Source organism: Gossypium arboreum, chromosome 10, assembly GCF_025698485.1.
Source record: "Gossypium arboreum isolate Shixiya-1 chromosome 10, ASM2569848v2, whole genome shotgun sequence".
In the NCBI taxonomy this organism is placed as follows: domain Eukaryota; kingdom Viridiplantae; phylum Streptophyta; class Magnoliopsida; order Malvales; family Malvaceae; genus Gossypium; species Gossypium arboreum.
Window position 1 is genome coordinate 7,540,063 of NC_069079.1, and position 144,179 is coordinate 7,684,241.

The following is a 144,179-nucleotide window of genomic DNA, read 5'->3' on the forward strand; positions in this document are numbered from 1 at the left end:
TCACCTCTATCACTATTCCCAAATTGAGCTGTTTGTATAAGTAGAGGACAATGATCTGAAAAAAATGCTCTAGATGTCGAATAGACACATTAGGAAACAAGTTTATCCAGCTAACATTTGCCACTCTTTTATCAAGCCTCTCTCTAATGTTAGTCTCGGGTAAGTTTCCTCTTTCCCATGTAAACCAAGCTCTAGAGTAGCCAACGTCTATTAATTGACATTCCCCAAAACTCCTCTAAAGGCATTCATTCTTCTTTCATCTCTAGGTAAACTCCTCACTTTTTCATTCACATGCATAATCTCATTAAAATCACCATAAACAAACTAAGAAATCTTTGGATCACACTAAAACCTTCTTAATAAATTCCATGAAGCCTTCTTATTATGTGCATAAGGTGAGCCATAAAACTATGTAAACCTCTATTTTCATCATTTACTAACTTCAGAAACATCAGCATCAATATGGTTGTTAGAGAAATTTCTAAGATTTACCGAAACATCTTCTTTCCAATCCAAGCAAATACCACTTCTTAAACCCTCACCCGAAACCTCAATGGCATTAAGAAAATCACACTTCTTTTTAACACGTTTCTTTTGCACATTACTTAACTTAGTCTCCAAAACAAAGACCATTTGGGGATTATACATCTTTAGCACATGTAGAAGCCTCCTTACAATCCGTGGACTCCCCAAATCACGAACATTCTAATTTATGATATTCATTGCGACCGGTCGGCTTAGCCCTTGGCAGTTGCTAATATAAAATGGTTACCTCCCGATACTCTCATATTTCTAACTATCAAATAGCCTAACTCTTTTCCCTCAACAGAATCTTTTTCCTCCCTTTTAGGCCTTTTCTTCCCATCACCCACTTAATCTCACACTCCTCAGAATCATGATCTGTTAATCCTTGACCTTGTATTAAAGATAACTCCTCACCCCCACTAGATATAACAGAACATATCCCCTTCTAGATTAACTCACAAATTTAGGTCAATATTTAGCACATCCTCCCAATGACAACCATTATTCTGACTACTTTTTTTTGTTACTTGCCCCATCGAAAACCTACCTTTTTTCGACCCTACATCCCTCTCATGTAACCACACACTACTCATAGTAAGAGCTCTTCTAGACTGAGCTCTTAACGATAGATCTCACTCTATTTCAGCCACTTCAAAACCTAGCGCCATTTTAGTTTGATAGAAAGAGTCATTGTGCCTTAGTCGTTTACAAAAAAAAGCAAAACATGGTCAAACGTTCATATTTAAAGCTAACATAGGAGAAAATTCCGGAAGAAAACACATTCTTTTTCATTTTCAACGGATGTCAAACATTTAAGATCATTTTTACTCGTAAATACAATTGTAGCTCCCTATTAAGATTCATACTATCATATTCCACATATTTCCTGAGAAAATCCCTTAATTGCCTCTCCAAAACCCTATTAAAGAAACCTGTTGGCACTCCATGGATCTGAACCCAAAAATTTGCTTAAACAAGCGATACTTTCAATGGATCTTCACCCCTCGTTAAACGATGTAACAATAAAACATGGTTATTAAAAGTCCACGGTGACCTTTTTATCACCATTTCCAAATCCATCGTATGAAATAATCTAAATAAAAATCGCTTTTCCCTAACTCCAACATCTAAGACTCTTCAACTGGATGCCATAGATTGGTCATTGTGCTTCTCATTGCTGGGAAGTGAATAACACTAACCGTCAGAAAACAACCAACCAGACAAAACTCCACCCTCTCCATCTCTGAACCAAGATCCATTCTTGTTTGCAAAATCTCATCTTCCTCATCATCTAAAGACAAATCCGCTAACTCTTTCTCCATACTAATGAAATTTACTAGATCCACCAAAACAAATGAAAACAAAGAGTCACTAAAAGAAAAACAGAATAGCACCATCAATCCCTATCGTGAAACCAAAAAAAATAAAAAAAAAAAACCTAAAACAAGAACCTACTAAAGACCAGCAGACAGAGGGGTGCTAGAAAAGCAAGACATTATAAAATGACAAATTTATAATTTTGTTTGTTCTTAGTGTTAATATATATATTTAGATTAATATATTTATCGTACATTTTACTTTATTTTCATATATAGTCTGACTGCCTTTTATTAATAGTAATAGTATCAAGATTTTTTGGTATAACCATTGGAATCTACGCATGAAAATTGTAGAAACGAAAAATCAGTGGAATTGCTTATAGATTTTTCCCTAACTCATCTTGCGAGTGGACTTGTATCAGAGCCAAAGCTGACAGTCACCTTATTAATTGATTCTTGTGGTTCATCTCCATCGCCTCTTTCGATCATTCTATCAATTACGGACGACAAACACTCCACTAATTCCATGACAACAAAGTTCATGGTTGGTCGTTTTATAGAAGTTCAAGATACACAAGCCATTGCTATTTCGACAACTTTCCACACGGAATTGGTGTCAAAATCTCCTTGTAATATTGAATCAACTATGTTTTTGACACCCCCATCGGACAACATGAAATCCACCCATTGTTTTATGTAAGTAGCCTTATCTCTGCTTGTTCTATCAATCATAGGTCAGCTTGTAATAATCTCCAACCAAACCACACCAAAGTTGTATACATCACTTTTCTCCGTTAACCTGCTTGATACAGTATACCTCTAAAACCCAAAATATCAAATTTCAGTTAGCAACACACAGTCTTTTCAGTTTACCAATGGTTAGAGACACAAAGATTGGGCCTAGATTAGATGAGCTTACTCTGGATCAAGATATCCAGGGGTACCAGCAACAATTGTTGAAACATGAATTTGAGAGCTTTCGGTTGGAAAACTTTTTGAGAGCCCAAAATTAGATAGTTTGGCTTGCAAGTTCTCAGTTAACAAGATGTTAGTACACTTCACATCTCTATGGATTATTGGTGGTCTGCAACCATTGTGTAAATACTCCAACCTACAATTTCAATTTCTTTGTTCATTCGGTCAATTACAGACTACAATACAAATGGCAAGAGATGTAAAATGACGTAGTAGTAATATATTAGGCAAATGCATGCTTACCTTGGGCTGCCTCCAGTGCTATTCTTAGTCTTTGTTCCCAAGTCAAAATATTGCTACTGTTTCCTGCATCCACAAAGAGATATTCATGTAGGAGCACCTTATTTTTAATAGCATCAAAAGTAACAAGTTTCTGCTGGGTGAAGAACCGTGCACTCAAACCTGATAGGTGCTTGGCTAAATTTCCTTTGGCCATGAACTCATAAACTAGTCCAAGATTGGAGCCATCATCACAATACCCTATAAGTGGTGTCAAATTCCTATGATGAACTCTCAAGAGAAGTTCAACCTGTAAGCCCCATATGTATGGATTAGTTTGATACATATGAATGCGGTAAAACTATTGTAGGGGGTGAGACTGAGAGGTTGTTTAATATACCTCTGCATGAAACTGCTTGTACCCTTGAGCTGATGATTCAGAAAGCATCTTGACGTCCACTTGAGTGTCATTGAAACATCCGTGGAAAACTGTTCCAAATCCTCCTTTTCCAAGAACTCTCTCGAAGTTGTTTGTCATCCTTTGAACCTCAGAGTATTCGAACAGCTTGTTTTTTTATTCTATTGACTGGTATGTATTTCTGTAGTCAACATCTATCTTTCCGGCTGAGAAAATTATAACAGATACAATTAGCAAATACATACCAAGTAAATTCATCGAAGTTAGTGATATTAGTCATTGATTCGTACCTAGTGGTTTTCTCCTATTAACCCTCCATAAGATGGCCACTGCAGTTACAAGGACAGTAAATGAAACAACTGATGCTACTAGGGGTACGACAGTCTTGTTCTTCTTCTTTATACATGAAGCCTTTGCACAAAGATTTGGATTTCCTTCAACACTTCAATCAATTCAATACAAAAAAAAAGTATAAGACTTGGAATACAACTGTTTAAAATTACTATACTGCATAAAGTTAGAATGACAAACGTTGATCATAAAGTTACTAAAAAAGTGAGACTGATAGTGTAGCAGGTAAGAGAAAAATGAAGGGAATTGTGATTCACAAATAATATATGAACCTAAAGCATACCTTAATGTCAAACCAGTCTTGGACTTTTCTACCAGTTCTGCTGGCACTGAGCCATTAAGACTGTTATCATTTAGGTTTCTGTAAACATAAAACAATAGTTATTCTCCACTGACCACTTATAAAACAAAAAAAAAATAGTACTAAAATTCTAATCTCACTGTTATCATTTAGGTTTCTGTAAACATAAAACAATAGTTATTCTCCACTGACCACTTATAAAACAAAAAAAAAAATAGTACTAAAATTCTAATCTCAAGTAACTTATAGTATTGTCAAGGATTGCAATCTGGATAGAAACTCAGGCACTGGTCCAGTCAAACTATTGTTTGACAAGTTACTGGTATTTCGACGAAAACTAGTTTAGCCTCCATTTCAATAGCTACGCAAATGTCGCAATTCATGTGGATGCTTACAGATATTGTAATTCGGTAAGATTTTGTATGTAATGAGGTATCCCTCCTGTCAACCCGCTTGAGGATAAGTTCCTGAATTCATGGTAAACAGTTTCATTAAACAAAAATATGAAGGGATCAATTGAAAGTTTTTTTCCATTTCACCAACTTGATCAAAGGTGAGTCATGCTTACAAGGATATAATTCTAGGTGAACTATTATGTTCATAGGTGCAATTAAGTCTTTCCCACAAGAAATCTCGAGGGGTGCATGGATCCCCTTCCAGTTTCTCTTCAATCCATACATGGATTTTATATTCAAAATAGCGTCAACTACGTTGCATACAATAATTGGAGTTAGACCAACTTCATGCATATATGATTCAAGTTTTAGAAAATATATCATCTGTATAAACTGTCTGCAACTGTAGGAATTCTTTTACCGTATACAACTCAATAGCATTGAAAATAGGTGGAAGGGTTGAGTTTGCAGTCCTCTCTAAGTAAATCTGACCAGCATCGAGGACTATAAGGTCCGGCCTAGTAGCTTCCATTGGTATAGATATTGAACTCTCGGGACTGATTAGCTTTAAGCTCTTGTATTTCAGCAAAGTGCACGTATACATAATATCGAGCATCTGGAACCATGCTGTTAATGGGGAAACTCAACGGCAGACTAGCATTTGCGGGTATGCAGGCACTTCTCATGGCACGCAATGGTGGTTGGTAACCATTTCCTGTTTCAATGTTGGATGAGGTAGTTATTTGTGTCCAATCAGTTTCTTGGTAAGGCCACCAAGCACGATCATATATATCTTGGGGAAACCTGAACCATTATTCACCAAGTATATGAGAAAGGAACATTAATAAAAGTTTAGTTTCTTACAGGTTTGAAAATGCTTGCCTGAATACTGTTCTACTTGTTGAACAAACATCGAGTCTTCGAAGGAGCGCCATTCAACCAGCGGTGTAAGTGGTGTTTTTCAAAAGCCTCAACTCCAAGGAAGATATGAATGGTGCGCCTTTCCCAGTTCACAAGACATATATGCAAATAATTGGATTGGAGAACATGAATCACACCGAGAGCTGCATTTGGTAATATCACCTTATTCCATAAAGAAGGTCCCAAATACAAATCAAACTGGGGAAGCTCATTCCTTTGGTTGTAGTTTCCGTACATGAAAGTTGCTCTAATAAGATACCCGTAGCGACGTAAAAATTTCTGCTTTCGGTCGCTAATTAAGGCGATTATTTGAAAATTTAAATCGACTTTTGATTTTATTAAAAAAAGAGAGTCGCTACCGATCTTTTTTCTAGGTGTGACCGGACACCTAATAAATCATCATTTTTTAGAAAAGAAAACTTATTCTTGCACAAAAATGAAGGCCGAATTTAGGTCTACGTCAAAAGCCAGAGTAACGTTGGGTACAGGAGTCGGTTACGCATGAGGAAGGTATTAGCACCTTCGCGACGCCCAAAATTGGTATCTTATTAAACACGTGTTGTCTTTAATTTCAAAGAACGAATTCAATTTAATATTTAATCATGATTCAATTGAAAAATGAGAATTTTTAAAACACTAAAATTTTGAAAACACGAAAATTTTTGAAACCTGAATTTTTTTTTTAGAAAAACACGAAAAATTTTGGAAACACGAAAAGTTTACAACACTAGAATTTTGACAAATTACCTATCCTCATCTGCATTTTAAAAATAAAATTTGATCACTTACCAATAATCACAAAAATAAATATCCTATTTCAAAACACGAGAATTTTTAAATTTTTCGATTTTTTTTAAAAGGACGTCCTATTTTTAACACGAGCCAATGATATTCACCCAACATAGCGATGAAATCAACGACCTTATGTTAAATCGATACGTTGTCTTATTTATTGAAATTAATTAGAAGAAAATAAAAATATTTCTAAAATAATAAAAAGAAAACTAATAATAATGTTGTAATAATATGTGATCTAAAATATATATTAAATTCGGAATGAGTAAATAATAATAAAAAGGGTAAGAATATACCGAAGTCTAATATTATGGGTTACTGAAATTAATCTCTTTTCTCCTCGGGTTGCTGAAATGGGCCTTTGTTGGTGATCGTCACTGGATCAGATTGCTGCAAATAGAGTCGGGTTGACCCGACTATTTAAAAATTTATTTTTTTAGACCAAATTTTTACATGGCCCAAATAAAATTCACATAAAGGCAAAAGATTCAAATCATTTCAGCCTATTACAAAATAATCCCAACCCAACTAACTTAATATTTCAAACCAAACTAAACCCAACTCACTAATTTAAAATAATAATAATAATAATAATAATAATAATAATAATAATAATAATACAAACCAACCCAACTCACTAACTTAATAAACCCAACACAACCAACCCAACCCACTAACTTAACATATTACCCAACCCACTAATTAACCCAAACTAAATTTAACCCATCAAACCTTACATAAACCAACCCATTAACTAAAATATTTCTTTTTTTTTTAATACTAAACCCCCCCCCCAAACAAATAAGTCTCCAGCAGCAAGCAAAGAAAGAAGAAGAGATCCAAGCTTCAAGCCGCTGAACCCCTCTTTCTCCTTCCAATGTGTGCGCCACCAACAGCCATCGTATGCGCCGTGTGAAATCAAGCTATGGGTAGTTGAGGTTTGGTTTTTGGGGTGGCTGATAATCGTTTGGCTCGGGTATTTAGAGCGGGTTTCGGTTTGGGAGCTTGGTTGTGGTGTTAATGGTGGTTAATCCTTGGTTGCTTGATTGCTTGCCGAATATTGGAGTTTTTTTCTTGCTTAGATTGCTGAATGTTCCTCTTTTTTTTTTGCTGGATTTTTTTTTGCTCTTCACCCCTATTAAATGGGGGGAATCCTCCTCTTTTTTTTTTAGCCAAAAAAACCTCTTCTATCGTGTAGTTTTTTTTTCCTTTTATTTCTACCATTTTGCTTATTTTTTATGCTATTTGCAGGTAGTGGGTGAAGAAGAAGCCCACCCATGTTTGTGGCCTGAAAATCAGGAAGTGGGTGCCCCAAATCACGTAATCATCTCAAGGACCAAATCACAAATGCAGCAAAACTTCTGGGGCTAAATGTAATTTTTAGAAAATTTAAGGTTAAAATATAATTTAAAGAAAGTTTAGGGGTCTAAGTGAAATTTAAAGAAAGTTTAAGGGTCAAAATGAATTTTTTATTTTTTAATTTTTTTATTTTTTTTGAAATTTTAAAAATTAAACACAAACTCTAGTCGAACAAAAATTTAGAGCTTACAACTGCCCCTCTTTGCTCATTTTTGTGAAACAAGGATAGTGCAAAGACTTAAAAGCACTAAATTTTGTTCAATTGTCCAATCTTTATTCTTTACTCGGCATGTGATCCTGAGCTCAACTCATTTCTCGCAATATGAATTGACTCTTTAAAACTAGACATTAAAAATAGAAATTGAAAATAGCTCAGCACGTGAGCCAAGGCTTAACTCACTTCTCGCAATATGAGTTGATTTTTGAAAACAGAATTTGCAAAAGGCTCAACTCAACTCTCGCAATATGAGTTGATTTTTGAAAAACAGAAAAAGGCTCAACTCACCTCTCGCAATATGAGTTGGTTTTTAAAAACAGAAATTAAAAGGCTCAACTCACCTCTCGCAATATGAGTTGATTTTTGAAAAACAGAAATTAAAATTAAAAGGCTCAACTCACCTCTCGCAATATGAGTTGGTTTTTTTGAAAAACAGAAATTAAAAGGCTCAACTCACCTCTCGCAATATGAGTTGGTTTTTGAAAAACAGAAATTAAAAGGCTCCACTCACCTCTCGCAATATGAGTTGATTTTTGAAAAACAGAAATTAGAAGGCTCAACTCACCTCTCGTAATATGAGTTGGTTTTTTTGAAAAACAGAAATTAAAAGGCTCAACTCACCTCTCGCAATATGAGTTGATTATTGAAAAACAGAAATTGAAAAAACAGAAATTGAAAAGCAGAAATTGAAAATACCTCAACGTGCCCTGAGGCTCAACTCACCTCTTGCAATATGAGCTGATTTTTTTTTGAAACACAGAAATTAAAAAAATAGAAATTGAAAAACAGAATTTGAAAAGACCTCAGCGTGTGGCCCGAGACTCAACTCACCTCTCGCAATATGAGTTGATTTGAAAAGCAGAATTAGTAAAGCAGAAATTGAAAATACCTCAGCGTGCCCTAAGGCTCAACTCACCTCTCGCAATATGAGTTGATTTTGGAAACATGAATTGAAAAATAAAAATTGAAAATACCTCAGCATGTGAGCCGAGGCTCAACTCACCTCTCGCAATATGAGTTGATTTTTTTGAAAAGCAGAAATTGAAAATACCTCAGCGTGTCCCGGGGCTCAACTCACCTCTCGCAATATGAGTTGATTTTTGAAAAGCATAAACGGAAATTGAAAATACCTCAGAGTGCCCTGAGGCTCAACTCACCTCTCGCAATATGAGTTGATTTTTGAAAAACAGAAATTGAAGTTACCTCAGTGTGTCCTGAGGCTCAACTCACCTCTCACAATATGAGTTGAATTTTTTTTTGAAAGACAGAAATTGAAAAACAGAAATTGAAAATACCTCAGCATGTGAGCCGATGCTCAACTCACCTCTCACAATATGAGTTGATTTTGGAAACAGAAATTGAAGTTAGAAATTGAAAATACCTCAGCATGTGAGCCGAGGCTCAACTCACCTCTCGCAATATGAGTTGATTTTTTTTTGAAAAGAAGAAATTGAAAATACCTCAGCGTGTCCCGAGGCTCAACTCACATCTCGCAATATGAGTTGATTTTTGAAAAACATAAATTGAAAAACAGAAATTGAAAATACCTCAACATGTCCTAAGGCTCAACTCACCTCTCGCAGTATGAGTTGATTTTTTTGAAAAATATAAATTGAAAAAATACCTCAGTGTGTGATCTGAAGCTCAACTCATCTCTCACAAAACGAGTTGATTTTTGACAAACAGAAATTGAAATTACCTCAGCATGTGACCTGAGGCTCAACTCACCTCTCGCAATATGAGTTGATCTTTTTGATTTTTTTTTGAAAGACAGAAATTGAAAATACCTTAACGTGTCTTGAGGCTCAACTCACCTCTCGCAATATGAGTTGATTTTTGAAAAATAAATTGAAAATACCTCAGCGTGCCCTAAGGCTCAACTCATCTCTCGCAATATGAGTTGATTTTTGAAAAATAAATTGAAAATACCTCAGCGTGCCCTGAGGCTCAACTCACCTCTCGCAATATGAATTGATTTTTTTGAAAAACAGAAATTGAAGAACAGAAATGGAAAACACCTCAGCATCTTGAGGTTCAACTCACCTCTCGCAATATGAGTTGATTTTTTTTGAAAGAAAGAAATTGAAAATACCTCAACGTGTCTTGAGGCTCAACTCACCTCCCGCAATATGAGTTGATTTTTGACAAACAAAAATTGAAATTACCTCAGCGTGTCCTGAGGCTCAACTCACCTCTCGCAATATGAGTTGATTTTTTTTTTGAAAGATAGAAATTGAAAATACCTCAACGTGTCTTGAGGCTCAACTCACCTCTCGCAATATGAGTTGATTTGTTTTTTGAAAAACAGAAATTAAAATTACCTCAGCGTGTCCTGAGGCTCAACTCACCTCTCGCAATGTGAGCAGAAATTGAAAATACCTCAACATGTCTTGAGGCTCAACTCACCTCTCGCAATATGAGTTGATTTTTGAAAAATAAATTAACAAACGGAAATTGAAAATACCTTAGCGTCTTGAGGCTCAACTCACCTCTCGCAATATGAGTTGATTTTTTTGATTTTTTTTTGAAAGACAGAAATTGAAAATACCTTAACGTGTCTTGAGGCTCAACTCACCTCTCGCAATATGAGTTTATTTTTGAAAAATAAATTGAAAATACCTCAGCGTGCCCTGAGGCTCAACTCACCTCTCGCAATATGGGTTGATTTTTGACAAACAGAAATTGAAACATCAAAATACCAAAACCTGTCATCTGGTGGAACTCAGGTGTCTTTTGCTTTGATTCAGTACAGCTATCATCACATACTCTTGCTCTCTTCGAGTACTGTATGTCATGCATGATGTTATCATGATGTGCACATGTTTGTCTTAAATGCCTTTATGCCTACATGATTATGCTATGCGCCTTAGGCATGTTTGTCGTATGTCCCTTTCCGTCATGATTTTTGATGATCTGTGTTCATTGCTTTGACTTTTGACTTCCTCTTCAGGCCCTATACCCGTCCTCTAGCTTCACGAGTAATCTATGTTTCTCAAATATCGCTCTTTTTGCCCCTGGTTGAACTTTGTCCTTGCGTTGAGGCTCTTGTACTTATCAAATTCTCATCCGGGTAATGCTCAACATTTCTTTTGTTTGGAGCATGTCATTTCAAAATACCCCGGGTAATGCTCAACATTTTTGAGTATGTCTTCTTGCGTATAAATTTTCGAGCTGCTGAAAATGCTTCAAATACTGTAGTCCTGCTACTTGACTCACTTCTTGAATCTTTTTACTCCTTGGGCCCAAACCTGCTTCATTAGGACGCCCTTTCGGGTTTTCATCCTAATTTTTGTTTATCAAGAAGCCCTTTTCAGGTTTTCATTTCGATTTTCTTCTTTTTTTTTAAGGCATCATCACTCATTGCCCATCAGGGCTCTATTATTGACGTAGTACGCTGCCCTATTGCTCGATTGGTATTTTCACCCAAAATCCGAAGAAATAATCGCGTTTTGCTCAACCAGCTTGCCTCACCATAACTTCAGGGTCCATTCTACTGTAATTTGGGGATACAAGGTTGGCACTATCCTTAAACCATTCCACTGCAGTTCTTGGCTATAGGATCTGTATCCCACTGTAACTCAAGGGTGTATGATCTGTAACTCGTTCCATTGACTGATATTTTTTGACAGAAAATCTGAGGAGATAAACTCAATTTGAGCTCAAATATTTCTAACCCTTACACTTGGTAAGCTCTTGAACAACCAACTGGTTTCAGGTTCCTGTACTATTTAGAAGCTTTCAGAGTAATATGCAAAACTCCTTTTATAAAAGTATGATTAGTCCATTAATCATTATTTCAATGCGAAATGCTTGAAAAGGATTGAACTGATGGACAAGAAGAAAATTGGTTAAGAGCATAGCTTGAAACAAACAAGTTGAACAATGAGAGTAAATGCAAGTTTATTGGAAGCCTATTTTGAAAAGAATAAGATAATCAAAGATAAATTCAGAAATGGGTAAAATAGAAAGCTAAGTGCCCCAAATATCGCAGCTTGAGCTTCTTTGTACAAACTCCTTTGAGACAATTTTGAGTTCAACATGTGTTTAGGGGATTCAGAGTACTTTGTCGATACCTCAAGATGTAGCATACTTTTTCACTGTCAATTCAAGTATAGCAAGACTACTATATGCCCCACCTTTGAACAAAATTTGAGCCGCCTTTTTTAGGTTTTCAACTCAAAACCCCTTTGGTCTCAAGGCGCCCTTTGCGGGTTTTCACCTTGACCTCTCCATTTTCTTTTCTTTCTTTTTCTTTCTTTCTTTTTTCTTTTGAATGAATGAAGGTCACAAAGCGCCTTTTGCGGGTTTTCACCTTGGCCTCTCCTTTTTAAGTATTTCTGGACTGAATCCGAATTTAGGATTGGATCAGTGTTCTTCCGGGGAAAGCCTCCTTTACCTCATAAAGTTCTTAAACATTCATTTTCCTTTGAAATCCTTTTGTATAGAAAAGATCTTCTGCAATACCAAGTTCCCACTATGAAATTCCTTTGGGTGAACCATTTCCATCATAACTCAGCATCATAAACGTTTGACTTTCCAACCCTTTCTGCAGTCAAGTTTACTGAAAACATTTTACTTCATCCAATTCTTGATTCAATCAAAGCTTGGAGAAAAAGAATCTTAGTTTCCATGGACAGAACCACCTCTAATGCCCAAGTGAAGGTCCTGATCAACTTTAATAAGCACAAAGAGTAAAAGGTAGCTTATTATGCCAATACTTACAAGTCTCGGTCACCTTCCATAACTTTTCTTTATTTTTGTATTTTTCTTTTGTCAGCCTTTGTTGCATTATGATATGACATTGTACAGTTATGCATTAAAACATGATTCTTTTTGGCATTTGATCTCTCTTTTTGTTTTTTTTTTGTTTTTTTTATTTTTTTCTTTTCATGACTGTCGACTTTATGATATTGGCATATGAAACCTTCTTAGTGAAGCAATTGACGGCCACGACGATAATGTCGACTAGAAGCTTTTGACGAGATCATCCCCAGAACATCTATGCCCCACGTATTGAAAAGTTTGTGAAGAGATGGAAGAAGCACGTGAGTCTTGACGACATAACTGATGCTATTCCCTTCCCATGGTGGACCAACAACATCCGATCCTCATTGATTAGCCTGGCTGTTGCAGAACTATTGTTATGTGTTCTTTAGACACCTTTATGGACCTCTTTCAAGATGTTCCTAAGTGCGTCTTAATATGATCGTGCGAAAACATCCTTGAATTCTTGGAAATGACTCAATAATCTTGCCTTATTTCTGCGGTGAGCTAGGTTTCGATCTTCATCTTTTTTCTAAGCTCGCAATGTCAGCTGACCCTTTGTAAGTTAGGGTCTGTCTTTCCTTTCATTCTGTTATCCTTCACGAATTGGAAGATAGATACAATCTCTGTCATCTTCGAAGTCTTGAGACTCCTCTAGATACATATCTTGCTCCAAAGGGAATTAGTAACAGCGTCACTCGTGACATTGATATCTGGGGACCTACTGTGGGTACGAAGGCAAATTTCAGAGAATAAATGATTCTAAGGATGATTATTTGTATAGGATGATCATGAATGTAAAATAAAAGAATGAAAGTCCAAATAATAAAAGAATCTATAAATAGAAGAAAATTTACTCAAAAAGATGCATTTCATTGAAATAAAAATCTTGGACCGAGACCTATTTCTCAAAAGAAATCTTATCACCTCTAGGTCTTAAGGCAATAAGTATGTTTTGAATATTACTCTATATTAGCTTTAAAAGTACACAGATCTCTTCCATTGTCACATTGTTTAAAACACTCCCAAGTATGTGAAGTTCGGAAGTGGGTGATATTGAGGTCGTGGTTGAGTTAGAAGTATAGTGGCTTCATGTTCCCACCACATGGGTTTCTGGCTCTTTTTCTTCATGGGTGCTGCCTTTTTGAGCTCTCCGGGCCTTCCATCCTTCCATTTTTGATGGAAATCTCTATAAGTTCCCCGGATATCACAATGTCCGCAAAGTCTTTCGTAGCACTTCCTACCAACTTATCGTAAAATGGCGCTTTCAAAGTGTTGATAAAGAGAACCGCTATTTCAGTTTTGGTTAAATGGGGTTCTACTTGTGCCGAGATGTCCCTCCATCTCTGTGCGTACTACCTAAAAGTTTCCGTCGGCTTTTTTTCCATCATCTACAGAGTCAACCTATCAGGCACCATGTCAGACACATGCTTGTACTGTTCACAAAATGCTGATGCTAAGTCTTTCCATGATCGGATCCTTTCTCTACTAAGTTGATTATACCATCGAAGAGTCTATTCGACCAAGCTGTCTTAGAAACAGTGTATTAGTAATTTATCTTTATTCTCGTGACTCGTCATTTTTCGGTAAAACATGACAAGATGCATTCTTAGACATCTCGTTCTGTCGTATTTTTCAAAATCTGGTGCCTTAAACTTTGGAGGCAGAACCAGATCAGGCACCAGACTGAGCTCCTTGGCACTTAATGCAGAGAAGACTTCGGTGCCTTCGATTGCCTTGAGCCTTTCTTCCAAACTCCTATAATTTTCCCAAACATCATGATCGTCTAATTTCAACTTGGCTATCTCCACAGGGAGTAGGTGGTATATATCGTTGCTCTAGGCCTACAGGTTCCCTTTGAGGACATCCTCTTTGCGTTACGTTAGGTGGGGTGAATCCTGGAGGATGGGGCCGATCCTGATTGAGGTTAACCCTTGACTAAAGTTCCATAACGTCAGGAATCTGCATAAGTCCCTTCCCTTTAACTAAAGCTGACATCATCTCCATCATTTTGGCCATTTGATCCCTGTGCTAGAGTGATTCCTCTCGAGATCTTACCATCAGATCTCTCATTTCCTGCTGTGATTTAGCCAACTGTTCTTGCAATTCTCTTTGGGCTCTTTTCATTCTTTCAATTCTCTCATTGAATTCGACCGCCATAGTTCTAGCTCTTAGCCGCGTCTACTTGGTCCAATGAACTCGATTCCCTTGCACAGAAAGCGTAAATGTAAAAGAAACAGAAGGTAAGATGTGTTTTTCCCGTGTACTTATTTCGGTGACTAGTAAACGGACAAAGGTTAGGCATGGCTCTAGTTAGGTGGCTCGTACAGTTCACTATATGCGATTTTGGCTCTAGATAGGTACTCGAATTGTCCATACTGTCATCTACTAAGATTAGTATAGAGCCTCGGTCATTGCCCATCAAAGGCTTTCGAATCCAACTCGAGGGATTACATATACTTATGCTTATGCGGAGGGACAAGTTAACTCACGAAAGCATAAGTCATATGTAACCCGAAAGTATTCACTAGCCTGTGCGGAGGGACGAGTTAACTCACGAAGGCATAGCGTTTACTTTCACTTAAACGGACGGAGCCCGGGTATAGAGCTCATGTTATGCAAAAATGCACGTGCACGGTGTGTGGGGAGAAACTCATAAACCTTTCGTTTTATTTAAAATTAAACCAGAGTCGTAAGAATTTAGAGCTTAAAAACAAAAGGATAAAATAAGTTAGCAAAATATTTACAACAGATGCAAGTGTATGATTTTTCAAAAATGAGATTTTTGGATCACGACCAAATATTTACTTGAACGAGGAATTTTGAAAATTTCGACAATGCATGCTTAATTCGACTCTACTCTCAAAAAAAAGGTTAGGGTCCCCAGTGGAGTCGCCAGCTGTAGCGACGTAAAAATTTCTGCTTTCGGTCTCTAATTAAGGCGATTATTTGAAAATTTAAATCGACTTTTGATTTTATTAAAAAAGGGAGTCGCCACCGATCTTTTTTCTAGGTGTGACCGGACACCTAATAAATCATCCTTTTTTAGAAAAGAAAACTTATTCTTGCACAAAAATGAAGGCCGAATTTAGGTCTACGTCAAAAGCCAGAGTAACGTTGGGTTCGGGAGTCGGTTACGCGTGAGGAAGGTATTAGCACCCTCGCGACGCCCAAAATTGGTATCTTATTAAACACGCGTTGTCTTTAATTTCAAAGAACGAACTCAATTTAATATTTAATCATGATCCAATTGAAAAATGAGAATTTTTAAAACACGAAAATTTTGAAAACACGAAAATTTTTGAAACCTGAATTTTTTTTTTAGAAAAACACGAAAAATTTTGGAAACACGAAAAGTTTACAACGCTAGAATTTTGACAAATTACCTATCCTCATCTGCACTTTAAAAATAAAATTTGATCACTTACCAATAATCACAAAAATAAATATCCTATTTCAAAACACGAGAATTTTTAAATTTTTTGATTTTTTTAAAAGGACGTCCCATTTTTAACACGAGCCAATGATATTCACCCAACATAGCGATGAAATCAACGACCTTATGTTAAATCGATACGTTGTCTTATTTATTAAAATTAATTAGAAGAAAATAAAAATATTTCTAAAATAATAAAAAGAAAACTAATAATAATGTTGTAATAATATGTGATCTAAAATATATATTAAATTGAATGAGTAAATAATAATAAAAAGGGTAAGAATATATCGAAGTCCAATATTATGGGCTACTGAAATTAATCTCTTTTCTCCTCGGGTTGCTGAAATGGGCCTTTGTTAGTGATCGTCACTGGATCAAATTGCCGCAAATAGAGTCGGGTTGACCCGACTATTTAAAAATTTATTTATTTTAGACCAAATTTTTACATGGCCCAAATAAAATTCACATAAGGGCAAAAAATTCAAATCATTTCAGCCTATTACAAAATAATCCCAACCCAACTAACTTAATATTTCAAACCAAACTAAACCCAACTCACTAATTTAAAATAATAATAATAATAATACAAACCAACCCAACTCACTAACTTAATAAACCAAACACAACCAACCCAACCCACTAACTTAACATATCACCCAACCCACTAATTAACCCAAACTAAATTTAACCCATCAAACCTTACATAAACCAACCCATTAACTAAAATATTTCTTTTTTTTTAATACTAACCCCCCCCAAACAAACAAGTCTCCAGCAGCAAGCAAAGAAAGAAAGAAGAGATCCAAGCTTCAAGCCGCTGAACCCCTCTTTCTCCTTCCAATGTGTGCGCCACCAACAGCCATCGTATGCGCCGTGTGAAATCAAGCTACGGGTAGTTGAGGTTTAGTTTTTGGAGTGGCTGATAATCGTTTGGCTCGGGTATTTAGAGTGGGTTTCGGTTTGAGAGCTTGGTTGTGGTGTTAATGGTGGTTAATCCTTGGTTGCTTGATTGCTTGCCGGATATTGGAGTTTTTTTCTTGCTTAGATTGCTGAATGTTCCTCTTTTTTTTTTTTTGCTGGATTTTTTTTTTACTCTTTGTGACATCCCTAATTAGACCCTAGTCGGAATGTGGTTTCAGGACCACAAAACCGAGTCACAAAAATTCATTTTAATTTTTGTTGCATATATTTATGTGTGATAGTGTATGTAGGAAAAATTAAAAGTTTCAATTTAGTCTTAGGAACGTAAATTTTTCTTGAAAGGACTTAGTTGAAAAATTTAGAAAAGATGGTAGGTAATTTGTAAGGATCCAAAAACAATGAGGTGAGAAAGCTTGGGTTTGCATGTCAATTTACCCTTAAAGCATGTAGTGGCCGCCATGAAATGATGCTATTCCACTAAGTCAAATTAAAAACAATTTTAATTGGCAAATGATGTAATAAATTTATAAGAAAAGATGAATAAAATAAGAAATAAAGGTAAGAGTGTGTTCATCTTCCTTACCTTCTTGCAAAGCCGAAACAAAAGGGAAAGAGGAAGGAATTTGTCTAGGGCATTCAGCTATCTTGGAGGTTAAATAAGGTAGGAGTTCATGTTATTTCTATTGATTTTATGAGAATCTAGTTAGTAGTCAAGCTCTTATTGTAACCCATATGTTGATTTTTCTTTAGTTTTGGTGACAAATTGTGCATACGGTATTATTGGATAAATGCAAAAGGATAGTGTTTTGATGTTTTGGATAGAAATATTAGAAAGGGGAAAATATGAGCTACCTAAATAGATATATGTGAATTTAAAAGATGGTATGAACAAATGTGGAGTTTTGCTAGTTTAGGATTATTCGGCCAAGTGTTTATGTGGTGAAAATTAAGTGTTAAATGAAATGAAAATGATATTATATGGGGTATGTATATTCGCCATATGAGTAAATATATAGATGATGTTAAATTTGATTATGTATAATGGGCCATATAGGGTACACATTGTGATATTAACTTTAATTCTCTATAATTGATCAAGTGGGTGATATTGGTTTATATGGTTAAATTTGATTTATGAATATGTACCTTGAAATAAAATATATCATAGACTATGTTACTTTGGAAGTAAGAATGCATTCGCCTTGAGACAATCTATAAGTTTTAGTTAAGGTTCTAATGTTTTGAACAAGAATGGTTGTAAGATGAAACGAAAATTATTAAAATATATATGAGTAATTAACAAGGGTGGTTGCCGTGTATATAATATTTATGTGTGTTTTATTGAAATATTTATTGGGTTAATTATAGTAATTGGATCTTAGGTGATCAATAGCGAATGGCTTAAAGTTAGTAAAAGCATAAGGTGAATAAAAATTAAATGTTGCCGTATGATTCTTTTGATATGAAACTATTAATGTTATGGGATATAAATAACTAGCAAGGTAATTAAACTAGTTAATTTATTTATTTAAGCTCAAGAACCCAAAGGAGGAGAATCAAGCAAGGGCAAAACAAAGTGTATTGAGTAGCCGTTTGGAACCGTTTCATCCGACTTAAGGTAAGTCTTTGAGTAATGGAACTTAGCTTAAGATTTGATAAAAGATGATATATATTTATATGAACATAATAAATAAAATGTGACCTAATGATTCTACTTGAATTACATATTGAAATAAATAAGTTTCTAGCATATAAGTTTAGTTATAATGAAGAATGATATGTTTTAAACTCAAATGGTAAGTTCTTAAGTGTTTGGACTTGGAAATTTAAGAGCAAATTGTAATAATCTGCCTAGGACAGCAGCAGTAGCATGATTTTTGAAAATCACTATAAATTGTTAGAGTGGAATTAGAGACTGAAAAAAAAATGTAATCAAAGATCAATGAGTCTAGTTTCTTATAAAATAAACAGTGCAAGCAAAGGAATTTCCTATAGAGAGATATTTAAAGTTGTGTGTGACAGTGTCAGAATGAATCTGAAATCCCCTGTTCTGTATTTAGAAAATCATTATAAATAGTACAAAAATTTTTATAAGATAAAATTTATATTCTTACACTCCTTAATGAGTCTAGTTTCAAATGAAATAAACAAAAACATATTTTGAAATCTGTACAATGAGAAATTTGATTCGTAGTGAAGAGTGGTCAGTATAGTCAAACAGTGAAATAGGGGAAACTTTAAGAAAATTCTGGTTTTGATTGGCCAAACCAAAAATCCTAAAAATTTTATGGATAGAATATATATGAGTCTATTTTCGGGGAAAATTTACGGCACTTCATTTGGAGTTTCGTAGCTCCAGTTACAAATAATTTAATGATTGTTGCTCAAGAAAACAGCTTGTAGTGAATCTATGATTTTGTTGTAAACATTGATGAAACTAATTGAGTTGCTTATAAGCTATTGCTGAATTGATGTACAAGATAAAGATATAGGTAGTGAGGCCAAAATGGCTAAAATTTAAATGTGTGGAAGTTATCCGAATGGCTATTTTATAAATGTAAGCAATGTATATGTAATATGTGTTGATAGGTTTATAAATTGAAGGTGTGGTGACTTATATGTTGTTTAGCCGAATGGTTGTCATGAGAAGAATGTAAGTCATGTGTGTATTTTCTTATTTAGTTGGAAGTTTATTGAAAGGGATATATATATATACAAATATGTGTTAAAGTCGAATGATATTATGACATGAAGATAAGGTATATGCTATATGCTTATATTCGAATGAGGTTAATGAATTACAATGGTGATAGTTTGTGTGAAATGTGGTAACATGTGATTAAATATACATGGAATTTGGAAAGTATCCGGGTTAAGACTCGCTGACTACGTGATGTGGCCTAATGGCTCTTGTGAAATGAGACTAGCTATATTGAGATACGAATAAGTTCGAATGAAGTGATACCTTATTAATGTGTTTCCGTGTTGGAAAAAATCGAAGGTATGTGAATATGAACTAAAGAACTAAGCTCCTAAATACATATATACAATTATGTATGTGCACGAAATGAGTGCATATGATTAAGTGGTTAGAGGTATTGAAAGATTGAATTGGTAATTGGTAACTATGGAAACGGTAAGTGTACAAAGGTTAAGTATATGGTAAGTGATACTTACTTGCTATGTGAACTCGATTTCGTTTGTATTACAAATGTACTTGGGGAATCACTTATGAGATGGTTATAAGTTATATTCAACGAGTATTGACTCTATCAAATTGTTTATGTAAGATGAAAACATGAATATGTGGTTCCAAATATGGAAACCGAATGTGATTATAGTGTTATGTTTTAGTTCGACTGATTAAACTAAAAGTAGCATGGATGTTTTTAAATGCGAAGGGGTATATACTCTTAAATTTGGATGAAATAGATGAATTACATGTGCATACATAGGGTTTAATCTATTTGACCGAATGGTGATATATCTTGACATTTCAAAACGTGATTTGTGTAAGGCCTAATCTTAAGCGACTTAGTAATAAATCAACAATTACGGATGATCAGCACATTAAATTGGCCAGGTATGTATTATGTACTTGTGTAGGCTTATTAAGCCCATCGAGACTTCACTTGGATTTTGTGTAAGTTATAAATGTATTTAATCCAGCAAAGTTAATTGTTTTACTTAAGACTTACTAAGCCTTGAAAGCTTACTCTGTTGTTACGTTTCTCTGTTTTATAGATTATCAAATTTGGCCTTTGCTCGAGGATCGTCAACAACTCGTCACACTATCACTATCCATTGTTTGGTACTGCTATGTTTTGGATTATTTTATGGCATGTATAGAATAAACTAGTAGCGGAATAATATTCTGGTTAACGTATATAAGCCATGCAAAAATGGCATCTTTTGAATGTGTACTTATAGAAGTTTAATTTTATCCCTGGCTGTATTTAGCATTTATCTAGATGAATGATCTTTATTTCAAGAAAAAGTTAAAAGTTTTACTGTTCCGACATGAGTTACAAGTCTGGTAATACCCCTTTCCTATTCCGACAACGGTTACGGGATAGGGGTGTTACACTCTTCACCCCTATTAAATGGGGGGAATCCTCCTCTTTTTTTTTTTAGCCAAAAAAACCTCTTCTATCGTGTAGTTTTTTTTTTCCTTTTATTTCTACTATTTTGCTTGTTTTTTATGCTATTTGCAGGTAGTGGGTGAAGAAGAAGTAGCCACCCATGTTTGTGGCCTGAAAATCTAGGAAGTGGGTGCCCCAAATCACGTAATCTGTCTGAAGGACCAAATCACAAATGCAGTAAACCTTCTAGGGCTAAATGTAATTTTTAGAAAATTTAGGGTTAAAATGTAATTTAAGAAAAGTTTAGGGGTCTAAGTGAAATTAAAGAAAGTTTAAGGGTCAAAATGAATTTTTTATTTTTATTTTTTTTTGAAATTTTAAAAATTAAACACAAACTCTAATCGGACAAAAATTTAGTGCTTACAGTACCTATCTCCCTTTCTGAGTGTTAGGTTGTAACAGTTTCTTTAACCTTCAGGAAAGCTTCTAAGGTAAACCACCTGCTGTTGCACATTTGTTGTGAATTCAGGCAATACCCTCCCACTTACTCCGCTTTGCGTGTAAGCCTCATCCAAAATATAGTTTATGGCTGTAGCTTGTATCTTCTGGTGATCCACAGTCTAAGCTAATGAACCCTGAGAAAGAAACATATGGAGTTGGTTAGTTATTACACATATATATTGTTATAGAAGATTTAGATAACCAAACCTGATTGATTTTGAGCATGAATAGTAACTAGTGCTGAGCAAAGCTGGTAAGCACAAGGGGGATATCAATATCCATTACATACAAATTCCTGACAGAACGTGGAATCAATGGTGGTTTTATAACTTAAGATAGTATTATAAATATATTATAAATGATTATGGGTAAATTTTTTTATTTGAATTATTCGTTATATGTTTGATTACTGAATGATTTTTTTTTTTAAAGTTGGGTCTTTAATTGTTTATTATAAAAAATAAAAATATTGTTGTAATAATATTAATTATTTTAAAATAAATATATTTTAATAATTTTATAACTAAACTGTTTACACTTGCTCAAAATTTACTTAAACATAACTTATTTTATACACAGTTATAATGTAATAAAATACATAGTTTGAAAGTTGTTTTAAATAAATGGTTGAAACATGTGATTGGATTGCAGTTAAATACAAATCATTTTATGGTACAAATCTTTAACAACTTGAGAAATATTTTATAAAATTGACTGTGTTTAATTATTTTAAAGTAATTTAACTAATGCAAAGCATTATTCAATTTGTTTGTTTAATTATTTTTCAATTAATCGGAGAAAATATTTGATGAAATTATATGTAGAAATTTTAATTTATACCAATAAATGCAACATTTTGAAAAGTAGTACAAGTATTATACGGATGATGTCCTTGGTCTAATGTAGTTAAATATTTCGGAAAAAGAATTTAGTTAAATATTAGTAGTTCCTAGACTGAAGAAAATAACCTTTTATTCCATATTAATAAGTGTGAAGAGGTTGGAGTCTCATACTCGAGCTGAATGAAATTTTAAATTTTAATAATCTATATTTTTATAATTTTTAAAGAATTAAATTAAATTTTTATAATTTTAGGGTAGGTCAAAGTACAGTTTTACCTTAATTAAATTAAATTTTTAAAATTTTTTAAAGGGCCTATATAGCAATTTTCTATTTTAGAGGGTCGGGCCCTTGCCAGCCTCTCTAGATTCGCCTTTGCTCGGACCTTCAATAGAAGTTATTGTTTTCATGTCAGGGTTTTGTCATTCAATTTTGAGAAAACCCTAACCAAGTTTGTAGAATTTAGAGAGTATATCGATTGGTGAAGGTATGATCTGCAATAACTCATGAGAAAAATGATGGTATTGTGCAGAATCTTAATTATAAGGAAGATACAAACCACTAATCAAGGCTTATATAAGCTTTACATGAGTACATAAACATTTTAATATCTATATAATATAATTTATTAAAATCAAAATTTATTCAAATACAAATACTTTAAACAAGTATAACTTAATAAAACTTAAAAACAATATAAAAACATGAATTTCCACCTTTGCATAGATTTTCATTGTTAAATTAAGGTGTTATGTCAACGAAATTGAAAATTGATTAAAAATAATGAGCGGGTTAACAAATTCCATTTTTTTTAAAAGTAAGTTGTAAAAATGGCACTTGGTTGCACTTAAGTACAAGTCTTCTAAAACAATTTGTTAAGCATTTTTTAAAATGCTTAATTTATGATTTTTCTCTTAAATTATATTTATTTTTTATCCTAATTTAGTATTTAAAGTATCAATCACATCAAAAAATTCTACCGAATTGAGAGATAATAGGTGTGTGCTTCTCGCTAATCCCATTGACACATTTCGAATGTCCAAAATCTATAGAAAAGTAGTAACACGAGTAAGTATTTAAAATACTTAATAAGCTCATACAATATAAACATTGACTTACCTCAATATCTTATCACATACAAACTTATTATGTAAAACAAATATACCTATCAAGATTCAAAACAACATCATTAAGCATATAAAGTTTTGAGCTCCATCACACATATATATAACCTGAATTGTTCACATTTTCATTTTAAACCAACTTGTACCTTATATCCAAATCATGTACATTACTTTGCCAACATCCAATGGCATATCATCACATTTTCATTCACAATTCTACTCGATAAAACTTCGTAAAAGAACTCCATACACAGGTGAAAGTAATAGTGTCTGGTTACCCATTTGCGCTAAACCCACATGAATCAAATAATAGTGTCTAGTCATCGTTAGGGTTGAATCTACACAACAAATAGTCTGACCATGGCTTAATATACCTGTATTCTCGAATCCGCAACACATGCTGGAACTTGGAACCTCCAGGAATTAACCTGTAACCTCGTATATGAGCGTTTTACTAATTTCATCGAGATTTAACCTCACATTATACCATTTCACAACAATCTATTTCAATTTGATTCAATTCTCAATTTAGGTACTAATTCATAACCAATTCAGGATATCAATAAGAAATTAATGAACATACATTTGAAACTCAAAAGCAAATTAAAAATATTTATACTGTATGAACTTACCTGATAAAACGTTAACATTTTAGATTCTAGGGACTATTCAATAATTTTTCCTTTTTGCCTAAGTCAACAACTTGATCTATATAGTAGTTAAGATTCAAAATATTAGTACCAATCATAATAACACTCAAATTCATGTTTATAATCATTTAATTTTATTTTACATAGTTTCCTAAATTTTTACATTTTATTCAATTTAATCTCTAAAACCGAAACTATTATATCTTTCAAATTCAAGCTTTGATTTTAAATCCAATAATTACAATTTCATCATTGTACAACCCTCTAAAACATAATTTTAAAAATTTCATGACAAATTTTACATTATTATAATTTGGTCCTTATACAAAACTAACAAAATTTACTTAACAAATTAGTCCTACTTTACAACTAAGCTTATAAATTTAACCAGAAAACATATAAAATCATTAATAACAAGTTTTAAAACCTTTAACAATTTTAAAAATAGATATACAGATTAGTCGGATCTAGTTGCAATGATCTTAAAAATATAAAAATTACAAAAAAAAAAAGTGATTGATTTACTTACCATGCAAGAGTGACGACGAAGGTTTCTTGAAGCTCAATGGCTTCTCCTTTAACTTAATGTTTCGGTGGTGAAAACCAATAAAGAGATGATGACTATTTTTTTTACACATTAACATATAATAATATTTAAGTTATAAATTAAGATTATTTAAAAAAAAATTCCGTGCACTGATATTTAAAGTGGACAAATTTCAACATAAATCCCCAACAATTATTATTTACGCATTACAACTAATAGAACTCTATAGAATTATTTTTTACGGTTTTTACGATTTAGTTATCATACCTTAATTAATCATTCAGTCACTAAAATGTTCGGACCAAAATTAAATACACCTATATAACAATTCTGTAAATAATTTTATAAAATATTTACGGGCTCGGTTTATGGAAACGAGATTTTAATATCTCATTTTCCAAAACTACTTGACCTTAAAATCGAACCACTTGTACTTAATTAATTAACCAATTAAATAAAATTATCAAATCAAAATTTAATATATCATAATACTTGACTTATATATTAAATAATAATATTTATGGACTATTCCTGACACAACTGAAAAACAAGTTGTTACAGTAATCTTCGAGGAAACAGTATCTATGCTCACAATAACTATATTATTAATTGATATGTGTACTTGACTTTGTATAAAAAATTTAAATAAATATTTATAGAAAAGTTATTTACCTTTTTCAATGCTTTTATATTTTTTCAAAATGCTAGTTAAATCATTAGTGTTTATTATATATATATATATATATATATATATATTTGGTATAAAAATTATTCGAACCCAATTCGAGAAAGGTGAACACTAGGTTAATAGGCCATAATTTCGGTTCTATAATTTTTTTCTTTTATGAATATCACATAATCCAACATTATATTTTGTTACACTTATGATATATATGAGTAAAAGAAAAACGTAATATTAAATTATGTTTATAAAAAAAAACAATTGAGTTATAGATAAAATAGTATTTAGGAAGATGAGAAGACTTAGGCTCAGACTCAGGAGTTAAAAAAGGGAAAGGAACAAGGTAATTAGTACTAAACTAATTTATTGAGAAACTTTAAAAATCATCATCTATCTCTTTATTCAAATTTCAAGGGTTTCACATGTTCTTTCTACGTATAAAAGTACGAATTTTAAATTTTGGATCTCTTAGCGGCTGCAAGGAAAATATTGAACTCTGAAAGGGCCGGGGTTAGGGTTTAGGATTATAAGTGGACGGGCTTTTTTTTAATTTGTTGGTATTAAAAAAATATAAGATAATATTTTTAGTATTAAACAAATAGATAGTGTAAATTATATGAAATTTTGGGTATTAAACAAATAGATAGCGTAAGATAATATTTTATTTAATTTGTTGGGTTAGTCCAAAGATAACATAAAAAAAGGTTGAGTTAGGTCAAACATTTGCCAATGAAAAAAAAGGTTGAGATAAGTTATGAGCAACAAAGGCAACACAAAAAAAGGTTGGGTTAGATAAAATATTTGCCAACGAAAAACAAAAGTTGTGATAGGTTAATATTTTCCCAACTCCGCCTAAAAAGTCAAGATATGATTAGATTTTGCCAATACCTAAAAAGGTTGTTTAAAGATACAAATTTAAACAACCCAAAAAAGGGTTGGCGTAGTCCAAAAAGAGTCGTCTTAAGCCTTTCATATGGCAATACTTTTATATAGTTGGGAAAGGTATAACAAAAGTTGGCATAGTGTTGGACAAAACTGACTTTTATTTAAGCGTTGCCTTAGGCATGCATGCATATCCCGACCTTTATACAAAGAGTTGGCCAAAGCATATATTGACAATTCTATCCCAATACTTAGGAAAGTTTCGGCCCAAAAGCGTCGGCATAGTGTTGGACAAAATAGACTCTTATTTAACCGTTGCCTCAAGCATGCATATCCCAACTCTTACACAAAGAGTTGGCCAAAGCGTATATCGGCAAGGTTATCCCAACACTTAAAAGTGTTGGCCCAAAAGTGTTGTCTTAGGATTGTTTTGTTGTAGTGAACCGACCATATATTAAAGTCGACCCAAGTATACTAAGTGTTTAAAAACTTAAGGCTTAACTGAGACGTATAATTACAAAAGAAGAGAACACTTTTATTAATAAGTATATAATTACAATATGACACACACTTATCTCACTACTCTTTTCTTTTCTACCTATACCTCACTCTCTTGCTTATGGCTCTTTTCTAACATCATAGTAAGAATAAAAACTCCCACCCATATTTATAAAGTTTAATAAATCGTTGAATTGTTGACACATGTCGCATGTCGACATCCTTGTTGTTGATTTTATAAATATCTAATATATAGTTAGAATATTAATCTAGAATATCTAATCTTCTCTTTATCTTAATATTTTAGAATCTTTCCAAAAAAAAAAAACACTTCAAAGTTAAGTTTGGATTTTATGTAGGAGTTGCATTATTTGCTTCTACCAATTCATTCAACGTTCTTGATTTAGAAGCTCGTGTATTGGGTCTCCCATTATTAAAAAACAAAAGCAGATTCCCTTGTCTGCGAAAGCTGTCCTTAAACCCAGTCATACCGTAAAGATACTTGTGCACTGTGTTATGGACTTATGGTACGTACGTTTTTTAATTAGCATTTCTTATTATTATTATTATGATGATGATGATGATGTTTACAGCAGTAATCAATATTGTGATTAGTTTTTTCTTCTAAAGACAACAAGGATTCGATTCTGGCCAACCTACGAGAGAATTTTGCTGCTCAACTAGTATATGTAGAGTCCCTTTGAGTGAGATGCTGCTATAGGAAGTCATTTGATTATGCAGCTTTTCTCGATTGCTGCTTTTGGATTTGTCGACCCAAAACCATATTCATCAAGTCAAGCTGGGGTTCCAGCAATGACCTCATCGAGGTAAAGATGATAACAATTACACTATTTTGCAGGTTTCCTAAACGGTACTGACAATATTTTACAATGAATTGCAGCTCTTACGAGAGGAACTTATTCCATGGGAAGAAAATCCACAGTGCTGTAGAAACACTCACAGATAAAGTTGCTGCATTTCTAGAGGACGTCAAGATTTGGAGAGAGAAAGGAGAGTGTTGAGCATCGCCATGGCAATGGCATCGCATTGACCAATGACCGCTTCACCACAATCATACGAAAGGAAACTGATAACTGTTCACCTCAAGCGGAAGATGTTGGGCCAGAAAAGAAAAACCATTTTGGATTCTTCTTAACCAAATTTATTCCAAAGATTTTGCGGGTTGGTGTAGTAGATCTTTAATATTTGAGATTTTTTTAAAAATTTATATTACATTTCTTATCCATCCTTATTATAATAATTTTTTTATTGAGTTGGGGTTATTTTGTATCTCAATTCAATTGAAAATTATCACAATTCCTGGTTTATAAAAATTATATTATTATGATTATGTTTTTGTTTTTATAAATTAAAAAATACTATAAATATGGGATTTGTGAGTGAAACAAAAGTTAGTATTTATATGTCTAGTGTATACATATGTATATGATATTGTTTAACTTTACACACCATTAATAAATTAATTTTCTTATACCATAGAATAGAAATAAAATTATTTAATAAATAAACCATAAGGATGTAAATCATTTTTTTTATCAAACTTTAAAAAGGGTATGCATGCTTTACCTCGATAATTAAATTCATCATATCACTCAGTTCCAATTTAATCGATGAAAATAATAAATATAATAAGTTTTTTATATAATACTCAGTTAATCAATAGTCACATTTCATAATGGATATTAGTTAAATTGTTTATTTTAAAGATAATTTTAAATTAATTGAATAAAAGAAACTCACTTTAATTTAAAAGTTTTAAAAGCCTATGTGTAAACTACTATTCTATATTTTTATCAACCTTTCTTCTTTGCATCCTTGAAAACATTTCATATTTCTCAACATTTGAGGATATATTTAAAAATTAGAGAAGAGAAATAAAGCAGGGATGACAACAAAGAGTGAAACCCAAAACTTTTAGTTTTTTTTCTTTTCTTATAAAAGATGAAGGAATCAATTTTGTAGGTAGATATGGAGTTTTTACTCAATTTTTTTAGGGTTATTTTTTAAGTTTAGTTTATTTTTATTTCAGGTTGGGTGAGATTTGTTTTTTTGTACTTTTAATGAATTTGGACTGAATTTTTTTAGTTTGGATCGAAAATTAGTATTGATTTAATCAGTTCATAGTTTAAAGTTAATTGAAAGCGGCGTATAACTTAAATCGCTTTTTTTTCTTAATCCGAATCAATATATTAATTGATTCATGTGGTTGGAGGGTTTGAATATTTTCCATTATGAATTATTATAACAACAAAAAGTCATGATGACAATGATAAGGTATGTGTATGGTTTCAAATAAAGTACAAAAACACATGTACTTATCTTTCTCATTGTATCGGAAAAATTTCTATAAAAAACCTTGCATAAATACTGTTGTCCGTTTTACTCACGACGTCGTTTGGTCCCTCATACCGTTAAAGAGGATGATTGCTGAAATATAGTGCTAAATTCCAACTAAAACCTACCCGAAAACATAGCCCCAAAATGGCGACGCCACCGGTAGCGCCATCACAGGCGGCAGCAGGGGGAAACTTTGAAGCACCACCGCCGCCAGCGATGCAGCCTCCTGGAACGGACATGACAGGTATATGTTTCAGAGACCAATTGTGGCTAAACACGTACCCTCTTGATCGAAACCTAATTTTCGATTACTTTGCCCTATCTCCGTTCTATGATTGGACCTGCAACAACGAGAAGCTCAGGATGCAATCCATTCACCCTCTTGACATCTCTCAACTTTCGTAAGAAAATTTAAAGCCTGGGTTTTAATTCTCGTTGGCATGTTGCAAGATTAGATTTTGTTTTTTGTTTTATTTCTTGGACTTGAAAATGTCAAAATTTATGAAACTCAGTTGGAGTTTTAAACAAATATTGATCTGGGTATGTCAAAGGTCAATATTAGCTTTTTATTTTTACCCGAAGATGAGGCATTTTCTATGCAATCTGCCGGAGGAACAGGAACGCATAGTTGCATATTTGTGATTGGCATTTTATCTACTTGGAAAATGTTTTGATACCTACCAAATAGTTAACTTGAAGTATTTCATTTGATTGGAAAACGTGATGATTATATCATAAATCATGGCGAAGAATCATAGTTTAAAGATTTAGTACTTATAAGATCAGTAATGAGATTTTCATTTTCCCTTTAATCTAGGAAAATGACTGGGATAGAGTACATGCTTAGTGAAGTTATGGAGCCACACCTCTTTATTATCCGTAAGCAAAAGAGGGACAGTGCGGAGAAAGTAACACCGATGCTAGCATACTATATTTTGGATGGTTCGATATATCAAGCACCACAACTTTGCAATGTCTTTGCAGCTCGAGTTGTAAGTTCCGTTGTATTGTTTTCCTCTCTTATTTTGTCTGTATAACAAAAGAATGCTATCACCTAAAGACTCAATTGATCTCAGTCTGGTTACAGCATTCTTTTTGTTGGAATATTACCAAAACTGGTTTCCCATTCATACGTCTTGGCCATTTGTATTCCTCACCTCGAAATGAATCTCTTGTTAAGAGAAAAACATCCAGAAATGAAAACAAAGAGGAAAAAAAAAGGGGTTTAATGAGTGGATAGAGTTTCATGGAATAGAATTCTATTGTTTTCCATCAAATATTTATCATTCTATCTGTATTGTTCCTTCACATATAGTCTTTGTTTGCATATCATCTTTTGTATATTGATAAATTATCCATGTGACAGGGACGTGCCCTTTATTATATATCAAAAGCTTTTACAACTGCTGCATCAAAGTTGGAGAAGATTGGATATGGTAAATCCCCCACCATTTTTTTGGTTTTCCCCTTTTCCTTTAAATTTAATATTGACATCCCCTGTTTAAACTCTGTAAGGATGCATTCCTGTACGTGGCCACATAATCCATTGTTGCCTTTTTACACTGTTTGAATTGAATTTCTGATGCAGTTGATACTGAAAATGAAAGTGAAACTTCGGAACCAAAGGGTGGTAAAGAGGCAATTGACTTCAAGGAAGTTAAGCGTGTGGATCATATTCTTGCCTCTTTACAGCGAAAGGTAACCTATGTAATGTAATATTTTCACATATGCTCATATATTCATCTTAATGTCTACAATGTATAGGATCCGTAATTCAAGGGACTAACATTTTTCATTTCAGATTTTATTGTTTTGTTGTCCACTTGTCTTGCCTCTCGGCTGATGTTTGTATAGATTGTTTTTGGCCAATTATGTTTGTATAGAATTCATACTGGTTTCACGTACTTTCATGTAAACTGTGATAAATCAGAAATCACAACATTTTTTTATGATGAAATTTAGTAGTCCCTCTTGATTTTGGAAGAAGTGTCGGTGATTTCTTGATGTTTTTGAGAAGAACCTGTGTGTGACAATTGCAGTTACCACCAGCCCCTCCACCACCTCCGTTTCCAGATGGCTTTGTTCCGCCTACAACAGAAGCAGATAAAGAGCCAGAAAACCAGCAAACAGCAGAACCTCAGCCTCCTGCTGTTGATCCCATCATAGATCAAGGTCCAGCTAAGAGAATGAAATTTTGAACTCATTGTTTTTCCTCCCATTTCAATGGAGCATTAGAACTTTTTCAGCCTTGTGTTGGGCACAAGCCTGATAGTAGAGAACTTCTAATCATCTAATGTAATGAGAAGTCTGTTGTATAATTAGCTAATCTCTTCCTTTGTTTAAGTATTTTAACCACCAAAATCATTATTCCATCCTGGTGCAAGTGTGTGTGTATATAATAGGTTAAATTCTGAGAATGGTCCCTATACTTATTGATGTGTGCGGATTTAGTTCCTCTACTTTTATTTGCCCAAAATTGGTCCCTGTACTTCTTAGATTTGTCAACTTTTTCTATTAACTCTGTTAAAAAATTAGGTACGATCACAAATCAGTTGCTTCACAAATTTTGTCAATTTGATTTCTATTTTTCTATTTTTGCTTTAATTATTAAAAACTTTAAAAATTTATATGAAAGAAGAAAGTGTGAAGAGTTGAAAGGGAGTTTTTAAAGTTTATTATTAAGAAAATTAGTTTTTCAATTTGTAACAATAAACTCATAATTAATTGAATAATGATTTTAATTTGGTGTTAATTTCAGTGTTTTTTATCATTAACTCTTTGGCACATTTAGAGAATTTTATAAATTATTTCAATTAGTCTATAAATTTTTATATAATTTTAATTTTTTAATACTTTTATAGGGTAAACTTCAAAATAATTACTTTTCTTTGCCTCATGTTACATTTTAGTTACTTATGTTTGAAATGGTACGTTTTAGTCACTTATGTTATTATTTTGTTACGAAGTGATCACTCTTCCGTTAAGTTTTGTTATCTCCCTAACGGTAATTCTACATGGCATCCAACTAGATATTACTGAATCTGCTAACACATATTTCATTCGGATAAAGTATGTATTATTAAAATTAAATTAAAATATCAAATAAGAAATAAAATTATAAAACAATATGTTATTTAGAAAATAACTATTATTGTAATGAGATACATGTTTTATTAGGTATAAGTATTTAAAATTTTATTTTTGTAATGTGATACATGCGTGTGTATATGTGTGTATATATATATATAATCATATTAGTGAATTTGCTAATATATACTTCATCCGAATGAAGTACGTATTAGCAGATTCAATAATATCTAGTTGGACTGTCACATAGGATTATCGTTAGGGAGATAACAGAACTTAACGGAAGAGTGATCACTTCGTAACAAAATAATAACATAAGTGACTAAAACGTAACATTTCAAACATAAGTGAATAAAATGTAACATGAGGCAAACAAAAGTGACTATTTTTGTAGTTTACCCTATTTTTATATAAGAAAAAGAGAGTATGGATTAATTAATAAAAATTGTAAAGATTGAGGGACTAAATTTGTGATTGTATTTAATATTTTGATAGAGTCCATGGAAAAAATTAACAGAGAAAGAAAATGAGCAAATTAAAAAGTAAAAAGATTAATATTAAGTAAATAAAAGTAAATTGATAAATACATGGACTATATTCAAATTTGAACCTATATAGTACAATATTAAAAATTAAAAGAAAAGTAAGAGAAATAGTTAACATCTTAAACTAACTTCCACATTGGAATTAGACTTAAAAACAATCAAAATATTAAAATAAAATTCTTTTCCTCATCTCTTTTTTTATCCTAAAGGGCCAATTATCACAATTTTATGATGCATTTCTTAAATAAAATTTCGAAAGTAGTTATTTTGAGAATAAATAATTTTTCCAAAAAAAAAATCATTTAAACTTGTAGATGTTAAAGATATTATATTTGCACATAAAACATATTTATGGTAATGTTATTGAGACAAAAATAGTAATAGAGAAAGTGAACAGCCTATCTTCATAATAAAATTGGACTTTACTCCTAATTAGAGTTTTTAGCAACACACTTAAACACTGCATTCAAGTCATGCCTTGGGTATATAATAAATCATTTTATGAAGGAACTTGGAAATATAAACATGAAAAACAAAATTTCTTTGAAATGGAATGTCAATCGATAATAAAATAATCCATAAAATATTGAAGAGAGGAGACTTTTGATCCTTCAAGCCTTCATGGCATAACACCAAAATCTATATATAACAAAATGCTGATACATGCACTGAAATTGCTAGACGTACATACCAAGTTACTTGAAGCTGAAGTTCTCAAATACTAATAAGTAAATAACAAATTTAGCAAATATTCTTTTTCGTGGCTTAAAATTCTAAACCCTCCCTCCTTTCGACCTCTTCCCTCACCGTTGCTTGTAAAGCACCACACTACAGTACAGGTACAGCCTCTTCTTTCAAAATATTTCAATCGCCAAAATCTCACTTTCCAAATTAAAATAAAATAAAATCCAAAATTAAGTCCCTTTGAAATCTCACCATTAACTATTGACATGATAAAAAACGATAAGCTAACACTAAAAGATTATGACGTTAAAATTTTATTTTATGAGAATTTAATTGATTAATTTAGTAAAATTATTAAAAATTTAAATAATTCAACTTTTAGATGTAATTATAAAATTATTTAGCACTAAAATGAGAAATATAATAATACGAAATTCAGAAGGCTTCTAGTTTTTAAATAATATTTTATGTATGTGTCATCGTTGTTGCAAATTTTCCTTGCTTTTATGACACTTGTTAATACATTGGGTGGGGAAGAGCTCAGATAGTGACAACAAACTATAAAATAAAATTGATAAATTTCTAAGCACTTTCTGACATAATATAAATTAATAAAATTTGTATTTTTGTCTGTTTTATCAAATTATAAAATAAAGTTTAAAAATTAGAATATATTTTATTTTTTATATACTTTGTATATTTGAAATATAATTTTTTATGTTTAGAATTTAAAATTTAAAATTAAATTGTTATCATCCTTGAAATTTTCTTTGATATGATATTTTGAAATTAAAAAAAATTAATTGATAATTATATAATAATAAAATAATATTAAAAATATTTATTATAATCTTTTTTTTTAAATCACTCATTCGAATTATATGATAAAATAACTTTTTCCTGTTACAATTACACATGGTCTTTAAGAAAATTTAATATTAGCATATTTTTCTGTTTGAAAATGTATGCACTTCTGAGTTACGACTTACGATTACTTATAATTAAATCAATTCTAAATTTTGTATAAATCAAATTAATTTATATTTGCTGGTTTAATTATTTTTATAAAACAATATGTACCTTATATTATTTAATCTTAAGTTAATGCATAAACTTGATGGGCATATTTTTTTTTATTTATATTTGTTTTTGTACCATTCAACTAAAAATAAATTTATTATCATGCGTAAATGTTGTGCATAGATTCTCAATTAGATTATTCTAGATTTGCATTACATCATTTATGTGATTTGTTTCGTTCTATTTTCTATTGGAATAAAAGTTTGTACAGAACTAAAGAGTTTGCATAGTACATTATATTTGTTAACGAAATTCCGATTTACCAATCTTACTATGAAGTTTTACTTAAGCAATGATTTTATTCAACAATTCATCTGGTACAATTATTGGTTAAAACTCAATCTATCTCTTCTAATAAATAATTACAATTTCAAAATTAAACTCATTAAAAACCACTCTTGCCAAATATCTCATTTACATTTAATATCTCTCCATAAAAAACCCTAACAAGGAGTGTCTAACCCTACCTCCAAATGACTAATTAAGAAATCAACCATTGACCTATTTATAAGTTTTACTTCAACATGATCAACAACCAAAAAATGAGTCTTTATCACATGCTTAAATGTTAATAATTATCTTCATAAATTATCTTGAAAAATATTTAAATAAAATTATTTATAAAGCAATTTTTATCAGCTTCAAAACTCTTAAGATATAAAAATAAAATAAGGATAATGATAACTTTTCCAAGCATATCAAATTTCTCTACCTCTTACTCTAAATTATACGAAAAAATGACTATAGTTATTTTAAAATGTTGGTGAGGTAATCAAGAGTCAAATATGACAACATAAAGACTTTGACTTTTATCACAAGGAAATTTAGTTAATTAAACAAGAGTTTCAAACCAAGATTCATTCCTTTGTTAGTTTGACCCTAAAAACATTATCTTTTAATGTCAATAATGTCAACTCGAAAGTACTTTTTGGAGTATACACCTATTTTAACATCACTTTAAATAGTCTATGGGACATTAAGAGATAATCACGTTGTACAACTTATTCTAACACATAATATAACACTCAAAAGTTCCAGCATAATACAATATTAACAATTAATAAAAATAATTATTATTTTTTATTTTTCAAATCTTTCTTCCATTAAATAGTATTTCTAAGTTAATTTATTAATTTTAATATTTTATATTAAAAAAAGGACTTGTACCCTTCGGTAGCTTCAAAAAACCTCTATCATGATATTTGATTTTACAAAATTTAGCAGGCAGAGAGTAGAGATTCTTCAAGAGCCGTAACCCTTGTCTGTCAAGAATAGTAATATTGCTTAACTAATGTAAATTAATAAGTAAAAATACAATTATTTTAATAGAAATAATGTGATATTTTAAATGATATTAAAAAACTAAATCCATTAAATTAATTGAGTGTGATAAAAAGAAAAAGAAAAAACATAATTTAATCTAGCTAATCCATACAATTTTCAAATATGAGATTTGTGATGGTAGATGTCCACCAAACCCACCCAAATTGGGTCAATTTTTAGCTAATTTCCAGTCTGCAACAATGACACATGTCCCACTCCCCTACTCTCAGACCTAGTTTGTACGTCTATGCGACTGCCACATCTCACCTCTGACGTTGGCTTGGCTGTCCAAAAATTTAGATTGAATATAGTTTAGAAATAGCCACGAATACATTATTTTTTTATATGTATTATCAATTTGCATTATTTTCTAAATCTAAATCCAAATTTTAAAGTATAAATTTTAAAATCACCTTTTTAAGTAATTTAGATTTTCATTTTAGATTTATTTAGACTACTAGATCCGTTTATATTATTTTAAAAATAATAAAATAACTAATATAACATTTAAAATTAGATTGTTCTATAATATTTGGTTTTAATTATAATTAATTTGAATATGCATAATTTATAATTGTAATTATACTTATAAATTCGAAAAAAATATTATATTAATAATTCAAAAGAATAAATGGTCTCATTAGATGATCGAGTGAGAAGCGAACCACGAAAGGACATCAAGAGGTGTTCGTGGACCCAACTCACATGAACTAAGGGAAGGTCGCAGTCTCAGCTTGCGTTCGTCCAAGAAACTCGCAGAAGAAGGACCATGCTCCGCAGGAAATCGCAAAATGAAACATGTGCCCAGCAGGCCTAAAGCTTGCAAGGAATGACAATACTAGGAATAGAAAGGACTGCGTGCTCCATAGACAACCCAGAGTGAAATACGTGTCCAGCGAGCCTGAAATTATCACAGAATGTCAGTGCCAAAAACAATAGAGTTAAGACAAAACAGTAAAGTTCTATCATGAACTATGATAATATGTATAAATATCTAAATATTTTAATTAATAAGATATAAAACAAAATTACTCGACAAATAACTTAAAGCTTAAGGTTTGAATCTTAATGGTTTCGATACCTTCTCTTAAATTATAATACAAGCTTTGATTGTATAAAAAATATTTATATGATTATTAAAAATATATAGCAAGGGTTCCGACTATACGTAAAGGTGTGGTTACCTGAGCCATTAATTTTATTCAGTGGGACCCGTCAAAAAATGTAGGAAGGCAGTGGTCACGTTGAAACGCCTAATAAGTACAAAGAAAGTCCAGTGGGGGGGTGCCACCACATCAAGTGGACATGACATCATCATTTAAATTTGTGGCATCCAACGATAAGCTGACTCAGCCGTGACATTGATATTTTGGTCTAAAGATAGGAACCAAATATTAAGTAAATAAAATAAAGCCAGCTATTTCCCAGTTATCTGGGTCTCCTCTTTGCCAACTTGCAGTGCAACACTGGAGCTTTGCTTCTTTTACTCTAAAGACTCTTAACATTATTGTAAACAAACATTTCTACATCACAAAAAAGATAATGAATAAGGAAGCAAAGTTTATAGATTTTCAGGGAAGGACATAAAATTTTCAGGGAAGGACACAGGATCTGGAAATTCTCTATCAAGGACTTTTCCCACCTGACTATAAATACCTTGATATTTTGCTTCATGCACCATTCAACTTCTTTTAATATCACTATAAATTGTTTTTTGTTTAGATATTTGGAGTTCGCTTCTCTTTTCATTCAAGATGACTATCCTCATTGATCAACCTGATTTTGGTAATTATTCATGATTTTCTTTTCTTTTTTCACCACTAATCCCATAAGCTTTCGGTGTTCAATGTGATTTTATTTGTTATTTTATATATTTTTTGGCTTTAAAAAAAAAGCAGGTTTATGTTTTACTTCGTTCATAATTTTTTGCTTTTAAAAAAAATAAAAGAAACATCTGTTTTAAGTTATTGAGTTCTGGGATTTTAATGCATATATAATTTTAAGTCATTAGATAATTGTATGGAATATGTTTTTTTTTTTTTTTCTTTTTGGTGATTTTGGTTTTGTATATCAGGAATTGAAGCGGGGTTTAACAAGGCCGATGATGTTGAGAAAGAAGGGGTGTTGAATGGGGGATTTATGATGCCACATACTAACTCTTTTGGCCACACCTTTAGGTAGAACTTTTTGTTGTTGCTGTAACTATAAGTGCAAAGGCCAATGGCCAAATGGACGTACATCAACAAAATTCTGTTGAAAGCCCCGTATGGATAATAGTACCAAAATATGAACAAAATCTACGCATTCATCAAATCAATCAAGGCTATATACTTTATTTCCCCATCAAGGAAAAATGACAAAGGACCCATCTTTCCCTCTTTTTTTTTTTTTTTTTTGATGATGTGCATATTTCTGTGATCCGGAAACAGTAGTAAAGCAAATCGAAATTAATTATGACTAAGAAGGCCTTCATCATTTATTGGTCTTAAGCCTTTATTTCAGACCTGAGCTAGATTATGTTGTCTTGGTCCATGTTAATGTTTAACATATTCCCATGACATGGCCCAGAAATGCACCAACAACAAATTTTCTTTTCTACCTGGTTGAATACTTCTATACGTGCCTTGAGAACGTGTGTGCTTGATCGGTCCACTTTGTATTTGCAAACTGCAGAGATTATCATGTTGAAAGTGAGAGGCAACAGGGTGTTGAGAACTTCTATCGAACCAATCATATCAACCAGACATATGACTTTGTATGTAATCCTGTGCTTCTATGTGCCATCACTTTTTATCTTCCCTGACACAAGTATGGACTAAATAAATTCAACTCAATTTGCAGGTCAAGAGAATGAGAGAAGAGTATGGAAATTTAGACAAGGTGGAGATGAGCATATGGGAATGCTGTGAACTTCTTAATGATGTGGTTGATGAGAGTGACCCTGACTTGGATGAGCCTCAGATTGAACACTTGCTGCAAACAGCTGAGGCTATCCGAAAGGACTATCCTGATGAGGACTGGCTGCACCTCACAGGCCTTATCCATGGTAATTATTTGGGACTTTTTTTTTTTCTTGAGATTCTAGAATTAAGATTCATGGTTTGCAAAATATGTGTATTATTAACTATTGTTCTGTTTGTTTATGGGGTTTAGACCTTGGAAAAGTGCTTCTTCATCCTAGCTTTGGAGGGCTTCCTCAGTGGGCTGTTGTTGGTGAGTCTGGTTTACTATTTGCAATAGTTTATAATAGTACTTCATTGTATTTCTAAATATGAAATCATGATCCTTGGTGTTTTAGGTGATACATATCCTGTTGGCTGTGCTTTTGACAAATCAATTGTTCACCACAAGGTAATTCCTTTTGGGTTTTAAACCTTTATATCATAAAAAGAACAAGTTTATATATATCTTTACATCTTATAATCTCTGATCCTAGTATATCGTGGCTACAGTATTTTGAGGAAAATCCAGACTACCACAACCCTGCTTACAACACTAAATATGGAGTGTACTCAGAGGGCTGTGGACTTAACAATGTTATGATGTCATGGGGGCATGATGACTACATGTATCTGGTAGGATATGAATTCCGACGCCTTCTTTTTAGCATCGAGAAATGCGACGATACGAACTAATTTTGGAATCTATAATATATTCAGGTGGCTAAAGAGAACAATACAACTCTGCCATCAGCAGCTCTTTTCATTATCAGATACCATTCATTTTATGGTAAGTACCGAGTCCCCAGTTTAAAAAGTTTCAGGTCTTCGAAGCCTTATTTCAATTCCAATTTATAAATTGAACCGAGTCACTTGCCTTTATGTTGCAGCCTTGCATAGGTCAGGGTCATACAAGCAACTGATGAACGGGGAGGATGTCGAGAATCTCAAGTGGCTCGAAGTATTCAAGTATGACATGGATTCCAATCACAGTACCTAGAGTCCATTTCCTTATCCTGATTTTTACCCTATACTGAATATTTTTTTTGGTCAACTTACAATTTGTGCAGCAAATATGATCTTTACAGCAAGAGCAAAGTTCGGATCGATGTCGAAAAGGTGAAGCCATACTATCTCTCCCTCATAGAAAAGGTAAGAACAATTTGAAACTTGAGTTAATTCCTCCTAATCCTCATCATGTGTCCTGCAATTGCAATTTTGTTTATTCCCCTGCAGTACTTCCCAGCAAAACTAAGATGGTGAATCCTTGTTCTTTCTCACTCGCCACTTCAATTCCTCGGCAGCTGGGCTCTAAGGCGGTCAACTAGCTAGCGTTCTTATACATATAGAATAATTTGATGACTGAGATGTCATCATAGTTGCTTTGCCAAAAGCCTGTATAAAAAATAATGGTTGCAATGAATTTATCTATTTGCCTTGTAATGAAAGTAATTCTAGCGTTTCAACAATTGTCCACCAAATTAGTATTATTTATTTTTCTTAACCAATATTATTTGATATCTATCGTATCAAACATATTTCTGTATCATGATAACGTCAACCACAGCATTGACTGAAAAAAACCGACGAATATTTAAAACGAAAAGTCAAATACTTGGTAAAAATGTGTACGGGAGTTTTCATTTATATATTAAAATAAAATCAATAAACTCCTTAGTCCAACATTTTTTTCCCTGAAGACGACAAAATTGTCGGTAATAAATTCATTTATTTTTATTTTATTCGAAAACTTTGTTTTAACACTTCATCAAATGAAAATACACACAAAAAATAATAGTATTTGCATTAATCGAGAGAAGCATCTGACCCACAGTAATTTGTAATCTGTGTAATAAAAAGAATAACAAAATGGCAAGTGTAGGTGAAATAAAATAGAAAAATTACTGATGTACCAAAAAATTGTCATGTTTTGGACTGGAAAATTGGTACTCAAATAAAAAATATGCAAGTTGCAGACGAATTTCATACATATCCATATCTAAGACTTTTATTAAGAAGTATATATAATTATGCTGGATTTGTACCATCAAATCCTATTATCACACTGTTTTGAAGTCGCTGACAAATATGGCAGGGGAGTACCCAAGATCTGTACTGATAGCCCTTGTTATTTTCTCTCTGGTTGTGTCTCCCATGTTACCTTGTGTTACGGCTCGTCCTCCTGGTACAAACCTGTAAACCACTACATATATATGTGTACATATATTCCTGACCGGAAAATTTGAGGCAGTTTGCTTAAGGGTTTTGATTTTTTAATATTGATATTCTCTGTTACAGTTGTATGTCCTGCTTGTGTATGTTGCGGGCCTCCACCACCAGGCGGAGCCTGCTGTAGCTGCGGATGCGCTTCGGTTCAATCTCCACCCTCCGAAATGGCAACTCCTTGAGATAGATTACTGGATTTTAGTTGCTTCAGGGATCCATTTAGTAGCTACATAAATGATCCTTTATTTTCTTTTCTTTTTCTGTGTGTTTTTCTGAAATAAATAATGGTATCCTTGAATTGAATATGCTTATAAGCAATTTTTCTGTGGTTTTAGGGAATAAATATCAAAATTATATATGAATTTTGATTCAAATATTATTTGATACATGAATTTTAATTTGAGGTAATTATATATACATAGGTTTGATGATAATTTATATATATATACATCAATTTATTTTTATATTAGATAAATTTAATTATTTGTATATGCAAAATGTTAAAATAAAATAATATTAACAATTTCTGAAAATTGAATCAAATCAACATTTAATGTAATTTTATCATATTCTATTATTTCTAATATTCACTTTATCAGTGAACATCTTTACTATGCTTAAGGGAAAAATTAAGAACAAATAAAAAACCAATTGTTTGGTTTGTTTTTTTTATGTCAATTGCTATTAGTATAGAAACAACTAATACTAAATAAGCACAAAAACATAAAAGGACAAAAAATATCTATCGGAAATATCACATTATTTGAGAGCCAATAGTTGATGGAATAGTGGGTGTAGTCAAAATTGCATCTGAGAACAACCTATTGGATTCGCTTACCAAGACTCTGGTGGCTAGGAGTTTTGAGAAATATGTAGAGGGTATGTGAATCCGAAATATGACTTGTCTACCTCATTAGGGTAAGTGAGACGTTGTTAGGATTTAGTGCCCTAAGTGTAGTGTATTTGTCATTATTCTTGCAATTTTTCAAATAGATTGATTTAAATAAAATTCCATCATATATATTTATATCATTTGTATATGTCTTCAACAAATTTTACATGGAAAACAAAATGTAAACAAATATTGAGTTATTGATTATCTAATGTTTAACTAATATTAAGTTGTATTATGTGATCGAATCATAATGCAAGAAGACAATTTATATTAGTAGATAATCATAACAATTTGAAGTTTAATTGAAATTGAGCAAATTGATTGAAAGACTATTATGTCGACTATTAAGTCCAATGGGAGAAATGTATTGTCTTGAGCATCGAAGCTGATGACTTCTAGAAAATAGAGACATAAATTTCATTGTTTGGGTTGACAATACATCAGATAAGATCCAAGTTGAATTTATCCTAAATCCATTTATGGATTTATTCACTTGTGACATCTATAATGTGACATACCTTAATTCTCGGTGGATGATGGACTATATATGCGTGACTCGTATTCTTTGATATAATGAAAGCCTAAGTTCAAACAGATAAGGAATCAAAAGTTGATAGGTTGGGTATATGTCTTCTACATGATGTAGCATCTTCCACAACAATGGAATCATAGCCTTATAAGGGTAAATGGTATCATCTCATTGACATTACATGATTAATGAAAAAGGAACGTAGTCATGAGTCAATTGTCATAAGAGAAATGATTTAATTATTATGTATTGACAATTGAACCGACAACTCAATACTAATAATAATAACTACACTTCAATAATAGTTATATTCAGAACAACTTCTAATTATAACAAATATTTTTCAAAAATAGTCACTATTTAGAACAAACTCTTAAGAAAAGTAAAACCACAAAAACAAAAAAAATGTTGATAACAACTCTTGTTTGAAACAATCTCAACCAAGAACAACTATTGTAACACCCCTAACCCATATCCATCGCTGGAACAGGGTTATGAAGCATTACCGGAGTTTACAGATCAAATAAACAGATATTTCATATCATATAACATTCATGTTAAAAACAAGTTGAAATCAAACATTTTGTCTCTTATGCGAGCCATTGAAGCCCAAAATACGCATTAAAAACAAGTCGGGACTAAATCGAGTACTCAAAGAATTTTTTAGAAAATATTAAATTTTTTCAAAGCTACAGGGGAGACACGCCCATGTCTCCAGCCGTGTGGGCATTCGAAATAAGGACACACGACCATGTCCTAGCCCGAGTCTGTGCCCGTATAACTCCCTGACTTGGGCCACACGGCTAAGTCACACACCCATGTGTTAGGTCATGTGAGCATACTAACTTACACAATTTAAAAGATACAGGGGACACATGACCATGTCACCTGGCCGTGTGTCAGACACAACTAAGACACACGCCCTCGTATACAAAAATAGATAAATTTCCAAGCCACATTTCTCATCCAATTTGACATCAACCTAACCCAACATTTTTACACATCAACAAGCCACAACAAGGCATTCAAAACAAGCCAAAATCAAGTCTTAAACAAGAAATATCATCACAGACAACCAAGTATTCAAACTTACCTAAATAACCAAATACATATATGCATATTCAAACCACATTTTACTTTTCATCATTCTATCATATTAAACACACATCAAATATGGTAAGGCCACATATATATATATATATATATATATATATACATCAAAATATACTAAACACAAGCCATAAAAGTGGCTAATCTCAACAAAACAATTATATACCAACATTGGCCAAATTAACCTATACATGACATTATAACTGGAATTAATTTACTGAAAGGACCAAAAAGGACCGATGGATAGTGTGAAATAGCTCTGACCAACTTCCAACCCGTACGAGCTTCCAAATTACTATAAAGCATGAAAAATAACACAGAGTAAGCATTTAAGCTTAGTAAGTTCGTATAACACAGGATTTAACTTACCATATATCCATAAAATAGGTAAGTAAACAAAGCATATCTCAACCAATTTGGCTAAAAGCCTAAACACATGATCACCAACATATTAGCCATGAAAATCACATATAAGATCCAACATACATGGTTGAATTCATCAAATAATCATATTTCATTTATTTCATGTAAATACCAGTAATAATTCATATTGAACTCATATAATCTCGTAATAGAACTGTGCCCGTTGAACCATTTAGAATATCATTGGATACGCGGGTAGTACACACGAAGTGTACTTAACTGTAATCTGTCAATTCATGTTCATATATGCTCATACAAGCTGTAAACGGGAAGCTCATGCAAGCTGAATAACGGAAAGCTCATACGAGCTGAGTATTGAGAAGCTCATAAGAGCTTAAATCGGTGACCCTAAATGACATGACATTTGTATCCTACGAATTCCTAAGGTTCAAACGGGGCTCGATAATTATCGAATATACAACCGGTATTTATTCATGGAAATTATACAATTCACAAACAAATAATTCAATTTAAAACATATAAATGTACAATTTAATTACACGAACTTACCTCGACAAGTGTACGTAGATAAGAAGACAACTAATCATATATTTTCTCTTTGCCTCAATCTAACTCTGCACGAGGTCCGATAGGATCTATATGAATGAATTTAACTCATTTCACTATAATTCTCATTCAATTAAATCCAAAATGGAATTTTGGAAAAATTACCATTTTGCCCTTCACTTTTAATTCCTTTGGAATTTGGTCCTTAGGCTCGAAAAATGAAATTCATATAATTTAATCCTTAATCAAGCCTAGCCGATTTTATACATATTAATAACAGCCCATATATTTCACAAAATTCATAAATTTTACCATAAATTTATCATCTTTTTCAATTTAATCCCTAATTGATAATTCCATCAAAATTCTCTTTACAAAAGTTATTATTTATCTAACAGCAGCCATTCATTTTCTATTATCAAACTTCAAAATTCAAGCATATTTGTCAATGGCAAAACCCTAATACTTTAATAGTTTTGCAAATTAATCCCCGATGTAACAACCCAATTTTCAGTGGTGTCGAAAACAGTGGTTCGAGACCACTAAATCCCACGAGTGAGTTCAAAAATTTTATTATTTTTTATTTATGAGTCAAGTGTGATTTTAGAAAGATTTTTAAATTCGTGATTTGTGTTTTAGAAGGATTTACTAGGTAAAGTGGTTTCAAAAATGAGGTATCGAGACCTCGATTTTATAAACTGAGCCGTAAATATTTTTATTAATACTTATGAAGTGTTATTAAGGTAGTATTAAATTTTCGTTAGGAAATTTTAACGTTTTGATAGTTAATTAAAAAAAAAAGACTAAATTGAAAAAGGTGCAAAACTTGCTAATTAAAGAAATAGTGATTAAATGGAATAAATATTAAATGAGGGAGGACTTGAAGGGTAAAACCTAAAATGAGAAGGCTGGACGGCATGAGTGCAGAAAATAAACAATGAAATAGTGTGAACTAAGGGCAAAATGGTAAATTAGTTGAAATTAAAAAAAAATAAAACAATGACTAAATTGAATTTCTAGACATTTCTTCATCAATCTTTAGCCAAAAACAACCAGAGAAGAGCTCTTAAAGCCGATTTTTCATATTTTTACTTCATGTGAGTTCAATTCTTGCTCTTTTCTTGAAATTTTTGTGTTTTTAAGACTTTCACAATTAGGTCCAACTATATATGTCATTAGTTTTTGATTTTATGAGAGATTTTGAAAGTTACCATTGATGACTGCTGAATTTTTGTGATGAATTAACATGTATTTAGAGCTTTAATTTTGTTATATGATGAATTTATCAAGTGATTTTGATAGATATTGATTTTAGAACCAAATTGTGAAAAGATTAAATATTAGAGTTTGGTATTGAAATCCATGTTAATTCATCACAAACATCTAGCACTCATCAATGGTAACTTTTAAAATCACTTATAAAATCAAAAACTAATGACATATCTAGTTGGACTTAATTGTAAAAGTATTAAAAACACAAAAATTTCAAAAAAAAGAGCAAGAATTGAACTCAGAAGTAAAAATATGAAAAACCAGCTTTAAGACCTCTCCTATGACTGTTTTTGGCTGACGAATGATGAAGAAATGTCTAGAAATTCAATTTAGTCATTGTTTTATTTTTTTAATTTCAACTAATTCACCATTTTACCCTTAGCTAACACTATTTCATTGTTTATTTTCTATACTCATGCCGTCCCGCCTTCTCATTTTACGTTTATTTACCCTTCAAGTCCTCCCTCATTTAACATTTATTCCATTTAATCACTTTCTTTAATTTGCAAGTTTTGCTCCTTTTTTGATTTAGTTCTTTTTATTTAATTAACTATTAAAACGTTAAAATTTCCTAATGAAACTTTAATACTACCTTAATAACTCTAAAAATTTACAGCTCGGTTTATAAAATCCAGGTCTCTATACCTCGTTTTTGAAACCACTTTACCTAATAAATCTTTCTAAAACACAAATCACCAATTTAAAAATCTTTCTAAAATTACACTTTACTCGTAAATAATAAATAATAAAATTTTCAAACTCACTTGTCAGATTTAGTGGTCTTGAACCACTGTTTCCGACACCACTGAAAATTGGGCTGTTACACCCAAGTTAGCTAGATTAAGCTACTACGATCTCGAAAATATAAAAATCATAAAAAACAAGACAAAGATTCATAGCTAATTGAGCAAAATAAGCTTGCCCAAATTCAAGCTTCTATGGCTAGGTTTTCTTTTCTTTTCTTTTCTTTTTTTCATTTTGGTGGATGATGATGAGAATAGATTATTTTATTTTATGTATTATAACTTTAATCACTAATTTCCAAAATTACCCTTAATAATTTATTCAATTTCCAATGATGACTACTCATGCTTAACCACTAAGCACTTTAATGGCCTATTTTCTATATAAGGACCTCTAATTTAAAATTTTATAGCTATTTAATACCTTTAGCTATTAGACCAGAACCTTTGCACTTAATGCAATTTAGTCCTTTTTATCAAATTAGGCATGTAAACGGTAAAATTTCTTAACGAAATTTCTATACGATATTTCTATCATACTGTAGACCATAAAATAATATTAAACTAAATTTTCTAATTTCAAATTTGTGGTTCCGAAACCACTGTTCCGATTTCACTAAAAATGAACTATTACAACTATGTTGAGAATAGCTCATGTTTGGAACATGTTAGAAGTTAGAACAACCCTTAATCAAGAACAATTCTTGTTAGAAAACGATTCTTATTCAAGAATAAGTTTCACATGATACTACTTCACCAAATCAGAAGAAGTGGACATAACCTCAAAACATGATAGGATTCTTGGGTTATTTTAACTCTTTGAATGCTTGAAAGAGTTTAGATTAGTAGGTCGAATATGAAATTAGCTAAAAGGTTTCTTTTTAACATTTTCTTGTAATATTAATTGTTCCTCCCTTTTCCTTTTAGAGACATAGTGACTGCTTTGTTCACTATTCACCATTATCAACAAAACTCTATTAATAAAAAAAACCCATTAATTCTTTTATAATTGAAAAATTGATCTTAATACTCTTATTAAATGTTTGGCTTTGTAACTCTTATTCTTAAAATCTATAAATAAGAGATCATCAAAACTTGTCGAGGGTCTTTTTGGTATTTTAGCATTTTGACTCCTAAAATAAATTTGCTCAGCCTTATTTTCAGTCATGCTTAATTTATTCCACCAGTTCTTCTCTTTGTCAACTTACATGGCTAACGCGTCCATGTTTCATGGTCTATTCAAGGCCAGTTTAATATTGTTTTTCAAAAGTATTTTTGAGATAAAAATATTATTAAATAAAATACTTTTGAGATAAAAAATATTTTGTAAAAACACTTTTTAGTCAAAAATAGAAATAGAAGATTTTAATTTTTGCTCCCAAAAATACTGTTAATCTTCACTATTTGTAACGAACTCTGTTTTCACCCAATAACTTTGTTAGAAGAGAAAGAAACCTAAGTTTATATTTGAAGAATAAAGAATGACATTTGGTCCTGGAAACTTATTTAATTGAGACGGTGTGGAAGCATGAAAAAAATTCAATGAAAATGAAAAAAATAATTAGATACCCAACTTTTCGAAAGAAAAAAAAAGGGATACCAAAAGTTGAATCTGCCGTTTCGAGGAAGTTAAGGATGGTTGGTGGTCAAAGACGGATGGATGTAGGCTCAAACCCAATATTTATCAAAATTTATTTCTGAAATAATTTCTTAAGGTGGAATTGGCAGATTTCTTTGATTGCAAAAGTCAGACTGTATCACCCCTCGTTTCAGCAGTATATATGACATCTGACTAATTTGTAAAAGTAGGTGAGTCAAGTAAAATTTTTAGTCTTCATTGAATGTATAAAAAAAGAACTTGGGAATTTCTCACCTATGGAAATGCAGGGGGAAAGAACATAGAAAAAGGAAAATTATATGTAGTAGAAAACAAAGAGACCGAGACATGTTTGAATATTGGACCAGATCACAGTTTTGATTGGAAAATGGGTACTCATATATTTAAATCGAAGGCCACTTTCATATCCATATTTCTAAGACTTGATTGAGAAGTGAATATAAATAGGGTGGATTAGTAACTCTTAATTTGTAGCAGCTAGTCCTACTATCACATAGTTTTGAAGTTGTTGGCAAGTATGGCAGGGGACAACTCGACATCTGTACTGATAGCCCTTGTTATTTTCTCTCTGGTTTTGTCTCCCATGTTACCTTGTGCTATGTCTCGTCGTCATGGTAAAAACCTGTAAACCACCACATACATAGTTTGTTTCAATACATGTGTTTTAACAATGAATTTGGGTGTTGCAGTTTATTGTCCAGCGTGTGTATGTTGCGGGCCACCACCACCAGGCGGAGGCTGCTGTAGCTGCCGATGCGCCTCGGTTGAATCTCCAACACCTTCCCAAACGGGAACTCCTTGAGATTGATTACTGGGATTTTAGTTGCTTCAGAAAGCGATCCATTTAGGAGCTGTATAATAAATGAAAAGGATAGCCTCTTTTTCCTTTCATTTTCAGTGTGTTTGCTTGGTTTTTTCTTTTCTTTTCGGGTTTATCAAATCTGGAATAAATGATGGTATCCTTAAACAGAATATGCTACTAATTTCATTCAATCCATGATGTTTGATTCGATTTTCATTATATTTAATTTGATTTTCTGTTTATAAATTAAAAGTTGTCATTAGTTTAACACAGTCAAATTCTATTTTTATTTAACTTTTAATTTTTAGAATTAATTATTAAATTGGTGAAACTATTTTAAAATCATTTGGTATTGTAAAATTATTAAAATCTTTTTGATATATATATATATATATACATAAAATGTTGACCATGGCATTGGAGTTCATGATATTATAGTTTTCATTTTATCGACTTCATCATTAAAGTTGGGAACTTGTCCAATATTTTTCTTTATCCATTGCTTTTCAATACATTAATTATCACAATTCAAATTTGTAGTATCCGTTTATAAATTATTAAAGTATTAAAATTGTATTAAATAAAATGGTCAACCTAAATTTTAAAATTTCAATTAAAATTACATTTTATTTTATATAAATTTATTTTATAAATATTTTCACTCACATTATAATACACGATAATTTATATAATATAAAATGACGCTTCTTAATTTTTTTTAAAAATGATACAAACTAATAAAAATAAGTATGAATGTATTTAGTTGTCTATAGCATTTGATTTAACTTTATAAAAACCAATTATTAGGAAGTTTACTTCAGGAAGGCTAATAAGCAGCATATTAAATATGAGTACATCCCACCTAAATTTGCTTATGGGCTGGGCCACTTGGTTCGGCTCGAATGCTCATCTAAAAATAAAATGATTTGAATAAAAATATAGGCTCAAAAAATAAAACCCATTTAAAAAATATGCCAAACCTTAGGTATGATATTTTTTGCCCGGGCCTGGTCCGACCTAAATTTACAAAAGGATAAAAAAAATCTATTACTTTTTTGTTGTTTTCCTCATATTTTGCTACTGTTTTACTATTATGTTATTACTATTTTGTTGTTATTATTTGAATATTGTATAACACTTATTTTATTGTTAATTTTGTTATTTTTAGAGACATTTGCTTATTAAGTTGAATCTATCTTAGTGTTATTTATGTATACATATTTTTTAAAATTTATTTTCAATTTCTTAAGAAATATTTATTGTAGCGACGTAAAAATATGTTTTGGCTTGGTCACTAATTGTGGCGATTAAAAATTGGGAAGTTGAAATTTGATTTTGGAATAAATAGGGAGTCGCCACCGATCCTTTTCCTAGGTGTGATCGGACACCTATTAGATTTCTTATTAAACAAGATAAAAGGATGAGTTTGGGTCTACGTTAAAATCCAGAGAAAAATTAGGGTTCGGGAGTCGGTTACGCGCGAGGAAGGTATTAGCACCCTCGCAACGCCCAAAAATTGGTATCTCATAAACACGTGTTGTCTTGATTTTCAAAAATACGAGTTCAATATTAAAATTTAATCGTAATCCGATTAAAAAAGACGAGAAATTTGGGTTTATTCCGATTTTTGAGAAGGGTATATCGCTTTAACACGAGCCCATTGACGTTCACCCAACATAGCGATGAACTCGATGACTTAATGTTAAATCGGCATATTGCCTTGATTATTGAAATTAATTAGCGAAACGTGAATGGGATTTTGAAAATAATGTGAAACAAAGTTGATATGTAGTAAGAATAAATAAATGAAAGAGCTATAAATATATTTGAAACAAATAACAAGTATGACAGTAATATTGAAGGAAAACACTAATAATGCATGCAAGATTAAATGTGATATAGTATTGAATACAAGAACACAAAAAGAATACGATGAATATACACATGAAAATAATTAAGAGTATATATGTAAAATATGTATATGTAAATATTAATGGTATTAGCAAGATGTATAAGATAATAAAAATATATAACTAGTGATGTTAAATATATATTCATAATATTTACGTATGTACACAAAATAAATATCGAGGAACACATGCATCTAAAGAACATATATACCAATATATATAACGATATTATGAAAGGAACAAAACAAATAATGCATAAGGTTAAAACGAAGTTTTGAATAAAATTATTACCTATATACATATATAATAATAAAATGGATACATGAAATGACATGAGAAATATACATATGAATTTAGTATACAAGACTAACAATTAAATAGAATCATACACATGCACAATATTAGAATGTATATACATACATAATAATAATGTTAGAACACCTATTAATAATATTACATAGATATATGCATATATGTATAATAATGATGAAAATAATAATAATAATAGTGAAAATAAATAGGATAATAATAAATATAATAGTAAAAAGATAATACTATATGAAATGTGTATATATATATAATAACACACATATGCTAATATGAATAATGATAATAATACTAATAATAATAATAAAATACGAAGAAGTATATATAATATAATAATAATATTAAAATACAATAACTAAAATAATATTATATATGAATATATACAATATTCACATGTAAAAACGTATACTAATATATAGTAATAATAACAACAATAATAATAATAATACTAATGATAATAATAATAATAAATAAGAAAAAAGGACAAAAAATGAACTAAAAACAAAGCTTTGGGGCGAATTTTTAAAAAAATAAAAGGGAAGGGACCTATTTGAATGCGCTTGGAACGACAGGGGGCTTACAACGCAATTTTCCGGCGCATTTAAACGGTGCGTATCATAGGGGGACCAAATTGCAGAACGCAACAATCAATGGGGCCAATTTTAAAAAATATAAACTAAATTGTAAAACGCCTAAAAAGTGGAAGGGTCATTCGCGCAATTAGACCCTTCCGCAAAAACGCGCGGATCCTAACCCTGAAGCGGGTCGGGTCGACCCGACCCGTCTCAAAACGGCGTCGTTTTTGTGTTTAAATCAAGTACCAAAAGCAGTACCGTTTATTTGAGCTATAAATAGCCTAAAAATCTGAAAAAATCATTTGTGAGGTGGGAAAGAAAAAAAAAAAAGAGAGAAAGGGAGAGAAAAGAAAGGGGAGAGGGAGGGAGCTCCGGTGGGACTCCGGCCAGGGGTCCGGTCACCGGACGGTCATCGGCCCGTCACCGGCGCCGGCGCCGGCCACCGCACGCGGTGGCCGGAGAGGTAAAATATTTTTTTTCTTTTTTGTATTTTATTTTATGTTTTAAAATATTATTATCTATTTATTTATATGTATTTATGGGTGTAAAAAAAAATTAAACCGAAGATAGAAATAGAAAAAACAATCACCTTAGGGTTTTGATTTCTAATTTTTGCCTTGTTGATTTACTGGTTTTGGGTATTCGAATCTCTGCCTTTTGATGTTAAAACGTAGTATCAATTGTTTTTTTGTTAAGAAAGCGAAAAAGAAAAAAGAAAGGAGAAAAAAAAGCGTCCCCTTTACATTATTGTTCGGCCTTTTATAGCCTATTTTTGTCACACTTTTATTATTCTTTTTTGCTATCTGCTTCTGCTTTGCTTCTGTTGTTTTTGCAGGGCATGGAGGACCGGGCGCGTGCATGGAGGCATGGGGCGTGCGTGGGGAGTGGTGTACCAGGGTATGGGGCTAGTGTCGAGGAGAGTGGGCGTGGTGGCCGCACATGGAACATGGCGCCGAAACCCTAGGGTTTCGCTTTCAAATTTTTAGAGTTTGGGCCTATCGGGCTTTACTGTTTTGGGTTGGCTGATGTATTAATTGGGCTTGGTGGGTATTGGGTTGTTTAAGTTAGGGTAGGTTAGTGGGTTTAGTTAGGTTTAATGGGTTTTGGGTTTGTAAGGGTTTAGGGGTTTGGCCCAAAATTGGCTGTACTGTTGCCCCTCTTTGTTCATTGTCGTGTAACGGGAATGGAGCAAAGACATAATGAAAGGCCAATTTTGCCCGGTCTTGCTGGGTCTTGACTTCATTGGTGATAATCTCCTTCCAGTCCACTATATCTTGTAGCTTTGGTTCAATCCACTGTACCTTCCGACATATGCCTTGCAGCTTCGATCTTCTCTAATGTAACTTCACTTGTATGAGATTTTGGGGCTTCGATCTGCTTCACTTGTAGCTCCAGAAGGATAAGATCTACAGCTTCAATCTGCTCTTCTACTGCTTCAGTTGAAATGCGATTTGTGGTCTTCTCTTCTGTAACTTTAGAGAGGCAAGATTTGATATCCTCAATCAGCTCCACTGTAACTTCAGGGAGTCAAGACTTGCAACTTGGACCCGCTCCATCGCAACTTCAGGGAGGCCACATTTGGTGTTTTCCATCAGCTTCAATCTTTAGTCTTTGCTTGGCGTGTGATCTTGAGTTCAACTCGCTTCTCACAATATGAATTGACTCTTAGCGCGTCATGAGGCTCAACTCACCTCTCGCCATATGAGTTGAAATTAAAACACAAAAATTGAAAATACCTCAGCGTGCCTCGAGGCTCAACTCACCTCTAGCAATATGAGCTGATTTTGAAAGAGTAGAAATTAAAAGGTTCAACCCACCTCTCGTAATATGAGTTGATTCTTGAACAACATAAATTGAAAACAGAAATTGACAATACCTCAGCGTGACCTGAGGCTCAACTCACCTCTCGCAATATGAGTTGATTTTTTGAAAGAGTAGAAATTAAAAGGTTCAACCCATCTCTCGTAATATGAGTTGATTCTTGAACAACATAAATTGAAAACAGAAATTGAAAATACCTCAGCGTGACCTGAGGCTCAACTCACCTCTCGCAATATGAGCTGATTTTTTTGAAAGAGTAGAAATTAAAAGGTTCAACCCACCTCTCGTAATATGAGTTGATTCTTTCGGAAATAGAATTTTTCAAAACAGATTTTGAAAATACCTCGGCATGTGGCCCGAGGCTCAACTCACCTCTCGCAATATGAGTTGATTTTGGAACATAAACTGAAATTACCTCAACGTGTCTTGAGGCTCAACTCACCTCTCGCAATATGAGCTGATTTTTGAAACAACAGAATTAAAATACCTCGGCGTGACTGAGGCTTGACTCACCTCTCGCAATATGAGTTGGTTTTAGGAAAGTAAAATTTAAAAAGCAAATTTGAATTTGAAAATACCTCGACATGTGACCCGAGGCTCAACTCACTTCTACAATATGGGTTGATTTTTTGAAAAACAAAAAGGTACAACTCACCTCTCGTAATATGAGTTGCTTTTTGAAAAGCAGAATTAATGTGCTCAACTCACCTCTGCAAATATGAGTTGATTTTTGAAAACAGAATTGGAAAGTAGAAACTGAAAATACCTCAGCATGCCCCGAGGCTCAACTCACCTCTCGCAATATGAGTTGATTTTTGAAACAACAGGAATTAGAAAGTAAAAACTGAAAATACCTCAGCATGCCTCGAGGCTCAACTCACCTCTCGCAATATGAGTTGATTTTTGAAACAACAGGAATTAAAATACCTCAGCGTGACCTGAGGCTTGACTCACCTCTCGCAATATGAGTTAAATTTTGAAACATAAATTAAAAATACCTCAGCGTGTGACCTGAGGCTTGACTCACTTCTCGCAATATGAGTCAATTTTTGAAACATACATTAAAAATACCTCAGCGTGTGACCTGAGGCTTGACTCACTTCTCGCAGTATGAATTGATTTTTGAAAAGCATGAGTTAAAGATACCTCAGAGTACCCAAAACATATCGTCTGGTGGAACTCATGTGTCTTTTCCTTTGATTCAATACAACTATCATCACGTCCTTTGCTCTGTTGGATTAACTGTATATGCCATGCATGATGTTATCATGATATGCACATGTTTGTCTTAAATGCTTTTATGCCTACATGATTATGCAGTGCTCCTTAAGCATGTTTGTCATATGTCTTTTTTCGTCTCGATTCTTACGATGGTCCGCATTTATTACTTTGGCTCTTTACTTTCTCTTTACGCCATGTACACGTCTTCAAGCTTCACGAGTAATCGACGTTTCTCAGATGTCACTCTTTTGTCCCCAATTGAACTTTGTTCCTACTTTGAGACTCTTGCGTTTATTAAATTTTCATCCAGGTAATGCTTAACATTTCTTTTGTTTAGAGCATGTCATTTCACCATTTATCATGTAAATAACCACATAATGATATGCATGAAAATGGTCAGGTAGGGACAAAAAGGATATCTCATATTCCTTTATTTCAAATGTGGCAAACAAAGAAAGTTAACTAATGATAGTACAAATGTGCAAAGAAGAGATCGTATTCAATGAATACAAATGCTTTAGATATTCGACACATGAACTCTTCTCGTTCCTCAATCAAGAATCTTTTAGAGTATGGCTCCTTGTGTAGAAGATTTCGAGCTTTCAGATATGCTTCAAATACTGTAGTCTCACTGTTTGTCATACAGTTTAGAACGCCTTGCCTTGTAAGCCAAATATTTGTTTCATTAGAACGCCCTCTTGGGTTTTCATCCTAATCTTTTATGCTTAGCCAAAGCGCCCTTTTTCGGGTTTTCGCTCTGATCCCTTCCTCTTCTTCCTTTTTTGTTCTTTTTTTTTTTTAGATGCCCTTTTCGGGTTTTCATCTCAAGCATAATATTTCTTCACCGCATCTGAGTTCACTGGATTCGACAACTCTTTCCCATCCATCTCGGTAAGGATCAAAGCTCCTCCCGAGAATGCCTTCTTTCTGACGTATGGTCCTTCCAGTTTGGTGCCCATTTCCTCGCAGATCTTTTTGTATTGGGAGAATTTTTCTCAAAGACGAGTTCTCCTTCATGGAATTCTCTTGGTCGTGCCTTCTTGTCATGGGCTGCGATCATTCTCTTTTGGTACATTTGCCCGTGACAAATTGCCCTTAGACGTTTTTCTTCGATGAGGTTCAACTGATCATATCGAGCTCGAATCCATTCTGCTTCTTCAAACTTTGATTCCATCAATACTCGCAGAGAGGGGATCTCAACCTCGATAGGTAGCACAGCTTCCATTCCATAGACTAGAGAGAAAGGAGTTGCTCCCGTAGATGTTCGCATAGAGGTGCAATATGCAAACAAAGCAAATGGAAGTTTCTCGTGCCAATCTTTATATGTCTCAGTCATTTTCCCAATGATCCTCTTGATGTTCTTATTAGCTGCCTCAACAGCCTCGTTCATCTTTGGGCGATAGGGCGAGGAATTATGATGCTTTATTTGGAACTGCTCGCACATTTCTTTCATCATCTTATTGTTGATTCGTGGCATTATCTGAAATGATTCTTTCAGCAAACCATCTTAGCAAATGATTTCCTTCTTCAAAAACTTGCAAACTGCAGTCTTCGTCACATTGGCAAGCGAAGCGACTTCTATCCATTTTGTGAAGTAATCGATAACCACAAAATGAATCGATGTCCATTTGATGCTTTTGGAGAAATTGGCCTATAACATCCATGCCCCACATAGAAAAAGGCCACGGAGAAGTCATGGCGTGAAGGGCGAAGGGCTACATGAATTTTATCGCCATAGATTTGACATTTGTGACATTTTCGCAAAACTAATACGATCGCTTTCCATCGTCAACCAGTAGTAACTGAGTCTCATAATCTTTCTGGCCATACTGAAACCGTTGGCATGTATCCCATAGATTCTTTCATGAACATCTCCAAGTATCTTTCGGCCCGACATCATCCACGCATCTCAAGAGTATTTGATCCTTTCCCCTTTTATATAGGATATCCCCATCAAGAACGAATCCTGCTGCCATTCTTCTGATTGTTCTTTTATCGTTCTCATGTGCTTGTTCGGGATAGCTTTGATTCTTGATATATTTTAAGATATCATAGAACCATGGTTGTCCGTCGCCTCTTTCTCAATGCTACAACGATGTATGGGGACCTCGTATATGCTCATTTTGAGGGCATTATTTACCTTCTTTACTTGCTTTGAACATTGAAGCCAAAGTGGCCAAGGCATCCGCCATTGGTTCTCTTCTCGTGGGAAGTAATGAAAAGTTATTTCTTTGAATTCCTTGATTAATCCACCACTAAATTGCAGTACTTAATCAATTTTGAGTCCCTCACTTCCCATTCTCCACGGTTTGGTAAATCACTGAAATTTGAGTCTCCGTATACCTCCAAGATCTCGATGTTTCGCTTGATAGCTGCACGAAGCCCCATGGTACAGGCCTCATATTCTGTGATATTATTGGTACAGAAGAAGTTTAGTCTTGCGGTGAACGGATAATGATTCCCGTCTGGTGATACCAGGATTACTCCAATTCTATGCCCTAACGCATTCGACGCACCATCAAAGCACATCTTCCATGACCTCTCTTTTGATGACTCGGATTCTATTTCTGAGATGCACATTAAGTCTTCGTCTGGGAAATCGAATCTTAAAGGCTCATATTCTTCTGTTGTTCGAGTTGCTAGAAAATCAGCTATTGCGCTCCCTTTTATCGACTTCTGACTTACATAAGCAATGTCATATTCTGAAAGGAGAATCTGCCATCGCGCCATTCTTCTTGATAGTGCCGACGATTCCATCATGTATTTTATTGAGTCCAGCTTTGAAATCAACCATATCGTATGCTACAACATGTATTGTCTAAGTCTCCGGGCTACCCAAACCAGGGCGCAACAATATTTCTCAATGGACGAATATTTTGCCTCATGTTCAGTGAACTTTTTGCTGAGGTAGTAGATCGCTTTTTCTTTCTTTCCTGACTCGTCGTGTTGCCCCAGTATGCAACCCATTGAACTTTCGAACACAGTCAAATACAATATCAAAGGTCTTTCAGGAGTTGGCGGTACTAGCACTGGAGAACTAGACAAATATTGTTTTATCTTATCAAAGGCCACCTGGCATTCCTCGTTCCATTCTCCCGGGTTATGTTTTCGAAGAAGTCGAAAGATTGGGTCGCATTGGTTGGTAAGTTGAGCGATAAATCGGGCGATGTAGTTTAATCTCCCTAAAAATCCTCTAACTTTCTTTTGCGTGCGCGGAGGTGGTAATTCTTGGATGGCTTTTATTTTATCTGGATCAATCTCAATACCTCTTTTACTGACAATGAAGCCTAGCAACTTTTCCGAGGTAGCCCCGAATGTACATTTGGCTGGATTAAGCTTTAGCTGAAACTTTCTCAGCCTCTCGAACAACTTCTTGAGGTTCACCACATGCTCTTCTTCCCCTCGGGATTTAGCAATCATGTCGTCGTCGTAGACCTCTATTTCTTTGTGCATCATGTCATGGAATAACGTTACCATAGCCCTCTGATATGTTGCCCCAGCATTCTTTAACCCGAATGGCATCACCTTGTAGTAGAACGTTCCCCACATTGTTATGAAGATAGTTTTCTCCATATCCTCAAGGGCCATCTTGATCTGATTATACCCCGAGAATCCGTCCATGAAAGAAAACAATGAATGTTTTGTTGTGTTGTCCACCAACGTGTCAATATGGGGCAAGGGAAAATTATCTTTCGGGCTTGCTCGATTCGGTCGCGATAATCCACGCACATTCGTACTTTTCCATCTTTCTTTGGTACGGGACTATGTTAGCCACCCATTACGGATATTTGGAGGCTTGTAGGAAGCCAGTGTCAAACGCTTTTGACTTCCTCTTTTATCTTCAACAACATTTGGTCTCATCCGTCTTAATTTTTCTTTGGATGGGCTTGCATTCGGCTTTAATGGGAGCTTATGGACCACTAAATCTTCATCTAGCCCTGGCATGTCTGGTATGACCATGCGAAAACATCTTTGTATTCATGAGTAAAGTGATCAAACTATGCAGTACTCTCTGAAATAGAAGTCCCAATTTTCACTTCTTGTTTCCTCTCTTGATTACCCAAATTCTTTGTTTCCAGATTCTTCATGAGGCGAATCATTTATCCTCTTCTCTCCACCATTCTTAACAATTCAGAGAGCGAGACATAATCTTGACATTTTCTTGACTTCAAATTCTCCTAAGCAAACACCTTCTCAAAATCAATTTCAAGATTAAGAACGGGCTTATTCATGTCGTCAATATCGAGCACCTGAAAGTTGAATGGAAAAGGAAGCTATAGGGGGACATCCAAGTATTGGAAACAAAAATGTTATGTCATGGCAATGAGGCAAATGTAAGGATAGGCTATGAGAAAATGATTATGAAATTAGTGATAACGCGAAAAATCGTGACAAAATGCATCTTCATCGATATTCATTTAAATGATAAAGAGCGAATGCAAGCTCTTACAAAAGAATTCTATTATATCTAAGGACATAATAGAAGGTTAATGTTTAGCATTACTCTGAAGACTTATAAACTACAAGAAGCTCCTCAGCCGTCCAATTGTTCAACATAAAACCAGGAGGGCAAAGTCGTATCCTCGAGACATCTTTACTTGCACCAGCTTCTTTGTCAATGACACTTATCGACATTCGAAAACCCTTTCAATTAACTTGACATGTTTCATGGATCATCTTGTCCGGTACAACATTCCATGAGATGTAAATGTTTTTGACAAATGAGGGTACTCTATCGGTTCCCATTCTGGTTCTCGGCCTAAAGTTCTTGCAATTCTTCTCTCTTGATCCTTCTTCCACTGTCTTCTTCTTTGACGCATGTCAGGCTGGAACCCCAAACCGTATCGGGCCTTGTGGTGCACTGGCTTTAAAGCCCTAGCTATTCCTTGTAGATGTCTCCCTAAACCTCTTCTCGCACGAGCTCCCCTTCCTACGGTCAACTTGACACCCATTCTAGTATTTCTCGATAGTTTTGGCATCGGAATTTTGTTTCCTTCAGCGATGAAAGTGGCATTGACGAATTCAAGGGATCGAAAGGAACATTCCACTGCGTTCTTGCTTACTTCCAGGTATGGCGCATCAGCAGAAATAGATGCGACAATGTCTTCTTCGCCCTCGACTGTGACCAAACAGCCATCCATGATAAATTTCAACTTTTGATGGAGGGATGATGGGCTGCTCAGCAGAATGGATCCAAGGTCTTCCCAAAAGGCGGTTATAAGAAGGTGTAATGTCCATGACTTGGAACTCGACCTCATAGATGTAAGGCCCACTTCCAAAGGATTTCGATCTTTCCCATGACTTGGCGCCTCGTCGTCGAATGCCCTTACCATGGAATGACAGGCCTTAAGTAGGACAAATCCATCGGTATTCGGGAAAGCGTGGCCAATGGCATAACATTTAATCTTGACCCATTATCGATGAGTACGTTCGGTATTATGTAGCCCTTGCGTGATGTCGTGATATGCGGCGCCTTCACCGAGCCTCTACCATTTGGCGGTATCTCATCATCACTAAAAGAGATGAAATTGTCCGCATTCGATTGTTTACCCATCTATCAAGCTTTTCGACAGATATGTTGTTGGCCACATAAGCTTGATTTAACACCTTCAATAAAGCATTAGATGTGGCTCTGAATTTAACGATAGAGATAGAATCGAGATTCGTCTTTGGTGCTTGCTCAATTGTTCCAACACACTATACTCATTGTGCTTAATAAATTTCAAGAATTCTTGAGCTTCTTCCTCATTTACGAGCTTTTAGTTTCTTGCACGGGTGGAATTTCTGCTTTCGACTTGACTTCGTGCATCACTGCTTTCCCTTTTTGCTTCGAGTCGCTACTTCTCTTTACCGGTTCAACTTCCCTAGAATAGCATCGTCCACTTCGAGTAAAATGACCTACCTCCCCAACATCTTCAGTTGTGGCTTTGGACTTTTCAACTTCTGGTGTAACGATATTAACATCATATCTCCACGGTACTGTTTTGTTGTCCTTATACGGGAAAGGAGACGGTACTTCAATTACTATCTGTGGTTTCAATAGCTCTCTCATCGTGTCGTAATAAATTACCAATGGTCGATCAGCATTATAAGGGGGCCTTGATGATTGGCTATCAGAGACGCATACTTCTCTTTCGTTGGCATCTTCCCTCATGTTAAGGACCTTGATCTCCTTATTATCCATCCGATCTTGAAGGAACCTTTTAAAGTCCTCACATGACTGAATGTCATGTCTAACAATCCCGTGAAAATTGCAAAACTTTGACCTTCTCCTCCAAAAATTCTATCAGAATGACTGAGCAATCCTTTCTTAACCAATACCTCCCAGATTTTCTGCAAAGGAGTCCTTATTTCTGAAACACATCTTCTGTCCTTCCATTCATCCTCTTTCCCCACTGTGCTCACATTCCCTTCGGTATGATTAGGGAACGGGTTCCCCGTGGCGTTACTGGCACTATCGAATCATAGGATACCCGCGTCAATGAGTCATTAAACTCTTCTTTTGAAAGCAAGACAGTTCTCAGTAGAGTGCCCCTGGTTCCCTGCATGGTATGCGCAACTAGCGTTTGGATCGTACCATTTCGGGTATGGAAGTTTAAGGGGTGCCATGTAATGGGGAGATATTAATTGCTTCTCCAGAAGTTTTGGGTACAGTTCCCCATATGATACAGGAATAGGGGTGAATTGCTGTCTCTCGGGATTGGGCCTTGTTGGCCTTGGTTCATTTCTGGGTTGGCTTTGAGTGGGTAGAGTGTTTTGTGGGAATGTGGTAACGGGCCTTTGGTTATTCATGGCGTATACAGGGTAGGAAGGAGGTGATGCTTGGTAGTAAGGAGTTTGAGGAGGATAATAGAAATTCGGGGGTGGATAATTTCGAGGTCGAGGTTGGTTAGGATATGAATTGGGAATGTAACGACTCCCGTTCCCACCATGTGGGCTTCGCTCTTTCTTCCTTCGGTTCTTTGCTTTCTTTGAGCCTTGATCCTTCCATTCTACCGCTTTTGACGGTATTCTCTATGAATTCACGGATATTACGATATCAGAAAAATCCTTCGTAGCACTTCCCACCGACTTGTCATAAAATGGTGCTTTCGAGTATTGATGAAAAGGATCATTATCTCGGTCTTAGTCGATGGAGGCTCCATTTGGGCGAGATATCTCTCCATCTTTGCATCTTGTCTAAAGGATTCTGCTGGTTTCTTCTCCATCATTTGCAAGGTCATACGATTCGGCACCATCTCCGATACATGCTTGTCTTGATCGCAAAATCTTGACGCCAAGTCCTTCCAGGATCGAATCTTTTCTCTACTAAGTTGATTGTACCACCGAGAGTGACCTGTTAGACTATCTTGAAAGCAATGTATGAGTAGTTTATCCTCGTTCACATAACCAGCCATTTTTCGGCAAAACATGACCAGATGCGCCTTTGGACATCTTGTCCCATCATACTTCTCAAAATCGGGCACTTTAAACTTGGGGCAAAATCGGATCGGGTACCAAAGCGGGTTCTTTGGCACCTAGTCGAAGAAGACTTGATGCCTTCTATCGCTTTGAGTCTTTCCTCTAGACCCTATATTTTGCGTCATGGTTATCCGATTTCAATTTGGCTACCTCTGTTTGGGTCATCGGATCTGGGACTAGTGGATCGGCAGGATTAGCCTCTGGGTTTGACGCGAATATTCCTTGCCCCAAATTAGTGGGCGGAGCGGTGGCATAGGTCGATGTTCCAATCCGATGGGTTCCCTTGAGTATACCCTCTCGTGTTGTATATCGGCGGTGGAGTGAATCTGGGGATAGAGTGGATCTGATCGTGGTGAATTCTTGATCGAGATTCTTCAATGTCAGGGCTCCGCATGGGTCATTTTCCTTTAACTAGAGCTGACATCATCTCCATCATTTTGGCCATTTGATCTCTTTGCTCGAGTGATTCCTCTCGAGATCTCATCATTAGGTCTCTTGTCTCTTGTTGCGATTTGGCCAGTTGCTCTTGTAATTCTTTTTGAGTCCTTTCCATCCTTTCAATTCTCTCATTGAATTCAGCTTCCATCACTCTAGCTTGTCGGCGCGTTTTATACTGATGACATGGTTCCAGTCTTGTGGTATTACAACTGCGAATTATATATTTTGTCTTCAGCGACCGAGTATGGGATATGCAATGTATGGATGAATGCATGAATAAATACACGAATGTCAAAATGTTAATATGTTAATTATGCAAGGAATGCAAAAAATTGGTGTTAATTTCAAGGTAGCCCCATATTTAGGCATTTCATTTATCAACATAGCCTATTACACAAAGTTTCCATTTTTTCAATAGTTACACAAATTTCCTAGCCACATTGCCTTGTTTCTTCACTTGCTCTAAAAACTCTGATATACTCGATCTTCGGCTCGGAGGGAATTGGCAACTGAGGACTTCGGCTTCATCTGATAATTGGACAACTTGCATAGCCGCTTTGCAAATTTCATTGATCAAGAAGTCGAGTTGCATTTCTTTTCCTTTGAGAGTTCCTTCATACGCGTGAATGTCCCTATCGTACTGCTCACTCTTTTCTTCTAGAGCCTTCATGAGGTTATTTAATTGTTGTTGATGAGATTGCAGCATATTTTCTAGATCTCGTATTTTCCTTTTTAATTCTTGATGTTCAGACTGACTATTCGCCAATTCTGCAGTCGCTATTTCATACTCGGCGTTCTTCCTTCTTAACTCTATCACAGTAGCATGCACCTTTTTCCTCCCTTTCTTTGCTTTTCCTTCCAAAACTCCATTCCTCCTTGATATTGCTAATTTCTTCCTTCCATTCTGCTGTCGACTTGCCTAACCCGCTATTCTTTATAGTGTTTCTTAATTTCTTGTTTTCCAAATGAAGGTCCCTTAAGTCGTTTCTCACAATCTCGACTTCTCTTTGTACTTTTTCAGTTCTGGATCTTTCAACCTGAACTTCAATCTTCAGTTGATAGTTTTCTTCTTGAAGGGCACTAAGGTCCCAAGACATCTTGGCCTTTTCGCGTTCGAATTCTTGTCTTGCCATTTCTAGCTCAGACGGCGTTTCCTTCGAGAAAGGATTCTGGATGGGGTGGTTTGTTGACGAGATTTGCTGACTATTTACCCGTTGCTTCCTCCATACGTCGTAATCTTGGGTAAGGGTATCAGCATACAAGGCTAATTCCATGAAATGAATTTCCTTCCAAGACTTTGCAGTGTCCCGGACTCTCTTCATATATCCTTCACCCGTGAAAGCGAACTCGAACTGTGCTAATCCTCCAGTTGCGGGGAGGAATTATCGCGAAGAAAATTGCCTTTGGACCAATAGCGGAGCATATCCAACTCCTCCCCATAACCCAAGTAAAGGTACCCAATCTTGGCTTCCACATTTGTATAGCAGAACTGAAGGACGGATCCAGGGTGCTCTCCATGTTATATCCTCGGCGCGAAGATTACGAAAAGACGATACCCAATGTTGCTCGGTGACTTCCTTCGGCCATTCTTTCTTGAGGAAAGCTTCTAGCGGGGAGAATGTTTTAGAAAACATATGGAATGGAGTGCGCTCCACCTTCCAGAAGTTACTCAAAATCCAAACATTGAGCAACTGCGCACATCCGATAAATCGTCCCTCCCCTTTTCTTCGACAACTACTCAGGGACCTAAAGGTCTCGGCTAGGATGGTTGGGACAGGGTTGATTCCTTGTTTTAACCTTTTGAAGAAATCAACTACTGCAACTTCAAGATGTCCGAGAACCTTTGGGAAAATAACCAAACCATAAATGGCCAAAGCGAATAAATTTACCCTTTTCAGCATGTCGGGATGGTTCAAAGTCAAATCTCGTAGGGAGGACCATGGAATGCAAATGGTTTTGTTTTTTTTCTTTATCTGTTTTTCAGCCCATGCATCGGTCCTGTCTTTCAGTTTTACTAACTTTTTCTTGAAGGTCATCGGCTTAGGCTCCTTCACATATATTTTGCTGAATTGTACATTGTCGATGCGGAGTAAAGCAGCATACTCTTCTATGGTCGGAGTCATGTCTTCTTGATTGAAGGTGAAACACTGATAAGCTGGGTCCCAGAATCGAACCATGGCTTGAATCAACTGTTCGTCTACACGGATGGTGATCAGGTAAGCTATATCTCCATACCTCTCAGTGAAAATGTCTCTAGTGTCGAATCCCACCGATTCCAAATTTGAACCAAATCTTGAGGTTATTTTGACGAACATTCACGTTATTTGTTCGGGCAAATTGGCAGCACACCTTTCCACAAGACTATCCCCTTGTCCCTCGAGTTTTTAGAGACCGGTCCACTTTCCACGGCATTCTTCTCGGTCCTTTGTGTAATTGACTCCTCTATCAGAAACCCGTTTTTTGGCAACCAACCTTTAATCAACACCTTCCTAATATGATGCCTACGATGCATGATGAAAATAAAAAATAAAAACCAACAAAATCGGTTAGTAAACACAATAATTATAATTTGAAAAACAAATTAAACTACCCAATCCAATTCTCTTGAAAGGTAAAAGGCATTTTCCCCGTGTACTTATTTTGGTGACTATAAGCGGACAGAGGTTCGGCATGGCTCTAATTAGATAGCTCGTATAGTTCATTATATGCAGTCTCAGTTCTAGATAGGTACTCGAATTGCTCGTACTATCATCTGCTAAGATCAGCACGAAGCCTCGGTCATAACCCATCACAGGCTCACGAGTTCAATTCGATGGATTACATTTACTTATGCCTATGCGGAGGGACAAGTTAACTCATGAAAGCATAAGTCATATGTAACCCGAAAGTATTCACTAGCCTGTGCGGAGGGACAAGTTAACTCACGAAGGCATAGCGTTTACTTTCACTTAAACGGACGGAGCCCGGGTATAGAGCTCATGTTATGCAAAAATGTACGTGCACGGTGTGTGGGGAGAAACTCACAAACCTTTCGTTTTATTTAAAGGAACTAAACCAAAACCATAAAAGTTGAAAACTGAAAAACAAACAAATAAGCAAGTTAGAAGAAATATTTACAACATGATACAAATGCAGGAATTTTGAAAACAAGATTTTCGGATCACGACCAAATATTTACTTTGAACAAGGAAATTTGAAAATTTTGACAAAACGTGTTTAGTTCCTGACACGACTCTCAAAAAGGGTCCCTAGTGGAGTCACCAGCTGTAGCGACGTAAAAATATGTTTTGGCTTGGTCACTAATTGTGGCGATTAAAAATTGGGAAGTTGAAATTTGATTTTGGAATAAATAGGGAGTCGCCACCGATCCTTTTCCTAGGTGTGATCGGGCACCTATTAGATTTCTTATTAAACAAGATAAAAGGATGAGTTTGGGTCTACGTTAAAATCCAGAGAAAAATTAGGGTTTGGGAGTCGGTTACGCGCGAGGAAGGTATTAGCACCCTCGCAACGCCCAAAAATTGGTATCTCATAAACACGTGTTGTCTTGATTTTCAAAAATACGAGTTCAATATTAAAATTTAATCGTAATCCGATTAAAAAAGACGAGAAATTTGGGTTTATTCCGATTTTTGAGAAGGGTATATCGCTTTAACACGAGCCCATTGACGTTCACCCAACATAGCGATGAACTCGATGACTTAATGTTAAATCGGCATATTGCCTTGATTATTGAAATTAATTAGCGAAACGTGAATGGGATTTTGAAAATAATGTGAAACAAAGTTGATATGTAGTAAGAATAAATAAATGAAAGAGCTATAAATATATTTGAAACAAATAACAAGTATGACAAGAATATTGAAGGAAAACACTAATAATGCATGCAAGATTAAATGTGATATAGTATTGACTACAAGAACACAAAAAGAATCGATGAATATACACATGAAAATAATTAAGAGTATATATGTAAAATATGTATATGTAAATATTAATGGTATTAGCAAGATGTATAAGATAATAAAATATATAACTAGTGATGTTAAATATATATTCATAATATTTACGTATGTACACAAAATAAATATCGAGGAACACATGCATCTAAAGAACATATATACCAATATATATAACGATATTATGAAAGGAACGAAACAAATAATGCATAAGGTTAAAACGAAGTTTTGAATAAAATTATTACCTATATACATATATAATAATAAAAATGGATACATGAAATGACATGAGAAATATACATATGAATTTAGTATACAAGACTAACAATTAAATAGAATCATACACATGCACAATATTAGAATGTATATACATACATAATAATAATGTTAGAACACCTATTAATAATATTACATAGATATATGCATATATGTATAATAATGATGAAAATAATAATAATAATAATAGTGAAAATAAATAGGATAATAATAAATATAATAGTAAAAAGATAATACTATATGAAATGTGTATATATATATAATAACACACATATGCTAATATGAATAATGATAATAATACTAATAATAATAATAAAATACGAAGAAGTATATATAATATAATAATAATATTAAAATACAATAATTAAAAATAATATTATATATGAATATATACAATATTCACATGTAAAAAGCGTATACTAATATATAGTAATAATAATAACAATAATAATAATAATACTAATAATAATAATAATAATAAATAAGAAAAAGGACAAAAATGAACTAAAACAAAGCTTTGGGGTGAATTTTAAAAAATAAAAGGAAGGACCTATTTGAATGCGCTTGGAGCGACGGGGGCTTACAACGCAATTTTCCGTGCATTTAAGCGGTGCGTACCATAGGGGACCAAATTGCGAACGCAACAATCAACGGGCCAATTTTAAAAATATAAACTAAATTGTAAACGCCTAAAAAGCGGAAGGGTCATTCGCAATTAGACCCTTCCATAAAAAACGCTGGATCCTAACCACAAGCGGGTTGGGTCGACCCGACCCGTCTCAAAAGCAGCGTCGTTTTGTGTTTAAATCTGGTACCAAAAGCAGTACCGTTTATTTGAGCTATAAATAGCCTAAAATCGAAAAAAATCATTTGTGAGGTGGGAAAGAAAAAAAAAGAGAGAAAGGGAGAGAAAAGAAAGGGGAGAGGGAGGGAGCTCCGGTGGGACTCTGCCAGGTCCGATCCTTGAGACGGTCATCGACCCGTCATCGGCGTTGGCGTCGTACCACCGCCATGGCCGGAGAAATAAATTTTTTTTTTTTTGTATTTTATTTTATGTTTTAAAATATTATTATCTATTTATTTATATGTATTTATGGGTGTAAAAAAAAAAATTAAACCGAAGATAGAAATAGAAAAAAACAATCACCTTAGGGTTTTGATTTCTAATTTTTGCCTTGTTGATTTACTGGTTTTGGGTATTCGAATCTCTGCCTTTTGATGTTAAAACGTAGTATCAATTGTTTTTTTGTTAAGAAAGCGAAAAAGAAAAAAGAAAGGAGAAAAAAAAAAGCCCCATTTACATTATTGTTCGGCCTTTTATAGCCTGTTTTTGTCACACTTTTATTATTCTTTTTTGCTATCTGCTTCTGCTTTGCTTCTGTTGTTTTTGCAGGGCATGGAGGACCGGGCGCGTGCATGGAGGCATGGGGCGTGCGTGGGGAGTGGTGTACCAGGGTATGGGGCTAGTGTCAAAGGAGAGTGGGGCGTGGTGGCCGCGCACATAGGGCAACGGCGCCAGAAACCCTAGGGTTTCTGGCTTTCCAAATTTTTTAGAGTTTGGGCCTATCGGGCTTTACTGTTTTGGGTTGGCTGATGTATTAATTGGGCTTGGTGGGTATTGGGTTGTTTAAGTTAGGGTAGGTTAGTGGGTTTAGTTAGGTTTAATGGGTTTTGGGTTTGTAAGGGTTTAGGGGTTTGGCCCAAAATTGGCCTATACATTTATTTTAATATTTTTAATATTTTTATGTATTATATATATTTAAAAATTATATAAAATAATATTAAAAAATTAATACGAGCTATAGAGCTTACAAAAAGCAAAAATTTGCATTTTCCTAGACTATAACAACATCACAATAGGCTATAGAGCTTACAATCCACTTTTAGGCAAGGTGATTGTAAGTAGAATTGTTAAGTTCAATGAACATGTTGCATGGAATTGGGAAACAAATAAAAAACATGTCAAGGAGAGTAAAAGATTTGAAATCTCAACAACAAGAGGATTTCATTCTTGATGATGATGAAATCACTGATCATGATCCGATAAGAGGAACCATGCCACTTATTGACATCTATCAAAGGTCAAATGTTGCTATTCTTAAACCTGTCAACTTTAGAAAAGCTTTCAATTTTTAGAATGGAGAGATGCTATGAAGGAGGAGATTTTTATTATTGCAAAGAATCATACTTGAAAGCTAGTAGATAAACATAGCAACAAAAACACAGTTGGATTCAAATGGATTTATAGAACCAAGTTGAGTCTTGATGGTTCTATCAATAAATTCAAGCCTAGATTAGTTGTTAAAAGGCTACTCTTAATAGTATGTTGTTGATTATTCAAAAACTTTTGCTCCGCTACGCAAGGTTAAACAGAATAAGACTTTTATTAGCTTCAATTAGGCTCGGCCCGAAGGCCCGTCTGAAATATGAAGGGGTTTGGACAAAAATATGGGCTCGAAAAATAGATTTGGGCAAAAAATAAGGCCCGTTTAAAAAAGGGTCGGGCCTCGGGTAAGGCATTTTTGGCGCGGGCCTGGCCAAATTCATTACATGACAAAAAATCCTTTTTTTAAATATTTTTTTCTTATTGTTTTCTTCCTATTTTGCTACTATTTTACTATTATGTTGCTACTATTTTGTTGTTATTGTTTGGATATTGTATAAAACTTATTTTATTGTTAATTTTTTATTATTTTAAAGACTTTTGTTAATTTTGTTATTATTTTAGAAATATTTACTTGTTAAGTTGTCTATTTTAGTGTTATTTAAGTATACATATTTTTTAAAATTTATTTTAATTTGTTGAGAAATATTTATTTGATGTTTTAGTATTTTGATGGTTTATATATATTTTAAAATTATATAAAAACTAATATAAAAATAATTAGGCGGGCGAATTGGTCTGAATTTTAACATTTTTATTCGGGTCGGGTTTGGGCAAAATTTTAGGTCTATTTTTCTGGCCGGGCCCAAGCCTAGCAAACGGGTCTAAATTTTTAGCTGGGCTTGGCCCGGCCAATGCTCGCCTTTAGCTTCAATACCACAAAAAGTTGGAAAATATTTCAACTTGACTTCAAATTAGATTTTTTGAATGTTTATCTTTAGGAAGAGATCTACATTTAACAACTTGAAGATTTTGTCATTAAAGGGAAGGAAGACAAAGTTTATCTTTTAAAGAAGGCTTAGTATGAATTGGAATAAGCTCCAAGACCTTGGTATTCTAGAATTGATGATCATTTGCTATGTTTGGAGTTCAAAAAAAGTCTTTTATGCCAAAACTATTGAAAGCAATGACTTGTTGGTTGTCTCTTTATATGTTGATGACTTATTAGTGACAAGGAGCAACTCTAAATCGGTGCAACATTTAAATATAAAATGATAAAGGTATTTGAAATGACAAACTTGAAAGAGGTCTTACTTCCTTAGAATCGAGATTACTTAATCCAAACAAGGAATTTTCATTTCTCAACAAACTTGTGCCAAGAAAGTGCTGAAAAAATTCAACATGGAGAGTTGCAAAGCTGTTAGCACCCCATTGGCTCAAAATGAGAAGCTCAGCAAAGACAATAGCTCTTCCATGGTTAACGAAACCAATTACAGAAGGCTATTTGGTTTTTTGTAGTATTTGACAAGAACTAAACCAAACATAAATGTTTGATGACAGTATTCTTTCTAGATTTACGCATTGTCTTAGAGAAGCCCATCTCAGAACATGAAAGAGAGTGTTGAGATGCATCAACAGGACAATTAATTTTGGTTTTTTATTCAAAAAGTCACCTGAAGTGAAATTGTTGGGCTATGTGAAAAGTGATTAGGTTGATCTTGTGATGACATGAAAAGCACTTCAGCTTATCTATTTACATTTGGTTCAAGTGCATTTGCATGGAACTTAAAAAAGAAAGAAACTGTGGCGCAATCAACTATAGAAACTGAATATATTGCAACTATAGCCACTGTAAATCAAGCAATTTGATTGAGGAAGTTGCTGATAGATTTGGAGCGGACTCAAAATGAGGCAACTAAGATTAGGTGTGACAATCAATTGATTATGGTAATGGCGAAAAATCCAGTTTTCCATAGAAGAACCAAGCACATAAAAGTCAAGTATCACTTTGTTTGAGAAGCTGAAGTAGAAAATGAAGTAAAGTTGGTTCATTGCAACTCAAAAAACCAACTTGCAAATATTTTGACTAAAGCCTTACCCAAGGCAAAGTTTGAAGCAATGAGGAAAACTATCAGTGTTTCCATTAAAAATAGCAATGAAAAGTGTTAAAGAATGATGATGTGGACAAATATTATTGATACTTAAGATTCAATTTAGATGAAGATTTTCTATTACAAATATGTGTAAAATTGAAATAAGAAACAAAAAAACTTGTTCCAATATTTCTCTCATTCTTTTAAGTTTTCCACTCAAAGTTTTTTCCTTGTTTCTTCTCTCCCTTCCAACATAAACAAATATTATTTAAAATATTTATCAGAATAATCATGTTCTTATTTGCTTTACCGAATAAATGAATGTGCATAGTGTCGTCGTAGTGTACTAGTTTTCTTCTTTCTTGTGTTGATAATTAAGTTAAAGAAAGTCTCACGGAAGTGAGTCAAGAATAGTAAAACAAAGAAAGTGTTAAAAGATATGTTACCTAAATTCTTGTTAAATAAAATTAAAATGGCAAGATAGGGGAATCTACGAGGGCGAAGGTCGTAGTCCATCGTAGATCCCCAATAAGCAAGATACTGGGCTAGGGTTACAACTCCGGTCCTCGCAGTATGGTACAAGTTGCACAAGTGAAATCCGTATAGAAGTATGCTTCCTCTATTTGATATTGATTAAAATAAAGTGTTTTAACCTTACTACATTACTTACACTACAACAAATTAAGCTTTTAGCGGCGATTTTAGTAGCGTTTTGATCGAAAACGCCGTAAAGGTTGAAATTTTTATGACGATTGTATTGAAAAACACCACAACTATGTACCATTAGTGGCTCTAACCGAAAAACGCCACAAGAAGTCTTTATATAGTGGCATTAGTGGAAATAGCGCCGTAAATAGTACATATTTAGCAGCGTTTTATGCTACGCACCACAAAGGTAGACCGAATAGGAGCAGCGTTAGTGCGTTTTTCCCATAAACGCCATAAAAGGTAAAGCAATAGCGACATTTTTGCATAAATGCCGCAAAAAGTTAAAAATTATAGCGGCGTTTTTCTCATAAATGTCACTAAAGGTAAAGCAATAGCGGCATTTTGTCCATAAAAGCCGCGAATATTTTTTAATTTTTATTGAAATGGTGTCATTTTGATAGCATACCCCCCAACCTTTATTCCCTTAAATCCTAACTTATTTTTCCCCAAATCATCATCTCTTTTTAGCTTTTACTCTCACCTATTTCAAAGAACCAAGCTTCCCCGCTACGATTGGTCGGGGCTAATTCTTGAAAGCAGCAACTCCTACACCTACCACTACTTTAACAGAACAACTATCGATTCTCCCCAATTCCTTTTTATTTCAAGGTAATCTAATAAACTATTTTCTTTTCTTTTTTCGATTTTGTTTTCTAAATTTTTGTTTTAATTCTTGTTTTTTTTCTGTTTTTCATTTCTGAAATTTTGTTGGAACCAAATTTCCATTGTTTAATATGTTCATTTTGCTGCTCTGGGTTTTTCCCCCTTAATTTTTTACGTATTTTCTTTGTTAATTCCATTGATTTTAGTTAAGTTAGAGCTGAATTTGTTGTTGTTTTTAATCTAATTGTACCTATGTTTAATTCCTTTTTCGCCTTTGGTATTGAAATTCCCTTCTTTCTAGGGATTTGATGTTATTGTTGGATTAATGTTCTGGCTATGAATAATTTCTTGTGTCAAGCTTTAGAATTAGTACAATATTAGTACAATACACGGTGAGGAATAATTATGATCAGAATCAAATAATTACAATGCATTGTTGGATTTGTTTTAATTATTAGACATTAATTTATAATTTCATCACTCTTAAAGGATTAAACATTTTATTAAGAACAAAATTTAAAAAAAAACACTTACATTTTTATTTTTCCTTTAAGATTTACAATTAAAAATTAGGTCGGGGAAGTTCAGTAGTAAATGGAATTGAATTATTAGGAGAGTCCATTTCTTTTTCTTTTCTTTTTAGTCCAAGTCCCATAATAATAAAGACTTAATTGATGATTTATGAGTCACTATGTTGTAGTAAGGCTAATACTAGCTACTGAATGGTTGCTCATTATTTGCTTCATTTTGTTTTTTAAGTTTTAATCTGATTTAAGTTTACTTCGGTACCTAGTACTTTTTGGTTTGATCAAATAATAGTGTTATACTAATTAATTATATGGTAAACTGCATCATTACTTATTAAATTATGAGTAAATTTTTATTTTAGTCACTTAACTAAAACAAAGTTATAATTTGGTAAATGGTTGTGTTTTTGAATCATCAGATTTTCAAGATCGACTTTTTTTTACTATTATCAAGTAGGTTGCCAGTTCGTACTTGTCATATGAAATTTGACAATTTACCTAAGGAAATGTTGTTATTTTAGGTCTTGTCATTAGGGGTGTCCAAATTTTGGGTAAAATCGAATTAATTCGGTTAACTGACCGAATTCGATTAATCGGTTGGTTAACCAAATTAATTCGATCGGGGGCCGATTAATAATTTTTTAGATGTTCGGTTAACAGTTAATTCGGTCTGAAATCGATCGGTTAACCGAATTAACCTAATTTAATAAAGAATATTATTATATATATGTATCCGGTCAGTTCGGTTAATTTTCTGGAAATATAAATTAATCGGTCGGTTAAGTCGGTTAATTTTTTTATATGTTTTATACTTGTTTTAACCAAAAATAAAGAAATATATATATAAATTTTGGTTAATTCGGTTAATCGACCGAATTAATCGAAAAAATTTGGTTCGGTTAATTTTTTTTTGAAAAAATTTCGGTTCGGTTAACGGTTAAGGGTTTAAAAAGGTCGGTTAATTTGATTAATGGTAGTTCGGTCTGTTAACCGGTTGGTTAACTGATTAAACACCCCTACTTATCATGTGAGTCTTATTTTCGTTTTTTTCTTTCTATTTGTGGCTGAATCTGAGGGTTAAAATAGTAAATGTTATTAGCTAATAGTAATAGATGCCTATGGTCTTGTGAGTGCTAGCTTGGTACCATGTTGAATGTTGTAAATGATTTTTGAACCAAGGAGAAATCATGGCATCTTAATCATCTGTATGGTCTCACTATTGTTTGTTACTTCTTGAAAATCTATATGGCCATCCATTGTAGAGTGTCAAATGAACTTAATACAAATTTACGGAATCATATAAATGGTATAAACACAAATCTATCAAAAATACATCAGAAAAATGATTTGCTTTCCTATGTTATGATTTTACACTAGTGTGGACTAAATTTGGTGAATACTGAATGTTATCTTTCTTGGGACATATATTTTCACTACTGTGAAGCTTGCTTCTTCATTTCCGCTTGCATATCACCATGTGAATAGAATACTAATATTTAGATAAGAGATCATAAGCTTGCATGTTAGAACTTTGTGGTCACAAACATACTCAAAAAGCATTACTTGAAAACTTATGTCTTATGCATGTTACAGTTGTGTGCAGAAATTTTGCTTTCTTCTACAAGGGGAAACTCTGTGTTTTTATTACCTAATTTTTTAACTATTCTTGTTTTAGCACTTATATGACATTTTTTTAAACTATTCTTGTTATACGGGATCCCTACAAAAGAAGTGCTCGATAGGCTCATTTGAATTGCCTAATCAAACAACTCCATTTTAATCTCTCCTTAATTGCATTTGTAAGTACCTTTTATTACTTACATGTTTTAATTTAATACAATATTTTTTGAGATAAATCCATGTTAGTGATTTGAATTAAGGCATAATATCTTACATATCTCCTTGTGATATTACTACTTTAGGTTAAATGTGTTCATTTAATTATATAGTTAACACGTTTCTTATTTTTTAAGATATAAATAAACAAACATAAATAGTAATAAACATGTTATAAATAAATAAAAGAAACACATAATCAATAATAGTATTAATTATATAATTAAACAATAGTTGATTTTAAATGATTTACTAAACCAATTTTAAACTAGCATGAAGATAATTATGTTTGGATATGTTTCATTTATATTAGGTTAATTTAATAAACAAATTTTAAATTTTAATAAAGTTTGCAATTGCTTGTAAATTTTGTATAACGAATTTAGAGTATTCAAACGTAAAATGTTGTCACTAATATATATTTTAAAATAATTAGATATTTGATACTTGATATATATTATCTATTTTAGTACAATGACATGATTTAAATCTATTTAGAATACTTAAGAAACCGTAATTTATTGTCAACTTTAGACTTCAAGAACTACGGAATGGATAAGAGTTGGATAGATTTGTCTCTAAATTTTGCATTTCAAAATGCAAGCCAAGAGAACATGATTCTTTGCCCATGTAAGAAGTGTGGCAACATCAGTTGGCATATTTATGAGGTTGTCTACGAACATCTAATTGTTGATGGCTTTACTCAGGGGTATAAAAAATATATTTTTCATGGAGAGTGTACACTTCGTAGAACCTCTTCAACGATTAATCCGACTTATCCTCATAATGTTCACCATCAATCTGTTAGAGAAGATGACATGGAAGGTAGGTTGCGGGATGCATTTAATATGTAAAGTCATGGTTTGCAATAATTTCCACCTGAAATTATTGCACCTGATGATTGTGATATTGGTGGAAATGCTTTTACCGAAACGGGAAGAAGTGCACCTGATCAAGAGCCAATTGGAGAAGCAGTGAAGTTTTGCAAGTTACTTAATAAAATGAATGAAGAACTTTATGAGGGATTGAAATTTTCAAGCCTGTCATTCTGCATTTGTCTTTTTTACTTAAAATGTTTGGGAAGGTGGATCAGAAACTCTTTTACGCTACTGTTAAAGTTTTTGAGAGATATGTTTCTATTTGCAAAAATCCCTCATTCATGCAAAGATATGAAGAAACTGATAAAGGATTTAGGCCTTGGGTATGACAAAATTCATAGTTGTCCAAATGACTGCACGTTGTATTGGGGTGATCGGAAAAACCAACAGTCTTGTCATGTTTGCAGTAAATCTCATTAGATGAATAGGAATGTAGAAGATGTGAATGAGGATGAAGGTGAGGCACAATCAAGAAAGAAGCCAGTAAAGATTTTGCGATATTTTCTACTAATACTAAGGCTTCAAAGGCTTTTCATGTCGTCAAAGATAGCCGAGTCTAAGAGGTGGCATCATGATGAATGAACTGATGATGAATTATTAAGGCATCCTACGGTTTCTTTAGCTTGGAAATCATTTGACAATAAATTTCCAAGCTTTGCAAGCGATCCTTGGAATGTGAGGCTTGGGCTAGCATTTGATGGATTTAATCCTTTTAAAATTATGAGTATTTCGTACAGCACTTGGCCTATAGTACTTGTTCCTTACAATTTACCTCTGTGGATTTGCATAAAACAATCTTCTTTTATCGTATCTATGATTATCCCCAGAGAGAAAGGTCCCTAGAATGATATTGACATAAAGGTCCCGAGAATGATATTGACATTTATATGCAGCCACTTATTAAAGAGTTGAAACAGTTATGAGTAGGTGTTGAAACATATAATGTCTTGAGAAAGGAGAACTTTTATTTACGTGCAACTTTGTTGTGGACTATTAATGGTTTCTCGGTTTATGCTAATTTATCTGGTTGGAGTACCAAAGGACGTTATGCTTGTCCTTGTTGTGCTGCGCAAATATGTTCGAAGTGGTTATATAATGGGAAAAAGTTCTCTTATATGGGGCATCGTCAGTGGTTAGATAGAAATTATAGATTTATATTTCAGATGACCCTATTTGATGGTATTGAAGAGTTTAGAGAAACTCATGAGCAGACTATTGAATCTGAAATCTTGTTCATGTTAAAAGATATCAATTTCAGTTATGAGAAGATGAATGAACCACCCAATATGCAAACAAAGAAAAGACCGAGGGAGGCATATGTTGGTGATGTTGACCAGCAGAGTGATGATAAATCTGATGAAGAGGATAATCCTAATGAGGTGGACTTGTGGAAAAAAAAGTATTTTTTTTAGTTGCCTTATTGGGAGTATCACATTTTGTAACACAATATTGATGTCATGCATATTGAAAAGAACGTTTGCGAGAACATCATCGGGACAATTCTCAATGTCGATAGAAAATTGAAAGACAATCTTAAGAGTCAACTTGATCTAGTTGACATAGAAATTTGGCGTGATCTTCATCCCCAATTACTTCTGAATGGAAAATATCGGTTGTCGCCTTCTATTTTTGCAATGTCGAAGAAAGAAAAAAAAGTGTTCTGCACAGTGTTGAAGGATATAAAGGTCTTAGATGCTTATGCATCAAATATATCTCGATGTGTGAGTTTTAAAGATCGATGACTATATTTCCTAAAATCACATGATTATCACATCTTGATACAAGATTTACTGGCAATTGCTTTACGCTGTTATATGTCAAAAAAAAAAGTGGCGTCTTGTATAATTGAACTATCCAATATAATGAAAGCTATTTGTGGCAAAGTTTTGATTGTTGAAGAACTTGAGAAAGTACAAGATCGAGCCGCCTTGATTTTATGCAACTTGGAGAAGATCTTTCCACCTTCGTTCTTCATAATTATGGTGCACTTGCTAATCCATCTCCTTTATGAAGCAAAACTTGGTGGACCAATTTTCTATCGGTGGATGTATCCTATAGAGGTGCTAATTTATTTTCAAAGTTTTTATTCATTCATGAATATACCTTTAATTACAACTTCTGATAATGTTGTATATCGTGTTTAAGTTCCTATGGAAATTGAAGTCTTATTGTCGTAATAAACATTATCCAGAAGGATCATTGCTGAAGGTTACTTAGTAGAGGAGTGTATGACTTTCTGCTCTAGATATTTAGAAGATGTTGAAACATGACTAAATAGACCAAGTAGAAATGCTGGGCTCACTAATCATAACTTAGCTGAAACTTATCTGTTTTGAACTTATGGGCAGCAAATCGGTAAATTTGAAATTGCTCACTTAGATGATAGATCTTAGGTACAAGCACATTGATATGTTCTTTTTCACAACGAATCAATTGAACCATTACGCAAGTAAGCTTTAGAATTTGATAAATATTCATATTTTTCATTTGTTTATTTTCTAATCAAGTAATCCACTTTTTAACATAGTGAGTTTAAACAAGTCTTGAGATCTCATTCACATTCACGAAGATTACAACATCGAGAGATTCATAAGTTATTCACAGGATCTTTTTATAAATGGTTAAGGCAGACGTTATGCAACTGAAGCTTTCAATGACAAATAATAATGTTTCTGCATGACATTATAATTAATCAATTTACTTTCAATTCAATAGGTTTGGAATGGAAAGGACATCAATGAAGAAGTTAAAAGGCTTTCCCAAGGTTCGAATAGAATAGTAAAAAGATATAATGCCTTTCTCATTAATGGATTCAGGCTCCATACAAAATCTCGTGAAAGATTGAGGAGGAGTCAAAATTGTGGAATAGTTATTAATTCTTCAATTATAAGTTATGCTACTGCTTGGGATCAGTAATCCTGTTGAGGGAAATATGGAGTACTACAGACTTTTTACGGGCATTATTGAGTTGGATTACTATGGCAAACAGAAAGTTGTCTTATTTCGATGTGATTGGGCTGATGTTAATATTGAACGTAGAATTAAAAAAGATCAATTTGGTTTTATGATGGTGAACTTCTCTCCGTTAATTCACACTGGACAATAATTGATAGACGAGCCGTATGTATTTTCTTCTCAATTCAAATAAGTTTTTTACTTAAAAGATCCAATTAATGAGGGTTGGTATGTTGTATTCCGTAACACCCCTAGAGACTTGTTTGACATGGGTAATAGAAGTAGAGATGACATCGACGAAATATCAGAAACTTTTCCTTTTCCAGAACAGAACTGAAATGAAACTATCCCTAGTACTGGTACACAATTTCAATGGGTCCGCTGGTGTAACAGCCTAATTTAAACCCTAGTCGAAACGGTAGTTTAGGGACCACAAATCTGAGTCAAAAAAATATTTTAATATTATTTTTCTTGTTTAAAATATGTGAATTGATATATGTGAAATTTTCATATGAAAATTTTATTGTTTGAGTACTCGATTTAGTAAAAGGACTAAATTGCGTAAAATGCAAAAGTTGCATTCTAATTGTTCAAGTGTTTATTTGCTATGTTCTACTAAAATAGAAGTCCCTATTTATTAATTAAACCATCATTTTATGATAGTGGAGATTGGTGGTTTGGCATATATGAAATTATGTATTATTATAAAGGATAAAAAGGTAAATGGTATTTTAAAATGTAATTAATAAAAACAAAACATAAAATGGCCATGCAAATTAATCTTTTGGCCGAATATTGATGAAAAAAAAGAAATCCATTGAAGCTTCCTTAGTTTCAGCACTTGCATAAAATGATTTAGGTATGTTTTGTGTTCAGTTTTTGATAATCTTTACGTTTTTGAGATCGTTGCTTCGAATACTATCCGACTCATGCTAGAATTTCTGATTTTAATGAATGTTTTGAGTTGTGCCATTGATGAATATTTGTGTTTTGTGATGTTTGATGATGAAATATTAAAGATATGTTTTAGATTAACATGTTTTGTATTGGAGTTTTTGATGATTTTGAGTAATTAGGACTAAATTGTAAAAATAATAAATTGAGGGTCTAAAATGTGAAATAAATGAATCATATAGACTAGTATGAGTATAAAGAATATTCGGCCTAACTATGTTGTTGTGAGATTGTGCATATTTTGTGTTTTATGAAATATGGACTAAATTGTGAAAAATGTGAAATATCAGGGGTAAAAGTGTAATTTACCCATTTGTGTGTTTTTGGATGAATTTTGTTGAATATTTGATTTAATAAGTTTAATTTATATTAATTTAGATCAAGAAAATAGAAAATTGAATTTAGATCGGGGGAAAAATAAAGTTGTAGACTAGCCGATTCGTACCGGTTTTTCATCGTCCGAGGTAAGTCTATAAGCAAATAGATATTGTTAATTTTGATTATGAATGAGTTAATATGCTGATTTGGAATTTATAGATTTATAGTAAAGTTAGCCGAATATGATTAAGCATGAAAATAATGTATTTGAGCTAATTTGGCTGAGTTATAACATCTGAAAATCTGTATGAACTATATGGTATATTTGGAATTTTTGATATATATAAATTGTTTATGAGATAAATTTTTAATAGTGATATTCGGGCTTTAAGCCTAGCAAGTTAATAGTGATATTCGGGCTTTAAGCCTAGCAAGCCTTGTGATGGTGAATTAAATCGGGCTTTATACCTAGCAGGCTTATTGTTGGTGTATAAAATCAAACCTTGAGTTTAGCAGGCCTTGTGTTGGTGTAAAATACAGGCTTATGCCTAGCAGGCTTTATGTCGGTGATTACTTATAAGTTTATGCCTAAAAGACTTCATGCTGATGTGGTATTTGAATACATTAAACGAGCTAAATGGCCAGGTATGAATTAACTTGTTACCTACTTAAAATAAGGTAAGTAAGTAACTTGATTATTTGTTATAAATCATGTATGATGCAAATGAAAGATATATGTGATTATGGTATGTGTATTCGGTCTTATGATCGAATGATATGAATATTATGAATTTGGTCTTTGAATATGTGTATACAAGACCATGTATATTCGGCCATATGGATAGTTCATGTACGTGATGTTATATTACGAGTTTTTAGCTTGTGCATATGAGTGTATGTACATTTAGTTATATATTGACAGCTTGATTTTAAAGGTTGGAAGATAATTATTTATTTTAATTATATAAGCATTCGGTCAAGGAGGAATTGTTCAATGAAATTATATGTTATATATGTATGGAATTAAAAGCTTGAAATTAAATGTGATAACAAATGTATAAGTTGAATTATTTGATTGAAATGATTTAGTATTGAGATGATATTATGCATTAATTGTTTAATTTGCTTAAGGCTTACTAAGCTAAGTTAGCTTACTTTGTGTATTTTCGTTTACCCTGTTTTATAGATTTTAGATTCAAGTTACAAGCTCGGGGATCGTCAGCAAAGTTCATCACACTATCCACTGCTTCGGTATTTTTATAGTTGAACTTGAACTACGGCATGTATAGGCTGGAATATACTTTTTAAATGTTGGATTTTGGTTTGTATGTATATAAGCCATGCGAAAATGGCTTGTTTATTCATGATAAATTTGGTTTTAAGTTTTGAATATGCTATGGACATGTTTGATTGTGGTTTTGATGTTGCGACTATTATATGTGTTTATATGTGAACCATGGTTAAAATATTGTTAATGTTGATAAAGTTATGCCAAAGTATATGTGATTGATATAATTGGTTTGATGTGAAATTGTGGTTAGATATTTTGTTGAATGATATGCTTGATATATAAATTATATATATTAGGTAAATGGCTATGATTTGAAGTATTGATATTTGGTTATGTGATGAAGTAGGTAAGGATAATATATATATATATATATATATATTTATATCTTTGATCATTGATTTTAAATATGACTTTAGGTGTGTGAATAGCATGTGAAACAACCATGTTTTGATTCGGCAATAAGGTGAATTAGTTTTTTGTGGATGTTAGACAAATTAGGATAATATGTATTTGATATTAAAAGTTGATTGTTTTGAATATATGGATACATATATATACATATTTAGTCGTATATGTGAATGTTGAATTAGTTTTGGAACATGAGTACTGTTACTTTGCTTGATAAGTGATAATAATATGTGTGATTATTTGGTTTAGTTCTTGGAAATGTTTTATGCGAGTAAAGCGATAGAGTATAATGGAAGTTGGCATCAAATAAGGCATATGTATTTTTGCATGTTATACATATATTCGGCTATAGTTTTAATAAATGACCATATGAATAGTAGCTTAGGTTTTTCATGAGTAAGTTGGTTGAGATAAAACTTATAATAAGGTTGCATGTATGTATGGTCTTAAATAATGTGTAATGAGATGTTTTAATCCTTATGCTTATTTTCGGCCTTTTAATAACGATTATGGTGGAATGTTATTTAATTTATGTGTAACCTGTAAAATTTAGTTTGATTTAGTATTTATTAAAATATGATGTATTAAGATAATTAATTTCTATATATATCCATGAATGTCCAAAAGTTATGATTCGTTTGGTAATACCTCGTAAACCCTTTCTGTCGACGAATACGGGTTAGGGGTGTTACAGCTAGGATGTGGATGAAGATATTTACGAATCATGATGTAGTAAGATTTTACATTTTTTAATTACATGTAATATTATAATTTAAATCTTAATCCCGTTAAATATATCCATTATTATTATTGTTGTAATTAGTTACTAATATTTCAACTATTTTATGTGTATTGTAGATAATATGCCTAGAAGAAGATTGCGAGATCTAAGTATTATTCAAATTCCTCCAAATTCGGAAGAAACAAATAGTGGTCAACAAACTGCTATTGGATCTTTGAATATTCCCAATACAGTTGACGAACCTGTAAAAATTCAAAGTAATGTTAACTTTAATTTACATGCATGTTCGCTTTTATTATTGATTTTTGTTTCAAATTCTTATATTATCATATATAATTTTTTTAGCTGAAAATGGTGGGAGGCGCAAAACTCGAGGACGTACATTATTAAAGGATTTATACAATCTAAATTTTGTAGAGCGTGTCAAAGTATCTAGAAATAGTCATGGTCACCCTATTGGATTAGAAGCTCAAGTTTTAGCAGGATACTTGTGTATTATAGCACGAAATGCCAATCTCTTGCCAATCAACTACGAGTCATGGCATCATATGCCTGATAGTAACAAAAATCATGCTCAGGATAATATTAAGGTAATAACGTGAATGTAATTTATAATACTTTGGTTTAATTTTCATTTATATTTACTTTCTAAATTTGTGTTATTTGCAAGAGAGATTTGCTTTAAAGATCTCGGATAATTATGTAAAGAAAACATTAGCAAAGAAATGGAGAGACCATAAAAAGTACATTAAGAAATGAATATTTTAAGAAAAATATAAGCCTCAAAGAGAGATTGCGAAATGTGTCTTACCGGGAATGCTAAGGTACCAATAGGAAGATGTAGTTAGATTTTGAAATTCAAAGAAAGGAGAGATATTACGTACTTCCAAACTCTTATAATTATTTTGGTTTATAGTATTTATTATATAACTAATAATAATTTCATAATGTAGGATCCAGAGGCGATTCTAAAGGGGGCTGGCATGGGCCTTGAACCCCCATAAAATGAAAAATTGTTATTTAGGCTCTCCAATTTTTTTAAAAATTTTAAATTAGTAAAGAAAAAATTGCACTTTGGCCCCCTAAAATTATAAAAATTTAATTTAATACTTTAAAAATTATAAAGATATAGACTATAAAAAATTAAAATTTCATTCGGCCTCCCTAAAAAATTATTTTGGCTTCGCCCCTGGTAGGATCATGAGCGAGTTGGAACTACAAGTAGGCAAAAACAAAAATTCACACACACAGCTTTGTCGAAAAGTTTTGGCTGTGTAGCTGATGACGAGATATTTTGAATTTATTAATTATGTAAAATATTAATTACTTTCTACTAAATAATATTTTTCCTACTATATTGTAGGAATTGTCGTATGGTCAAAAAGTTAGATGCTTTCAGCTTTTTGACATTACACATAGAAAGAAAGATGGATCTTCTATGACTACTGAAGTTGCAGAAATTATGGTATATTTATTTAATAAAATTTGAATTATTTTAAATATTTATCATATTTAATTATAATGGTTTAATTTGTCATTTGTAATGCAAATAATGCCAAGTTATGTTGCATTTGCTTGATTATATATTTTTTTCTAACTCCTTAATTGATTTATTAAGAGAAATTAAACAATAAAAGGGCGAAGTACGAAGCTATGGCTTCAAGTGATAGTTCTGTTAATCTGGACGACATTGATAACCGAGTTATTACTGAAGTTTTGGGTCCTGAAAGGTATGGTCAGGTTCGATTTCAAGGATCTTTCGTTAGCCCAACCCAATATTTTGGATCCAGCTTACAACAATACATGCCTTCGGCGAATCAGGCTCAAGCTGAAGTTCAGAGGTTAAGAGACCAGATAGCTCAGATGTAACCGAGCACAGTTGAGCAAATTGCTCAACTTAAAGCAGAGACAGCATCGAGAGTAGAAAAGGCTAAAAAAAAATATGATGAACTCCAGCTACAACTTAAAATAGAGGCAGTAACAAGGGAAGCAGATGCAACAGCAAGGGCAACAAAGGCAATAAGAAAATATGACGAACTCCAACTACAGCTTCAAAATATGATGAAAATGTTTCAACATAATTCGTTTTGTTTTCTTATTTTGAGAATATCATAACAATATAACTTTTAAATATATTTTGTTATTTCAATTATTAATTTAGATCATAAAAATATTTCTTTCGTGATAGTATCATTTAGATTTGAAGTTTTTTGTTGGATTAGAAATTACAAGAAAATATGTTGAAAGTTCGGGTTCTATATGAAATAATATGGGTTGGTAAAATCTGTTAATGTTAGAACGCTGCTATAGAACATGATCTTTAGCGGCGATTTTATTATAAATGCCGCTAAAGAACATGATCTTTTGCGGCGATTCTAGCTACAAACACCACAACTTGCTTGACTCTTTTGCGGGGGTTTGTAAAGAAAAGCGCCGCTAAAGATTACGTTCTGTAACGGCATTTGTAATAAAAGTGTCGCTAAAGATCATGTTTTATAACGGCGTTTTTCCACATAAACGCTGTAAATTTTAGTGGCGCTTATCAAAGCGTCGCAAATTGCTTTAGCATCGCCTATAGGGCCAAAAAGATGCCGCTAAAAACCTGTTTTGTTATAGTATTATATTTGACTTTGATTAGAATATGGTTTTACAAACCTATAAATAGACGTAGTAGTCTCTTCTCTTATATCATTCGAATTCGACATAGTAAATTATCTTCTCCTCTGCACGTAAACTCGATGTGTTCTGTTTTTTTCTCTTTTCTTGCCATTATCGACATTATGTTTTTATAAAAAGCTTAATTGCTTTGATGATTTTGTTAATTGTAATCTTGTTTGTTTATTAACAATCATCAATGTTTTCCAAACAGATTCCATTTGAGCTACATAATTGAGCAAGTAACTGGGAAGCCGCAGTAGTGTAGGACTAAACTCACTTTTTATTTTTTATTGATAGTTAATAAGAAAAATAAAATCATGCCAAAGCAATACATTAGACTTGTATATAGGAAATAGATTCGTAAATGGTTGATATAAATTTAATTATCGTATAGGGGAATGAATGAAACATGACAAAAATAATGGAAATACATGTATAATCAAGGTGAAGCTTGGCTCAATTGGAGCTTACACAGTAGTGTTTTCTGTCTTTAATTCTCTTTTAAAACCTCATGAAGGAACAAATATAGAGAGGGAACAACAATAATTGTTTCAGGAGCAAAACATGGGAAGAACAGATTAAAAAGATCAAAAAGAAAAGTAAAAAGATGGGGTAAAATCAAGTATTATAAGAGTTGACAAAATTGCAGTTGGTTCGAATTTCGCCGACTTCATCGAGACCAGAGAGGACTTGAATGTTTGCAAGCCTTACCATGGAGGCTGAGAACTGGTGTATGAAAAGAGAAGGGGCTCCAATCAAAGAGTTGACGATAGGTGAAGTCCTTGGATCAGAATAGAGCATTTGATCGGTGGATAGAAGTCCCATATTTTTCTGAAGATTGGCATAAAACTGGGAATCAAAAGTGGTTGGGGTTGTAGCATCAAGATCAACGTAGTCGCCCGATGCACATCTGCATTTCCTTTGTAAGAAGTCCAAGTAATGATCATCAAGAGGAGGATTTGGCATGCTTGATGTTCCATTCAACCCCTGATACAACCGGCGTTGAATTGCACCACACGATGTCCTTCCAATGGTGTGTGCTCCTGGACATATGATAGGAATGCACTGTCAATGCATGCATGAATCAACTATACATACATAAAAGAAAAGAGAAGATTTGGGTTTTGACAAGCACCTGAGAGGACTACCAAATCAATTAAATTTAGACCCCGAGATTGGAACAACTCAAGCAAAGTGGTAATGCTTTCGCGACCACTAGGCACCATCTCAGCATCTTTTGCATTTGAAATACGCGAATCTTTCCTGCCATAAGGAACTCTCCAATATGGTCCTCCGAGTAAAACGGTGGCATCCCTGGTGGCTGCCGTCAGAATGTCAGTGCAAGACACGATTGCCGGGCAGGATTTCTCCACCACCACCTTAATATCGTCTATCACTTGAAACCCTCTCAATGTTTTGCTAGCCTCGGCTCTCCTCTCACTTCCTTCGTGGTTCAAGAGAATGGAAGCGTCGCATCCCTGATCAATTAATTCACATGATCCTCAGTCTCAACCATATATAAATAAGCAAATATAAAATTACTTACCGTGGCAAAGCAGTCATGAAAGTGCAGCCTCAAAAGACTGGCGGCAAGTGTGTGATCCTTTGCAACCCATTGTTTCAGTTTTGTGTGGATAATTTGTTCAAGCTGTGGGCATCTCTGGTTGTAGTAGTCGAAGGACAAGAGATTATCAAACGGCAACGTCTCTGGTATTGGTAATGCGGAAAAGGTTGGGAAAGAGTCTTCTTCACCATGCCCACAGCTGGTTGTACATATAATGGAGAGGAGGAAAAGGCTGAGAACGGAGGATTTCATCCTACTGTTTCTGGTAAGTCCAAAATTTAATAAAGTATTAATTCAGATTTTCTTTTTGGACGCTTATAATGATGGCTGCAATTGCGTTTTTATAGTAATTGACGATGAATAAGATATAGTTAGCATTGGCTATCGGCATATCAGATTTGTTAAATTTATTAAATAAGTACGTGGGAGGCACCCCCACCTACATGCTAACCATGTCTGGGTATTATTTAATTAATTAAGGTACTAGTTTTGACTTTCAGTTTTAATGTCTGAAGCAAACGTGTCAGTCACTAACTTACATTATGAATCCACTTTAAAATGTCACAAAACCAATAGAAAATTCAAGTTTGCTGTTAACTGAAACTCTGTTCATTTCTTGAAGTTCAAATTATTAGTCAGGTAGGTTAATTTTCTGTCGCAGTTTCTTTTTAAAATTTACTGATCAAGTCGAAAGCTGTTGGATGCTGGTATTTACTTCCATCGTTTGCATTGAAGTGTGTTGAACAAATCTTTTCATTTCCATTCATCTCCTTACACATTTTGATAAACCTTGCCTTCGCATCCGTTATGCTTGTGTACATGATATCAAGACAATAATGAGTTAGTGAACTTAATAGCATTTATTTCTCTTCTCCTCTGCAGCCGCTGATAGTTTGAGGCATTTAGGTAATTGGGTCTTTTCCGGGATGAAATTATACCTGAGCAGTGGTTACTAACTACAACTCTTCGTGTTACACTAGATATATTTTTAAATTTATAATATTTTATATTATTAATTTATATCACATTAAATAGAAAATATATACTAAATATATAATAATATTCTAATATAAATATTAAAATAATTTAAGATGAGTATAATAAAAATTTTAATAAATAAAAAATTATTAAATTATTAAATATTAAATTAAAATAATATGCTTGGGTTAGCCTTTTGCAAATATTGGTATTTCGAGCTAGACTTAAGCAAATATAGAGTATGTTAATATCATGTTTAGGTCCAGCTCAGCCCATGAACACATCTAGTGGTTATCGTTTGACACCTAGATGATATGAATTCAAATCAATTTATCATCATTCCCTTCTCTCAATATGGTAATGATCATGTGTGTAGCTAATGCATTTTAATATATTGAAAACCCATGCTCTCACGAGTACATTTATTATGCACGACTTGACTTAACTCGTAATAATGGAATTATAGCTCAAATAAAAAAAAGGTAAATAGTATTCTCATACAGACATTGTATGAATTATGAAAATGAAACATTGTTACAGATAATTTTTCTAGGACAAATGACTAATTATTATTGTTTGTAAGTAACAATCCTTTTCATTGTAAAAGAGACAATGACGACACTGAAATAAAATAAACTGAATAGATGAAAGGATTTCACCAAGAGAAATTAATAATATTTTATGAGGATAACATATATGACAAGTTCATTGAAAAATAGCTTAATATAAGTAGTTTTCCTAATGATATATAATGGGAAGACCAATCATGGTACTTTTAATGGATTAACTATGTAATTGGAATAACTTTGTAATTAATAGATAAATAGTCGAAACTTAATTACAAATTATTTAGGCCTCAATTATATATGCATGATCAATCGTTGCACCAGCTCACTTTAACTCTAAACAAATTGCATAATAAGAATTGATTGAATGTGTGAATAAAAACAATGTATGAGAAATAGATTGTATGAATTACTCTCCACATAGATGGCTTAAGATTAATTTTATTTTTTATTTAATTGGATAAATAAATTAAATAATTGAATCCAAAGTATGAATTAAATTAAATAATTATAGTAGTTATATTTTATTTAGATAATTAAATTAATTTATATATAGATTTTAATACAGATAAAATTGTCATAATTTTAGCGGAATTAGAATTAGATTCTATAAATTATTTAATTGAAATAATTAATTAATTTTAAAATAATCGTTTAAAATAACATTTAAAAGTTAGATTAAATACTTATATAAGCTTGATTTTTAATTTAATTCAAGAGAGATTAGCACATATAATTAAATCGAACTTAGATCAACCCACCTAACCTGATAAGGAATAGTTGTCATGAGACAGTGATTTCTTCGTGTCATCGGCCATAGGGTTCAGAAAGTACTACCAATACTCAAATTCTTATTAAATAATTATTTTATGCATTCAAAATTCAAGTATAACTCTTGCAAAATTTTCTTTATAAATAATGTGTAGGTGTCAAAAACCACATAGACATATAACAAAAGAAACTTTCTCCAAATTTTGTGAAAATTTTATTTGAATTATTTTTCTTTGAATTTAAAAAAAATTCTATTTTTCTTGAGTTTTGTTTCCAGAGTTATAAAATTATAATGACAATCATCTGGCAAGTGTAATTCAATTTAGAAGTAGATTTTCGGTTTTGGATCCCCACATACGAGGAAGTAGACATCCGATTCAAACTTTCGGATGTTTGATGAAGGTGTTGATACCTTGAGCCTAGGTATCGATACATTGTCTTTAAAATTGATACCAAATGTGAAATCAGTATCGAAATCACATTCTGTTTTGAACATTTTCAGTTTCAAGACTTAGATATCGATACTTATCCCCTTGTATTGATACCTTGGGTAAATTTTGGTAAAAACTAGTTTAGAAATTTGCTAGAAAACCCCTGCAATACATTGGTTCCTTCTGAACACTTGATACCAATTTAAAGTGCAATAAAACTACTTAAAACAACTCAAATTCGATCACAATTATCACATTATCAAACCACAGTTGCATGCATACATAAAACTTTCAATAATTCATTTCATATAGAACTAAAATAATTCAATCAAAATACAAAAATAGATCAATTTTTAAGGGCTTGCATTTTAGTCCCTAACACTTGGGAACACATTTGGTCTACTTATGTACATATCATTTTTCCACAAATATAGTACCTACATTTGTTGCCCTTGAAGATGTGATGAGATGAGAGATCTCTTAGCTCGACTCTAGCTCTTCAAGTCTAACTGTACCTACGCATTGAGTCGATGAAGGCTTAGTAATCACTATAAGGTAATAAATAGGTAAATAAATCATAACATAATGTTTAAACTTATTAAATTAAAACATATTTACGCACATTCAAATTTTTACAATTATACTTTGATAGTTACTAAACTTACCACAACACTTTGATAATTCATTTTATTCACATTAGTAGACTTTTAAAGAACATATCTGATATACGAAAAAAATATAGAGGTTCATTATCATGCACTAACGAACAGATAGCACTGAAGTGCTATACAGAGAGCACTAATGTGCTAATAATTGGCAAACCCGTTGAGGTCCTTTAATAGCATGCCACTAATATCAACTTATCTACTTAGGCATTAAAGTTGAATTTAGTACAAATTCTCATAATATATATATGTCTCGAAAATATCTCACATTTTCCTTTTTTTTTTTTCACATTTTAGACCTTAATTAATAAATCGCATGTATAACACTATTTCATGTTCTTCACCTATATTTCTCTTTACAAATCTCACAGTTTCATAATTTAATCTTTTATTTACTATCTATTTATATATAATTTACATTTCTATCTAAGTAATTTTCATATTACAACATAAACATTTAGAGAAAATAAATTAAAATCTTTTAGTACTTACAACAAAAGTTGAAATGGTTTTTTCTCCTCTTCTCATTCATTGGCCTTTCCTTTTCCTTTTCCTTCAATTTGGTCCTTTCCATTCTTTTCTCTCTTTGTTTTTTTTTTTCAATTTCATAACAAACATATAACATTTATAGGTTAAAAACTACAATCAAGTGACTTTCTTATGCTTTTTAATATAATAAACATGTATGGCATAACAATTTCATCATCTCTTACCTTAACTCCTTGAAAACCAAAACCCTATATCTTATTTTTTTTTCTCTCCTTTAACACATCTATAGAGGTTCTCTCATGAAACTAAGATGCTCACTAGCCTTCTTTATAGTTTTTACAAAAGAAATACCAAAGAAAAAGAAAGGTTTTGAGCTTGGTTTGTTCAATAATGGAGGAAGGACACAAAGGGAAAAACAAAAGATGGGTAAAGGTAGAAATGATGGTGACAGTGGGCTTGGTGAAAAGATTATAAATTCTCATATTTTCTTCCACCTTTTACACTATTCTATAAAACATTATTTTTAATTAAAAAGGTCAAATTGCTAATAAGTCCTCTTGTCATCCATCTTTACAATTTATCCCTAATCATTATGTCTAAAAATATCTACTTAGCTAATTACCAATTTATCCTTCTTCATCTTTCATAACGCCTAGGATGACTGTAATAGCCTGTTTTTAAGGTTAATCAGAACAATGGTTTCGGGACCACAATTCGAATTTAAAATATTTATTTTATTATTTTATTAAGGTTTACAGTTTGATAGAATGTTTGTGTAAAAATTTCGTAAAGAAATTTTACCGTTTGAGTGGTTAATTCGGTAAAAATGACTAAATCGCATAAAGCGTAAAAGTTGAATTCTATTAGAAAAAGGGTTCAATAGCTATAGAATCTCAAAATAAAAGTCCTTAAATTTAAATTATCCCACTAATAGCATAAATGGACGGTAATGGACTTGAATTAGTGAACTTTTAATGTTAAAACAAAGGTTATTTTAGTAAAATGGTTAATAATGTTATAATAATTAAAATAAAAGTAAAAGTCATCATCTTCCTTAAGGCACCAGCCAAAATTTGCTAAATAAAAACAACCATGGGAGGGCATTAACTTCGGCCAATCTTTGATTGCGCATCTAGGAACGGTTTTCTCCAATTTTTAATCTTTTTTACGTTTTTGAGATCGTTGCAGCTTAATCTAACTAGTCTGTGTCTTCGATTTCAAAACTGTTAAAGATTTTGATATTTTCCATTGATGAGCTTATGTGTTCTTTGATGTTTAATAGTGAAATATGAATATTTGATGTTAGATTTTCATATTTTATAAAGTGATTTTCGATTAAAAAATTGTCAATTTTGGACTCAATTGTGAAATATGGTAAATTGTGTGGTAAAAGTGTGAATAAATGAAAGATATGAGCTTTTATGAGCATGTATGAAATTCGGCTAGCTTGGGCTATGATGAAATTGATTAAATTTGCATTTTACAAGTTTAGGGACTAATTTATAAAAAGGTCAAAAGTGTAGGGGTAAAATAGTAATTTTACCAAAATATGAAAGTGGGTTAAAATGAATAGAATATGAATTGAAATAGCTGAATTTGATTGGTTAGATCAAGTTAAGCCTTGTACGAGTCTATATCGAAGGAAAAACAAAGTTTCGGACTAGTCGATCCATTTCGACGTTTTGACGATCGACGAAAGTTCGTATGTTAATAAACGTATTTAAATTGTGTTATAAATGCCTATATATTATTGTATTGAATTGAATTATATATGTTTATTTGTCATTGAACTGTTATGAATGTCAACTGAATAATTACGAGCAAGAAACGATAGAGTTACGACATTCGAAAGTCCCGTACGAACCTTAGGAATAGTATAGGATACAAATTTCATGACATTAAGTTATCATTTACAATGATCAGAAGAGCCTCAAGTATTTTCTTTCTCAGAAGAAGCTGAATCTTAGGCAATATAGATGGATTGAGCTGCTAAAAGACTATAACTATATGATTGAATACCATCCTAAGAAGGCCAATGTGGTGGCAGACGTACTGAGTCATAGAGTTATGACTGATTTGAGGGCGATGTTTGCTCGCCTCAGTTTATTTGATGATGGTAGCTTGTTGGCTAAGCTCCAAGTTAAACCGATGTGGATGGGTCAGATTCAGGGTAAATAGTTAGAGAATGAGTCATTGGGTCTTCGTTTTCGACAGGTTGAGAGTGGGGATACTGTGGATTTTAGATTGAATAGCGAAAGGGTGCTCTGTTTTTGTGGGAGAATCTATGTACCGAAGGATACTGATTTGAGGCAATCTATACTGTGAGAGGTACATAGTAGCCCTTATACTATACATCTTGGTAAAAACTAGATGTACCGAGACCTTCATAAGTTATATTGGTGGCCGGGTCTTAAGCGTGAAGTTACCGATTTCGTGGGTAAATGTCTGACTTGCCAGTAGGTTAAGGCTGAACGTAAATTACCTTCAGGGTTGCTTCAGCCAGTTAAAATTCCACTTTGGAAGTGGGAGAGAGTGACTATGGGCTTCGTTAGTGAGCTTCCCTTAACGTCTACTAAGAAGGATTCAGTATGGTTTATTGTGGATTGATTGACCAAATCTGCCCATTTCATACGAGTTCGTACTGATTACTCTTTGTAGAAGCTGGCTAAACTGTATATGTCTGAGATAATGAGTTTACATGGGGTACCGGTTTCTATAATATCTGATAGGGATCCTTGCTTTACGTCTCGATTTTAGAATAAGTTGCATGAAGCACTGGGTACAAGGTTGGACTTCAGTACTACGTTCCATCCTCAGACAGATGGTCAATCAGAGAGGGTGATTCAGATACTGAAGGACATGCTAAGGAGTTTTTTGATTGATTTCCGAGGCAATTGGGAGAATTACTTGCGGCTAGCAGAGTTTGCTTATAACAATAGCTATCAGTCTAGCATACAAATGGCACCCTACGAGGCATTATATGGCCGTATGTGTCGTACTCCTCCGTGTTGGACTGAGTTGGGCGAGCGGCATGTTCTAGGCCCTGAATTAGTTTCTGATACCGAGGACAAAGTTAAACTAATTCAGGATCGACTAAAGGCGGCATTAGACAGGCAGAAGTCATATGCAGATCTAAAGCGTAAGGAGATTGAGTATTCTGTGGGTACTTCATTTTTCTCAATGTCTCGCTATGTAATAAGGTACTGAGGTTTGGATGGGAGGGCAAGTTGAGCCCTAGGTTTATTGGGCCTTACCGCATACTAAAACGTATAGGACCGATTGCTTATCAGCTAGAGTCACCTTCGAAGTTAGACCGAATTCACGATGTGTTCCATGTCTCTATGTTAAGGCGCTAACGCTCTGATCCCACGCATGTTATTTCAGTTGAGGAGTTTGAGGTTAAACCAAATCTGACTTTCGAGGAAAAGTTGGTTCAGATATTAAATCGTGATGTAAAGGTTTTAAAGAGGAAGCCTATCCCACTGGTTAAGGTTCTTTGGCGTAATCACAGCTCTAAAGAGGCCACGTGGAAACCTAAGGAGTCAATGCGACAACAATACCCTCATCTGTTTTGATCAGGTAAATTTCGAGGGCAAAATTTTCTTTTAAGGGTAGAGTTGTAACACCCCAAAAATTCTTAAGTTTATTTTCGTATGTTTGTGTTACACAAATGCACGTTTGTTTTAGTGGTTAAGTGTCCTACGAAGAGTCTGAGAAGTCTTGGGTTCAAGCCTTGGCTTGTACAAAAGTTTTGTTGTTAATATAAATAAACCCTGTCTCTAGTTAGTAGGCTTTTAAATAAATGGGAGTAAAACATGTCAGAAAGGGCTTGTTGGTCTAGGGGATAGGTGGCGTGCTGTTGTTCCATAAGGTTTGAGTCCTGCTTTGAGCAGTGGGAGCGTTTTATTTTGTTGCTAAGACCATGTGGGAGTTCTAGTCAACCTAAACTACTGAAGAGTTGTAGTGGAATTTAAATTAAGTGGTTGACAGTGGAGTGGACGGTATAGAGGGATTTGGGGAGGAAAATATGAGATTTTGAATGAGTGGGAGAGTAGTGCTGAATTTGAACTCTTGCTCAGAGAAATTTCGGTTATGGTTGGAGAATTTTGGGGAACCAAGTGAGGGGTGTGTTTTAAGGTCATGTCGAATTAAGAGTCTCATTTTGGTCAAGAATTGGTCATAGCTCACCTTTTTTCCTTTGGTGCTGAAATTTTGTTTCTATTCTCTTTTCTCTTTGCTTCTCATTTTATCATTTTTCTTTCTTTTTGAGATAGAATATTACTGATAATGCTCTAGAATAATGTATTTTTATGTATTAATCATGTGTTTATTCTGAGCTTGATCCTACTAATTTGAGCTATTTATGTCTTTTTATCTTTTAGGGACTGATTTGGAGGCAAAAGCAAAATTAATGGACAAAAGTGCGAATTTGGAGACACAATGGGCTGATATGCGACACAGGAAAAAGATTGTGCCAAAAGTGCAAGCATAGAAGACACAAGGACTAAAAACGCAAAAAGAAGAGATTTTATTATATAAGACTCCATTTTATTTATATTAGGATAATTATTAGTATTATTTAAATTTTAGGATTTTATTTTAATTATCTTTAATTATCTTTAATTAAATGTATTTATCTTTTTAGAATTTAAGTTAAATTAGACTATCTCCCTAGCACTATAAATAGGGGGTGAAGTGACTCTATTTAGGTGTTCATCTTTTTCCGTAAACACTCTTCCCCTAAAAGTTTAGGCTTTTGTTTCTTCATATTTTCTTTCAATAAAATTCCCTTTTCCATTTTTATATTTATTTTCTTTTCCACCATTATCATGAGCCACTAAAACCTATCTAGCCAAAAGTTGTCAATATTCCCCAAAAAGGGTTCTTGAGGCCTAGAATCCGTATTTAGCCTTCTCGCCAAGTATTCATTGTTTCTCACTTTTCTGGTGGCGCTTTCGTCTATGGCCCTTAAGAAGTAAGCTTTTCAGCATATGCAAAGGCAGCCGCTTTGTATGTTTTGGAAGGATTGCATAGCCGGTTCGTTAACTTACTGCGTCAAAGGTTAGCGAGCCAAAGAGACAAAGTGGCATGGGATTCGCCATTGAGAAGCGTTGATTTAGCATAAATTACTGGCTAGAGTCAGGTTCCCTAAAAATCGTAAGTCTAATCTTTAGAGCTGGTGGTTGTAGGCGTCCTCTTCCACTGTAACCGGCTTACTTGAGTTGAGAAGGGTTATTTAAAAGCCGAAGATTGAACCCAAGGCGGAACGAGATAACCGGAGGCTGGAATCTTGCCACACAAGAAACTTTCTCTTTACCCAACTCTATTTATTTTTATATTCCTCATTTTAATTTCTGTAATTTATTTAATTTCGCAATTTCAATTCACTTTAAATTCTGTTTTTATTTTTCCAGATTCTTAATTCTATTTTTTTATTTTTCAGGAACGCAAGTTTTCTTGGCCAAGAAATTGTTCAGGATTTCAATAAACGAGCATTCGTACAATCCGGTCCCTGAGGATTCAACCCTACTTCCCCTTTACTGTTATTTTTACTATTTTACAGGGAATAGGATATTTTTGGTGCTCTCAACGACGCATCAAATTTTGGCACCGTTGTCGGGGATCGGTAACGTGCTAATCTTGTTTTTTTGTTTCTTATGACCAGATCTGCTCCAGGAACTTTTGCATTTGATTTAGAGATTGAAAAGACTGCGAGAGCTAATCGCAAGGAAACAAAGCTAAGAAAAAAACAATCAGCGGTGGTTGGGACTCAAAGTAATCCACCGCCAAAAATCAGAATCGAAAACGAAATAGAGTCTAGGGTTAACAAAAACCCTACTCAAACTTTTGAAAGCGAAAAAGTAGAAGTCGATTCCTCAAAAGAAGTGTTTAACACTAGGGTTGATGAAAACCCTGATTTAACACCTCAACTTATGGCTCAGACAATTTGGCAACTGGCCGAAGCACCGACAGAACAACCACTACTATGCATCACGTATCCTACTATGGTTACTGATTTTGAATTAAAGTCAGGCTTGATCCAGCTACTGCCAACTTTTCAGGGGTTACAGAACGAAAATCCTCATAAGCATTAGGGGTGAGCAAAATTCGATTCGATTCAAAAAAATCGAAAAAAATTTGAATTTCGAATTATTTGAATCGAGTTAATCGAATTAATCGAATCAACTCGAATTTTTTTTCGAATTTCGAGTTCGAGTCGAGTTGAATTCTCAAATTCGAATAACTCAAATAATTCGAATAAACTGAATATAAACTATATTTTTAAATTTTTTTAGATTTTAAGCTTTTAGTAATTATAAACCCAAGCCCAAATATTTTATTAATTTATTTTATCCCATTTTTTCCCCACCCCAACCCAAGCCCGTTTGCCCAAAATATTATTATCCCAAAACCCATTCCTCCCCCAAATCCAAATCAATTCAAACCCCCCATACCCCAACTGTAGCCAATTCCAATTTCCAATTATTTTTCTTATTCTCTGATTCTCCCCGCCCCCAACTCTGTTTTGTATGAAATAAAACCCTAAAATTAAACTCTTTATTCAAACCCCCATTTCCATGAAACCTTAAACTTTATTTTTCTCAAAAAAAACCCTAAAATTAAAATCCTTCTTCTTCTTTTAATTCATTCCAACCTTCAAATTAAAATCTTTACTCCAAATCGAGTAAGTCTTTGTCTTTGTTGAACTGTTGTGTAATACGCCCATGTATGGGTAATTTAATTTTTATGTTTACTTTGCATGCATGATTTCTTTAGGAATTTTGATGCATTCTTCTTCTTGTAGATTTTCATCAAAATGGTGTAAATTGTTGGCATGTATGATAAACTTCTGTAGAAGCATATACTTGCAAAGAAAGACAATTTTTTTTTCTTTTTCCAAGCCAAGGCTAATTTGGTTCCCCAGAGCTTTTGAGTCAATAAAATGCTTTCAAGCATTGTTTTTCAAACCTAAGGCTTATTTATTACTCAACCTTGATATAAACATGCGCATACATGGACCTGGATAATGAGATAGAAGTGTTGCTGTGATTGAACTGATTTGAGCTTATGTTTAGTTTGCAAGAATTTAGTTTGCTTTCTTGCCTGCAAAAATGCTGCGGGTTTTGTTCATAATGATCGTTTTAGGATAAATGGTCATTTTGAGATGTAATGTTTGTTTTATGAGGGATGCTGTGTGATGTCTGGTTCCCTTTCACCATGGATTTCAATTTGTATGCCCCTTTTCTTTGCAGCAAGTTTTTGAATTTTCCAGGAGTAAAACATAACAAATGGCCTTTCTATTTCCTTTGCTAGATGCACTACACACTCTTTTTTTCTTTTAATTCCTTTTCTTTTTATTGCAATAATATCCCCACAATTTGTATCAACTTCATAAATGTCAAACCTTGATTCTTACCTTCAACTACTTTTGTGCAGGAAGAAGTTAATTGCAGATGCAAAGGCCAGTTTTATTCGACAAATACCTTAACCACTAAAAGAAGAACTAATCAAACGTGGTGAGTTGGAATATTGACAAAAGTTTTGATCTGTTGAGGCCTTGTAGAAGTTGTTTTCTTATTTCTTCAATATAATTTTGTTTTGGCTGAAAAGTGAGGAAATCTTAATTCATTTTGTATGAAGAACATTTTGGAAGAAATCAATTAGTATTAAAATATTAGCCCCTCGAGTCAAAGTGCAAGATAATTTTATAACTGATTCTTCCAACCCTATTGGTCTCATGGATCCGGTTATTGTGCGTCTATAAATTTTTATATTTCTTTTCATTTATATATAATTTCTTATAACCACAGTAATTTATATTTATTTAAATTTTAAGTGATATAATCGTATCGTATGTTTTAAATTCTAATCTTAATTCATTTATTTTTCTTTTCAAGTCCAAAGCTATATGGTAACACTAAATTTCAAAGCAGTCTTTCATTGGCAAACTATAGTCATAATACTGTTATATAAAATTGTCTAATAATTACTTCAAATTTGAGCAAGTTTGAATAAAAAATTATACTAAAAATATGAATTTAAACCAAAAAAAATGTATCGCTTCAGTTTCCCTTCAAGTGAGATCTATTTTCTAATAATATTATGTAATTTATTTACAATTCTCCCATCAAAATGTGATCCGATGATACTAGGTTTATGTGTATTACTTGCTATGAATGAGTTAATTAGTTAATTAATTTCGTATTACTAGTTCAAGTTGTAATTAGTAAATTCTCACATGATTTTTTTCCTTATGAATTAGCTAATTTTTCTTCAATGATTGAAGAAGAAAAAACCTACAGCAGTGGACGATGATGGGGGTTCAGGGAATTTTAGCTTTATCCACTATTCCACTTGATGTACAATAACCCTTAACAAATATGAATTAGTATCCTTATAATGTGTTATTAAGTGCTTATTTTTAATTTATGCTATTGTACTATTATATTAATTAATTTATGCTATTGTACTATTATATTAATTAATTTTTAATTTAACTGATTTATTAAGTTTGATTTTAAATCAATTATTGGTCATGGTTAGTGATTGCAACAAATTTTTACTTGTAGATGAGTGATCCAAAGCGAGATAGTTCAACTCAAAGTTCACAAAATTCTTCCCCAAGTAAAGATGATCAAACAACAACCAATGAAAATGTTCGAAAAAAGATTACTCCAAGATCAGTTTGTTGGAACCATTTCACCAAATTTGTGACTAAAAAGGGGGAGAAGAGAGCAAGGTGCAATACCTGTGATGTTACTTACACCATGGAATCAACTTCGGGTTCTACAACAAATTTGAATAACCATTTGAAAACATGCCTAAAAAGACCTCGAGGTAATATTTCTAATCCGAAGCAATCAGAATTAGCATTTGTGAAGGTTAGCCAAGAAACAACGGATTTATCAACTTGGGTGTTTGATAAAGATGCTGTTAGAAAAGCATTAGTTCGTATGATAATTGTGGATGAACTACCTTTTAAAATTGTAGAGGGAGAGGGCTTCAAATACTTTCTTTCTATAGCATGCCCACGGTTTAGTCTTCCATCTCGTTGGACAATTAGAAGGGATTGTCTTGATTTATTTAACTCCATGAAGAGTGTGATGAAGAACTGTTTTGAAAAAGATATAAGTAGAGTTTGTTTAACTATAGACACTTGGACTTCATTGCAGAGGATATCTTATATGGTTTTAACAGCACATTGGTTGGATGATGAGTGGAGGTTGCAAAAAAGGATTATAAATTTTTGCTCAATATCAGCTCATAGAGGTGAAAACATAGGTCAAGCCATTAAAAATGTCTTCGAGATTGGGGGATTGAAAGGGTCTTCACTATTACGGTTGATAATGCATCCGCCAATAGTGTTGCCATTGAATATTTGAGAAAGAAATTCAATCATTGAAATGCTTCTATTGCAAATGGAAAATTTATTCATATGAGATGTGTTGCACACATTCTTAATCTCATTGTGCAATACGGTATTAAGGATGCTTCTATGTCTGTGGATCGAGTTAGAGGTGCTGTGAGGTATATAAGAGCATCACCATCGAGGTTGACAAAATTCAACCAATGGGTAAAAGAAGAAATGATAGATAGTAAGGCTCAATTGTGTTTAGATGTGCCTACTAGATGGAACTCAACATATATGATGTTAAAGGTGGCTGAAAAATATAAGTGTGCATTTGAATCATATGTACGTGATGACCATAATTTTTTTCTTGATCTTACTGTTGGAGATGGAGTTCCTACATTTGATGATTGGGAAATTGTTCGAAGAGTTATAAAAGTATTGGAGCCTTTTTATCATCTTACATTGAAGGTGTCCAGATCTTTGCATGTTACCTCTCATTCACTTTTTGAAGTATTGATGGATGTACATTATCTTTTTGATGGGTGGCAAGATTGTGGAGATCTAGACATAATTTCTATGACTTCCAAAATGAGAGAGAAATATAATAAGTATTAGAGTGAAGGAAAAAAGATCAACATGCTAGTTTACTTGGCGGTCATTTTTGATTCGCGATGTAAAATGAGTTTTTTGGACTTTGGGGTCAACTTGCTTTTTCCTAGTTGCTAATGACATTATGAAAATGATTGATAAAGAATTGCATTGCTTGTTCAATGAGTATTCTTCTAACGCAGGGAGAATTGAATTGTTTGAAGGTAGATCTAGTTCTTCAACAAATCTTTGCAGTTAAATGGAAATAGATCAGTCAGAAATGAAAACGGGCTTGGCCAAACAAAAATACCTTAAGAAGAAGAAACAAGTTGGATTAGAAAGCAAATCTGAGTTGGATAGATATTTGGGTGAGGATGAAGAAGTAAACAATTCAAGTTCATTTGATTTACTATTGTGGTGGAAAATAAACAGTCCTAGATTCCCTATTCTTGCACAAATGGCTCGAGATATTCTTGCTATTCCTATCTCAACGGTTGCCTCAGAAAGTCCATTTAGCACGGGTGGACGTGTTCTCGATAGTTTTAGAAGTTCTCTAACTCCTCTCATGGTCGAGGCTTTGGTTTGCACACAAGATTGGCTTCGGAAATCTAATGATGCCATCAATCTTAAAGATTATGTTGATGAACTTCAAACCATGGAAGATGGTAATATATAAATTTTAATTTATAAAATAAGCTTTTGTATTATTTATATTAGTAAGCATTCCCATAATTTAACTAACATTTTGTTTTTAAATTTGCTAGATTTATTCAAAATACCAGAAGATCAAGAAGGTAACATACTTAGCATTAGTTTATAAAGTTAAATGTTTATTTAATTTATTTTTGCAAACATTTTTTATCATTTAACTAACTCAACCAATACTTTTACTAGATGTTTCAAGATTATCAACTGTGATTCAAGCACAAGAAGAAAGTTAAACTATTTTATAATAGTTTTTAAACTGATGTGTTATTGTTATTAGTTTGGTTTGGTTTGTTATTGTTGTTGGATAATTGAGCTTTTGTTGTGTTCTTTTTTTTTTTTTGGACTGGTGTAGGTTTCTATTGTATTTTGGACTTTTGCTTATGTTTTTTTTTAATTACAATGTTGTTGTATAGTTTTTGTTGTTTATTTGGACTCATGAAGAAACTTAAACTATTCTATAATGGTTTTTGAGCTTATGTGTTATTGTTATTAATTTGGTTTGGTTTGTTATTGTCGTTGGTTAATTGAACTTTTGTTGTGTTTTTTTTTGTTTGGAGTAGTGTAAGTTTCTATTGTATTTTGGATTTTTTCTTATGTTTTTTTATTATAATGTCGTTGTTTACTTCGACTCATGTTGTTTATTTTGACTTTTACTTATGTTTTTTTATTATAATCTTGTTGTATTTTTTTGTTGTTTTTTTAGATTAATGTTGTTTATTTGGGTTGATGTTGTGTTGCTTGTATTTATTCACTTATTTACTTTAATTTTTGTTGTATGATCATGTTTAAAAACTTTAAAGAAAATTATTTTTTGAAAAATTACATAAAATAAATAACGCTAGTCATTTTTTTTAAAACTTAACTCGAACAAATATATTCAATTCGATTCGATTCGAATTCAATCTCACTCGACTCGATTCGAAAAAATTTCAAATAAAGTTAGGATGATAAAATAAGATTCGAAAACTCGATTAACTCGAAAATTTTCGATTCGATTCGATTCGATTCGATCGAATGCTTACCCCTAATAAGCATTTGAAAGAATTCTATATGGTTTACCTTAGTATGAAACCTCAGGGGGTAACTGAGGATCAAATTAAACTGCGTGCTTTCCCTTTTTCCTTAGCAGATTCTGCTAGGGAATGGTTATTTTATTTACCTCCTGGATCTGTAATGATATGGGCTGATCTGTCTCGTTTATTTCTCAACAGGTTTTTTCCAGCGTCGCGTGCAGCCGAGTTAAGAAGAGAAACCGTGGGCATAAGGCAAAAAGACGCAGAGACTCTGTACGACTATTGGGAGAGATTTAAAAAGTTGTGTGCAAGTTGCCCACAACACGGTATAACAGAACAGTCTTTGTTCCAATACTTTTATGAAGGCCTGAAACCCATGGAGATGAATATGGTAGATGCCGCGAGTGGAGGAGCGTTAGCCAACATGACTCCACAAATGCAAAGATAAGGGTATGTTCGCTATACCATGCAAAATAGGACATTTGGGGATCAAAAAGGCCATGTGTGATTTAAGGGCCTACATAAATGTTATGCCTTATTCTATTTATGAATCACTTAACGCGGGTTTTTTCACAAAGACAGGTGTTACCATTCAGTTGGCAGGCAGGTCCATTGTGTATCCCGAAGGAGTTCTCAAGGACGTATTAGTCAAAGTCAATGGGCTTATCTTTCCTATAGATTTTTATGTGATAAAAATGGAGGAGGATAACGATTCTGGGTCTTCAGACATCTTGTTGGGGCGACCTTTCCTTAGTACTACGAATACTAAGATTGACGTACGAAGCGGAACCCTCACATGGAGTTTGACGGGGATATCGTGAATTTTAACGTTTATGGCACTATTAGTCACCCAAATGAAGTCTTGGACTTAAACTGTGTCAACATAATTGACTCATCACTAGAAAAAACTTTTGAGTCATCTTATGGAGATAAATCTAAGATGATGTTTGATGATTTGAATCTGTTAATAAATTATTGGCTCCTATGAATACTAAACTTCTACCTTCTGTTGTGCAGGTACCAGATCTGAAATTAAAACCACTTCCCGAGCATTTCAAATGCACATTTTTAGAGAATGATGAGACCATTGCCGACTTAAAAGGGATCAACCCCTTGGAGAAAAATATGAAACCAATGAAAGAGGCGCAAGGACAATTAAACCCAAATATAGTGGATGTGATAAAAAAGGAGAATTTCCAAACCCATACGAACGAAAGAATTCAGCTGGAACAGCCTCAATACTAGTTGAGGCGTCAAGCTAGTGACGTTAAACAAGCGCTTATTAGGAGGCAACCCAATTTTTATTTTTATTTTTATTTTATTTTAGTTTATGTTATTTTTATTTATTTTTTCTTATTATTTTATTATTTATTATTTTCAGATATTAATAAAATTCTCTTCTTTTGTCTAGGTAAACCGAAGCAACAATAGGAAGAACTCATTACCATAATACACGAACGACAGTAACTACACGGGGAGTTCTTCTAAACTTTTCTTTTATCTATTTATTTATTTATTTCACATCGAGGACTATGTGTTTTAAGTAGGGGGAGACATTCCTCATTATTTCTGTCATTTTAGCTATTGATTTGGTTGCTGTTGCCCATATAATTTTTTTTAAAGAATATTTTGCCTCTTTTCATGCCCAAGAATTTGACCACGACTTGCCCACTGTTTGACCCACATGCATGAGTCTTATCTACTGAGTTAATTATGATTTTGCTTGATAGATTTCATCTCCACTATTTTATTTCTTTTAGTTTAAATAATTATGATTAATGGAGTTAACCCTAACTTGATTTTGGTAAATTTGATTAAGTCTAAATACAAGAGGACACTTAATACAATTGCATGCTTAAAATATGTTCATAACTATTAAGGTGGTTACTGAAACTTATTTTTTACATTTGTTTGTTTCTTCTAAGTCTTCCAAAATTAAAATTTCGTTTAGTAATAATAATGCTTCCGTGGTTATGAGTGCAGCTTAAGACGTGACTAGCTGAGTAACCGGGGTAGGGTGCTTGGGTTGTCATCCTATTTTGCGTCAAAAGGTTGTGTGACCTTGTTAGGTAAAACTCCGCTAACCGGAATTAATTTCTAAGAATGTTTGGGTTGAGTAACCGGGGTGAAGTGCCTGGCTGTCATCTCTCTTCGCATCAAAAGGTTCGATATGTTTTTAGGAAAAATAAAAATTAGGAGTATGTTGGGCTAAGTAACCGGGGTGGGGTACTTGGCTGTCATCTCTCTTCCCGTCAAAAGGTTCAATATATTCCTAAGTAAAAATAAATAAATTAAATTAAAATTCTATAAAAAAAAGAAAAAAAAAGAAAAAAAGAAAAAAAGTCATTAATAAAATGTGAGGACTAAAGGTAAAAACGAATAAGGTGTCATGATAGGTTTGGTAAATTACCTAATTTTCATGAAATAATCCAAGTCGATCTTAATTTTATGTGTTAATTGGAACACTTTTTCAATTTTACTTAAATCAAGCTAAAGGTTCTCTTTATTTTTCGTATGCATTTTGACTAATTTTTATAAAACTTTGGAGTAGAATTTCTTTCATGGCAGGATTTAATTTTCACGGTGGACAGGAACCATACTTAAGGGCAAGCATGGGCCAAGTAGGGGGAATTTGATAATGCTCTAGAATAACGTATTTTTAAGTATTAATCATGTGTTTATTCTGAGCTTGATCCTACTAATTTGAGCTATTTATGTCTTTTTATCTTTTAGGGACTGATTTGGAGGCAAAAGCAAAATTAATGGACAAAAGTACTAATTTGGAGACACAATGGGCTGATATGCGACACAGGAAAAAGATTGTGCCAAAAGTGCAACCATGGAAGACACAAGGACTAAAAACGCAAAAAGAAGAGATTTTATTCTATAAAACTCTATTTTATTTATATTAGGATAATTTCTATTAGGATAATTATTAGGATTATTTAAATTTTAGGATTTTATTTTAATTATCTTTATTTATCTTTAATTAAATGTATTTATCTTTTTAGAATTTAAGTTAAATTAGACTATCTCCCTAGCACTATAAATAGGGGGTGAAGTGACTCTATTTAGGTGTTCATCTTTTTCTGTAAACATTCTCCCTCTGAAAGTCTAGGCTTTTGTTTCTTCATATTTTCTTTCAATAAAATTCCCTTTTCCATTTTTATATTTATTTTCTTTTCCACCATTATCACGAGCCACTAAAACCTATCTAGGCAAAAGTTGTCAATATTCCCCAAAAAGGGTTCTTGAGGCCTAGAATCCATACTTAGCCTTCTCGCCAAGTATTCATCGTTTCTCCGCACTACAGGCTGACGCTTTCGTCTATGGCCCTTAAGAAGTAAGCTTTTCAGCATATGCAAAGGTGGCCGCTTTGTATGTTTTGGAAGGATTGCACAGTCAGTTCATTAACTTACTGCGTCAGAGGTTGGCGAGCCAAAGAGAAAAAATGGTGTGAGATTCGCCATTGAGAAGCGTTGATCTAGCATAGATTACTGGCTAGAGTCAGGTTTCCTAAAAATCGTAAGTCTAATCTTTAGAGCTGGTGGTCGTAGGCGTCCTCTTCCACTGTAACTGGCTTACTTGAGTTGAGAAGAGTTATTTAAAAGTCGAAGATTGAACCCAAGGCGGAACGAGACAACCGGAGGCTAGAATCTTGCCACATAAGAAACTTTCTATTTACCCAACTCTATTTATTTTTATATTCCTCATTTTAATTTCTGCAATTTATTTAATTTTACAATTTCAATTCACTTTAAATTCTGTTTTTATTTTTCCAGATTCATAATTCTATTTTTTTATTTTTCAGGAACGCAAGTTTTCTTGGCCAAGAAATTGTTCAGGATTTCAAGAAACGAGCATTCGTACAATCTGGTCCCTGAGGATCCGACCCTACTTCCCATTTACTGTTATTTTTACTATTTTACAGGGAATAGGATATTTTTGGTGCTCTCAACGACGCATCAATTACTTTCGGGTATCTTATCCTTTTTGTTGTTTATTCTGAATTTGCACTTCTCTCGAGTTCACTTGCTGATCGATTAGCTCACCTTTAACGGCCATTCTCTTTGTTTTCTTTGCTTTGGCTGAATATCTCTTCTTCCCTTTTTCCCAATCGGTTTTCCTCTTTGACCGATTACTACTTCTTCTCCCCTCTCTCAATCAGTTTTCTTTAGCCGAATACTCTCTCTTTTTTCTCTCTCTCAATTCTTTTCTCCTTTCATCTTTTGTTTTGGCCGAATACTCCATCTTTATCCTTTCGGTTTTGGAAATTGTTCTTTGATCAATCAGGTTCAAGTGCACGGTTATTATCTTTTCTCTCTCTTTCTGCCGTAATAGTCTTTTACCTAACGCCTTTATTTGTTGGTGATTTTTGCTAGAAGTGTGGTTGTGCTAGCCTTTGCCTCTGTCGTATCGTGTGCTTTTGGTTTTCATTTGGGGTGTGGACCCATTGCTTCTTTCTCATATTCTGAGTTTGGCGCATTCGGTAAGTTGTTATGTGGTTGGTGCAAACTATTGGTGTGATCAATAATGGTTTAGGATATTAAGTTTCGATTGTATTACAGGTTATCTCTAAGGGGTTTGTAATCAGTCTCTTGCAATGGGTTAAGTGTGTGAGCCTCAATTGATTGATCAAGGCAAGTAATAAGTAACCTTGTGGGATAAGTGATATAAAAAAGGGATTGTTTTATCTTGTTGATTAAGGGACTGATGGTCTATCATGTTTGAATCTAGGTTTAGAGCGTTCGTAGACTATTTGCACACTCTTGCAATAAGGTGTGTAAACACAATCTCAACTATGGAAATCAGCAAAAGCCAGAATAACTAAATCATGACGCTACACGAGCGTGTGCTCACTCGTATAGTAGTCCATGTAACTAAACATTGGCATTTGATTGTTGATGACGACAATGAGCAATTTCATGGGCTGAGGTCGTTTTAAGCCATTTCGGGTCGAACTGGGCCGTGTAAGCCCCACACGGGTGAACCATACGAACATGTGGAGAATATTCGGTCAGGCTGTGTAATCCACACGGCCAAGGCCATTTCTAGGCTATGTAGGCCACACAGCCTATTTTCATTGTTTGATTGTTAAGGTTGCACGGGTCACCCGAGACGACTGTGAACCTACTGTTAGGTCGGTAAGTGTACCTAGACCCCTTAGTTGATAAAATGACTATTATACCCCTAGTTGATAAAATGATTGTTATGCCCCTATGAGATGTATGATTATATTTGATTATGCCATTTTAAAAATATTGAATACATGTATGATAGTATGACATGACACGACTTGATGCATGATATGTTGCATGGGGGTGGGGTTTATTATGATTGGAGGAAGTGTACTGAACGGGTAGCTCTGCTGCAAATACTGTTTAATGCCACAACCGGTACTACTTGGAGTGTAGGGATGGGTGAGTTGATTATATCCCCACATGGAGTGTAGGGTTGGACGGAGATAGAGTGTAGAAGCTGGTTGGGTAGGATTTATTGATTGCATATATATACCGTTACTGTTACTGAGATGGGCTCAGGCCCAAACGATACTGATATTATAATGAGCTAAGGCCCTAACTGAAACTGAACCATTACTGAAATGGGATTAGGCCCAGACTGTATATGCTCACTGTTTGGTTATTTAATATAGGGTTACACACTGAGTTTTCATAAACTCACCCTTCAGTTTATCTGTGCAGGTAATCCCCAGCCTTAGGCAGATCGGTTGCTGCGAGGGACTCAAAGGTGGCCACACAACCGCACATACTTTCACATTTGATTTTTAAAGTATAAGTAACTTTATTTTGGGTATTTTTACTGTAATAAGGCCTTTATGGATTTTTACTTTAATTTGGGTTTTTATTTGTTTTGATTTATAACTGCTAGCAGTAGGGAAAGACGCGGGTTTTCAAAAAGATAACTGTTTTTCAAAAACACCACGAATATGCAACATGTTTTAAGAGCTTCCGCAAGAAATAATGTTTTAAATACAAATGTACTAATGATGTTTTAATATGATTAACATTTTGACAAACAACTCACATTTTGAATTAAACGAACGTCTTTAAGATCACACAAGGAGGTTAAATAGAGAATGGGTTTTCATCAAACATCATACTTACAAAAAAATACTTTAATGTGACATTGTCAGATTCAGCCATAACGTCTAGGTCGGGTTTTGGGTGTTACAAAAGGGTGTTACAATAACTCATACTTAACCTTTGGTAAAATTTCTTCTTAATCCTCCCTCCCTTTCTACGACTATTATGTGCCTCCTGACTTTTTATTTTTCCTACTTTGGCCACAACAATTTTCTATACTCTTTCAATTAAGTTAATACTTCTATTTAAGTTTTTCCTATCTAAGGAATATTTACTAATTTTCTATCAGGTTTAAATATTTTCTAATTTAATACTTAAAATTTCTATTTGTTTTATTCCTAGAATTTCCCACTAAATCCTAACTCGATACTTCTTTGTACCCAACTTTGAGACATAACATGGTTGTTACACATGTCATTGAATCGATAGATGTTTGATTGCTTTTGAACCCTAAGGTTATGGCATGTATATAGGAGTATTGGTATATACCTAATTATATAATATGTCTTGATGATTTGGTATCTTATGATGATTTGTTATTTTAATTCTTATAGAAAGATGAATGTATAGGCATTTCATATTTAAAGGTGTGATGTTCTATGACTATATGAATGGTATGAAAAGATATGAAATTGGTAGCTTGCTTGGTTTGTGAATGAGGTGAAGTGGAAGTGAACATATATAAATTCTACTGCTTGAATAAGGTGACCTAACATTGATAGATAATGCTCGTACTTAGTGCTTATAAGTGTAAATGTGTATACAAGTGAATAAATGAAAGTGAATTGGTAGGTTTCAAGGTTCTTTATCAAAGGTAAACTTTGGTAATTGAAATAACTTGGTTTGAGCTTGAGTTTGATTCATGGCATGAAATGTTAAATTTACTTGATGTTTGATAGAAATTATCTTAAATAGACGAAAAACATGATTGTTGTACTTATTTAGCATGTATTTGGCATGTTTTTAATCGATTGAAATTGGTCATTGGAGCATATGTTGATAGGTTTGCTTGGTAAGTTGAAATAGGTACAAAATGGTATAATTTTACCAAAAACAAAGCCCTCGTCCCAACGACCATATTTTCTTGTAACAACGTCGGCTAACAGTATGTGACGTCACGACGTCGTTCTTGAAGTTTTAAAACCTCACAATTTGGTACTATTTCATGCTTGGGCTATCATAAGAGTTTTTGTAAGCTCGATTAAGACTTGGGATTGATTGTTAAACCTAAAATGAAGGTGTTTGACGTTTGAATACTTACAGAAATGATTATTTTATTGTGATTTTGACTATAGTTGCTGTAACAACCCAAAGTTTACGGGTATCGAAAAAATTAAATTTTCGGGTCATTATTTCTGTAAAATGAATTCTTAAATATTTATTAAAAATATTTACGAAGTTAGTATTGTGGTTAATTAGATTTTGGTTAAGTGAATTAGTTTGAATTAAGGCTAATTTAGTGAAAGGACTAGATTGATTAAAGGGTAAAAGTTAAATTGTAGAATAAAGAAAAGTTAAAGGATTAAATTAGCAATTAAACCAATTGAGGAGAAATGTATGGTAAAAATTAACTACATGTGTATAAAGTATAATACATACATATGTAATAAAAGTATACGTTTACTTATATTATAAGTAAATAATAATTACTAAAATATAATAATAATATAATATAGTAGTTAAAATAAATAAATAAAAAGAAAAAGAAAAAATAAAAAGGAAATAAAGAAGGACGAAACAGAACAGGGAAAGAAAGAAAGAAAAAGGGAAAGAAAAAGAAAGGAAAAATAGGGTTTTGGGGATTGAAGCTTAATTGGTAAGTCAATTTAGTCCCTTTTCTTGTAATTTTGATGTTTTTGGAATCCTAGAACAAAGCTCTACTTGAATTATGTTGAAATTTATGAAGTTAGTGAATTTTTAGATGTTGATTAAGTTGAATTATTGAGTAAATTATGAGATAAAGTGATAAAAATTCAAGTTAGAAGTGGGAGAAGGATTAAATTGTAAAAAGAGAAATAAGTTTTGACATAATAGGGATTAAATTGAAAGAAATTCAGAATTGATGTTTTACATTGAATATTAAGAGCTGAAACTTGTTTAAAGTAAGTATTAAGTGAAAATATGAGATTTATTTGAAGAGAAAGAATAGTTATGGTGGAAGGACTAAATTGGAATTTATGTACAAGTTACATGGAAAATAAAAGAGTGTGTTATTAAATTATATGTATTGATGATTTTAAATGTTAATATTTTTCGTAGTTAACGTAGCACCGGAAACATCATTAAAGAAGGGGAAAGAGAAAGTGAACGAAGATAACGAATAAACTCGAGAATTACGATTTGTATTTCTATAAACTGAGTTTTTAAGTTGAATGTTGTATGTATTGCTTTATTATGTATGGTAAGTAAATTAAATGTAGGTATTGTTAAATTTGAAATGTATTAACTGTTATATGAAAATTTGAAAGTAAAAACCCTATTAACAGTGTCGGGCTAGTCGGATACAGTTGGCATACCATAGGATTGGAAATGTTCAGGGATATTCCGACTCTGTGTCGATGAGGCACTATAAGTGTCGACTACTGTTACTGTTCTGGATTCGTTCCGATGAGATACTCTGTGTACCGCTATTGTTACTATTACTGTTACAGTGCATTCTAGCTTCGGCTGATGAAACACTGTATACTATCTCGGTATGTGGGTTGGATCCGAGTATCTGTCCAGGTCCAAGTTATGTTAATAGGGGTAATTTAATGTACTGAATTATTGAATGATTGTGCCACTGTACTGAAAATCGACTGTTTCTGATTGATATCATTGAACTGAACGTTTTATTGAAAAAGAACTTTAAATATAACTAGTGCCAATAGATTTGAATTAAGTAACTTAAATGCATTTTGATGTTAATATTTGTTTAAGTGTTAGTTTATAGAAATACCACTGAGTATATACTCAGCGTATGGTTTGTTTTCCGTACGCAGGATTAGGTACAAAAGAAAGCTAAGGACTCAGCATCCAAACCAATCCCGGACTCAAAGTGGTGAAATACTTTTCTTTTGGTAAAATGGCATGTACCTAAGTTGTTAAGATGTTATTTTGTAAATTATAGTGAATGAACATGAAAGGTGTTGAAGCATCGTATGAAATATACATATTTTGGAAGTTAAATTCACATGAATTTGATTAGATGATAATGTAGTATAATTTCGATATGAATTATGGTACCAATGAGGGTACATTGGTTGGATGATTTATTGTTTAATTGGACATGTATTGAATGTGTTTAATCGAGTTCTGGCTGAGTTAAAAGTTGAGGAAATTATTAGCTTGAAGCTTAAGTTATGCAGGGTTGGTAAACTTAAGACAAAAGGGCTCATTTTGAGTCCACACGGCCTGGCATTGGCACACGGGCGTATGATCAGACCGTGTGTCCACAGACGTGTGATATGACCGTGTGTCCCCTGCATCCTTAAATGTGAAGTCAGGATAGTACACGGGTAAAAGACACGGCCGTGTATCTTGGTTGTGTGAAGGACACGGGTTTCAAGCATGGTCGTGTGTCAAAATAGTGTAAAAATCGCTTAAAAATGGTGAAAAATCAGTTTACCGCACGGCCTAGCCACATGGGCGTGTGGTCAGGCCGTGTGCCCCTTTGATGCTTAAAAAATTGCAAGTCAGAATTGCCCACGGGCTGGCCACATGGCCATGGGAGCCACACGGGTTGACCACACGAGCATGTACCTCTACCTTCAAGAATTTTTTTTAAAAGTTTTCCAAAGTTACGGTTTAGTTCCAAATCACTTCTAGAGCATATATTGGGCCCCGTAGGCCCATATTAGGTCTTTATGGTGAAATTTGAAAAGTTTTGATTTGGAATGTAAATTTATGACTTGGTTTTGTACAAATGCTAGTGTATAAGTCTGGTAATGCCTTGTAACCTTATTCTGGTGACGGATACGGGTTAGGATGTTACAGTTGCTTCGAAAAATGTGGCATTCTATAGCTCGGCCCCGACAATTAGGTCGGGCGATGGGTGTTACAATTTTTGGCTATGTCACCCCATAGCTAAAAAACAAACGATGTTAATGGCAAGGATCAATTTGTGTAACGAATGCCAACTTTATGGACCAATTTGATCCAAAAAAAGTCTAAGGGTCAATTTGAAAAATTAGCATCCTATCAACCCTAAAACCCCAATTTGATTCTAATTTTTTAATTATTATTAATTTCCATCCTATCAACCCTAAAACCCAAATCAATTATTAAAAAATTAGTATAGTTAGCTTCAAGTTTCAAATTTTATAACTTTTACCAAATACATATATCACATTAAAAAGAACATAGCTAACACTTATCATATTAAAAAAAATTCTAATTCATATATCAAATAATGCAATAAACCTAAAGAAAATTAAAATAACATTTGAGTTGGGTTGGCAAATGTAGTCTTAAATTATTTATCAAATTTAGGCTTAAGGGTATAAAAAGCCCTTAAACTTTTTTAAAAAAAGTAATTAAGCCTCTATTTTTCTTATTCTTTTTTTTTTTGCAAGCACTTAGGTATTTAAACTTTCACAATGCATGAAAAAGACCCTTACTTTTTCAAAAAAAAACAATTAAGCCTCTGCCTTTTGTTTGCACTCAATTGAGTACTTGAACTTTTAAAATGCATTAAAAAGACCCTCAAACTTTTTCAAAAAAAGTAATTAAGCCCTTGATTTTTTTTACACTCAATTAAGTACTTGAATTGTAAAATGCATCAAAAAGGCACTTTGACCGATAATTTTAACAATTGACTGTTAAAGTTAACTGTCATTAACCTTTTTTAGTTAAAACCACCCCATGTCACAATCATGGTTGACATGTGGCAAAAAAGTTATAAAAAAATAAAAACCAATAAAATTTATAAAATTATTAAAATTTAATAAAAATAATAAAATTGTAAAAATATATATAAAATATTGTAAATTTTTATAAAAATCATAATAAATTATAAAATGCATCAAAAAGACTCTTTAACCATTAACTTTAACCGTCGACCATTAAAGTTAACGACCCCAATTTTATTTTTCAGATAAAGCCATCATTTGTCGAAACACAATGTGACATGTGATGAAAAAGGATAAAAATAAAATAAATAAAAGTTATAAAAATTATAAAATGCTTCTTTTAGTACAATAATTTTTATAAATTTTTACTAATTTTATATTTTTATAATTTTCTTATGACTTTATAAAATTTATAATTTTTCTATATTTCTATATATTTTATAAATTTTATTTTACGATTTTTATAATTTTATTAAAATTTAATTATTTTTATAACTTTTATTGATTTTTAGTTTTATCATTTTGTTACATATCACACTGTAATTGTGATACTTGATGGCTTTAACTGAAAAAAATAAGAAGCGATTCAAGTACTTAATTGAATATAAAAAACAGAAAATTAATTATTTTTTAAAAAAAAGTTTAAACAATTTTTACCCCGTAAGGCTCAAGTTTATTTTAATTAGTTATTTAATTTTAACGGTAATAATTCATTCCCGCAAAGACTGGGTGTGTTAAAGGTCCGACCAATTAGACACGTATCAAAATGGAGTAACAAAGTCAATATTGAAATACAATTTCTTCCTTGGTGGGGACCATATTAATTGACTTAATTATTGAAAAAGATTTGGACTCTCCGATTCAACGTAGAATTACTTCAGCTTCCTTGCGTGCTCCCCTTGTGTTTGAGAATACTACCTGCTTTCTTCTTTTCTAGTCCAATTGTCTCTTTCAATACAACAGACTTTGGGTTATTTTCTTCTTCTACTGCCACTTAAATGGTTAGAGACTTAGTCTAAATATGTTAAATAAACAAATATTAACAGGGTTAGAATCGTATTAAGTAAAGCTCAAGATTAGGTTTGTGGTTCCAAAATGGAGAAATGATAAGGTGAATTTTGAAAATTACAGAAATTAATTTCTCAAAAATTAAAAATTGGGGAATAAAATGAAATTATCAATAATGTGAACAATGATGAGAATAGGGTTTTGTAATAATGTGATAAAAGGAAGTCCTGAATTGCAGGGATGATATATGGCTTCCTTCAATCTTCTCTTTCTACTAAAACAATTTGAGATATTATGTGTATATTTATCATAATAATATTATTTTTTCATCGTATAATTATATCGTGTTTAACATTCACGGATCCATGTTGGCTCTCTATTTTAATCCTTAAAATAATACTACCTCTTTGCTTTTTATAATTTTTATTTTAAAGACTCATAGCCTTTTACGTAAATTATTTTTTATTTGATGTAAAGTTTATTTAGATACAAATAAGAAAAATAATATCTCTCATCCCAATTTATTTTAGTGGTTATTTTTTTAAAAAATTAATTATTTTAAATTTAAATGAAGTAATTTTTCTATTTTTAATATTACTTTCCTTTCCTAGCTTTTTTTCCCAAATTGAGGTAAATAAAAACTACGTAACTTAACAGGGAAAGTAAGGGAAATTCAACTCCCTTTACGCTTTCCCCACAAATTGAGGTAAATAAAAATCATGTAACTTAAAAGGAAATTCAACTCCATTTACTTTCCCTAGCTTAAATAAAACAAACTATGGTAGAAGTATTACGGAAGTTCTAATACTAGGAGTCAAATTACATTTTGCCCCCTCTACTAAAAAAATAGGTAAATTAGTCCTTAAATGTTAAATCAAAGAGCAAACGGATCCTTTTATTAAAATTTTCATCTATTTCTGCTTTTAAAAACATGTCCCTATATGTCAGATGTATCTTGAGATACATGTGGCATGTCATGTGTAACTGTTTGGTTATTCGTCAAGTATACTAATTTTAAAAAGTGGAAATGAATGAAACTTTTAGCAAAAAGTACCAATTTTCTCTTTAATCTACAGGGACTAATTTTCCTATATTTTTAGTAAATTGGACAAAATATAATTTGACTCCTATTACAAGGACCTCTATGATCTTTTACCAAGAAACTATCAAAACAAGTGAAATTAACATCTCATTTACTTTCCTTTCATTTCCTTTGTTTTAATGCAATCTAAACATAAAGTAAGGGAATCTTTAGTAGTGTATGAGTGTGGCACTGATAGGGTGAAGCTAGAGGCCTCGACATGTTGCTAGCAACTAAACACTACAGTAAAAAGTTGCCCTTTTTTCTCTGCTACTACCTGTACTTTTCTCTCTCATTTTGTAATATCGAGGCAACCTTGTGCTATCGGGCTGTGACCTTAGGACTGGTCGTCAACCCTCTAGTATTGTCCTACAACTTTTCCTACTTCAACCTGTCAATCGTTAACCTTAAGGTTGTCATCGTTTACCCCTTTTCCTCCTCCCCCTTTCCTTTCATTCCCTTCTTATCTCATTCTTCGTCTCTCCCTCTCCTCTCATTCCATTTTCTCCTTATTGTTCCACCTCGTGGTTGCTTCTGTTGTGGTCTCCAATTTGGTTATCATTGCTGACCTCGCCAAAAATTGTTGGGACCTAGAGACTTTAATGTAGTGATTTCGTCTATATGTATTTATATTTTTCAAACAAATTATTTTAATAAAATATCCATCAATTTCATTAATATATCCATATATTGTCCTTAATATTTTTTACATGCAAAGTAAAATGAAAGAAAATCGGAGGGATTAGCTCTTACGAGCATTGGTGTGTTTCGGATGGATTGGCTCTTATGAGCATCTGGTGTGTTTTGGTTGGATTGTCGATGTACTCGTATCCGTAAGACATTCATCAAATTGAAAATCTCGATAAGGTATCTTGTTTCATGATTTTAACGGAATTGTTATATATATACTGTGTATTGAATTGAATGTTGGTGATTTGTCGGTTGGGGTTGTGAATAACAAGAAACATTCATGGTTGGCTTATTATTATTTGAATTGTTGTACTTACTTCGGTAAGATTTATTGTTTTAATGCGTCAAACTTACTAAGCTTCATTGAGCTTACTTGTGTTATTTACTGTTATTGTAGATACTCAGAAGGTTGGACGATCGAATCAGTACTCAAGTCACACTATCCAGCTTAATTTAGTAGTTTTTGGAATGTTTGTTTCGAATTATATGGTATGTAATAGGTTTTTGTGTTGTTATTACTGATTTTTTGAAATAAGTAAAATGTTAAGTATGATATTATGTGTAAATTGCCAACTTATATAATGTATGTGATTAAGGTAAGGTTTTAATGCAAATATGAATGATATTTGTCAATGATATGTTTTGATTGAGGTACCTATGATAGGTACATTGGTTAGGTATTAGAATGGATGATTTGATAAGTTGTGTTTGATGTTTTATTTTTTTTATATATAATTGTATATACTTGTGGTATCAATGAGGATACATTGGTTAGGCATTTAGAATGTTGATTTGGCATGTTATTAGCTTGTTTAATGTCACTTTGAATAGGTTTTTTGGCTGTTAAATGGTTTGCTTAGAACCCAAGTAAGCTTGATATGGTAAACTTATTGTTTAAGGTTCATTTTAGGTTCACACGGCCTGAGATACAAGCGTGTGGCTCAGCTGTGTGTGATACATGGCCTGGCTACACAACTTTGTGTCCTCCGTAGGTTCCATTACATGCAAGTCAGGTAGCACACAGCCTGGCACATGGGTGTGTGAAGCTATTTCAAGAGTTACACGACCTGACACACGGGCATGTGGGGTTATTACGAGAGTTACACGGCCTGACACATGGGCGTGTGACACGGTCGTGTGACCCTACTCAAAGAGTTACACGAGTAAGGACACGGACTAGTACAGGGCCGTGTGTCTCTATTTCGATTGTTACACGACCTGAGACACATGTGTGTGTCTTATCCGTGTAACCTCTGTAGTCCAAATTTTCTAACTTTTTCTTAAACTTTCCAAATGTTTCCAATTTAGTCTCAGATTGTTTCTAAAGTATTTTTAGGGAGGGCTCGATTAAGGGCCGTTATATATATGATTGAATATGAAATGAAAGATTTAATGTTCTGTTTGTACGGTAATGCTTTATAACCCTATTTTGACGACGGATACAGGTTAGGAGTGTTACAATGTTTAACTAATACTAAGCGGTATTATGTGGCCAGATCGTAATACGAAAAGAAAACTTATGTTAGTAGATGAACCTAAATATGTCCTTAGTCTAATAAAAAAAATCAGCAAATTGATTGAAAAAGACTAATAAGCCATTTATCAAGTCTAATTAGGGAGATGTTTTGTCTTGAGCATCGATGTGGATGACTCCCAGAAGATAGAGACATAAATGTTACTAACTAGACTGACAGTACATCAAACAAGACCTAGGTAAAATAGATCATTAATTCATCTATTCACTTGTGACGCTCATAGTGTGACATACCTCAATCCTGAGTGGATGATGGACTATGTATACATGACTCGTATAGTTTGATGCAAATGAAAATTTGAGTTCAAATAAATAAGGAACTGAAAGCTAGTATGTCAGGTATACGACTTCTACAGTATATAGCATCATTCACAATAGTGGAATTCATAGCTCAAGAATTGGGTAAATGATATCCTCTCATTGGTATTACATGATAGATGAAAATTAAATATAGTCACGAGTATTTTTTTTTGTGATAAATGTCTTAATTACTATTTGATAGTAACTTCTCATAAAAGAAGATGTAATGGTTACTATGAGATAAAATAGGATCATAAAAATAGGATCATAATGGGAGAATGAATTTATCCCAAAGAGATTAAGGATATCCTATAAGGGTAACGCGCTTATGACAATATCATTAGATGAGCAGTGATCGAGTAGCTTTCGTAATGATATGTAATTGGGGAGAGCTCAGTCAAGATACTATAATGGAATGACTTCATGACTAAATGAGTTTATAATTAATAAAAGAAAAGTTGGAAGTTAATTATAAATCATTTAAGCCCTAATCACATATGTCCAATCGGTCCCTCCGCTAGCTCGTTGAAATTAGAAATGAATTGCATTTAGAATCATATGAACAAAAATAGACAAAAATGATAAAGTTAGAAAAATGACTTACATTTGGAAATGAATGTGGTTTCTCACTAAGTATGAAAATAGTCTGAGAATTAATTTAAGTTTTTCGAATTATTATTTAAGTAAATAATTGAAGTTTGAAATAGAATCAAATTAATTAATCATTGTGAATCATTGAATATGAAAATTAAATATATTTTCTCATAGATTCTTTTACAAGAAAAGTTGCCATGACTTTAACGAAATTAAAATTGGGTTGAGAAAATTATTTAGTTTGAAAATTAATTAATTAATTTAAATTAATTTAATAATATTTATTTTGGGAAATAGGAAAACATGCATCTGCTTAGATTAAATTATAAAGGGCTGAGTTAAAAGTTTAGGAAGCATGTATAATTAGACCCAATACAGAAATGTCCAAAACCCCTCATAATGTGTATGAGGGGCGACAACCCTAGTGTATTTAAATAGGGTTAGCCGCCCCTCCTTCTTCTAATTCAACTAGGGGATTGCTTTTCTATTAAATAAGTATTATTTGTATTCTACTAATTCAACTAGGGTTCATCTATCTCTCCCTATAAATAAATGGCATTGGTAGGGCTAAAAACACAAAACTTTGAGATATTGTTATTCTGACCGAAAATAATGAGAATTTATTTTCTAAGTATAAATTATATTTTTCGGGAATAACAACTTCACCGGTTTTTATATAAGAGAGAGATTTACTTTTCTACTGAAAGTAAGAAAATTAATTTTGATTCTCTGTTTGAGTCGTAATTGTTCGAGCCCGCACTCAAAGCAATTCGTGGTATGAGAATAGTGAAAAAGATCGTTTGATTGAAAGCCAAGAATGTCAAGGATTCGTCTTGCACAAAGCATAAGTACTTTTGGGGAAGAGTTTATTTCTATATATATATATATATATATATATATATATATATATATATATATCACTAGATCTGTCTCACATAAATTTGGTGGCTTTCGAAGAAGTTTCTCGAAAATCCAAATCAATAGATTCTTAGAGGAGTGTTTTGATAGACAAATCAAGTTAACCGGAGATTGGATGATATTGATTCAATGAATGAGGAATGGAGACTAAGGTTGGAAAAGTTAGAGGAGAAGAGTAAACATTTTTTTTTTGTCATGGGAGAAGAAGTGAATAAAATTTTTTTCCTTTTAATTAAGTGAACTTTTTATATTTATTTGATTTTCTTTTAGAATTGGGATTAAATTATAGAACATGTCAACATAAATGGTTAAATTTATAGAATTAGGATCAACATGACATAATGTGCAAATGTTGAATTTTTTAGGTTATATTTTTCTATTAGTCCCTGTACTTTTTAAAAAGTTGTGGATTTAGTTCATATACTTTTATTTGATATATTTTAGTCCCTATTCTTTTTAAATTTTGAAATTTTAGGCTTGGCCCAAATAATAGCAGTTAAATTCATTTGGTTAAATTCAATTACTAGTCACATATTATACATACAGTTGTAGATTTAGTCCATTTTCTTCAATTGGACCATTCTGAGTCCCTATATTTTTCAAATTTTGAAATTTCAGTTTTAACGGTAATGACAATCGGTAATCTATTAATTAGTTTTTTAGTGAGTAATATGTGAAAATAATAAGTTAACATGGCGTTACTCATATGATAATATATTTGGCATATCAAATAATGGAAATAGAAGAACTTTACTTAATTAATTAAACGATTATTGTTTGGTAAGGATTAAAAATTTAAAATTTGAAAAGTACAAGGACACAAAATGACCAAATAAACGTACATGGAATAAATCCACAACCTTTGCTAAGTTCGGGGATTAATAGTAGAATTTAACTAATTATTATGCCAATTGTAATATTGTCATGTCATCTTTCTGTTACCTAATTAATAGAACTGGGCTAGAAAAATAAATGTGATTAATTTGAGTAATTATTTTATAACTTTTATAATTAACAATTAAAAAGAAGTTTAAACATAATTGGAAAGCTACTGATATAATTTTTTTAAACATAAAGCTAATGATATAATTTACCCTCTTTTTAAAAGTGAAAAAAAAGGGAGGAGAATGAGGAAAAGCTTCAACTTTTTTTGGTTAAATTATGCTATTAGTCTCGATACTTTGTAAAAGTAGTGGATTTTGTCCTTGTAATTTTTAATTTTGAAAAATACATGGTTTAAAAATGACTCTCTTAAAGATAGAGATTAAATTTAGAATTTTCGTAAAGTACATGGACTAATAGTAGAATTTAACCTTTTTTTGACGACCAAATACAAAAGCGTAAATGTACCTGTGAGATCCCTTTATTTTAAGGACCTGATCAAATTAGTTTGTCTACTATTAAATGGATCGATTTAGTCCCTGTATTATTACAAAGAATCAACTAAGGCCAAATTAAAATAGAGTTAACATTTACTATTTAAAAAACACAATTTACAATTTAATAGAGTTAATATTTTTAAAGCTTCTATGGTTCTGTAAATGAAATCCTTTGTTCAGAATTAAACAACGATTAAAACAAATAATTTTCAAGACATTTTTTCTATAGTAAATGTTAACTGTGTTACAATTTAAACTTATTTGATTCTTTTAATAATATAAGGATTAAATTGATTTATTTAATAATAGATGAACTAATTTGATCTAATCCCTATAGTATAGGGACCTCCTAGGTGCTTTGACCAATACTAAAGTATCCCTATTCGACTATTCCCTTTTTTAGTAGGATACTACAAGCCGAGCTCAATGAGTTGACCAGAAACGATAAGGTCTTCACTTCACAGTTGTGACTACAAATGAATAATATAAAGGTGGCTTTGTGGAAAGCGTTGCTAGCTCCAACCTATTATTACCTAAGAAACACTTCAATTTTGAGAGAGAAGATGCTTCATAATCTATTGCTTCTCTTTGTTTTCGTCATTACTTGTTTTAGATATCTAATACTGGCCACTGCCACCGCCACCGCCGGAGTAATCAACAATAATGATCTCCAAAGAAGAAAACTGGCCACCGACGAAAATCCAGGTAATAAATTATGTTTTGTATTTTCAATATTAATGGGTGTGTAGTAAAAATATTTCTTATTATATATAACCAAATAATTATCTTTTGGATTGATGCAAATTGAATATTTTAAACAATCCCACATAATATTAAACGTATTTTTATTCCCATAATTTTTTCTATAAATGAAAGCAAGTTCTCACTAATTTTCTCCGGCTTTAAACAAACTTTTAGTAAAAGTTTTGTGTTTTATAGATGTTTAAAAATAATCTCAAAGTCCTGAAATGATATTTTAATAATTCTCAATATTATGATAAAAAGGCTTTATTACACTGTATTAGTTTGTCTGAAAATTGATTTTAAAAATTGATTAATCCTTTTAGAGAAAATGATATTTTATTGATTGGATGATTTTCTATAAAATATTTTTCACTGTTTAAAAATTTTCCTAAAATATTTTTTTTAAAATTTGTTTTAGTTAAACAAACATAACATAAATTATATTTGTTAAATATATTATAGAAACATTTTTTTGATAATTAGAATTCATTTTATAATAAAATAATATTTTATATAGTCTTAATTATAGAAAATATCTAAATAGTATTTGAAGTTACATGTTATATGCATACATATATATATATATATATATATGAGAGAAGATACTGACATATTAAAATATTCGTATTTTAAGCATATCATATTTTCATCCAAAAAATTCATATTATATATTATAAGCATTTATTGCTAAATATTTATAAATTTTGATACATATTTATTATTAAAATAAAATTATAGTATTACATAATTTTTTAAAATAATAAATTAAATTAATCATATTAATAATTTATTATATAATTAAATATAAATATGTATTTAATAATATTAAATTTATAATATTTGAGATTAATGTTTTTAAAAAATTAAAAATTAGAATTAAAGTTTTATTATTAATATGATAACATTTGACATTAAACAATATAATATCAAACTACTCATGAGTAATTGTTTTCAAAGAAACTACTTACACTTTTTATAAGTCATTTTAAGAAAAGTGGACTTATTTTTATGTAAATCAATAAGTCATTTTACCTTTAAATAAATATGAAAAATATATAATAAATAAATAAATAAATATTTTGGGTGAAATAAACACATCCTTAAATTAAATATTAATAAGATGTTTTTGTCAAATATCTTTTATGGAAATTCATAAAATATACATGAAAGAAAGAAAAACATAGCTTTCCATACTCTTTTTTGGATTAAGTAAAATTTCATTCATAGAAAAAAGAAAGCAATTTTTTGCTACAAATAGTTCAACTAAAAAAAATTCCAAAAACCCTATCCCCCTGCATATATGGTAAGAAACATTTACAGCAATCTTTATATCAACAAGCCTATCACTAACAAAACATTTAATATGTTTGAACAAGACTTGAATTGGCCTTAAGGAGCTCCCCCATGTATTCTTCTATTTCTTTCCTGCCATATTAAGTATATAAAAGCATTTCAAGCAACTCTAATAATCGTTGAACTCAAAAGATTTGCTCTTTCCATGAATAAGAAGCCAATCATATCTATCCTGCCAAGAATGATGAATCAATCACAAACCACAAGCCCCCAAAATACAATCCCAAGGTAACCTGGCATAGGAGCAGCAATCAAAGAGATTATCTCCAGTTTCCAAGTCCTCACCATTGCAGAGAACACACCTTGGATCAGTATGGTACCCCTAAGCCATCATCCTACACTTCACTGAAAGCCGATCCTATATAGTTAACCATAACCTTTTCTATCTTTTCTCTTAAACTTTTCCCATACTTTGCACGATTTAAAATCCTCTTGCAGACCCCCTAATGAGGGTAATAAGGATCTGAGCCTTAACAATTTTTTCCTTGCCCAGCAATGCCAAGAACAAGACTGAACTTCAAGAACACAGCAACCTCTCAACCTATATAAATCAATCGAAGCTACCCATAATGATCCTGCTTTCATCCAAATGGACCCAAGATCTCTAAGGATGCATGCTTTATTCCATATCGACAAATCTTTAATTCCAAGGTCCCCTTCACTCTTAGGATAGCAAACCCTCTCCAAACTAACTTTTACTCCCACTCCATAGGAAGGAATTGCACAATTGAGAAATCATCTTAACAAAGGAATAAGTAAGAACCTACACTAGAAATTTTGCATACTAAAAATCACAGATTGCAAAAGTTGCAATTTGCAGCAAATGGGAGACACTTTGTTGTCCAACTCCTAATCCTCTGAGTGATTTTATCGACAAGGACTCTGCAATCACTCTCCTTTAAGTTCCTAGCAACAAGTGGAACTCCTAATTATCCAACTGGTAGTGTCCCCAATTTAATACCAGTGAGCACCACTATCCTCTCTAGATCACTTTGACTTATTCCTGAGCTAAATAACTTACTTTTAGAAGTGTTAATTTGCAATCCAGAAATATAGTAGAAACAATCCAAAATTTCTTTTGTGGCAACAACAGAAGCAATTGAACCTTTAACGAAAACTCGCAAATCATCAGCAAAGTTTAAGTGAGTTAGCTGCAACTTCTTACATTTAGGATGAAAATGAAAGACTTTGTGAGAATCTGCCAAATTCAGAAGCCTTAAGAGAGTTTATCCCAATGATGAGAAGGTAAGGCGACAAAGGGTCCCCTTGCCTTGCACCCTTTGCTCCAGAAAAAAAAAAAAAAAACCCATGGCTTAGTAACAAGCCCTGATCCATCCAAAAAATATATTAAGGAATTCAAAAGCTCTCGACACTCGCATAATAAACTCCCAATTTAAAGAGTCAAAAGCCTTTCTAAAGTCAATTTCTAGTGCACATATAGAGGATAAATGCTTTCTTCCATAACCATTAACGATCTCTTGCATATTCACTTTCATTACTTATAAAAGGTTTCGTAAGCATTGATTGTGGGGTGGAGGATGACTACTTCGACAATTCAACTGGGATACGGTTCAAGTCAGATACAGAATTCATCAGCAGTGGCGAAAACCACGATACGTTTCCAGAATACTTTTTAAACAATGAACAATTCGGAAAGCGTTACGAGACCGTGAGGAGTTTTCCGAATGGAATGAAGAATTGCTACACCCTCAAACTTGAACAAGCTACAAACAACAGCTTCCGAATCAGAGCTTCCTTTGCTTACGGGAACTACGATCGCAAGAATAATATCCCCAAGTTCGACTTGTATCTCGGGGTTAATTACTGGACAACCGTGAATCTCACAAACTTTGAAGGGTTTTTCTACGAAATTATTCACGTTTTTCCTGCAGATACTGAGTATGTGTGTCTTGCGAACACTGGTACTGGAACTCCTTTTATTTCTGCATTGGAGATTCGACCTTCAAACATTTCAACTTATGGAAATGGGTCTTCATTGGAACTAATAAACATAGGGTTGTACGACCTAAGCTCCTACCCTGGTCAGTCGCCTGGTGTCAGGTAAGCAGTCGAATCCTTTGACACTTGTATTTGTATTATTTATCCAAAACCCTGCATCTAAATATCTGCAACAATCTCATTTCTATCAGCCTGAACCATCCGTAAGTTTGCAAATAAAAAAGGGTAAACTGAATCTATTATCGCATTTGTTTAACTTAGATTACATTTTAACCATTTATGTTTGAAATATCATGTTTTAATCATTTACATTATCGTATTGCAATATTTTAGTCATTGACTCGTTACTTGAAGTTAATGACTAAAAAGTAACGAGTCAGTGACTAAAATATTACAATACGATAACGTAAATTACTAAAACGTAGCATTTCAAACATAAATAACTAAAATGTAAAGTAAGATAAACAAAAGTGACCATAGTGTAATTTACCCAATTAAAAAAAACATAAAGATTTAGTAGCATGCTAGATTATTAACTTTTTTAGCCAAAACAAACTTCACCATCGGGGGCGGATCCTTATGGGGCCAAGGCCCCTGCCAATTTTTGGAAAATTTTAGAAAAAATTTAATTAGACCTCCTAAATTTTCCTTTGAAGGTTTTAGAAAATTCCAATTAGACTCCTCAAAATTTTAACAAATTTTTAAAAATTCTCATTATATATATTTTTTAAATTTTAATTAAACCCTCAATCTTTTTTTTTTTCAAAAAAGTTCTCATTAAACTTCAAAATTTTCACCCACTGCTTAAACCAAAGGTTTACGATTTCCCAAGAAATAGAACATCTAAACATCAGCAAGCAGTGCTGTCAAAGAAAAACTAGGGTATATAACTAATAATCTCTTCAAAAAAAACTTTGATATAATAATTAAGTATTCATAACCCTTCCCAAAGAAGCGAAGTTGAACCCACGTCAAAGTGATTACCAAATGCATGAGCTTTATATTGGGGTAATTTTATGGTTCATTTAGTTCATCTTTGATCCTTTTGGCATGGATCCTTTCTCTACTATGAATGTTTTGTGGTGAAGTGAATGAGTGTATTGTACTGACGCCAAAGTCTCTCCTGGAATAGGTACAAGGATGATATTTATGACCGTGTCTGGTATCCCTCCCAACTTCCACGTTCTGTTCCAATTAATACCTCATCGGATATTGATACTCAAGGCAGCGGTAATTTGTATAAACTACCTGTTGAGGTCTTGAGAACAGCTGTTCGGCCCTTTAATGGCTCCAATTCCTTGAGTTACTCATCCTCTTTTGCTTCTAGCTATGACTATAATCTTTACTTTCACTTTGCTGAACTTGAGTTTTTTGAGGATAAACAGAGAGAAATAAGTATAACTGTGAATGGTATCACGCAAGGACCTTTCACTCTTGAATACTTAAAACCATTGTCCATAAGTTTCCAGAGATTGCGGACAGTTGAAGGGAACATCACTTTTACTATTTCTACAACAATGGAGTCTGGCCTTCCTCCAATCCTCAATGCGCTTGAGTATTACCAACTTAAACAATTCACCGATTCCGCTACAGACTCATCAGATGGTACCTTTCTATTTTTATGAATGATTTCATTTTTCATCCTTTTCACGAAAAGAAAATCTGCAATCTGGAATTTGCTAACCATGGATTAGCATATGAGAACATGTTTCGCTCTTATGGCTGAATGTGATTACAATTTATTTTACAGAGAGAAGAAAAAACAATTTTTGTATATTTATATTTGATTACCTGATTCCTTACATTTCTATTCTGAATTATCATAGTTAATGCTATCATGTCCATAAAGCATACATACAATAGAGATGACTGGCAAGGAGACCCATGCCTCCCAAAAGGCTATTCATGGAGTGGTCTGAGCTGCCATTTTGGCAGTCCTCCAAGGATAATCTCACTGTGAGTGCACTTCAAATTATCCAAAGAGTATTTATTGTAGATCAATTTCATTTTGAAGGCTTTTCTTGACAAATACAAAACTGTTAGATAACTGAATTATTTATGATAATGGTACACCACATTTGATTCTGTGCAGGAACCTGAGTTCAAGTAAATTAACAGGGGAGATATCTCCATCGCTGGCTCATCTCCTGGAGCTACAGTCTATGTATGTATTGTACTAAACTTATAGTGTCCAAGCTAATTCAGAACCGTACCCAACCCATAGCTGCATGATATCTGGTCTAGCAACTCCTTTTAAATCCTTCACTCAACACTTCTCTTCCATGTTTGCAGATTCTAGTTTTAGGAAGGTCATGAAGTTTGCATTCCACATTTGACATATTTCACCCTTTTTCCTGCAGTGATTTATCATACAATGATTTGACTGGATCTGTGCCAGATGTTTTAGCAACTTTGCCAAAATTGAAATCCCTGTAAGTTTTCTTGACTGAACCGATTTTTATTTATAGGCTTTGTGATATAATATATTATATATGCGCAATTCCTGTTTAAGAAAATTGTTAATGATATAAATCTAACACTTGTTGTGTAGAAATATATCGGGAAACAAGCTCAAGGGTCCAATTCCCCAATCTCTCAAGGATAAATCTGATCATGGGTCACTGCTTCTAAGGTTCTCTCTCATTTCCTACACTAGCACAAATTTTCTAGCTCACCTTACTGTCAAGTTCCTATGACGCAGCTTATCCTACATATATATATATACAGATAAAGAGAGAATATGATCTTTTCTTTTCACTCTTAGGTTAAGATTAGTGGCCTATTATTTCTTATGTAGATTCTCTTTATCGTTTCACATTTCAAAATTATTTCTTATGGTATTATTGGATCATTTTGGTCATATTTTCAACTGATGCATCCCGGTATTTATCTGTTCCGCTCAATGGCAGTTTCGATGAAAACCAAACATCATGTCATAGGGATCCTTGTGAAGGAAATAGCAAGAAGTTTATTGTTCCAGTTGTCGTATCCATTATAGCTGCTGTGGCCCTTGTTATCCTCCTAAGCGTTCTATTCATCTTTCATAGGAAAAGAAAGAAAAAACAAACTGGTATTTTCACTCTTTCATGTCCATAAATTAATTTTCTTTTCCTTCTTTTGGCTGGTTGCACTTTTTTGTATAATGTGTTTAGTTTGTTTGAGCTTTAAGTAAATATCTTATTCATCCAGAAACAAACAAAGAAATGAAAGTAAAAAGGTGAATGTTGTTGCTAATATGATGGCTTGATTTAATACTGCTTCCCCAATTGTTGTAGAAGTTAATAATACCACTGCATCGAATAAGGAAGGGTTTTTGAAGTCCAAGAATCAGCCATTTACTTACTCTGAGATTGTTACAATTACTGCTAACTTTAAGACCGGAATTGGAGAGGGCGGGTTCGGAAAGGTGTTCCATGGTCACCTAAACGATGGCACGCCAGTAGCAGTGAAGTTGCTTTCTTCATCATCAAAGCAAGGATACAAGGAATTCCAAGCAGAGGTTAGATGTGTTGCTATCCTTTTCAACTATAAGTTTGAAAGTTTCATTTCATGTTTACATGCTCATTTGCATATAAGATGACGTATTAATTATTTGAAATCACACAGGCGCAATCTTTGATGATCGTACATCATAAGAACCTTGTTTCTCTAATCGGTTACTGCAAGGAGGATGATCACATGGCACTTGTTTATGAGTTCATGTCTAATGGAAACCTGAGGCAGCATTTATTTTGTATGGATGATGATATCTCGTATATTCTAAGTTTTTATGTTTAGGGTGAACCGATCTTTTAAATTATTGTCTATGCAGTTGCACGCCTAAATTCACTTTGACCACCCTAACGGATAGCTGATGTTTTTTGCTTGCAGCGACAAATACAACTGTTTTAAATTGGAACCAAAGACTTCAAATTGCGGTAGATGCTGCACAAGGTATAGGAACTCTTTAATTACTCAAATGCTTCCCATTCTTTTGCCTCAATTTTGATCTTTCCCCTTTACAATAGCTTTAATTGACTCATCACTTATGTTGCAGGGTTGGACTATCTGCATAATGGCTGTAAGCCACCCATAGTCCACAGAGATCTAAAACCTTCCAACATCTTATTGACTGAAAACATGCAAGCAAAGATAGCTGATTTTGGGTTGTCTAGAGCTTTCTCTATGGATACCAGTACCTCTTCGATATCCACTGCCCTTGCTGGCACCCCTGGATATATTGACCCTGAGTAAGATCTAAAACTAATTGGATTTATACTTGCATTCAGATAACCCTTTCTAATGATTGCAGTAAACATCTTAGTCACGAAAAAAAAAAAAACCCTTTTACCCATTTTTATGTAGGTTGCATGCATCAGGAACCTTGAACAAGAAAAGTGATGTTTACAGCTTCGGTATAATCCTATTTGAGCTAATCACTGGGCTGCCTGTACAAATAAAAAACACTGAGCACATCATGCACATAGTTGACTGGGTGACACCTATGATTGAGGAGGGAGATATTCGAAAGATCATTGATCCTAGATTGGGAAATGATTTCGATGTCAATGCCGCCTGGAAAGCTGTGGAAATAGCTATGTGGTGTGCACAACGAACTTCAAAACAAAGACCAGACATCAGTCAAGTAATAGCAGAACTGAAGGAATGTATTGGAAGAAATGATCAGAATGTCCAAATTGAGATGACTTCGTTGGAGATGGCGTCATACTCATATACGCTTCCCAGGGCTAGGTAGTGAGAGTTCTTTCGGACCAAAATTCGTTGGAATTGTAATTTCTTAAAAACACATTTTAGTAGCATTCTATGGCTAGTATCTTTATCACCAAACTCTTGGTGTGGGTGCATGCGTCCGTCTCTCTGTGTATTTCAAATGATAATTTTAACTACAAATCATCTTTGTAATAGAATTTGTAACATTTCCACATCTGAATATTCAATGATCAAATTTTGTTTGTATACAATGATCAAGTTTTGATTCAATACGGTATTCTCGATAACAGTGTTTGATACGTTAGGGAATAAACATGGTAATACTATTTGCCTCCAAAATTGCATCAAATTATTACTCTCGTATTTAAAGATTTTTTATTATTATTTTTGTAACTAAAGTTTCCAAAAGTTGGACACCTCACCCTAGTGGTTATTGCCATTAAAAAAAATTGTGTCATGTTATCTAATTTTATGTTTTTTTAAAATAAGTGGAAAAAATCTGAAAAAAAGTGAAAATCTTTAAAAAATTTAAAAATCAAGAAAAATTATAAATCATTTCCACACTTTAAAAACATACTTTTCTTTCTGAAAACATAAAATAAAAATAACGAAATTTCAAAAAATCATTAAAAATATAGAAAAAAACACACAAAATGATATAGATATACCTATATGTATAGTGATTTTTATTAACGTTATTTTCTTTTGAAATTTTTATTTTTATTTTTCAATTTATTTTCCAAAAAAATTACTCAAGGCTTGTCACCTACTGTTTTTGTAAAAAAATTATGATTTCAATTCTATAAAATAAATAATAATGAAGTATTATGTAATTCAACTTGAAAGTTTATCTAAATTAATTTCAGATTTACTTTATTTTCATTTGAATCAATTAAACTATTAAAATATTAAAAAATAAAGGATAAATTTAATTTAAAATAAATATCATTCAAATGATAAATAATGTTTAATATTATATTTTAATTCTAAAATTTTGATTTATAACCAATTCATAATGAATACAATAAAATAATAGTCAACCACCTTTTTTAATAAACTTGATCAGATCAACTCATGATGTACCACTTGACACTAATGATGTCTGCTAGTTACAGAAGGAGCATTCAAAAATAGTAGTAAATGAAATTGGGGCTACCAAACAATTACTACTGTAGCAATGATATGAGTAAGAGAATTTCTTGAATTCTATTGATTAAAAAAAATCAATATATATCCTTATTGATACATTGGATTAATGGATGTAAAGATGGAAGAAGTTCTGGTTGAGAAGTTGGTTTTTTTGGTGATAGGTTTTGGAAGAAAAAGTGTGAATAGATGAGATGAGACTTGACCTTCTCCTGTTACTATCCTCCGTTTATATAGTAGGAGATCAAGATGTCCACGTGTTTAGAGCTTGTTGTTAGTGAAATTATTATTTATTCTTCATTTCTTAAAACAGTTAAGTAATTAATGAATCTAAATATTTTATGCAGGCCGGAGGTTTGGCTTTGTGTTTCATGTGGAGGAAATGCATGATGGAGGTATAACAGATTTCATCAACTTTGGCTTAACCTACTTGGTTTGCAGATATCTTTAAGAAATCCATTAAATTAGGAGTAGGTATTCTGAAACTTACAGCCTTTTTCCTGTTTCTATGTTATGATGAATTATTGTCCATATTGTATTTATATATTTATTATGGTATAAAATTATTTATAAAAGAAATTATTAACCCGGACATAATACATGTTTTAACCCATAATTTTTTTTTATTGCAAAAGCAACTATGTACTTTTCAGCACAATCAAGCTCTCATCCAACTTTATGTTGCAACGGTAATCATAACAATGGAGCTAATGCGCCTTCGAAAAGAAAAAAAAAAAATCTAATTCCATCAAACAGACATCTATTAACCTGGTAAACCACATGGCCATATTAATTAAGGAAGTGAAAATGCATTTTGTTGGATACTTAACCTTCTTTTTTGGGGATGAATGTGTTGTCTTTGTACCAAAACAACATTTAAAAAACCTTTTTTTCCTCTGTATTTTTTGCAAAATAACTCCTGCATGCACATGCAGTTGCTCTTTCGTTCCACACCATGAACGTCACTGCTTTTTTATTATTATCCGGGGCGCCTGGTAAGGATTCTTTAAAATTTTAAATTAATAAAAATAAAATTACACTTTAATCCTATTTAAAATAATAAAATTTTGATTTAATCTTTTAACAATTATAAAGATATAAAATATTAAAATAATAAAATACAATTTAATACACAATTTCATAAATGTAAGCTTTTCCCATCTATTCATTTTATGACTAAACAGAGATTTTAAAAAGGAAAAAAAATAAAAAATAAAAAATAAAACTTAAAACGAAAAACAAAAAAAATGGTTAACATCTATCTATGTAAAATGTACTACATGACTGATAATAATATTCATTTGAACTACTCTCATTTATTGGCCTTTATCAACCCCCATCTTCCTTCATTCATCACATGCTACGTCTCATTCCGTAGGCTTATAAGGCCTAACTCAGTACTCAAAGCTTCCCCAATACTATCCCCTGGGGAAAGTGAAAATGGAGGTTTACGCAGAAGGCTAATGTTTCTAGTGTTTGCATTTGCATTAGTAAGTATAGTGTATGCACAACAGTCGACCCCACTGGTTCCAGCAATGCTGACTTTTGGTGACTCAGTGGTAGATGTTGGCAATAATGATTACCTCCCCACCATCTTCAGGGCTAATTACCCTCCTTATGGGAGGGACTTCGCCAACCAAAAGCCTAGTGGGAGGTTTTGTAATGGCAAGTTGGCCACTGACATCACTGGTAAGTAGAAGATGGTAGTCAAATTTCTTCCTTTTTCTTTTCTTTAAGTAGTTCAAATGGAACTAAAGTTTGATATTTTGACTGAAACTTGCAGCTGAAACTCTGGGGTTTACTACTTATCCACCAGCATATCTAAGCCCTGAAGCATCAGGGAGCAACCTTCTTATTGGAGCCAATTTTGCTTCAGCTGGATCTGGCTATGACGATAGAGCTGCCTCTTTGAACGTGAGATTTTGATCCTATAAGTTTGAATCTCAGCATCGTATCTTTGCAGCATAACTTCTAATTTTCCTTCTTTTGAATGTCATTTTTGCAGCATGCTATCACGTTGAGTCAGCAAGTAGAGTATTTCAAGGAGTACCAGGCAAAGCTAGCAAAGGTAGCTGGTAGTAGCAAGTCAGCATCCATCATCAAGGATGCACTCTATGTATTGAGTGCTGGAAGCGGTGACTTTCTCCAGAACTACTATGTCAATCCTTTGGTTAACCATGCCTATACTCCAGACCAGTATGGCTCTTTCCTTATTGATGCCTTCACAAGATTCATCCAGGTACATACTGTTGCTCGTATTCTAGGAGTAAGTCTCGGATACAAGTATGTATCTGACACCAGTATGTTCAATTTTTTATAAAGTTTTTCTTTTTTTTCATATATATTTGGTTGATATAAACAGAACGTGTATGGCTTGGGAGTGAGGAAAATTGGTGTTACTTCTCTTCCTCCGTTAGGTTGCATTCCCTTAGCAAGAACATTGTTTGGTTACCATGAGAAGGGATGTGTGAGCAGGTTCAATACCGACGCTCAGCAATTCAACAAAAAGCTCAACGCAGCAGCAACCAATCTCCAGAAGCAACACTCTGATCTCAAGATTGTGGTTTTTGACATTTACAAGGCCCTTCTTGATGTTGTTAATACCCCTTCAAACTATGGTAAGGGCAGAGTTTTTCCATGTTTTAGTCTAGTGGATGAAAAAAGAGATTTCTTTAATGGTGAAGGGAATCGATATTATGTAACCACTGCAAATGACTCTGTTTTGATTTGGTAGGTTTCCTAGATGCAACGAGTGGCTGCTGTGGCACAGGGACTGTAGAGACAACTATATTCATGTGCAATCCGTATACACTGGGAACTTGTCCCAATGCCTCCAAGTATGTGTTTTGGGACAGTGTTCATCCATCGCAGGCTGCTAATCAGGTCCTTGCAGATGCATTGATTACTGAGGGCATTGAGCTCATTGGTTAGTCAGGGCTTTGATTCGCTAGGACACCATGTCTACTTGCCCATTTAAAACTGTACTAAGCTTTGTCACTACTCCTTTTAGTATTATCTAAATAAAAAAGTGATTCATATTGCAGAAGCTTGTATTTGTAGTTAAACCTTCCCTTTTCCTCAACGTATCTTTCTTATTAGATTAGTTACAATTCCTAAATGTATTTTAGGACCAAGAAAATAAAATATAATTCTATTCAGATTAATTTGATTAAAGTTAATTGATAATATTATTAATTAATTATCAATTTTCATCCTATTAACTTTAAAATCCAAATCAATTATTAAAAATTAACTTTAAATATCAAAATTAACTTTTACCATATACATATATCACATTAAAAAATAACTAACAACTTATCATATTAAAAATATATATATCGAACTCAGATATCAAATAATACAATAAGCTTAAAAAAATTAAAATAACATTTTAGTTAGTTGGGTTGAGAAATATAGTCTTAAATTATTTATCAAATTTATTCTAATTACTTATTTAATTTAAGGCTTATAATAATTTGTTCCCACAAAGAGTGGCAATTTTAGTCCTACCACCGACCTTAAACGTCTGAAAAACATGGAAACGTATAGAATGGAGTAATAAAGCACACATGCATGATTTCTTCCTTGGTGGGGACTATGAATCTGTAATGGGGAATTTAATAAGGATTCTTTGAATTAATTTTTGAAAAAGACTTGGACATTCCCAGTCTACGTTGACTTACTTCAGCTTCCCTTGTGTTTGAATACTACCTGCTTTCTTTTTTTCTAGTTCAATTGTCTCTTTCAATACAATAGACTTTGGACTGCTTAGAGATATTTGAAGACTTAGTCTAAACTCTAAATATGCTTAAATAAACAAATATTAACAGGGTTAGAATCGTATTAAGTAAAGCTCAAGATTAGGTTTGTGGTTCTAAAATGGAGAAATGATAAGGTGAATTTTGAATATTACAGAAATTAATTTCTCAAAAATTAAAAATTGGAGAATAAAATGAAATTATTAATAATGTGAACAATGATGAGAATTGGGTTTTGTAATAATGTGATAAAAGAAAGTCTTGAATTGTAGGGATGACATAAGGCTTCCTTCAATCTTCTCTTTCTACTAAAACAACTTGAGATATATATATTTATAATTGTATCGTGTAATGCCCCAATTTTTGGGCCTGGAAGTATTGGGCCTTGAGTCTGGGTTCGGGTGGAAAACGGCCCGAATAATTTGGATGTTATTATTATTATTTCGTATGTTTAGTTTAGTAATTAAATAAATTACGAAGGGTTTATGGTGTAGGAAAAAAGGCCTAAGAGTAAATTTAATTCAAAGCAATTCCTGAATTTTAATTTTGGGAGAGAGGGTTCTGGCGATATGGGCTTTTAAAGTTGAGGTGGTAAAATAGGACACAAAAAGATTTGTGGTAAAGTGGCATGTGGCGCCACCTAAGTGTTTGGGGAGTGACGTGTGGATGTTTAGGGGGAGCCAGAGTTCAAGTCATAAGGTAAGCATATTGTTACTTTTTTTTTTTTGTGCATGTGCCGGGCATGTGATAGAGCTTAAGTGGAAATTCGGTTAGGGCTTTAGGAAGGTTGGGCCATGGGTCTGAATTGCCATTAGGGCAAGCTTTATTTTCTTTTTGTTTTGTCGAATTAGGGTTAGCCACCTAGAGCCTTCCCTTTCATTCTATTCTCTTCTCAGCATCTCAAAAAGCCAAAAAACGTAAAGTTAAATCTCCTGAGTGCCGAATTCTTCCTTTTCTTCTCCTCTCTTCTTCTATTTTCTTTTTCTCCTTCTTTTCTTCTCTAGCCGAAACATTACTACCATTCTACTCATCTCCTCTTTCATTCCCATTCTTTTCTAAACCTCTATAGCCGATTGCCATAAAAGCTGAAATTCCAAAAGTTGTTTCTTGTGCCGATTTCTTCTAGCCAAAATCCTCCTATTTTCTTGATCTCTTTTGGTCAATTTTCACATCCTCTAAACCTCAACCCCTGTCGGCAATACCACTGCAAAAAACACCATACCAAATCATCTTCCTCTTCACAATTCTAAAAGCCAAAAACACCATAGTTTTTAGAGACATATAGCCGAATCTTTAGATCTCTAAAATTCGATTTCTACAAGTGTTTAAGGGCTGGATCTGTATCAGATGTGAGTAGAAACTAAAGTGGAATCGTTTTGGTTGAAAGAACCTGTGGTAAGTATTCAGATCTATTCTTTATTTCGGGTTTTAGAAAAGTCGAAATCCCTAAAGGCATAGGGAGGCTGTCGAATGGAGCTTAAGGCTCTAAGGGTTGTAACAATTGATTTGCTTTGGTGTTAGTGTGATCTAGAGGCTGTTGATCGAAGGCTTGGACAAGTGGAACGACTAGATCGAGATCTAGTCACTAGTTTTGGCAAAGGTAGGATCTCAAGGGCCATATGTATTGATGGCCGATTATGGTAAGTAAGTTTATGATGTTTGCCATTATACTTTGGATCTGATATGTCTAGTGACCGATTGTAAGATATCGTGGGAGATTTCGGTAGCAGTTGTCGCAAATCAGGTGTGTAAACGACACCCACTAGTAGACTAGATCGGTAAAAGCTGAAAAGCCAAAATACCGAAAAGCCGTTATTTCGAGAACTTGCGAGCGTGCGAGCGCTCGTCGGATTGTTTATATTGATAATTTTGGTAACTTTAACGGTAAGATTGCAAAGTGCTCAATTTCGTGCACCTCGGTGAATTTGGGCTTCGGTGGGCCGAAATTGGGTAATGGCCAACGAGCCCATTTAGGTAAAAACGTCCGGTAAGTATTCTAAAGACACGTTAATAACTGTAATGAGCATGAAATCCTAAAAAGACTGATAAAATTACTGAAATATCTCTGTAAGGTAGAATTACCGTAATATCCCTAAAGGGGTAAGTTTATGATTACGCCTCTCGAGGGTAAATAACTGTTCTTACCCTATAATCTGACTGTCTTTCTGAAGCATGCCTTGTTAATTATATATATATATATATATATATATATTCTGCATACATGTCATACTACATGGGGTTAGATTTTGTTATGGAGGAAGAACCTGCTTTTGGTGGTCATGCACATATTTCGATATAAGCGCTTTTGTCATGGATTATAGTTAGTGCCAAGAATCGATGCTAACACCGTAAGTGTAGGGATGGCGTGGTGATTTATTCCCAGTGAAGTGTAGGGATGGATGGAGGCAAGTGCGGTTGGATGGGGTTATCATGCATTAATCATATGAGATCTGCTTTTGTTATGGGCCAATCAGTATTAAAATGGGCCCAATCTGTGTTAATATAGGCAAAGCCCAACATATCTCGACTTGTAATAGGCTACGCCCGATTGACACCGATATGGGCTAGGCCCAAGATACTCGATATCGAAAGGGCTATGGCCCAGACATTATTGATATGGGCTAAGGCCCGCTTAACTCGATTTGAATAGGGCTTAGGCCCGAGAGAGCTTGAACCGATTTAGGCTCTAGTTGGGTTTACTTTACACACTCGAAGTTTTCCAAACTCACCCCTTTTTCCCATCTTTGCAAGTGAGCCTTAGATCGGTGGACTTGAAGCTGGAGGGATTCAGAGTGGCCATGTGGACTGTTTAAAATAAGTGTTTATACCTTCACTTTTATTTTAGATTATTTCCTTTATGTTTTCGGGTTTTAATTTGTAATAAGGCCGCTTTAATTATTTTTAGTTGTTTTTAGTATATTTTGTTAGCTTAGATATGATATTGTTTTAACTGTTTGAAATTGAATAGCTCTAGGGTGCGTTTTAAAAAGGTTACTTGCTTTCAAAATATCGCGATAACAAAGTAAGGCTTCTGCAACGAAAACGTTTTCAAAATTAATAACATTTTCAAATGGTTTTAAACGAATTGGTTTTCCCTGAACAATCACTCAGTTAAAGTGTGCCAATGGTTGTGTGCATGTCTAGGTTTGGATCCGTGAAGAGCTGGGTACTTAAGCAGTCTAATTGACTCACCTCCTCTTTCTGGCATCCTACCTGGTGCACAGCTTCCATTCACTTTAATCTTTAACGAAGATATTCTTTAAACACTAAGAAAGAATTTAGATAAAACATGACTTTTCTAGTAACGCTTCAATGTGACACGCCGAATTCGGTCGTAACATCTGGGTCGGGTTTGGGGTGTTACATATCGTGTTCAACATTCATGGATCCATGTTGGCTCTCTATATTAATCCTTGAAATAATACTAACTCTTTGCTTTTTATAATTTTTATTTTGAAAGACATATAGCTTTTTTACGTTAATTATTTTTATTTGATATAAAGTTTATTTAGATACAAATAAGAAAATAATATCATTCATCCCAAAAAATTTGTAACATTTTTATTTTTAGTGGTTAAAATTTTTATTATTTTAGATTTGTTATTGGTAAATAATATAAAAGATTATAACAATTTGATAGAATTAAAAATTTTAATGAAATTTTTATCAAAAATAAATAAATGAAATAGTTTTTTATTATTAAAGTAAAATTATAAAACTAATTTTAGGTTTTGGTAAATAATTAAATAGGAAAGGAAGATTAAAAAAGTTATATATGTTTATTTTGTTTAGATAGATAAAATTAGTAAAGGAAAGTAGAGTAATCTTTACAATATTTTTTTGGTTAAATTGTACAAAGTAAAGAAAATGATTGATTATAATGATTTTTTCAATCATATTTTCTTCTTTTTAAAATAATAATATAATGAAAACGTAATTTCCCATCTTAATACCATTTTCTCTCAAATTGAGGCAAATAAAAATTAAGTAACTTAAGGGAAAGTGAGAGAAATTTAACTCTTACTTTCGACTAATTGACCAAAAAAGGCCCATTTTAAAAAAAAATTACGAAAATGGGTCATTTTTTTCAAAAATAATGGGAATAGTAAGATTTTATTAAAACGCGCTAAGCTTGTAATGGCCTAAATTCAAGATTATCGGAACAGTGGTTTTGTAACCACAAATCTAATTTAAAGAGAAACTTATTTTAATATTTTTGCATGAATATTGATAAGATAGGAAAATCGTATGAAAATATCGATAGAAAAATTTTACCGATTTAGTGGTTAGTTAGAAAAAGAAATTATTGAAGAAATTAGGTAAAAATAAGGTATCGAGACCTCAATCTCGTAAAACCGAATTGGAAATATTTTTATAAATGTTTATGAAATTTTAGTAATGCGGTATTAAAATTTTGTTAAGAAATTTTAATGTTTGGGTAGTCAATTAAATGAAAAGGACTAAATTAGAAAATGTGTAAAAGTGGATGGGATGATTAAATAGCTTAAGTGTCTAATGAGAAAGGATTAAAAAGGCAAGTAGACCCAAAATTTATTTATTCTAGTCGGCAAGGGCATAAAATCAACAAGAAAATGGATGATTTAAGGGTAAAATAGGAATATTGCATAATTAACTAAATAAAATTAGGGCTAGTATGGAAATATCTAGATTTCTTGTGATTTCTCTTCATTCTCATCAGCCAAAATGCCATAGGAGGGGTCCTTTAAGCTGGTATTTCATAATTTTTGTGCCAAATGAGTTAATCCTTGCCTTTTTCTTATAATTTTTGTGTTTTTAGGACTTTTACGACTAGGTCCTACTATCAAATTCATTAGTTTTTGATTTCATGGATAATATTGAATGTCACCATGGTTGAGTTCTATAATTTTATGATGAAATAGCATGAAATTGAAGCTTTAATTTGTTTATGATATGATTTTATTAGGTAATTTCAATAGAAATTGATTTTTAGGACCTAATTGTGAAAATGTTTGGAATTAAAGTCTAGTGCTGAAATTCTGATTCCCAAAGGTTATAAAGTAGTTTAAAGTGATAGAATTAACTGTTAATTGAGAAAAATCAGCTCAATTGAGAGGCTAATTGAGTAGGGACGAAATTATCATTTATTAAAAGCTTAGGGGAAAATGGTAATAAACATATTGCACTAAAACAATTTTGGATAGCAGCAGTAGGCTAGCTTTGAAAAATCACCATATATTTTGGAAATCGAATTAGAAAATGAAAAAAATATGGAATTAAAGCTTATTGAGTCTAGCTTCTCATAGAATAAATTGTGTAAGCAATGGAATTATAAATCATGAGATATAATAAATTTTGTGAGACAAGGTCAGAATGAATTTGGGTTCCCTTGTTTTGACTTTTAAAAATCATCAAAAATTGAATAAAAATAATTAGGGGCTTAAATTTATATGTTTAGAATCCTGAATGAGAAAACAGAAACATCATTTGAATCTTGTATGAGGAGATAATTATTTTTTAGTGAAGAAGGGTCAGAACTGTCAGTTAACAGAACAGGAGTGAATTTAAAGAATAAACTGTTCTTATTGGTTAAACCAAAAATTCTAAAAATTTAAAGGTAAGAAGATACGTGAGTCTAGTTTCAGGAAAAATTAGCGGATCTTAATTTGGAGTTCTGTAGCTTAAAATATAAATAATTTAGTGACTACGACTCAAGTAGATAGCTTTGAATAAACTATAAATAATAGTGGAATTGTAGAGAATGTTACATATGAAGATGAAATGTATTAAATTGATGATTAAATTTATTTATTTAGATCCAGAAAATTCAATTATGAAGCTAGATCGAGAAAAAGAAAAAGTTCGGGATTATTAGATTTTTGTATACGAACAAGTATCGAGGTAAGTTCGTGTAACTTGAATTATATTCTTAAATGCTTGAAATGTATGCTATTGACGTGAATATGATTTGAATGTTCATTGTATGAAAATTGATGAAACATTGATATATTTGATAAAAATGGGAAGAAATTCCAATTGAATGGAAGGAAAATTCGATGGATCTCTGAAAAGAAATTGATGGTAAAAAGGATCTAGCCCGGACGGGTGATCCTATCTTAATATAGCCCTCCCGAAGAATATGTGGAAAATGGATTTAGACTAGACGGGTAATCCGAATTAGGGTTTGAATTTAGCCTGGATTGGTAATTCAGATCCAAGCTCATTAGAGAAATTGTCGTTGCAGGGGATTTAGCCTGGACTGGTAATCCCGACAATATTCTATAAGTTTATATTACAAGGGATTTAGCCTGAACTGGTAATCTCGCTGTAAGGATGAGGTTCGCGGAAGTGTGCTCTCTGAAATGGAAATGCGCGCACATGAATATGAATTGACAGACCCTGAAATTGTACACTAAATGTGTTCCTCTGAAAATCCATCAAAAATTCCGAGAAATTCAACGGGATAAATATGGAAAAAATTAACAAGGGAATGGAAATCATGGTATTGATGAGCTCATCAATCATGATATATATTATTGACACATGGAAATTATTGGACTAACTTGAATGTTGAGTTTGTGCATGTTAGGGTAATAATGCATTGAATAGATATTTGAATGTTTATTGCATTGTATTGAAAATATTAGGTAAGTATAATTCTTGTTACATGAGCTCACTAAGCACAAAGTGCTTACCCTGTTTCCTTTCCCTCTGTTTTATAATGTTAAAAGCTCAAAGGTCGGATTTGGTCGGAGACACATCACACTATCAACCTCAAGATTTCGATATATAAAGAAACTTTATTTTTGGAAGTCAATGGCATGTATAAGCTAATAAAATAAATGTTAATGTGAAATGATTGTAAGGTCAGCCATTGGTATGACTAACAAATTTTAGTTTTGGTATGTGATGAGGTTATCTTATAAATATGTATGAATCTATCTTGAAAATATGTTGAATTGGATTGGTTGATGTGGATTGGTCTCGGTTTAAAATTGCAGGGAAGGATAGATATCTATAAAGGCATTATATTGAGTTAAAAAAATTAAATTAATTCGTAAACTCCGGTAGTGCCTCGTACCCTATTCCGGTAACGAATACAGGTAGGGGTTGTTACAGAGCTAGCGTCATTTTTAGGGGAAAGTCAGAAAAGTAAGTCCAACTCAGCACTTTTTTCCCCCTTTGACTTGTAAAACGCATCCAGATCGGCACGTTTTATTAAAGTTCTTCTAGGTCAACACCCTTTTGCCTGTGTTCCGATGACTAAATTTTCAAAAAAAGTCATTTTTTTAAAAAATTTATGAAAATAGACTAATTTTTTGAATATTTACAAGAATGAGACTTTATATAAATCCAAAGTGGCAGCACATTTTTTTTATGCCACTAATTAGTGTGGAAATAAAACTTACGAAACAGACATTTATATATACCAACGTCTCATTTCCCTTGTTTTCTTAAGTAATGTGGGATGTGAGATATGTGTATCTATAAACTCATGAATGAGTTTGCAGCTTGTTCCTAGATAATGTAATATTCCTTTCTCTTTTAACCAATAACATAAGATTAAAGGCTACACTATATTTTATAAATTTTTTACAAAACAATTTCTTTTTTCATATATATTTTTGTTAATTTTTCTCATATTATAAAATTTCCTTTTAAGATCTTTAATTTTGTTGCATTTTAGCGTTGTTAGTATATACAAAACAACCATAATAAAAAAAAAAAAGAAGAACAAATTGCACATTTAAAACTTGTACATGCAGTAATCTTCTATTCAATTTTAAATGTTTGAAGTTAATATCCATGCAATTCTATTTTTAAAAAATTTTCCATTATTTCACTTTAGAAGTTATACTTTTAATTTTTATTTTATTTTATGTTATGAATGTTTGATTAATAAATAAATTGTGAGTATTTGGTACACGATAGTATACCTTTTTCTAATTTTAAAAATTGATCTCTTTTTTAAAATATTTATTTTTTAATATTTTACTATACTCATTAATTTTTAATCCTAATTTTAATTTAATTTCCATCACCTAATGAATGCTGATAAATTTATTTCGATGTATTTTGACTAGATAGATAATCTATTTAAAAATAGTATATAATTATGTTAAATAAGTTTTTTCATAAAATATGTAATATACATAAAATATAATAATTATGTTTCATATTTTTATATCTAGATTAAATTATATTAGTAGTCATGTAACACCCCTAACTCGTATCAGTCGTCGAAATAGGGTTCGGAGCATTACCGAAACTTTTAGAACATTTTCAGATAATTCGTGTAAATTACAATTCATTAACTGAGATTTATATAATTCGTGTAAATTACAATTCATTAATTGAGATTTATTCATAACGTCCCTTTAATGGACCTTCGAGGTCCAATACTAGCATTAGAATCGAGTTGGGACTTATTCGGAACCTCTAAGAATTTTTTGCGAAATTACAAAATTTTTCCAAGGTGCAGGGCTCACACGCCCGTGCTACAGGCCGTGTTCGACCCCGTGTAACTCTCTGACTTGTGCATACGATCGTGCCACATGCCCGTGTGCTAGGCCATGTGGTTAATTAATTCAATTCGAAATTAGGTGCAGGTTTCACACGGCCAAGACACACGCCCGTGTTCTAGGCCGTGTAGCACACACGGCTAAGACACACGCCTGTGTCTCTACCCATGTGCTCAATTCTGAGCATTCTGTTTCTCAAAAGTAAGGTGCAGGGGACACACTGCCTAACTACACACCCATGTACTCAGCCGTGTGTCACACATGGTCTAGACACACGTCCGTGTGTCTACCCGAGTAGACAAAATAAAGCCATTTCCTAGCCTCATTTGTCACCCAAATTCACAATTTTCCTGCACTAAAACATACCAAGTACAATCCAACCATTCCAAGCATTCAAATTAGGTAATTTTCATCATTCAACATAGCATATCATTGCATGCATACATAATTACCATCTTACCTTGGTTCAATCCATATGTTAAAACATATTTTGGTCAACTACTTAACATATAGGTCGCCACCATAGTTTAACATTACAAGTATATCTAAACGACTCATTACTTGCTATTCCAACGGCTAGATTGCAAGCATCATTTACATTTACATGCCAATATGTCCAATATATCATATACATGCCATTACAACCATAACTAATTTACCATATTGTACAGACATGGGTCGATGGATAGTGTGAGTGATCTCCGCTGAGTTTCCAATCCAACAAGCTTTTGATTTACTCTAAAACAAGGAAATACAACTAAAAAAGCATAAAATGCTTAGTAAGTTCGTATAACATGGTACTTAACTTACCATTCATTCTATTTTAAGGTAACTATATAAGGCATAATCAATCAATTTGACCTCTGGCCCTACACACATTCTCATTGCCCTTGTTAGTCATATATTCCATAATATCATCAAATATATATGGGCTCAACAACCATCAAGTTTCCATGCACATATGCTTTTCACCACATGCAATCATTTAACATGTATAAATCATCTCTTTATATTACAAGTATAATTTCATAATAGTTCATTTCAAGTTCAGATCATTTCGTATCAGAACTTTACTCATATTACTTGGAATATCAAGGTCACTATTAGTACACTCAAGGTGTACAAGTCTATAATCAAGAATGAACATATATTCATCAAATAAAGTCTATGTACAAATATCATCATCTCATGTTTTCATATATCATTTTTCAAGTATCATCATTTTTCTTATATTTCAGACAGATACGTGTAATAACTCATTTTATCATTCATACCTTCTCATGTCTGGAATTGTCACCCATTGAATTTATTCGAAATATCAATGGATACGCAGGTAATACATTCGAGGTGTACGAATTAGGATCCATCAATTCATGTCCAATGGTACCCATAAGGTACTATAGCAGAGAGTACACTCTCAAGTCACACATGTATACAACAGGATTATCAGTCCAGGTTAAATCCTTTTATGTCATATGCTCTAAGGAGCTTGATCTGGATTACCCGTCTGGGCTAAA

The 144,179-nt window shown here is 32.9% G+C and overlaps 5 protein-coding genes, 3 long non-coding RNA genes and 1 pseudogene across 11 annotated transcripts; 7 read left to right on the forward strand and 2 right to left on the reverse strand.

The window, feature by feature from the left end:
* Positions 1–2,240: 2,240 nt before the first annotated feature.
* LOC108487750 (LRR receptor-like serine/threonine-protein kinase IOS1) lies at positions 2,241–24,116 on the reverse strand (annotated as a pseudogene).
* Positions 24,117–28,968: 4,852 nt separating this feature from the next.
* Positions 28,969–31,559, forward strand: LOC108487415 (mediator of RNA polymerase II transcription subunit 6). Its single transcript, XM_017791758.2, has 5 exons — positions 28,969–29,484; positions 29,901–30,075; positions 30,450–30,519; positions 30,672–30,781; positions 31,123–31,559. The coding sequence occupies exons 1-5, from the start codon at positions 29,228–29,230 to the stop codon at positions 31,279–31,281; spliced, it is 771 nt and encodes a 256-aa protein (XP_017647247.1). The 5' UTR covers positions 28,969–29,227; the 3' UTR covers positions 31,282–31,559.
* Positions 31,560–37,298: 5,739 nt separating this feature from the next.
* LOC108487319 (inositol oxygenase 1-like) lies at positions 37,299–40,210 on the forward strand. The gene is made up of 11 exons (XM_017791628.2): positions 37,299–37,587; positions 37,877–37,979; positions 38,476–38,557; positions 38,644–38,848; positions 38,956–39,015; positions 39,101–39,153; positions 39,255–39,377; positions 39,462–39,531; positions 39,632–39,710; positions 39,812–39,893; positions 39,978–40,210. The coding sequence occupies exons 1-11, from the start codon at positions 37,557–37,559 to the stop codon at positions 40,002–40,004; spliced, it is 915 nt and encodes a 304-aa protein (XP_017647117.1). The 5' UTR covers positions 37,299–37,556; the 3' UTR covers positions 40,005–40,210.
* A 379-nt stretch (positions 40,211–40,589) lies between these two features.
* LOC108487320 (uncharacterized) lies at positions 40,590–41,341 on the forward strand. The gene is made up of 2 exons (XR_001871625.2): positions 40,590–40,926; positions 41,040–41,341. It is a non-coding gene; the product is annotated as an uncharacterized LOC108487320 (long non-coding RNA).
* Positions 41,342–48,303: 6,962 nt separating this feature from the next.
* On the forward strand, positions 48,304–49,036 carry LOC128282654 (uncharacterized). The gene is made up of 2 exons (XR_008273004.1): positions 48,304–48,678; positions 48,754–49,036. It is a non-coding gene; the product is annotated as an uncharacterized LOC128282654 (long non-coding RNA).
* A 23,133-nt stretch (positions 49,037–72,169) lies between these two features.
* Positions 72,170–81,345, forward strand: LOC128281632 (uncharacterized). The gene is made up of 2 exons (XR_008271883.1): positions 72,170–72,368; positions 81,017–81,345. It is a non-coding gene; the product is annotated as an uncharacterized LOC128281632 (long non-coding RNA).
* Positions 81,346–85,358: 4,013 nt separating this feature from the next.
* LOC108488759 (peroxidase 7) lies at positions 85,359–86,800 on the reverse strand. The gene is made up of 3 exons (XM_017793044.2): positions 86,476–86,800; positions 86,065–86,407; positions 85,359–85,972 (listed from the first exon to the last, which is right to left on the reverse strand). The coding sequence occupies exons 1-3, from the start codon at positions 86,743–86,745 to the stop codon at positions 85,548–85,550; spliced, it is 1,038 nt and encodes a 345-aa protein (XP_017648533.1). The 5' UTR covers positions 86,746–86,800; the 3' UTR covers positions 85,359–85,547.
* A 34,095-nt stretch (positions 86,801–120,895) lies between these two features.
* On the forward strand, positions 120,896–129,508 carry LOC108487303 (putative leucine-rich repeat receptor-like serine/threonine-protein kinase At2g19230). Of its 4 annotated transcripts, none has more exons than XM_017791609.2 (13): positions 120,896–121,196; positions 124,097–124,649; positions 125,680–126,152; positions 126,374–126,503; positions 126,640–126,711; positions 126,908–126,979; positions 127,099–127,179; positions 127,457–127,617; positions 127,826–128,046; positions 128,154–128,280; positions 128,418–128,480; positions 128,584–128,776; positions 128,892–129,508. In XM_017791609.2, exons 1-13 carry the CDS (start codon positions 120,968–120,970, stop codon positions 129,280–129,282), a joined length of 2,766 nt encoding a protein of 921 aa, XP_017647098.1. In that variant the 5' UTR covers positions 120,896–120,967; the 3' UTR covers positions 129,283–129,508. The 4 variants fall into 4 exon arrangements, with proteins under 4 accessions (XP_017647098.1, XP_017647097.1, XP_052876112.1 ...); XM_017791608.2 differs by having other exon boundaries at positions 120,902–121,196; positions 127,823–128,046; XM_053020152.1 differs by having other exon boundaries at positions 120,902–121,196; positions 128,906–129,508.
* Positions 129,509–131,785: 2,277 nt separating this feature from the next.
* LOC108487304 (GDSL esterase/lipase APG) lies at positions 131,786–133,449 on the forward strand. The gene is made up of 5 exons (XM_017791610.2): positions 131,786–132,092; positions 132,187–132,317; positions 132,409–132,642; positions 132,766–133,021; positions 133,138–133,449. The coding sequence occupies exons 1-5, from the start codon at positions 131,867–131,869 to the stop codon at positions 133,332–133,334; spliced, it is 1,044 nt and encodes a 347-aa protein (XP_017647099.1). The 5' UTR covers positions 131,786–131,866; the 3' UTR covers positions 133,335–133,449.
* Positions 133,450–144,179: the final 10,730 nt, after the last annotated feature.

What these genes read in the sequence shown, in the direction of transcription:
- LOC108487415 (XM_017791758.2), top strand. Translation starts at nt 29,228, where the DNA reads ATGGCGACGCCACCGGTAGCGCCATCACAGGCGGCAGCAGGGGGAAAC. An exon ending in CTTGACATCTCTCAACTTTC is followed by an intron (nt 29,485 to 29,900) that starts GTAAGAAAATTT and finishes CCTTTAATCTAG; the next exon opens with GAAAATGACTGGGATAGAGT. An exon ending in TTGCCTCTTTACAGCGAAAG is followed by an intron (nt 30,782 to 31,122) that starts GTAACCTATGTA and finishes TGACAATTGCAG; the next exon opens with TTACCACCAGCCCCTCCACC.
- LOC108487319 (XM_017791628.2), top strand. Translation starts at nt 37,557, where the DNA reads ATGACTATCCTCATTGATCAACCTGATTTTG. An exon ending in CATTGATCAACCTGATTTTG is followed by an intron (nt 37,588 to 37,876) that starts GTAATTATTCAT and finishes TTTGTATATCAG; the next exon opens with GAATTGAAGCGGGGTTTAAC. An exon ending in TCAACCAGACATATGACTTT is followed by an intron (nt 38,558 to 38,643) that starts GTATGTAATCCT and finishes CTCAATTTGCAG; the next exon opens with GTCAAGAGAATGAGAGAAGA.
- LOC108488759 (XM_017793044.2), bottom strand. Translation starts at nt 86,745, where the DNA reads ATGAAATCCTCCGTTCTCAGCCTTTTCCTCCTCTCCATTATATGTACA. An exon ending in TTCATGACTGCTTTGCCACG is followed by an intron (nt 86,408 to 86,475) that starts GTAAGTAATTTT and finishes TTAATTGATCAG; the next exon opens with GGATGCGACGCTTCCATTCT. An exon ending in TGATTTGGTAGTCCTCTCAG is followed by an intron (nt 85,973 to 86,064) that starts GTGCTTGTCAAA and finishes TCATATGTCCAG; the next exon opens with GAGCACACACCATTGGAAGG.
- LOC108487303 (XM_017791608.2), top strand. Translation starts at nt 120,968, where the DNA reads ATGAATAATATAAAGGTGGCTTTGTGGAAAGCGTTGCTAGCTCCAACC. An exon ending in GGCCACCGACGAAAATCCAG is followed by an intron (nt 121,197 to 124,096) that starts GTAATAAATTAT and finishes TACTTATAAAAG; the next exon opens with GTTTCGTAAGCATTGATTGT. An exon ending in CGCTACAGACTCATCAGATG is followed by an intron (nt 126,153 to 126,373) that starts GTACCTTTCTAT and finishes GAATTATCATAG; the next exon opens with TTAATGCTATCATGTCCATA.
- LOC108487304 (XM_017791610.2), top strand. Translation starts at nt 131,867, where the DNA reads ATGTTTCTAGTGTTTGCATTTGCATTAGTAAGTATAGTGTATGCACAA. An exon ending in GTTGGCCACTGACATCACTG is followed by an intron (nt 132,093 to 132,186) that starts GTAAGTAGAAGA and finishes TGAAACTTGCAG; the next exon opens with CTGAAACTCTGGGGTTTACT. An exon ending in ATAGAGCTGCCTCTTTGAAC is followed by an intron (nt 132,318 to 132,408) that starts GTGAGATTTTGA and finishes TCATTTTTGCAG; the next exon opens with CATGCTATCACGTTGAGTCA.